The sequence below is a fragment of the Vanacampus margaritifer genome, chromosome 4 (assembly GCF_051991255.1).
Source record: "Vanacampus margaritifer isolate UIUO_Vmar chromosome 4, RoL_Vmar_1.0, whole genome shotgun sequence".
Taxonomy (NCBI): Eukaryota; Metazoa; Chordata; class Actinopteri; order Syngnathiformes; family Syngnathidae; genus Vanacampus; species Vanacampus margaritifer.
In genome coordinates, this window is record NC_135435.1 from 24,381,578 (window position 1) to 24,503,473 (window position 121,896).

The 121,896-nt window shown below is 39.0% G+C and overlaps 1 protein-coding gene and 1 long non-coding RNA gene across 3 annotated transcripts; both read left to right on the top strand.

The window, feature by feature from the left end:
• The first annotated feature begins 49,470 nt into the window (after positions 1-49,470).
• Positions 49,471-60,729, top strand: LOC144050990 (uncharacterized). Of its 2 annotated transcripts, XR_013293977.1 has the most exons (4): positions 49,471-49,515; positions 58,678-58,820; positions 60,501-60,556; positions 60,634-60,729. It is a non-coding gene; the product is annotated as an uncharacterized LOC144050990 (long non-coding RNA). The 2 variants fall into 2 exon arrangements; XR_013293976.1 differs by lacking the exon at positions 60,634-60,729 and having other exon boundaries at positions 60,501-60,604.
• A 2,146-nt stretch (positions 60,730-62,875) lies between these two features.
• tox3 (TOX high mobility group box family member 3) lies at positions 62,876-117,388 on the top strand. The gene is made up of 7 exons (XM_077564919.1): positions 62,876-63,522; positions 92,769-92,831; positions 100,961-101,212; positions 112,885-113,148; positions 113,249-113,479; positions 114,610-114,690; positions 114,766-117,388. The coding sequence occupies exons 1-7, from the start codon at positions 63,421-63,423 to the stop codon at positions 115,558-115,560; spliced, it is 1,788 nt and encodes a 595-aa protein (XP_077421045.1). The 5' UTR covers positions 62,876-63,420; the 3' UTR covers positions 115,561-117,388.
• The last annotated feature ends 4,508 nt before the right edge of the window (positions 117,389-121,896 follow it).

Consider the following 121,896-nt stretch of genomic DNA (forward strand, 5'->3'; position numbering starts at 1 on the left):
GGACTCCATCCATCTTGTCTGTCCAACACACGTGTCAAATGATTGTGTCGTTGCCTCACGAAAAACTGTTGTGGATTTTGCTGCATTCTACATCACGCTTTAATTCACCATTCATTTGCCTGATGTGTAGTTGGCAACAAACACAATTGTGCTTTTATTTATATAGGTTTAGTAAATCCGCCGTTTAATTGGTGGCGGGCGTTCTTTCAAACAATTGTAAGGACAACACACAGTACCTAGTTGGTTTTCTTGTTGTTGTTGTTTTGGAATTATTGCCTGATAAACTGACTGACTGACCAACCAAGTCACTGACCAACCAACCAACCCATTGGCTAAGTAACTAACCAAGTAACTAACTGACTGACCCACTGTCCAAATGACAGACTGACTGACCAACCAATTGACTGACTAAGCGACGATTGACTAACCAATACAGGGACTGACTATGTAATTGACTTAGTGAATAACTAATTGACCACCTGATTGACTGACTGACTGATTTACTAACTGGATAACAGACCGACCAACCAAGTTGATATACTAAATGACCAATCAAGCGACTTGACTAACTAACTACTAAGAACAATTTAGTGACTAATTGACCAATCGATTGACTGACTTGATTAATAGCGAACTATGGGACCAATTAATTGAGTTACAAATTGACCAACCACATAACTGATCAATCAACTGACTGACTGACTACCGGCAATTAAGCAACTAACTAAATTAAGGTTTGTCTGACTGACTAACAGACAGACTAAATGAACAACTGATTGACAGACCAAGTATTGAAGCGACTCAGCGACAGGGTAAATTAGCAATCAATCGACCAACTAATGTATTTACTTATTGACTTTCTAATTGACCAGCCAAATAATTGACAGATCAACTGAGTGACTAGCTAAAAACACATAATTAATGAACTAACTAACCAACCAAAATGAAGGACTGACTGACTTACTATGTGAACAGACTAACCAAACTGATCAACTAAGTGACTGACTAACCTAAGTAAGTATCTTAACTAAATAACTGACATAAAGAAACAGATTAGCCACTTTACTAACTTGCAGACAGACTAATACTTCAAACTAATTGCCCGGCGGACTGACGACTTAACTAGCTAACCAACTGACTTAACTACCTAACATCTCCATCGGACTTGGAACATACAATTCCACTCCAGTCCCGTAGGTGGCAGTAAATAACTGACATAAAGAAACAGATTAGCCAATTTACTAACTTGCAGACAAACTAATTCTTCAAACTAATTCCCTGGCTGACTGACGACTTAATTAGCTAACCAACTAACTAACTACCTAACATCTCCATCGGACTTGGAATATACAATTCCACTCCAGTCCCGTGGGTGGCAGTAGCGTACATTTCAACGTGAGCTCCAACTGCCACACTCAGCAAGCGCGTTTTCCCACTGCTTCATCGGACGGCACCAATAATGTACGCAGACTATAAACTAAAAACAAAAACTAACATGCATTCAGCAAGCAACAATGTCAGCTAGGAGCATCATACTTAACTTATCAACACAGCACTGTGCGAGTGTGTTCTCTGGCCTGCTGCTGATCTGCTTTATCACAAGAACTGATCACATCTTTGTCTCCTGGAGCAGGAACAGAGGGACCTCATCAAGGCGGCATGGTTAAAGATCTAATAACACTTAAAAGTCTGTTTTAACCTTTCAAGCTAAGACGATTCAATAATTTTGCCTCTCACTTCATGTTGATGTTTTAGGGTAATGAATACAAATATATTTGCAATTAATAAATGATCGTTTTCAGGCAAATTAAGTGGAATTGGATCATTTCCCACATCACCCCTGATGATCCGTCACAGCACTAATGTCAGAGAATTTAATTTAAAAAAAGTCAATGCGCATATCTGACGTCATAAATGGTGCCTGATGCTCCATTTCTAAAACGTTCTATCCAAGACTCAGCTTTCTGCTATTATTTCTTTATTTTATTTACTTACTTTTACTCAACTTAGTTTCTATTGTCCTTCTTTAGTGTGTACAATTCTTATAGTAATAGTTCTGCTGCATTTCTGAAACAAAAACTCTTTTGCGAGCAGGTCTAGCACATGCAGTCTATTCACAAGCTCGCTGAACAATGTTTTAGTAAATGACTCAATAAAAAAAATGCAGCAGCAAAATGTATTTAAATGTATTCATTTCAGCCGCGCAGAATGGAACATATGGATGTTTTCAAATTCTAATCTCCTGCTGGTGATTCATGTGCATGATAATTGACGCCGCGCTGGCTTATTTAGTGGACACGCTTCATCTTTTTGCTGCTAACAATTATGTGATATTCAACACCATCACAAGGAAACTTGCAAAAAAATGGAGAAACGCACACGCCAGCATGCAAATTGACCAACTATTTAAGCAAACATGAATAATAATTATAAATAAAGGTTACCGCATCAGAATGTTGGTGATGATCCACTGGCCTGTAAAAAGAGGAAAAGTGCATTTGTTGTTACTAAGCGGATTAAGGGTGAGGAATTAATGATTATGTTGTTGTTGTTGTTTCTTCTCCCAAATTTGGCATTTACTGTATGTTCATGATAAGGACTTAAGGTATTTGAGTTAGGCACTAGTTTGGTTAGTGATTGCAATTAGGGTTAAGGTTTAGCTTTGCGGATAAAGGCTTGTGGGCTAGGGTATTGCTTTTAGGTTAGGATTAGTGATTTATGGAATCGATTTGGGGTTTGGGTTAATGGTTTAGGCGAGTTAGGTTTGTTAAGTGGTTACAATTTAGATTAGGGTTCAGATGTAAAGAGTTTAGGGATAAGGGTAGGGTTAGGTTAAAAAATGAGGTCAGATAGAGTTAAAAGTTAGCATTATGGTTTAGAGTGATGGGGTTAGTTTATTTAACTCCCTTTCCTGGAGGTCGGAGGTCGTGTTTTGGGACATTTTCACCAGGATGCAAAAAATGGTGAGTTTTCCGGCATGTTGAGGCCCCCCCGAACTCAGCTATTGACTGGTATTCAAATGTGACATCTGCTTGCATTTTCTCGATCAACAGATGTGCTAATGTGTACTCGCTCATATTAACATCATCAGAACCCTGCATTTGCACAATATTTGTCTCTTTTGATATCACATGTGAAGTTGATCCACGTAATCAAGAAGCGCATACTCCAATAACCGCATCTCTCTTCATTAGCCAATTCCAGTAAACAAAACGAGCTGGCAAAAGAGACTTGAAAAGGAAACCGAGCGGTGTGGATTTCTCTTACCAGACGACGGCGGAGAAATCACAGTAATGAAGTAGCCTAAACAAGGAGGGCGCATGGCGGGTAGTCATGAAACAATCCGTGTCACTCTGGGGGTCCTGCAGGAGAAGACAGTTATGTGGGAGGAGGAGCTCCATTAAAAATTCATCAGCACACATGCATATATCCATGAAAGACATTATTCAGATTATGCTAAGTCACATCAGCTTGTCTACTCATCTCAGCCAAAGAGATTCATTCTATCATTCTCAAGTGTGCATGTCAGCTAGCAGCAGGCTGTGTAGGATAATTGCATGCGCTCAAATCAGTTAGCTTTGGCACCATAGCCTTCATGTTGAGGACTCACCTCAACTGTCCAAAGAAAATACGGTGCTACACATTTTGTAGTCAGCAGTCTGATTGTTTACTATGTAACTCGTTTACTGCCATTGACGGCTATAGACGTCAAAAATGTATTTGATATATTTCAGTTATTTCTATTATTTAAATTTTAATTGTCTGACGCCCCTCATTTTTAATAATCTTTCATTTTAATTAGGGGCATCAGGCGATTCTTTTTTTTAATTGTAATTAATCACATGACTGTTATATTTAGAACATATATAAAATTTATGATCAATTGTGAGTTAACTATTGAAGTCATGCGATTAATTACAATAAAAAAATGTAAACACCTGACGCGATAAAAAAAGAAGAAGAAAAGATTATTTAAATATTATGGGGCGTGAGGCAATTGAAATTTTAATCGTAATTAATTGCATGACTTCACGAGTTAACTCAGGATTAATCACACATTTTGTATCTGTTCCAAATAACAATTTTTAAAAATTCTAGGTTTTCATACTCTAGTTAACAAAAGTGGAAAAAAATGTGAAACTAATAGAAATAGTTCAAATTAATTTTTGGAGTGAATGAGTTAACTAGTTATGGACATTTATGATTTTTTTGGGGCCCTCAAAAAGGTGATTCATTCGTCACAAGAATATTCTTCTTACCATTACAAACAGCATATGATTTCCCAACATACCTGCTGCGAAACAAGGTGAGCTCCAGGGATGAAGGACGTGTCGGGGGACCTCCTGCGGTGCGCCAGAGTGGTCCCAAATGGAAGGATCCGGGGGGTACCCCCCCCCCCCCCCCCCCTCCAGGTCTCTCTGCGCTTCTGCTGAGAGCACAATGCCCGAACCTGAATAGCGGTGGGAAGCAGCCGGGTCCTCGAAGAAACACAACCAGCCGCAGACAAACCCCGCCAATTAGCCGAGCGCCCCTTACTCATTAGCCGAGTGTTCACATCTGATTAGCACAACGCATTTGTTGCAGAGGGTCCGGGCAAACAGGGAACCTTTCCCCCCTCGGCGCTTGCTTTTCGCCTCATATCTTAATTTAAGTCAGTTAAAAGGCTTTATTATGATGCTAACCGTGAGACCTCTCATGGGAGCGTAGCGGGAGAGGGAAAAAAAAGCTGTCACTGTATTGCACCTTTGTTTCCTTCCATAAGAGATGTGCGCTAAAAGAACTCTCAGTTCGTCCTTAAATATTCTGAAGAGGAAGCGCGAGGAGGAATCGACCACTTTTTAATGACCAAATACTTGTTCAAGTGGCTTGTGTGAAGCCGCGCAGTCGAAAAGGTGAAGCGTTGTGTTGCAGCTGCTCGCTCAGAGGTCAGCTGCACTCACCTGGACAGCTGCATCTTGAAACTGCTCGTTCACAAAAGAAAAATGGCGATAATGAATAGAACATACAGTGTGGATTTGGCGAAAGGAGAAAGGAACAAGAATTACATTAGGAGGAGAAAGAATAGGGTGAACACAAGGGCAAGGTGATGACACGGCTGGGTAGAAGTTGTGGGTATGTACACACACACGCGCACACAAAAATGTTGGTTAGAACTGATAACTTGTGAAATGACTCCCATTCAAGGATTCAAAGAATTTTAGGAATTAAAATTTATGGCTGGATTCAAAGAATTTTATGAACCAAAATTCATCAAAATTCAATTACAATTTCAATTATTACACGCCACAATGACAAAATCAGCATAATTGTAAAAAAAGAAAAAAATATTATTAAAACTACTTTTGAGCTGCTTACATTTTTATACAGTGTTCCCTCGCTGTAACTTTTCGCGGCCTCGCTCTGTCACGGAATTTTTTTCTAGTGCAATTTTGCATGCTTTTTTGTTTTTGTTTTACAGTAATGAAATAAAATGTATTAGTATTATTATTATGTACCTTTTTTTTTTCATTTATGAAGGTTTGAACATTGAGAATGTTTAAACAAAAGAGAAACGTGAGAAAATATAAATGCATCAATGAGAAAAGTGTCTAAACTGTGTGGTGAGAGGTTTTAGAGCCCTAAAACATTAATAATAAATTCAAAACATAAAGCTAACTACTTTGCTGATTTCATTTATTGCGAGTATTTTTTGTAACCTAACCCCAGTGGAAAACGAGGGAACACTGTATTTGCACCTTTTTATTTAATTTTTATTTTATTTTAATGTTTATTTATTTTTAAATTTTATTATTTTATTTATTTATTTGTAGTTTATATATATAGAGATTTATATATATGTATTTATAATTATATATATATATATATATATATATATATATATATATATTTTTTTTAATTACTAATTTAATAAATCTTGTTTGGTCCAAAAGGAACTTCCATAATTAGTGTTTCAAAGAAATGTATTTGTCTTAATATAGTTTTTACATGTTTAAAAATTTTCTTGTTTTGTACCAAAAAACAAATGCTTGTCCTAATCGTATTTTCAATTATTCAAATATCAAATATGATTTCAGCAAAGGCAAACAGATTTTGCGCTACGCTCTTAATCAATTCATTGAACTCATTATTATTCACATTTTTATTGTATTTTTCAAATCATACCTTGATAATGACTGACCAAGCAATGTCTAAGTTTTGGTCACGTGATCAACCAACGACAGGCACCATTTATAACGTCAGATCTGCACGCATGTAGCATGAATGAAATTGAAATGACTGACTGATGATTGGTAACTGGCGAAACGACTGACATGCAGAGCGATCAACGACTTCCAGGTACACACAAGCGACACAATTGCAAGCGGCGTCCTGTCACGTCTCTCCATTTTGACAACCCTAATCTAATCTATCCGCACACACAACGTGACCCCATTGTGTTGTCTTAAAGGTGCCTCCTCCTGCACGCCCTCTAATCCCATCAAAACACACTTAATAGTGTTTGTAGACTTCTCAAAGGCACGGGCTTTATTGTGGGCGAGGCCGACACGAGGCATACCAACGCCAACAGGAATATTAAGTGAGGCGGGCCCAGCAATATAGAATATAAATGGGCTTATTTTACACGGCGGAGCTGTGCAAAGCCATGCGCAGACTCCTCTCGTCGTAATAAATCATTCCCATTCAGACAGCCTCTACTCTTAGGGCATTGTTTAATACTATCTGCAGTAAAAGAGGAGGGGTGGATGAGTAAATAAATTGGTTTACACTGAAGAAAAAAAACAAAACAGAAAAGGGAGGGAAAAAAGGCTGCGGCATTTGGGGAACAACACGATATGCTGATGAAAGATAGAAAGTACTTGACTTATTGATGATAATGAACTCGCAGATAAAAGAATGCAGCGCGGACAGCGTCAGGGGGGACTCGTATTAAGACGGGAGAATGGAGAGAAATCTCAAGTAAGCAGTAAATGGAGCAGAGTAAGATTTTCTCTCTTCCGAATAGCGTTTTAGTGCCGAGCCAGCCGTGGATGGAGCTACATAAAAATGCAATCTATGTCTCGGTGACACAGTGAGATAAATATTTTGTCAGACGTGCTGAAGCTTAACGGCCCTCGAGAAACACATCTTGCCACTTTACTGGGTTATTTTTTTGGGGGGTACTCAGTCAATCAGATTTCAGATTATTTGTAGAAGTATGTCATTTATATTGAATTTATATACATATACAGTTTGTCGTAGTTGTAGCTCATATCATCACAAGATGGCCACGTTGCTGGGTTATGAACATACAATACTATACAATTCTACAATACAATACATACAATTACAATTCTGTTTTGCTTTGATTGACCTGTCAATCAGTTAAACCCCTCCCAGGTATACAGTAAATATGCTACAACCGCTAAACAGTTTTTAAAAAAAAATTTTTTAATAAAGGCAGTGGTCCACAACTGTTTTAGTGCCAGTAGACACATAATGTAGAAACATATAAAAACAAATGATTCCAAAAAAATAACTTACCATTATCTACGCTTCAATGAGGCAACACATTGCGACAAATATCACACTAGTAAAGATGCGGTGCTGTAAAGTGTCTCGGTGTTTTTATCCTCTTATGAATAAAGTTGACATAGTTGTATAATATGTCGATGAAACCACTTTGCGTAGCTGATATGAATCACGAATTCAAGCTAACGGCGATCATGGTTAGTTGTTAGCGTTAGCTTTTGGCTAATGACAGACTTGTCTGCTAGCTTGGACTGCGCATGTATGAGCACAACTTTACTGGAACTGACTAGCGAAGCTACGACCACAATTAGCATGTTCGCAAATATCTACTTTTTGTCTGTTTTTAACCTGTTTGATGTTAACGTGTGGCGGGCAAAATGAGCTAGCAGTGATATCCGTAACAAAACGGACAATATGTAAGTTGGCAGCTCCACGATAATATTTTGTGTTATAGTAACACTTCATTATGAATGTCATGCTATCAACATAGCAGCTGTGGCTAATGCTAACTTGTTATTCAGTTATAAACTACATAATAATTGAAATTTGTTATGAAGTGAAGTGATATCCGTAACAAAACGGACAATATGTAAGTTGGCAGCTCCACGATAATATTTTGTGTTATAGTAACACTTCATTATGAATGTCATGCTATCAACATAGCAGCTGTGGCTAATGCTAACTTGTTATTCAGTTATAAAATACATAATAATTGAAATTTGTTATGAAGTGGCGTTGAATTGGATTACAAAATCTTGAGCGGTGTTTATACACGCCCACAGATGAGATCAATTGTCCAATAATAAAAAAAAATGGTAAAACTGCATTAATAAGTTGAACGGAATTAGGACTTGGCTTGCGATAACCTGTGACTTGACGCCGTAAAAAGCCAAAATGACTTACAGTACTTAAGACTTGCACACGTGTGACTTGATCAAATCTCGGCTATTGGATGAGGAATTTTTCACGACCTTTGACTGGACACGTAATGCTTTGTGAATTGAAGACATTTGAGAGTTTTTTTTACAAGCCTAAAATATGTGAATAATTAGACAACTGTAATGATTTTTTTGTGAATATAAAAGACTTAAAATGCCCTCTTTGCTGTGTATTGATTGCAAAATGAAGGTGTTATTCTTTTCACAGGTGACTTTGTTTTACAGTGAGAAACAAACACTCTGAGTCAGTGTGAGTTGTTCTCTTTGGCGGCTCATTATTCTCGCGTTGTAGCCTCTTTTCCTGTATCTCCTCATGCAGCATTGCCCTGCAGCACCTTGGTGTTCACCGATAGCGAGGCTCGGCCTTCCTCTGCAATCGCACATGCAATCAAGATGCTTGCTTAAAGATGCCACCGCTCACTGTTTGGATGAAAAATGAGCACGTTGGGCTGATTTTAGGGCTTACGTTCCATCATTATCTCACCGGCCACAACATTAGGTATGCCTGCACTTTCTATCAGATCCGGTGCAGGAGCTGTATTGAGCTGGTGTAGTCGTCAGTGAGCCTAGTTGTTGTGTTTGCTAACATTTAACAAGACAATTTAACTCATTCACTGCCATTGACGGCTATAGACGTCAAAAATTCATTTGAACTATTTCTATTAGTTAAATTTTTTTCCCACTTTCCCAACTCGTGAAGTCATGCAATTAATTACGATTAAAAATTTCAATCGCCTCACACTCCTAATTTTTAAATAATTTTTTCTTTTTTTTAAATCGCGTCAGGTGATTACATAAAAAAAATTTTTATTAATCACATGACTTTAATAGTTAACTCACGATTAATCATAAATTTTATATCTGTTCTAAATGTACAATATTTTTTTTCTAGGTTTTCATACTCTTGTTAAAAAAAGTGGAAAAATTTTAAACTAATAGAAATAGTTCAAATGAATTTTTGACGTCATTAGCCGTCAATGGCAGTGAATGAGTTAAGCTCAAGAAAATACAAATGCAAAATTAATCACTGGTTAACTAAAGTCTTGTTGACCGAGGTTTTGGAGGGGGTGGGGGGATGAGTATATGAGGTGAAGTCAGTTTGAAATCTCTCATTCCTGTTGAAAACGGTCAATCGTTGAGCTCCCTGAAATTGAAGGAGTCCACTTAACAGCACTGCATCATGCTGGATGCTCTCTTCATATGACAGGCGTTCTAATGAATGTGATAAGCACTGTGTGTACACGTCATGCTTCTTGGAGATGAGGCGTTAAACAATTTATACGCTTTTAACCGCACGTCGTAAACTAGCGACACAGACGTGAAGAACAATGACTTACAGCACTGCATTGTCAAATCTAATTTTGAACTCTATTTTACGAAACCATCTTCTTTTTCTTTTTTTTAAGAAATAAATCTTTCGAGAACCCTCTTACAATCGATGGCAAATTGCTCCATCTCTCAACCCAATATTTTAAAAGCACATCTCTTAACCAGGGCACACATACAGTAAAAGCCCTCGTTTAGTCTGCAATAATAATAATTAAAGAAAAAAAAGAAGAAAAAGGCTTAGAGTCTTTCCAGGACATTAATCATCAACACATATCTAATAATTAATGGACTGCTTGGTATTGCCACAACTCTCTTGCCAGATCGATCGTGTGCAAGGGAAAATCCATAATTAAAATGATGCCAGCAAGAGAGAGCAAATCATTAAGATTTCTCTTGACTGTCGTGCTTAGGGAGAGTAAAATATGCACCCCGTGTTGACGACTATTAGCAGAGGTGGCAAAAGTACTCACAATGTGTATCTAAGTAGAAGTACGCATACATGTGCAAAAAAAAAAAAAACTGGTGAAAGTAGAAGTACAATTCATATCTAAAAGTAAAAATGAATTTTTCATCACCATAGATTTGATAATGTTGTCAACTAAGCGCTTTTTTTTGTGCTAAATTACCTAATGGTAGCAATTGAAAATACTGTACGTGTATTTGTTGTTTCAGATTAAATGGCGAATTTTCCCAAACCAGAAGCTTGTGGTTTTTAGGCTGGAACAAGACAAACCACATTTGCCACAAATCATTCTCAAAACATCAAAAAATTCTCTAAGATCTACTGAAGATCTCAACTGCGGTTGACTTACATTTCTGTCTTTCTGTATCTTCATGCACGGAGATTAGTAAGATAACTTTTTTTTTTTTTTTACAAAATAGTGAACCCCTGCTTATTTGGTGATCAACATCCACAATGACTAATATTTAAGTTTTTTTTTTCTTCTTCTTTTCCATGTCCAACCATTGCAAACCTGATAAAAGGACATCAAAGATTTAAAATAAATAACAATACTAGTTACTTACAACATGTAATGTATTTTTACTTACCAGTAGTTATTTCCCACCACAGAAAAAAATGATTATAGCCTTTTGCAAAGCATGTGATATTTCTTGTGTGCGGTGTTTGTAGCGCAGAAAATAAAGCACATTCAAAATGGCGTGATTGATTAAAATGACCATTGTATTTAGTGCCTCCCACTAACCCGAACCGTTGGTAAGCTCACATCTAGCATTGTGTTTAATACAGGAATATCTGTAAGTGAATACAAGCTGAATTGTGTTCATATAAATTATTCAGCCGCTTTGTATCAATATCTCATTTGCAGCATTTATAGTACTCTTAATGGATGTATAAATAATATACAAAAACACCAGAGGGAAATCGATGTTAAATAAAAAATAAACTGTGTTAAATGGCACAGTGATGGATTCCCTTGGGTGTGTGACTTGGGGGGGTTATGTGTTTTAATGAACGTTTTTTTTTTTTTAAACCAACAGCATGTTCACATTTTACATTACCTCATTAAGCTATTGGGGTTCAGCATGTGTCCACTGAGGTATGAGATGTTTCCATATTAAGACCATGGGTCCACGCAAATTGCTAGCATACTAGATGTTAGCATTCTACATGTCTCATTGGGCGTAACGGTTCAAAACCTGTTCAGTGAGGCCCCGAGACGTTACCATATTAACGCCATTGCTCCACACTACGTTAGCTTGTTAGCATTCCACAAAATTAATTCAGCTTTGCCACCTGTCCAAGAAGGCATGAGGTGTTCTCATATTTACAAAATGGATCTTCCCTAGATTTTAGTGGCTGTTAGCTTATTAGCTTAGCCACTTCTCATTCAGTTTTAAGCGGTTCAGTTCAAGACTTATTTGAAGCACAAGAGGCTACTATATAAACAAAATGGGGTCCACGCTAGATGTTAACATGTGAAAGATATTATAACATTTTTAATACCTAATTTCATATATCAACTATTGTTACACATTATGAACATTTTAATTCTTCATATTAACCTTGTCGAAATGTTTTGTGTCCTGAGCAGAGCAGATGATGTTGATCTCGTATGGTCTGACCTTAGGCTGGTACACATTGATTGGTCCAAAATTCCTTGTTTTATTTTGTACACGCACATTTCGGTCTTGAAAACAAAATTTGCTTTGAAATAACACACACACACACACACACTCTTTACTTTCTTCATCAGTCACGGCCACCGTAAATTTGGTTCAACTTGTTTGTGAGATTTTGTTATGGGGAAAAACAGAACCTTCAACTATATGACATATTCAGTCCCGAACACACACCCAAATCTGACCTTGTTTACGCCATCTGCTCTGGAAAAGTACTCAGAGATATGTTTTGTCTACAAATAAAAGAGAGGAGGTCCTTAAACAATAAAAGCCGTCCGCCACCCGGAAGAGACACATTTGACGCTTTGAATCCCACCTGTTTAAGTGATGATTAGAGGCAGTTATTTGTCCAGAGATTCTCTGTTTTTTATTAAATCATTTTTGCAAAAGGTGTATTTTTCTTACATTAAATCTATCTTCATTTTTGGAACACGCAAAGAGGACATAATAATTTATTCTTCTTCACATGCCAGCTGTTCCCTGCCGTGATATCAACATTCGCTAGCGTCGCAGACGTTCGCCTCTCAGTGGGATACAAACTTTAGCCAGATTTAAATTACAAACGCACTCTATGCAGAATGCTAACATTTACTAATGCTTAAAGCTAGCAAGCTAGCATTTTAGCATTGCATTGATTGAAATACATAAGTATTGTAGGCGTCCCCCCTCCCCCACCCCTCAAGAACAAGAGGAACAACATATACACCGTAAGAGCTGAACAACAATAACACAGCAGGGCTATTTACCGCACTCATTTTGATCGGGTCCAAGAAAGAAGATGTTTAAGACATTGATTCACCTTTTGCTTGTAAAGCGTGCAATCTAATTATAGCCCTGGGACTCTAGTCAAGGCCGCGATAGTTCTGCAACATCTTGTCCTGTTCTACGTGAATCATAACGACCCGTGTGGTTTTGGCAGCCATTAGAAAGAAAAAGAGCGCCCTTTCTCTTTCGTCTTTCTTACATCAACCGCGGCGAAAGGTTAACGTCTTTAAAACAACCGAATGATCAACGTGGCTTAAAAAAAGGAAAGAAAGAAAGGAAAAGAAACTAAGGTCGCAGCTAGCGAGCTCTTCTAACGAGTTCTACTGTATTTATAATTCGGGTGGAGGGGAAAAAATGTGTCTTGTAAAGTAATCAGCTTCTTGTCGCTGTGCTACTTGGCACCCGGCGAAAGTGTTGCTTATGCATGTATCAGCTGCATCAAAGAAGAAGAAGGGGGGGCAGCGGGGGTCTTTGTGAGGAGGAAGGAGGCAGGGAGTTGTTCTGTGAAGCTCATTATTCAGTCGATACCACATCACATCCACTTCATTGTTCTGCACATCAGCCTACGCAGTAACACAACACAGCTGCTTCATTTGTGCCCAACAGATTTCTAACAATGAGCCATCAATCCCCATTTCGGCTCAGTTCATTTATTTATTTATTTTTTGGTAGAAATGGCTAGCTAAAATGTTAGCATGCCAACACTTGTATGGACCTATTGTGTCAACATGTAAGCATCTTGTAAATCAGTGGACAGGTGCTGAACCACTCAAGTAGCTTAGGCTTAAATTGCTAGCAAGATAGCTGTACATCACTGTATGATACGAGCTAGCTGTACATTACGGAATTAGTAACGATACAAAGTAATGTACAGCTGGCTTGCTAGCAAATTGCGTGAACCAAATGTTAAAATCAGTGGACAGGCACTGAACTAATACCTAATGACTTATGTAGATCGCTAACACGAGTAAATGCGCAGACTTGACTGGGATGTTCATCCAGCTTGATAAAATGCTATATGCTTGGCTTGCTAGCCTAATAATGTGCTAACAATTTGGACGGACCCATTGTGTTAATATGGGAATAGTTGTTGGCATGTTAGCATTTAACGCATGTAATTAGGGTTTAGAACTTTATTTCTAATTCGATTCCTGCGAAAAGACACGCAAAAAACACAAACTAGTACACCGTATCATACATTTTTTAAGTAACTTACATCTGATGCTAGAAAAATGGAGTCAATCAAGGCCGCAAATGTGCTACACTATTAACTTCTCCTAAAAAGCAATCATCCTGTAAAATGTTTTTCTTCGCTAAAGCTTTTATTCAGCTAAATATGCATAGGAATGGAAATTAAAAACATGTCAGACTAGCATGTGCCACTAGCATGAGTTCCAGCAATATGTAGTGTTTATCCTTTTGTCAATATTTCCATCTGCTCATAGTGTGTAGTAAATCATTGCAGGGCCTGCATGACCCAGGTGACCTTGTGGGGATAATGGGAAGGCATTGTTGCTGGTATAAAGAGTATGAGAGTGGAGAAAATTCAATTTTGATTCAGCAGAGTGGGTCCAAGTGATTTTGACCTAATGGATTGGCAGAGATGTTGCATGGAGAGGTCACCCTGGATGATAGGTCTAAATGAGATTTGCTGAAAAACACACAAGAATGCTTTGTCTCAAGGTTACATTCTTTTTGGATGCATTGCTACTTTTAAGGAGTTATTTTTTTTTATTTCATGGCACCTCAAGGACTGTAATATTTTTTTCCAACGTTTTTTTTGTATTTTGTGCTGTCTTTGCCAAGGGAGGTGGGGGGGGGGGGTATATGTTTAAAAAACATTCTCATGTACAGTATCCTAAATTCATACAACATTAAAAGAGAAAGCTATTTCACCACAATGTTGCAATGGAGACAATGTATTCTATACACTTTCTCATGCTGTTAAATGATAAGTGTATTATTTATGAAGTTATTCTTTGGTGCAGCACAGACTAGAACCAGTAAAAGGAAAGGATTAAGAATTTGCATTTTATTCATCACCACTAAACTATAAAATTCATACATTAACACTTAAGCACCTGACCACTAAAATAAAATATAATGGGTCCACACAAGTTGGAAGAAGGCCAGAGATTTTTCCAAATCTATTGTTGTTATTTGATTTATTTCTCTTTTTTTGTCTTAAAAGGAGCACGCGAACACAAGAGCTCCTTCACAGAATGTTGCAATTTCCAATTTTTTTTCTGTCCCAAAGCTCTAGCACAAATGTGTCACTTAACAGTCTTTTGATAGGGGGTGGGGGTGGGGAAGGGGTTGTGGGGGGGGGGGGGAGTTAATATTGTTTCTTTTGACACATTTGTCATGGTGCTATGTGCCACGTTCCAGCAGAGGTGGAATGGGAAAGGGCAAGAGAAGCAGTGGAGCATCATAGAAGCACGGTGAAAAGCCAACTTGGACTGTTGTTGTTGTTTCACTTGTGAGGGGACACCGTGCGCTCTCTCGCTCTCTCTCGCTCTCTCTCACTCTCTCTCGCTCTCTCTCGCTCTCTCTCACTCTCTCTCGCTCTCTCTCGCTCTCCCTCCTTCAAAGCAGCCAGTGCAAATAAATCATTCAGTGAGCAGTATACACACGTTCAATTTATATATGCTCCCGCTACGTTTCTTTTCTCCTGACATGCCTCATGTAATATAGAGGGGGGGGGGGGGGGTCGGGGGTGATAGAGCCTGCCATCTCCCTCGTCTCCTGCAAGAATTGGTAAACAGATGTACACTTTGATAAGGTCGTGTTGAAGTAAATCCAGAGGTGAACGAGGTGCCCTGTGAGGACTTTTTTTTGCTTTCACTGTGCCAACAAGTTTGTTGTAGTAGAACTTTAGCCATTAAATGCTGAGCCATAAGATGTTGTATCCGATACCGAGGAATCACAGTATAGGCCAGTAGCACCAATACTGGTATTTTTGTCTACTAATTAATGCAGATGCCTAATCAAGTTGCTAAATCTGAATAAAATTTAACATTAAATTATTTGTGTAGCATTTTTTTTTTCAGGAGAGCTCAGTATTGTTCATCATTGCTCTCCTTTTTTTAAAAAACAAATAAATTTAAAAAAATTAATAAAAAAATGTTTTTTTCTCTTTTTTTTAAAAAAAAATATATATACATATACACACACATATATATATATATATATTTTTTTTTTGTTTTTTTTTATGTGGGTGAGCATGTGCGTGCGTGCGTGTGTGCGTGTGTGTATTCATCAGTTCACCTAAAGCCCATTAAAAAAAAATCCCATACTAATAATATAATATAATAATAAATTGCCAAATGCAGAAACATCAATGTAAGTTATCACGATGTAGTGGCTCTCGCTAACAGACAGAATTAAGTAACCAGAATTAGGTTAAAAAATTCTATATACGTAGACCATGTTTCTATACATTTTGATATTTGGTTTTTATTTGAGGCAGATATTTTTTCCATTAAAATGTGATTTATGAGGAGGTTAGACCATTGGTCGATATTCAGAGTTTGTTTAGCATTTTGTGTAGCATTTTTTAGTGTTTCATCGCAACGAAATGTAGTACATAGTCCTCTAATTATGAACATACGACTTGCGAACGTTCACATATACGAACAAAGGCTAACTGATGTCATTAAATGCAATATTGCCCTCACATATTAACTCATTCACTCCCAGCCATTTTCACTAAAGCAACCCCCTTCGCTCCCGGCTGCTTTACTGGATTTTGACTGATTTTGCAAGGCGCACAGAATATTCTGTTCTACTGCTATAAAAACATGGAACCTACCAAAAAGAAAGATTAGAGTCTCTTCTTTCATCATCATTTCCGTTTTGCAGCAATTAGCATTAGAATATAGCTAAGTTTAATCATTATTCACAAATCTATTTAGAATTGTGAGCAAGTCAGCTTTTTTTCCCCCAACACGGTCTCTTATACTCTGCTCCCACCTGCTGGGCGTTTTTTTGCATTAACTACCATTGCTTTAAGCGACCTCTTCATTTAAGAAGCTGTATCAAAGCCTTTTGTATGGTCTAGCATAAAATAACATTTAAAAACAAAACAAAACATATAAATACGTTTTTGGGAGTGCAGGACAAAGTATTAAAAAACATCGATACGTTTTTGGGTTTGAACGAGTTAAGTGTGCGTGACATCATACATTAGGGTACTGTAGGTCCCCTTTTTGCCACAAACCACAATAACAGAATGGAATGTATCCAAACAGTTGAAAATGAACATAAGACCAAGGTTTTATCTAAAGTAATATATATATATTTATTAGTATTTTTTTTTTTAAATGCGACACATTGAGGACGCTAGCGCCACAAAACGGGCTGTGGTGAATCTACAAGTTCCATTATTATGAAACCTTGAGTAAATGAGTTTGAATTTCTACCGCGTCCACCCTCCCATTGAGCCAATAGCATATGCAGTATGGAAAAATGATGGATATTACAGCTACATTCCAAGAAAAAGATATACAGTCTGCCCATTCCTCATTTGTTGTCATGCAAAACGAGACCGACAATGATCTTGGAAGATTAATTCCATGTTCATGTGAAATTTATTATAAGTATTACGGTAAGTTAGAAGCGTACCACATGAGATGACAGGCCATAACTTCAAGACACTTTTGTTCCTGTTTCAAGGCAGCATATCAAACGTAATTACCTTTCCGATCGCCTCATCAATTTGCTGCTTCCATGAAGACGCATTTTTCCCGCTGCTCGGAATCCTTTAAAGCCTCTTTACCCGAGCAGCCCGTTTGAGCTCACTTCTCATTTGAATATGAGAGATCGAAGTCTGGCGGTAATGTCGTGCCGCGAGGCTACAATCAAGTTTGAGGCGTGACCATGTGTTTACCGCGCAGCTCGTTCGGTTTTACACCGCCGCTCTTGGGTTTTATTGAGCTTTACTTTTGCTTTATGGAGTGATTTCCACGCATGCTGTCTGTGACGGTAGCGTTGGTCTCGCTACTCAAATGATTACGAAGCACTAAACTAATAAGGTAGTGATGTCCGAATTTTTCCCACAAAGCATTTCACTTTGTATTTATGAAACATGCTGACTCCAAATGAAAGGCAAAAGTGTGTTTGCTTCAAACCGTTTATCACTGACATTTGATATTTACTGTACAATTGACACATAAAACAAAACAGAATTGAAAAAGTGTATACGATATATAAACACAGGGGAAATAAATCATGATTTTTGGCTAACAAATGTCTGCTAGCTTAATGCTAACATATCATGTGAAACTTCAAAAACTAGCTAACATAAATAGGAATTGATGTAACTGTAAACCTTCAAACAAATGGTGCTTTAATTTAAAACATATGGAGCAACAAAAATAAAAATAGAAGAGACAACAAAATCAGACCTATTTTATTTTCTTCTACTATTGCTGGAGTTTAGTATAATGCTGCTATACTGAAAGCACACGACTATATTTGGGCATGCCAACGTATGAAAGTTCCTAAGTAGGGGAGTGGTTGTATTTTGTACTGCAAAAAGTGAAAATCTGTAATATTGTATACCAAGAAGTCGACAGATTGAAGATATTAGTATTAGTGTTACAGCTACATTTGAAAATTGTGTGATATCTTATAACATTCAAGTGTTTATATTTTTGTAACATTCAAATTTATAGATAATTTAGATCCTGTGTTTCAAAGAAATTATGTAGATGAAAAAATATATATAATGATGATATCTTGTAATACTTTTAAAAAAAATAAAAAATACATAACCCTTTTATGCAAGTGATAAATTTTGTTTTTGTCGCGCTAACAGATGCATAAAACATAACCGAGATCCATCACGATGATTTCTGCGTGGGAATTTATTGGACGCGTCGGGTGAAAGTGGCCCAGCCAAGGGACTATTAGTCGCCCGTGAGTAATCATTGCGCAATGCTTTTTTTTTTTTCTTTCTATGTTTGTGGACAACAAATAGGTCAGAGGTTTGCCGTTAAGGCAAGGTGACATATGTTGTCCAGCGGCTATTGCATCAAGAGGTCCTTAGCCTTCTTTTTGTAGCCTTCCATTATTGATGTATCTGTGAAGTTCGGCCTAGCGTAGCGGCGCAGCGACAATGTCGAGCGTGTCAATGATGACGCTCGGCGCATTTGCGGCACTGAATGCTACGTAAACATCGATGAATGATTTAGCGATGCGTTTCCTGAAGAACATGTGTTTTTGAGTCAGATGTGTTTTTATTCCTTAACTCTTTGACTGCCAAAAACGTTAAATAACGTTTAGTAAAATCCTATGGAGGAGTGCCAAAGACGTTAAAATACGTTTTTTTTCAAAACAAGAGATGAAACTAACCATTTTCTATTGTTGATTACTGAAAAACGGAATAAGGTAGAAACAAAGTTTTTTTTCTGATGAAAGATGAGAGTCCAATCTTTCATTTGGTAGTATGTGTGTTTCCATAGTCCAAACACATAATTTTCTGTGAACCTTGAAAGATCAGTCAAAAATGCTTAAATCGGCTGGCACCCACGGCATCCCTTTTCTGATAACGTCTGGCAGTCAAAGAGCTAAAAGTATCTTCATTTTTTTTTTTTTGTAGCAGTAATTTAACATAACTTTTAAATAAATAGTTATAGAAATTTGTCGAAAGTATCAAATGTCATAACATTTGAATTTACACCCTAATAATAAAAAAAACATTACAAGCCGTTTCAACGGCATAGACAATACTACTATTATAAACTAATTATATCTAAGTAAATAAACACAGCAGTCGAAATATAGGTGTCTGACATGAAATCAATATTTAATAAAATAGAATTATAACAAACATATTTTCTCCCAAGGCTTTGTCACAGAACTGATGTAAGGAGGTACAAATAATTGTGCTTTATGGAACATAATATTTTGATCGCTTCCAAGTATATTTCATTATAGAATCATCCAGAAATTCCACTATTGCTTATGAGATGGAATTGAGCACAGTTTGGCCTACAGCTCACTCTCATATTTCCTTTTTTTTTAAATTTTTTATTATTTTTTTATCACAAGCACAGCTTATGACCTCAGCTCTGATTTGCGCTTCAGGGGATCTTTAAAGCAACCTCGGTAAGCATCACACTGTGTCCGAGCGCCCGTGTCCGTCCGTCCACGTTAATATACTGCAGATGATATTTTCATGGAAGACGGGAGATTTTACAGCAGCTCTCCAGAGTGAGGGAGAAAATGTGAAAATGCAGGAAAAATGATTGCAAAGATCTCGCTGTGGGCGCAGAGCAATATTGATAACTACAATGACATGATTTGTTGGCTGCAGGTGTTTGACATCAGGTGGAAGGATCGCAACCATTTCCACACTCTTTTTTTTTTTATGATGGAAACAAACAAACAAGCTTCTATGGGTATTATCATATAACACAGAGAAGATTAACCAAATTTGTTTCATTTTGACACCGTTACCAAACTAACTTTCTGCATAACCAAGGCTATCTTTTACATTAATATGCAAAGCTAAACAAATCATTAGTCGCAGCCCTAAACGGAACATAACATCGAGATAGACCAATACAAATTATTAAAAGGACGCCGATAACTGATATTTGGAGCCAATATTGATTTCCTAAAAGGGAAAACATTGGCATCAAAATTTGAAAAAACACAAACTCCAGCTTTTCATTTTTTATTTTTTTTTAAAGTTTTTAAGAATATATTTTGGAGTTAAAAAAAATCTTAGTCCATAGACACCTTTATTTTAAAAATCTAACAAAAAGTTCAGGGATCTCCCAGGGTCAGTAACATGTTTTCAAAAGTTCAATAAAAACTTAAGTAAATAGCTCCCTATTGCTTTCTACAGTAAATAAAGTTTTCCAAAATGTCAAAATATCTGAAGTACAGTTTTACTTATCTTAGCTGTAATTTCAAACAAAAACAGGAAGGTGCAGGGCTAGCTAGCTGCATCTCTGAAAATGTAAATAATTAATACCGTGAAGTTACCACTTTTTTAAAATGGATCTATTATGGGGCGTATGATTCTTCAAAATGGCGGATGCCGATATTCGTCAAAATGCAGAAAACTGGCGTCGATAATCGGCCCAGTTGATAATCGGTCTATCCCTACAACATAACACAGTACAAATGTACCTTTTTTTCCCCCAAGGCTTAAAACTCTTTAATTGACACTTTATCCCTCTGAGTTGAAGAGTAAAGTCTCCAGAAAAAACAGCATGCATTAAATATCATCTGTCTTGAATCGGCCTTTATTTAAAGGAGATGAGTTGGTTTCCATTTGCAGACATTGTCATTTAAAATGATTATTTTAGTCTCTGATGTAATTACATGCTGTTTGTCAAACTGCACAAGCTGTGATTAACACATACATACATTACAAATTTCCACATGAATATGTGATGAGCGTGCTGAATGAATGTGTGATTAATGCAAGAATAATGAAAGTGTAATAGAAATTTCATTTTTTGAGGGTAACAGTCATAATCTGCTTCTTTCCCTTTGTTCAAACACAAACGCTTCCGGCTCCAATTTCCTCTCTCACACTGGGAATAATGAGACAGTAAATTGAAGTGAGCAGCCCACTCAAAGAAAGCAGGAAGGACAACTTTCAAGCTCAGCTCATATGTATTCTGACCTTGATTTTTTTATTTTTTTTTGGGGGGGGGGGGGGGGGGGGTACTATATATCAATAAAAAATACAAATGGAAATGAAAAAGGTCACATGGTCACAGTAGCATTGACTTTGCACTGCAGCACAAGACACTCCATCATTTGGTGGTGCTGTTTACGTCAACGCGTGTTAACATGAAAGGAAGAAAAATGACCACGCTACACCACATAGCGAAACACTAAGTAATGCAGCGCTACATAATGCAACACCGTGTAACTCTACGCAACATAACACCACGGAAAACACCCATACTGAACAAATTCCACATGACGATGGGTAGAACAAAGAAGAAAGTGCACACAACAATATAGCGCAAAGTAACACAGCATAACTTGTACACAATGTAACCGAATGCAACAACTTTTACTCAACACAAAAGAATGCATATTTAACACATGGCATACTAACAACGTAACATACCACAACGTAACATAACACGTAACGTAAGATGATGACCTAATGTAACACGATGTAGCGTAACACGGGGCAGCGTAAGACGGTGTAGCGTACCACAATGTAACGCAGCGTAACACAACGCAGCGTAACACGACGTAGCGTAACACGACGTAGCGTAACACGACGTAGCGTAACACGACGTAGCGTAACACGACGTAGCGTAACACGACGTAGCGTAAAACAACATAGCGTACAACAACGCAGCGTAACACGACGTAGCGTAACACGACGTAGCGTAACACGACGTAGCGTAACACGACGTAGCACAACACGACGTAGCACAACACGACGTAGCACAACACGACGTAGCGTAAAACAACGTAGCGTAACACAACGTAGCGTAACACAACGTAGCGTAACACAACGTAGCGTAACACAACGTAGCGTAACACAACGTAGCGTAACACAACGTAGCGTAAAACAACGTAGCGTAAAACGACGTAGCGTAAAACGACGTAGCGTAAAACGACGTAGCGTAAAACGACGTAGCGTAAAACGACGTAGCGTAAAACGACGCAGCGTAACACGACGTAGCGTAACACGACGTAGCGTAACACGACGTAGCGTAACACGACGTAGCGTAACACGACGTAGCGCAACACGACGTAGCGCAACACGACGTAGCGCAACACGACGTAGCGTAACACAACGTAGCGTAACACAACGTAGCGTAACACAATGTAACGTAACAACGTAATGTAACATGATGTAATGTAACACGGCATAGCGTAACACGATGTAGCATAACACGATGTAGCATAACACGATGTAGCGCAACACAATGTAGCGTAACACGGCGTAGCTTAACACAAAGCGTAACACAACGTAACGTAACACAATGTAATGTAACACAATGTAATGTAACACAACGTAGCATAAAACAACATAGCATAACACAACGTAGCGTAACACAAAAACGTAATGCAACAATATGTCCATCAATGTGATATGTGTTTGTGTTGTTTGATAAGATGGAGCACTATTCACTAAATTACATGAGATGACCTGAAACTTCTTCAAATTGCAAGACTTTCGCTAAATCACACGTGACGTTACACAATCGTGCTACGGTGCATTTGAGTCCATCTGTTTTACGATGTTTGACAAACGGGCGCTCTGTGAATATGTACACCGTTATATTAGATTGTCCAATTGGTCAAATGTTTGTGATCATGAGTAATGTACAGTTTTTACTATTTTATATTGCTTTAAAAGTTGATTTCCTGTTATGGTTGTGTAACAGGCAGCACTGTAGAAGAAAGAGTAGAAGTGGGTGACTGAACTGAGCTGCAGGTACAGTACATCTCGTCTTCGAAAGATCATGTCCGATCTGACCTCATTGTGCGAGTAGGTTTGGGCAGCCAGCGAGCCTTTTTCTTAAGATTAGGAAAACACGACAGACTTGGTTGCCATGGTAACACAGACAGCAACGTAAGATTGATATTATAGGTCACTGGAATGATCATTCTAACGACTTGCGTTGTGTTATTGTAACAACTCATGCCACGATGGATGGGTGCCAAAATACAAAATTGGGATGAGATAAGCAGAATGCTAACATCTCGCTTGTTAGCATGTTAGCTTGATCAATTGTTTTGGTATGGGAATATTTCATGTCACAATGGACGTGGGCTAAAATGCTTCAGCCCAATGATACAGAAAACGCATCATAATAATATATGACTCACAACAACAGCAGCTCTGTCACAAATGTTAACTCGAGGTGAGAAAAGGTCTCCTGGCTGTTCCAACAAACTGTTTTACAATCGGTGATTCAGAGTCGCCACGGCAACACAGCTACTATTATCTTCTATAAAAGCCAATGTACAACCCAGAACATTTTGAAGCAGTTTTTTTTTTAAGGTCAAATTATTACATGTTGTGACTTTTACAATGTAAAAATGAAACAATTAAACTACCGTAAAGCTTCATCAACAGTGTTCTTTTAGTGGCAAGATTGCACTAACAACATGACCTCATTGGCAGAGGTAATAAGGTCTCAACACACACATGCACACACACGTACACACACGTACACACAAGTCCCCCACCCTCCCGCCACCCTCCATCCATCCATTCCCTCATGGTTAATTGAACAGAATAGTTCAGTGTGCAATTAATTATGATGTGCTGAGATGATGTATGGACCTGACAGGGCATTGTGGGTAATAATAATAGGGGGACAATTTATTTACTGGGCCTACTCACATACACCCTGCGCCCCACCCTGCAGGAAAAAATTAATACATTTTTCACAAATTCAAATTATGGAAGAAAATAGGAAGGAAATGGTGTCAGACGCATACGTGAGCAAGCCACTCGGGAACGTGGCTTGCACGCATTAAAACTCACACACACGCACACACAAAGGGAATCGACGTTCTTGTGGGAAAATTGTAAATGTAAAACGGCAGAAATGAATCACGCTAATGACACAGCTGACACTTGTGTTCAATATTGTGATTTCAAATCCCCTGGAAAGATTGATTGCGCGTAAGCTCTCCTTTATTTACTTGCTGCAAGACAATAAGAACTGACAGCGCTGTTGGATGAACAAATTATTCAAAAGGACCCTGAATGTGCAATCTGCTCTATCATGTTAGTCGCACAACAACTGTCTGATGCAATGCATATATTTCTTTGGGCTGTTGTATTTTAGCACTTGCTAGCATGCTATATGTTAGCATACCTACTACTAGCAATTTAGATGGATACCTTGCCGCATTTGCAACTTTGCACAGAGGCTGTAGTTACACTTTAGGCCAGAGGTGGCAGTCGCGAGTAAAAAAAAAAAAAAAAAAAGCGACCAAGCACAATGCTCCGTTAGCAGTAAGTTGAATAAAGTGATCAAACACAACACTCCATTTTGGTTTCATTGGGATTTAGAACTTCAACAAAACTGTTGTGAATTCAGCTCCTTTTTAGAGAGCAGCAAATTGTGCAAAAAGTAGTAAAACGTTGATCGGTTGGGCACTTGCTTTCAATAGTTTAAAGGTAAAAAAAGAAGAAGAAAAAAAAGTTCACCTCAAAATGTTATAGTGCATCGTCTAGAGTCTATCCTGAAATTTCACGCAAAAGCATTTTGCAAGTTACTGGCAAAGGGGTATTCAGTTGGACTGCCTGGTGCGCTGCTAGTTTGTATGCAGTCAAAGTTGCTCTCCTCAGGCATCTGTACCGTTTCTCCACTTAAGTGGCGCTTTGAAGGGTCCAATGAATTGAACGTAGCGGCAGATACGCCGAGCGAGCGGCTGTCTGTCAATCAAGGTGGATGTTTACTGGCTTTCTGGTGCACTTGAAGTAACTCTTTTTAAAAGGATGACATTGATAGCACACAAGCGGCTGCGTTACTTTACTTTCCGATGCGGGTTTGTTACCACATGAACTTCATTTAAACTCTTTTCTTGTTTTTGTCAGCTAGGCCTTGAATTCCATCTTATACTCATCAAGGTTTTTATGAGTTTAGTTTAGTTTATGAAGAAACAGTAAACTGACAGCAGGGGTGGGGTGACAAATCCAGGTCCAGAAAGTTAAAAACCCGGCCACAGTTTGGCTTTAGGCCCTGATGCTAGCTAGCTAGCTATCTAGCTAGTTAGGGAGCTCGCTAGCTAGCTAGCCTTAGGGGCTAAAGCCAAACTGTGGCAGGGTTTTTACTTTCAGGTGCTAGCTAGCTATAGAGCTAGCTCCCATGGTGCTCGTTTACTTGCTATGGAGCTGAAGGAATTACCATTAATTGTAATCGTTTACGTGTTCAAATAATTCCAAGATGAGATTCTTGTGAAGAGGGTCCTTGCAAGGTTGATTTATTACAGAGATCTCTGGTCACACAATTGCATATCACCCAAGCAGTGTCATCCAATGTGTGTGTCTTCTTTTGCCCACACAGCCTCTTTATTCAAAACATGAGGAAACGCCTCTGTCATCCCGTGAGGCACAGAATGAGTTTGCATTTTCCCAGTAAACTAGATCGTCCTTGAACTTTTGACAACCGGATTTCTGATGAACAGCAACTAGACTTCTTAGATAAACATAGAAACATTTTAACTTTCTCATATCTGGGAAAACAGTAGAAAAGATAGCAAGAATGTCAAAAGCATTACTCACACAGGTTATATCAGGTCAACATAATTACACCTTTATCAACACATCTATAATGAAATGTAAAACAGGTCAAATGTAAAATAAAACAATAAAAATGTTAATAATGTCAACAGAGCTAACTAGATAGCTAGCTAGCTTCAGGGCCTAAAGCCAAACTGTGGCAGGGTTTTTACTTTCTGGACATGGATTTGCCACGGTTTGGCTTTAGGCCCTGATGCTAGCTAGCTACAGTTTGGCTTGAGGCCCTGATGCTAGCTAGCTATCTCCCTAACTAGCTAGCTAGCTAGTTCCATAGCTAGCTAGCTAGTTAGGGAGCTAGTATCAGGGGCTAAAGCCAAACTGGCAGGGTTTTTACTTTCAGGTGCTATCTAGGGAGCTAACTCACATGGTGCTCGTTTACCTGCTGGGGAGCTAACTAGATAGCTAGCTAGCTTCAGGGTCTAAAGCCAAACTGTGGAAGGTTTTTTACTTTCTGGACCCGGATTTGCCACCTCTGACTGACAGCACACAAAAATGGTCGCACACGTCATTGTGGCATGTTCACATTTAAGTCTATTGGAACACAAATCACAAAAAATGTTTTGCTTCTTCTCAGTGACTGTTTTGATGCTGTTTTGTTACCAATGGGGTTGAAATAGCCTCCACAGTTTACCCTTTAATGTGTGAATGATGGCCTGAGATCATTACAGTTCTTTCCAAGGGGGCGGGGGGTCCTGAGCAAAGAAAAAGGCGCTTGTTTTCTTAAGTGAAGTGACTCATTGAGTCATGGCCCATTAGAGTTAGAAGTCCACCATCTGAGGAAATACCATATTACATTATTAATGAACCATTATCAGACAATATAAGTAAGCGGATGTTGGTTGATGAGTGATGTGATAGAGTGCCGTAACATGCATCGTCTTGTCTCGGTAAAAAAAACAAAAAAAAACATCAGCTGGCGTTAGCAGTATCAGCTGCTTATCAGGGGGCTAAGTGATGTAATAAAGTGCCTTTCAACACCTCACTGTCGCTTTGTTCGGGGGGGGCGTTACAACAAACGCCCTTTTCCAGCTCTGAACTCAAATCCCCAGCACTTTTGTCGGAGATTAATGGGCCTTGGCTTCCTTGATATTGTCCCCCTCCGATCACAGGAATCCAAAAAAAAAAAAAGGTTCCTGAGAGCCAGTCGGTCATCAGGTTAAATTGATACACTCACTGCCCAGAGATGAGACAACATGGGTATCAAAGCATTTGATGGATTTATGCAAGACTCCAATTAACTGCTGCCTGAAAGGACGGCGTGTAATGACATCCAATTGGACTGTTTTTCTGTGTACGGAGCTTCATAAATGTATTAAAACGGCACCTGATGTCGAGGTTATGCCACACACAGCTGATGGGAGTTAACAGCATTGGTAATTACCAAAATTATCAGAGCCTGAATGGAATTTAAATTACTGTGGTAATTATTAATGTATTTTGGCAAAGGGAATTGGCCAAAACAAACCCCAATCGGAATCAGGCTTACTAGACAGATGGGCAACGCTAAATTGCTAAGCTTTTTGCCTATGGCATCTCATGAGGGCATGACAATTGTTTGATTATAATTACAGTCCAATGATTCTCAGAAGGACCCACTGAAATGTTGGAAAATAGGATACATGAAAAAGTGTCACAAACGTATGCGTGAAATTAAACAGAAGGTCTGTCGTTTTGGTTTGAAGCAGCCATTTTGGGAGAATTCCAGGGAACTCAAGGAAGTTGTCCAAATTAGCGGCAATGGAAAGCAGGTATGGTAGACAGATGGGAGGCGCACAATAACAAAGTATTGTTAATAACATTATCTAACAAAACCTTAACATCTAATGTGGGTGGATCATCATTTCAAAGTTTCTCAGAAAGGTTCTTTGAAACCGTCAATCAAAATTGGGCGGACATGTTTATGAACAAAAAAGTTTCAAGGACCCATGTCAAGCATGAAAATGAACTGACAGTCAGCCATTTTGGTTTGAAGCAGCCATTTCGGGGGAATTCCACAGTTCATATTTCACAAATTTGTATTTGGAATTTTTCCCAAATGAGCCCCAGTTAAAAAGTATGACAATAGACAACCGTTAGGGGTGTGGCAAAAATTGATTCTCATAAGAATTGCGATTCTCATTTAGTATAATTAAGAATCAATTTTAAATATCCCAAAATCAATTTTGTTTAAATTATTTTATATTGTCTTTCCCTTGTTATAGCGTGTGCCTTTATTAGGAGCGCTGTTCATGTTGTACACGATTTGGCCACTTAGGGGCAGTGTGGTTCCTCGCGTTCTGATACACTGTTAAGTTGTAGCCACATTAGGGTAGAATGAAAAAGTCACGATCAAGTTACGGCAAGTTTTTTTTTTTTTTTTAAGCGTAGGAAGAGCATATGCTGGTGAGTAATGTTAAGAGGCTTCCCTGTAAACATTCCTGAAGCGTTTTGTATGAATAGTCGTTATTGTGAGTGATAAAAGTGCCGCGAGTAGCGCGCTAATTAGCATTAGCGAGTCAGACTGGAGTAGATTATGACGATTCTTTGCACATTTATAAACTGAAACAGAAATCATTGTCAATCAAAGCATTTTGAATCGAAAATCGTTTCCGAATCGAATCGCAGACCCAAAAATTGGATTTGAATCGAATTGTGAGCCTGTTTGCCTACACCATCACTCACAACACAAACATCAGTTTCACCAATTGACTCAAAATTGGGTAGACATCTTAACAGGATGACAAATTAATTCCTGTTCAAAATTGTACAACTCACTGTATAATCACTTTTGTGTGTTAGACATGGTCAGTAAGTATTCATCAATTCCAGATTCAATAGAACACTGCATTGTGCAGTTAATAAATCGTATCCACCTGCATATTATTCACTCATCTTTTTTCTTCCTGATTACAAGGTTTGATTGCTTATGGCTTCAAGGCACATGCAGGTCAGAATGCCCTCACAAAGAGACACGTTGTATTTTCATGTTGTACAATGAAAAGCAAAGACGTAGAGTACTTTCATCATTGTGTTCCATTTTGACGTCAAGCTTTTTTCATGCGCCAAGGACGGAACAAGGCCACTCACACAGTTCGCGATGCAAAAATGCTGAAATAACACACATCCTCACTGTAGAAAGGCCGATACTGTTATTTGCTTTTCAGTGTCTGTCAAGAAAGGCTGAAAGGAATATTTTTTAATTTGACATATGTTTACATTATTGTAGTTCAAATTTACAGTATGTGTAATATTCACTGTAGTATTATGTAGCTGTATTAGCTAGCTATCGGTAATGTTAGCGTGAGACGATAACATTACTGTACATTTTCATTCAGCTCTCCTTTTTTGTCAAACTTGGAAGTGATGGACTCAAATGATTCAAATCAAAGTCCCTTTTGCCGACAATATATTCATAGTTTAAACCAGTGGTTCTTAACTGGTGTCACCGTGAGAAATAAGGCACACTGAAGGGGACTTCCTGTCTTGGGGTTTGAACAAAAACAAGCTAATCTTCACTTCTAGATAACCAAAACCCAACTTTGATATAAAATTGCTATATTCTCGTAGTAGATGCGCAAGGATGGTGTGTGCTTTGCATTAGGGGCGGCGGTCATAAATCATTCATTCCGTTCCAAGCTCAGAGTGCTTGTTTGTTGACCCTAAGTTAAGACACTTAAAAAACAAACAAACAGATCGTCTTCAATCGCTGCGTAGCGCAGAGCGTCACGCGCCGAATCGTAAATAATTCTCTGGCCATTTCTTGTTGTTGTTGGTGTGATGCAAAGTTAAAGTTTCTTTCGTTGCGTCCAAGACCCTGAACTAAAATGATGTAAAGGGGAATGGGCCTAGTAATCTTTATTCCCGGAGTGAAGTGCTCATTCATTATGTAACACACAGCATTCATTTGAATTCAGGCCACGTAGCCGCAGTACATAAGCACATATACATTCATATACAATACTATACGTTCATATACAGTGCTTCTTCATGCAGTCTACATTTAACTTATAACGACCTTCAGTGTCACAGTCAAGGGAGCACAAAAGTCTTTTTAATTCAGGGGCCACTTTCACCAAAATTTGATCTCAAGTGGGTCGGGCCAGTATGTCCATAGATAACCATAAATAACAAAAAAATACTTACTCACATAGCTTTGGTCAAATTTGGAAATGAACATTAAAGTAAAAAAAAAAAAAGTTAAAATGACGTAGCTACACATGAACTCATTCACTGCCACTGACGGCTATAGACGTCAAAAAATCATTTAAACTATTTATTAATTTGATTAATTACAATAAAAAAAAATTAACCGCCTGATGCCCCTTATAAAAAAAGAAGAAACGATTATTAAAAAAATAGGGGTGTCAGACGATTAAAATTTTAATTGTAATTAATCACATGACTTCACTAGTTAACTCACGATTAATCACAAATTTTATATCTGTTCTAAATGTACAATAAAAAAATTCTAGGTTTTCATACCAAAAGTGGAAAAAAAACTAATAGAAATAGTTCAAATTAATTTTTGACGTCTATAGCCGTCAATGGCAGTGAATGAGTTTTAACTTATCACTAATATATTAATATACTATAACTAATTCTAAGGGATTTCAGTTTGTCATGTTTACATGTTATCTCCCCTCCCTTCCAATTTTGAAGCTGCCATTTCTTCAAAACATCACACGTGTAAACATTTTTTTTTTCCAACCAAAACACTCCCATAACCCCTCGCGCATCACAAAGCCGAAGATGTGAACGATGCTGCGTGCAAACACATCCAAACAGCGGCTCTCCAGAGGCAAATTACGCCTTGCTTCTTTAATTGACAAGACTGGAGGGAGAAGACACCCCCAGTCAAATGAACTGTGTGAATCTATCCAGAGCCACACTGCATGCTTAAGATAAAAGCCGCGCTTGCATGATGACGAAGACGAAGGAGCTCCTCCTTTCTTCTCTTTTCCACGCCGCTTTGATGAAGGTGCCTGACATCATCTACGCACAGTGAAGCCCATTTGTAACCGGGTTAGCGACTATCTCTCATCTGTAATTGAGAGCGTGCAGCTCGAGTCAGAAGTGTATCAACAATATAAAATGTTGTTAGCCTTCCATCAAGCAGACTCCGAGGAGAATTAATAGCTATTGGTCTGAGAGAGAGTGAGGGGAAAAGGTGGTCTTGACAGACTTGGAATGGAGGCTGCGGTGACAGTGAAGGATGTTGCGCGGCTGTATGCAGTTTTTGTTATCGCAGGAGTGGAAGAAAATGCGTAAAAATAGACAAAGATAGCGTAGTTCCATCATGTTCTTAATTGATAAAAAAAAAAAAAAAAACTTAACTCATTCACTGCCATTGACGGCTATAAACGTCAAAAATTCATTTAAACTTTTTCTATTAGTTTAACATTTTTTTCCACTTTTGTTAAAAAATCTAGATTTTAACTCATTCACTGCCATTGACGGCTATAGACGTCAAAAATTCATTAAACTTTTTCTATTAGTTTAACATTTTTTTTCCACTTTTTTAAAAAAATCTAGATTTTAACTCATTCACTGCCATTGACGGCTATAGACGTCAAAAATTCATTTGAACTATTTATTAGTTTCACATTTTTTTCCACTTTTGGTAAGAGTATGAACATTTTTTTTACTGTCCATTTAGAACAGATATAAAATTTGTGATTAATCGTGAGTTAACTAGTGAAGTCAAGTGATTAAGTCATTCACTGCCATAAATTCATTTTTTTTTTAATTATTAAAAATTAGGGGCAAGAGGCGATAAATGTTTTTGAAATTGTAATTAATCACATGACTTCACTAGTTAACTCACGATTAATCACAAATTCTATATGTTCTAAATGTACAATAAAAAAAAATCTAGGTTTTCATACTCTTGTTAACAAAAGTGGAAGAAATGTTAAACTTTTTTTTTTTACTGATTGACTAATTGACGTTTATAGCCTTCAACAGCAGTGAATAAATTAAAAAAAGAAAGAAAGAAAATATAAAATTTGGGGACGTCAGGCCATTAAAGTTTTTAATCGTAACTTCACTAGTTAACTCGCGATTAATCACAAATTTCATGTACAAAACTAAATGTACAATACAAAAAATCTAGATTTTTAACAAAAGTTAAACTAATAGAAAAAGTTTAAATGAATTTTTTACGTTTATAGCTGTCAATGGCAGTGGATGAGTTAATTACAATTCAAAAATTTAATTGCCTCCTCCCCCTAATAAAAAAAAGAAGAAAAGATTATTAAAAATTAGGGGTGTCAGACGATTACAATTTTTAATTGTAATTAATCGCGTGACTTCACTAGTTAACTCACAATTAATCACACATTTTATACCTGTTCTAAATGTACAATAAAAACAATTCTAGGTTTTCCTAGTTTTCAGTTGCTGGCTTTCCCAAAATTCGACCTCTTCCACTCACACTTGCATTTCCATCACTCCAAACTTCATTTTGCACTTGCAGTGCTCTCCCGACTTTTCCTTGGTGTAAAGCTACCCAACGTGCAAAACCCGCTTTTAAATAGGGCATACGATTCGTCCAGATGTTTCGTGTGCAAAAGCATCACCGTGGAGACAAGAAGCTGGGCTGCAGTCCTCATGGCGTAAACAGTTCCCTAATAAAATGGCCTTACAGATACAAATGACGAGCATTGTCTTCCATATCCACTGTTAAGTTTTACAGCTATCAAACATTAGACATACGGACAATCAGTGTCAGTGTATGTCAATCATTACTCACGGGCAGGCTTGGGGAGTAACGGAATACATGTACCGTCGTTACGTAATCAGTAATTTTTTTTATTTTTTTTTAACTGTATTCCATTACAGTTACAGGAAAAAACATGTAAACAGGTTACAGGTAGATTTATTAAAAATGGGGATTACTTCGAGGGATTACAATTATGATGAGAGAGTGCGAAAGAGGGCGAGAGAGAGAGAGAAAGAGAGATCGTTGCTACATGTCGGGGAGGTGGAAACGAACTAACTGACTAGTGGTGTCCTCCACACGCGGGCAGTTTGAAAAAGCTTCACGGACGGGAGGAGGAAATGACGACCGGTATTCACTGGAACTTACTCGGGGCGAAAGTTTAAGCTGAGAGTCCAGCGACATGCTTACGCGCTGTAGCTTCCTGTTAGCTAGCCCGCTAGCCTACAACCATAATGTGAGTTACACCTTCCAAACAAATCTTCCTCCTACAAATTCACTTTTTAAACATCATACACAACATATAAAAGTTCATTTTGCGGTTGATGTCGCACATCCTCATTGGATGACTATCTATCTATCTATCTATCTATCTATCTATCTATCTATCTATCTATCTATCTATCTATCTATCTATCTATCTATCTATCTATCTATCTATCTAACTAGATCGCTAGATGGCTAGCTAGCTAGCTGTCTGTCTGTCTCGCTGTCTGTCTATCTATCTATCTATCTATCTATCTATCTATCTATCTATCTATCTATCTATCTATCTATCTATCTATCTATCTATCTATCTATCTATCTATCTATCTATCTATCTATCTATCTATCTATCTATCTATCTAACTAGATCGCTAGCTAGCTAGGTGGCTAGCTAGCTAGATGTCTGTCTGTCTCTCTATCTATCTATCTATCTATCTATCTATCTATCTATCTATCTATCTATCTATCTATCTATCTATCTATCTATCTATCTATCTATCTATCTATCTATCTATCTATCTATCTAACTTTGAGGTGTGGTTGCTTTCAGTGACAGTTTGAAAACAGCATATGGCCTTCAATCAATCAATCAATCAATAGTCTACATGCTTTTTAATTAAACAAGGATTTTGGGATTTTAGGTCACCCGCAAATAGCAGGGGCACATTGTATAGAATATATATTGTGGTGATATTTATTTTTATTTTGTCTTCATGAGCATACTCAATATTGGAGTAATCCAAAAGTAATCCAGTTACATGACTTTAATATTATGGTACTTGGATTACGCTACTAACTACATTTTTTAGCAGGTAATTTGTAACTGTAATGGATTACATTTTAGAAGTAACCCTCCCAACCCTGCACACAGGTCAGTCACACGACGAGTATGTTTTAAGTCATGAATGTATCAATGGGTGGATTTTGTGCTATTAACCGTTTCTCTACGCAGTCTATTTCATTACTCATCGTATTGGAACACTACCAAAAATCATAAGGCGCCCAGTGAGAAATATTTTTACATACGGCATTTGCCGTGCGTGATCTTTGGTCGATATAAAAACATGTTGCTGCCATGTTGTGAAACATGTTTTCCATTTGTGCACAGTATGTTTTTTTGCAGGGAGGTTGAAATGAGATCCCGCAATGCTGTAAAGCTAAACAAATGGATTAGAATGTGCTGTATGAAATGTTGCGCACCGAAGGCCATGGAGTGTTTGTGTGTGTGTGTGTGTGTGTGTGTGTGTGTGTGTGCGCGCGTTTGCTGCAGGCACTCAGCACTTTGTCCTAATGGGAATTTCACTCCGGTCTTGTTTGCCTGCGAGTGGTCTCGCTGCTTGTGTGTGCTCTAATTACAGACAAGATTAGGAGGGAAGCAAATGAAAGCGCTCGCAGCCACTCCTTTGTAATTGCCACAAGCAAACGTTTGTAATTATGAACAGATTGCTTCACTATTGACAATTAAAACAACAGCGCAACTTATTTGACGACCGTCGGGGGACTCTCTAAAGGTGTGGCAAAAAAATAAATAAAAAATCATTTTCGATCGCACGCAAGCGCTTTTTTGTTCTCCGGTGCTTTTTATTCTTTATTCTCTGTTGACGTAGAGGCAAAAAAGCAATAATATTAATATAATGTATATAATATATATAATAATACAAAAGCAATTTCTGCAGAAATCTTGTTTGAATGCGAAAATATTTTGGAAAAATTTGAAATATATGACAGAAGTACAAAATGTGTTTTTTTTTTAATTGATTGTTCAATGTTTTGAAAGTGAAATGCTTGAAAGTGGTGAAAAATGCTGAATTAAGGAAACTCAAATTTGGGATTTTTGGCATGGAAATTCTTTGAAATTATTTTAACATTTTAATGTTAGAAGTGGACATGGTTTGAATTGGTTGAAACTTGTAACGTGATTGGGAAAAAAAAGTCAATTGATTTGAATGTTTTTTTTCCTGGGAAAATGGAAATTTGTGCAATATGAAAAATGCTTTAAATGAGCTAAACATTTTTGTATTACGAGTGACTTGAATAGAGTGATAAATTGTACAAGTTGATAGTTTTCTTATGGAAAATGTAAAATTCTTTCAAAAACAGAATTTTTACCATTTTTATCATGTTGCAATTGAAACAATTTGAATCAGCTCAGTAATGTTGCATCTGAGATTTTTTTTTTTCTTTTCTTGGTGAAAATCGGGAAATCATAAAAAAAAAAAAAAAATGTTTTGAATCAGTTGAGCAATTGTGAATCTGAGGCAAGTTAAATTAAATTTTCCATTAAATGGAGAATCTTCATGGAAAGTGCGGAATTCTTCACAAAGTATGATTTTTGAGAATGTTGAATGTTTTTCAATCAGAAACTCGAGATTGCGAATTTTTTTGTTTCAATATCTCCTTTAATTTAAATGTTTTTTGTTCTCTTCTGATGAAAATATGGGATTTTTTTTTTTTTTGGGGGGGGGTGGGGGTATAAAATAATATCCTAGATCTTCTGAATAATCTGAACATTTCAACATTGCCTTTAGCATTCGCGCAACAATAGCAAAGTTGCCACATTACAGTACTGCGATTGTCCATTGTGTTTTGTGGTAAGCCATACGCACGGCGTTAGTATTATTAGTAGCGCGGCCATGACGGTAATCCCCCCCACCTGTTCCCCTTTTGCCATTTGATACTGACATACGATATCAGAGAGAGCTGAGTGACCACGTCGCTATGCTGCCTACTAATGAGCTGCATTATGAGGCAACTGGCAGCAAGCTACGAAACATTTGGATGGAATGATGATGATGATGATAATGATGATGATGATGATGATGACAGTGTAGTTGGGTTGGCCATTAAAAGAAGCATTCAAGTTGAATTCTAATATCCACTTCTGTGGCTTGTGTTTCTCTTTATGTCTTGCCTTCTGGAACCGTCTCCGACGGTCTGACTTTCAAACGTCCTTCAATGGAATTTTACAACTGCATTTTACGTCCCGTGATTAGGACTTTGTCTTTGTCGTGATTTATAAATTTTTTTTTTTATTGCAGCTATATTCTTGCGACGTTATACCTTAGCGATTGAACGGCGATTTCGTTTACTGAAGAAATTTCGGTAGCTTTTCATTTTTGTAAGATTGCAACTTTCGTTACAAAAACATACAATATTACAGAAATTGTAAAATAACGTTTTTGATGTATTTTCTTTATTTTGGGGGGAATATTTATACTAAATGAGACATTTGCGAGTGCTACTCTTACAGTTGTACTTCATGCATAGAAGATATAGACCGATATGTTTTTCAGGGCCGATGCCGATTATTAGTAGTCAAGGAGGCCGATAACTGATATTTGAAGTCGATATTCATTGTCGGTAAAAAGGGAGAGAAAAAATTTGACGTCAAAATTTTTTAAAATACAAATGCCAATCTTTACTTTATTGTAATGTCTTGAAGCATGTTTATTGAGCAATTTTTCAGAATCAAAATAAAGGCTTTAAAAAAAATTTTTTTTTTAAATACCTGAAATATTCAACTTTCAGATTTCTTTGTTTTAATAATGTAGATTGTCGAACAAAAAACAAAAGTTTCCCAGGGTCAGCAGTGTCTCTTATTAAGTCAACTGAAATTTTTAATAAATAGTTCCCTGAGTTTAAAATTTGTTTTAGATTGACCTTTTATCGTATTTATTATTTTTTTTTTTTTTAAGCCGATACCGACATTCGTCAAAATGTCCAATATCGGTCTATCCCTGTCGACATACAGTATATTGGTTTGAGTTGTCATACTGTTATTCTTTCAAACTTTATAGAAAAAATGGAAATGTAAGAAAATTAAAAGCAAGAATATAACTGAAAGTAAAAAAAAAATATATATATATATTTTGTTTGAATGTTCACATTGCAGGAGTTAGTATGAGAAAATATAATCATATTGTTCTTTTATCCGCATTGCACTTGCGTGAATAGAATGTTGACAAAACAATCATATACCTTTTACACCACACTCACCATCATCTCCCATTACCAAGCGTGTTTATTATTACTACACTCATTCCCCTTTTTTATTCAACAATCTTTATGCCTTCATAAGGCACTCTCGATGCCATAACAGATGGTGTTTCATTTTGTGGTCAAAGAGTGCCAGGAGTTGTGTTTGATTTTATTAGCGCCGAGATTTAGCACATACATGCTACATTACGGCACAACACAAGTCCCATTTCTCATCTGCGGGAGAAAATGAAAGTGTGATGAAATGTAATATAGTCACCCTCGGGCGCAACTGCAGGGACTGGGAATTGCGGCACAATAAATCTAATGGATATTACTACACTCCAACACCACTCCCCACTCGGTCTATCCTTTATAATCACTCTCTCTATTTCTAGGTTACCTTCTTTTATTCTCCGTACAATGTACATGTTTGCATCCCCCCCCCCCCCCCTTTCTATCACTTACTGTAGCTTTCCCATCAGACTCGTTTTGCATGCGTTCTAATGGATTTCAAGAAGAGTTGGCTAAATGTGAGTCTGGCTGCGTTTTAAAGAGCGCACCATTGGAGGCATACGTAGATAAGTCATTATGGATGCATTTGACCGTGACATAAAAAGAAACGATGGGTCGTTCGTTCGTTATTGCAACAAAGAAAGCATTCTCCAAGTTCTATTAATGCAAGATGATGGCAATGTTATTTTTTTTCAAAGTTGTTTATTGGTAAGAAAAATATTTATTTTTTTATATTTTTTAGAACTAATCGTATTATCGTATATATATATATATATATATATATATATATATATATATATCTATCTATCTATCTATCTATCTAGATGGCTAGCTAGCTAGATGGCTAGCTAGCTAGCTGTCTATCTATCTATCTATCTATCTATCTATCTATCTATCTATCTATCTAGATGCTAGCTAGCTAGATGGCTAGCTAGCTAGCTGTCTATCTATCTATCTATCTATCTATCTATCTATCTATCTATCTATCTATCTATCTATCTATCCATCCATCTATCTATTTATCTATCGTGCTAAATTTAGGAATGTTTTGTCATATTTCAACTTAATTGTGATAAAATATAAAGTTTTGCATACATTTCTTCATCCTGTAAATGTAATTTATTTCTCACACAATATAAATATATATATATATTTTTTTTTTTATCTCAACAGCATTACTTTTATTTAGTAAAATGCTGTATTTTTGTGTCAATGATGTATTCATTCTCATAATATTACAATTTGAGCTGCTCTCTCTTTTTTTTTCGGTTTCAAAATATTATGACTATGATTTTGTAAAAAATTAAGATTTTTTTTTCACATTTGTCACACTTGTAACTCCATCCACAATTATTTATTTATTAATTAGAGAAACCATTTTTGTGAGGACGTGCTTGTGACTGACGTGTTCTTCGCCCGTTTGAAAAATAAAAACAAAACAAATCTGAAGGCTCCTTACCTACGATTCCCCCCCCATTAAAATAGTGCCGATCTCCTGTCAGGCTCGCTTTTTGAAGTGAGTGCTGAGCGTACAGTTGCGAGTGACGCCACCTCCTCCGTCTTTTGTGCTTGTCTTCATTGTGCATTGCTCGCCCCTCCGCCTTCTGCAAGGGAGCAACAACCCACACCTCCCATTAATGCCTGATTAGGCCCAACACCGGCTGTGAGCATTCAGGGCGTCACTCCCACACCCGAGAACTGGAGAATTAATACCAACCCACCCCCCACCCTTCAAAAAGGCCTGCACTCCTCCTCGGTATCTCCAATCTGCTCCGTGCTGCCTTCACTCACTCCCCAAAACTCATTGGACTGTTGAAGTGTCAAACTTTTACCGCACACGAAGGCCAAACATGCGCTTCTTTTTGCTCATTTCCTGCAAACACGTTCATTCAAACAAACTTCAAGATCAAATTCTCCTTGAGGGTTTTGGGATTTGTATAAGCTAAATAAACCTGCACGGGAAGACGGCTTCAATATGTGCTTTTCATCTCATGGCAACAGGGAGGAGTGGGGCAAATTGAAGTTCAGTTAATTAGAAATTCCTTCCGCTCTTTTATACAAATGTTCTGTCAAGAATTGGTGAAATCACTGGAATAGCTTTTTATCAGGGGGACTTCAGTGTGCCATAAAACTCCAGCATTGTTTGCAAATGCATGTAGACTGGTGACCAGGCTTGGGGAGTAACGTAATCAGATTGCAATTTTTTTTTAACTGTATTCCATTACAGTTACAGGAAAAAAATATGTAATCAGATTACAGGTACATTTAGTAAAAATGGGGATTGCTTCGAGGGATTACAATTTTTACGATGACAGAGAGTGCGAAAGAGGGCGAGAGGGCGAGAGAGAGAGAGAGAGAGAGAGAGTTGCTACATGTCGGGGAAGTGGGAACGAATGAACTGACTAGTCGTGTCCTCCACACGCGGGCAGTTTGAAAAAGCTTCACGGACGGGAGGCGGAAATGACGACCGGTATTCACTGGAACTTACTCGGAGCGAAAGTTTGAGCTGAGAGTCCAGCGGCATGCTTACGCGCTGTAGCTTCTTGCTAGCTAGCCCGCTAGCCTACAACCATAATGTGAGTTACACCTTCCAAACAAATCTTCCTTCCACCAATTCACTATTTAAAAATCATACACAACATATAAACTTGTGACTGGGATAAAAGTTCATTTTGCAGTTGATGTCACACATCTAGCTATCTAGCTAGCTAGCTAGCTATCTAGCTAGCTAGCTAGCTAGCTAGCTACCTGCGAGGTGTGGTTGCTTTCAGTGACAGTTTGAAAACAGCATTTGGCCTTCAATCAATCAATCAATCAATCAATCAATAGCCTACATGTTTTTTAATTACACAAGGATTCTTGCTATTTGTAGCAGGAACACATTGTATAGAATATGTATTGTGGTGATATTATTATTATTTTTTGTCTTCATGAGCATACTCAATATTGGAGTAATCCAAAAGTAATCCAGTTACATGACTTTAATATTATGGTACTTGGATTACGTTACTAACTACATTTCTTAGCAGGTAACTTGTAACTGTAATGGATTACATTTTAAAAGTAACCCTCTCAACCCTGCTGGTGACCATGTGTGAAAATCTATGGGTTTATGAAACACAATAGCCCAAAACCTGATCAGTAAATTAGAAATAGAAAAAAGAATAGCCCCCAACACCAGTCAACACCAAATTGGGCGGACATGTTAATTGTCTACCATCACAAGACACATGCCTTTAACTGAACAGGAAGTCGGCCATTTTTTTTTTTGATGCAGTTATTTTTCAGGCTGATGCAAGGTCTCTTACTTTGCCCAAATAAAAAACAATTTGGAAGCAGATCTTAGATGGATGTATACAAAATTACCAACATTTTCTTGCCCACGCCATCTAATACGGACAAAAGGCATCGAAGTCTGATGATCATTTTGATGACCTGAAAAAAAGGGGACCAGGAAATATGGAGGGGGGGGGGGGGGGGGAGTCACCAGTTTCAAAACCAATCAGCACTAATTTGGGTGGACAAGTATACAAGATGCATAAACATCTGTAAAAGAGGGAAAGAAAAATGTGGCCATTTTGTTTTGAAGCAACTAATTTCGGGTCGAATTACAGTCCTCATACTTGAAGCTGCTGATTGTGGGATGGATCCCGATTCCTGACTGTTGTTTTGTGCCTGTGCACCAAACGGCAGTTCAGAGCTAGCTTTATTTTCATAAGATTAAAGGGAATTTTTTTTAGACCATTACAACTTGAGTCTCACACCACATTCGGAAAAAAACGATAACCTTAATTCTCATCATTTTATAACAGGGCGACAATTTCAATATGCAGCTCCAACTCACAAGCTTGTTTAAGTTGAAGAACTAATTACAAATTCTTTCCACTCTTTTAGACACAAGTTTAATTAATAATTATTTTTTTTTAAATTAAAATCACTGGCGCTTCAGTTTATCTAATCTCGCTTTAAAACAACTCATCTTTAACTTGTGAATTGTAAAATGAAAAAAACATCACATTTAATTAAAACGCTCCTAAATTGTATTATATCACGTCTGCTTCATTTTCAAGGACATTCTGTGTCTGGTTGATTTGATTTGATGGGGGGGGACAAATTAATTATTAATTAATATAACTTAAAGTGAAGTTTAAAGCTTAATTAAAAGGACTATTATGGAGCACACAGTATTGTGTGAGCGTCTGAGTCTATGGAAGATCATCATAATACTGCACAAGGAACTCGTTTACATGCGGTAGGACTCCATGATGATTGTTTTAAGTGCTGCTGTTTTGGTAACGCTACATTTGTATTGTGTCCCCGGCGACCACAGCAATCACATTTTTAGACATCAAAATTTAGACACCACCGTTGTGTGCGAACGCAGGAGTTTGGGGGGATTGTATATGACAGGCCATGATTGCTGTGGATGCCTTAGATTAACTTAACTTGTCAAAAAAATTTGCAACAGCAGTCAAGGTGTAGATGAGAAACCTCGTCAGTCATAGTAAAAAGGGTACGAATACAACAAACCTGACTTGAAAGTGTTTTGTAGTGGGCTGGTGTGGGGCCGAAAAAAATGACTTTAAGACTTTACATGCTTTCACTGCTGCTGTTTTGGTTAGCAACTCAGTGTGTTTTTTTATATTGTATTAGAACAGATATAAAAGTTGTGATTAATCGTGAGTTAACTAGTGAAGTCAAGCGATTAATAACGATTAAAAATAGTACTCGCCTGACGCCCCTAATTTGTAATAATCTTTTCTTTAAAATAAAAAAAAAGAAGAAAAGATTATTAAAAAATTAGGGGCATCAGGCGATTTAAAATTTGTAATGGTAAATAGTCGAATGACTTCACTAGTTAACTCACGATTAATCACAAATTTTAGATCTGTTCTAAATGTACAAAAATATTCTAGGTTTTCATACTCTTGTTAACAAAAATGGAAAAATTAAACTAATAGAAATAGTTCAAATGAATTTTTTACGTCTATAGCTGTCAATGGCAGTGAATGAGTTAATTATATTATATAAGTGAGTCAGTTGATGCTGCTGTTTTGGTTAACAACACAGTTCAAATAGGCCTTTGATGTCAATTTGTTCATGTCCATGTTTGTATGATAGCTTGTATGAACTGAACAGCCCCTAGCCCCCCCCCCCCCCCCCTAGTTAAACAGAAAGCCATTATTCAGTTGTATGAATGGCAACAGGTGGATACACAGGTTAATTAGACCTTTAATTGTTCTTCCTGTCACTATTCATCACTGGCATAAAAAGACGAACAAGGATACATCATTTGTTGTAAATAATTAACATACTGTAAGACACGCCACGCCACGCTAAGCTAATACTCTCCGAAGCGTTACTGTTGAGCCAGTCCACGCAGACCGGGTTGAGGTAAGAGGGGGGCTTCCTGTGTGGAGTCAGCACACCATTAGTCAGCTAAGGGGAGGGGGAATCAAAAACAGAATATGCATGCATTAAATTCAACACATTTGTTTCCATGGCAACCATTCAGCATGTCATTCACTTGTCAAGCCGCATCAGGGCCTACGGACTCCATTGTCTGGGTCCTGGGATGAGGGGGGGGGGCAGCCCCAATCTTTCCCCTTCTTCCTCCCCCCTGGCCAACATCCAGGTCATTCAACATGCTGTTATTCCTCTTTAATTCATTTTTTTTTTTCCCTCCAGCGCTAATCACATGACAAATGACCAGTGCGTCTAAAAAGAAAGCAGCAGCGTGGTATTGAGGCGTGGCCCTTATTAGAATGGGAGGACATAGGGGTTGGGGGGGAAAGGGGGGGGGGTGTTCATCGGGATTAGGGGGACCAAACACCTCAAAGATTTCCCGGCTTCACTTCATAGATGCGGGGCACCCTCGATGACTGGCTGTCAAGATCAGTTAAACAACCACAATGGCAGAAATGGACATTTGACTTTTCTTTTCTTACTGTTCCCAAACTCCCCACTTTAAAACCCCACATTGGGTTTTCCTCGCTTTTTGGCGCCGTTATTGCTCGGGACGTCAAGTAATGCAGAACAAGCAGTTTGTTTGTTAGGTTGGAACAGTCCCATCCCCTTTGGCAGAACAAATGCACACTTCCTCCTCGCAGTTAATGATCAACCTCAACTTGTTAACAAGCTTAACATTTAAGTCAATGTTGTGCTCCGTGACGCAAACATTGATAAAGACTAACTTCCAGCTATCCATTTTCTATAGCGCTTTTTCTCATTAGGGTGGCGGGCGAGCTGAAGCTTATTCCAGCGTTGGGACGCGAGGAAGTGTAAAACCTTATACTCATAATCATTCGCACCTACAGACAATTTTGGTTTGTAAATGAACTTCAAATACTTGATTTGGGAACAACGAAGGTTAGCCAGAAAGAAAGCCCATTGAAGAACGGGGAGAACAGGCCTGAGACTGAACTGGTCGCCAGTCACTTAAGGGAAGTCGGGTAAAAAAAATTCTTTACAATGTGTTCTATGCGCCTCTGCTAGGCACGGCATTTTGATTAATATTGTGTTTGTGGAATTTTTATTAAAAGGGCAGTGTGTATTACTTAGTGCCATCTAGTGGTGAATGAATAGAATGCAACAATTTTGACGCACGTAAACTACGGTGCCTCAGTTTGGCCACACTTTGCAGGGCTACTACCAATTATTATTTGGAGTGAGCGAGCAGCCTGGCGAGCAGGAGCGGCTAATATGAGTGGCTAGCAAGAACTCGCTAGAGCGGCTAGCGGGAGAAGCTAGCAGACGCTTGCGAGAGCTAAGCAGCGAGAGACAAACGGCGGGAGCCCGAATCATGGAACTCATATCAGCCAAGAGGTGGTGCGACCTATGTTAATACAAAATTTGCGATTACTAGACATTGATGTGATAGAACTTTTTTTTTTTTAATCATTGAAATTAATAGTAGGTTTTTAAAATGATTTCATTATTAGTTCACCAATCACCACTAGCTCTTTGACTGCCAAAAACGTTAAATAACGTTTAGTAAAATCCTATGGAGGAGTGCCAAAGACGTTAAAAGACGTTTTTTTTTCAAAACAGAGGTGAAACTAACCATTTTCTATTGTTGATTACTGAAAAACGGAATAAGGTATAAACAAAAAAACTAGAAACTTTTTTTTTTCTGATGAAAGATGAGAGTCCAATCTTTCATTTGGTAGTATGTGTGTTTCCATAGTCCAAACACATAATTTTCTGTGGACCTTGAAAGATCAGTCAAAAATGCTTAAATCGGCTGGCACCCACGGCATCCCTTTTCTGAAAACGTCTGGCAGTCAAAGAGCTAGGGATGAAACGATATCCAAATGATATTATCACAATATGAAGGTCACGATATGATAATTATCACAATATTGTGGGGAGTTTGGCAATGCAATATTCACAATATTGTAAAAAAAAAAAAGAGCTCATACTAAAAAAAAACACACAATATTGTGCTTTTACAGAAATGAAAAATATTATAAATCTCTCTCCCTCTCTCTCTCTCTCTCTCTCTCTCTCTCTCTCTCTCTATATATATATATATATATATATATATATATATATATATACATATATATTGAGACACTTGCTAATGCACGCACACATTGAGTTCATCCACATATTGTTCACAAGCATATTACGTTCCCCTTCATCTGACCATTAGCGTGGATTTTAAACATAGAAGGGCCGAAACATGCCTTGTGAAAATTAAACTGCACTAAAAAACTAGCAACCAGAGGGCGCTAGAACTGCACAAATAAAAATCAACCCGACTTTCAATATCGTGACATGATGACGACGATATATTGTGGCAGTTTTAATATCGCGATATCACGATATTGCCATTATCGTTACATCCCTAATCACCACTAGATGGGGTGTTAATTAATACACACTGTCTCTTTAAGCTGAAAAATCCACCCGTATATCTATCTCAGTGAGCGGCCATTTTGCCACTTGCTGTCGCCTGAAAATGACATCACATTGCCTAAGGACTCAGGTTCAGACCGTAATGGCTCACCTCTTTTCTGGGTTTGGTCATGTGACGTTCGCAATTGGGCCTTTAGGCATTGTTTCAGTCACATGGCACAATGTGGTTAGTATACCTGGCTCACAGTCAAGACATTCTGGGTTTAAATCTTAACCATGTGGAGCTTATATTTTGCCTCTGTGCGAACGTGGATTTTTTTTCCCCCCTTGTACCCCGACATATTGGGAGTAGTATTATGCAAATTAGCACCACTGTTACATCACAATCCAGCAAAATTCAGAATGGCGTGCTTACAGTGAATTTAAGATTCAAGAACAAGGCCAGCAAAAAAATAAAAAATAAAAATATCATACTTGATGCATCGGACAGAAATGACCACGAACCAACTGTTCTTATAATAGCAATATAAAGTAACTTTTTCACAATACGTCCCTTTTAAAGTAAAATGATTACCAGTAATGCTGTGAGAATGTATGCGTTGCTGACAAGAACATAGTTGATAATGTTCCTTGAAAACGACAGGCGTGCTTGTCGGGTTAATAAGTAACGCAGTTTGTCACCTGTTATCAGCAGCTGCGTAAAAACCTCAGTGTTTGCGATATTTCATTCTAAGGAGTGATTTCCTGTCTGCACAATAAGGGGGGGGGGTGGTCTAAATTGCGCAAAGGAGGGAGGAGGGGGGGGGTGCTGCGGTGCCGTAAGAATGTTTGTATCATATCCGCCTTACAACAGATTACGTGCCATGTCGGCTTTTGTAAAACAGCCGCTGATGAAAAGGTGAGAATCTTCAGCACGACACAATGGGAGTGCGCGCGTGCATGTGAGCGTCATCTGAAATATTACCAGCACCAATTTATCATTTTCACACTCGGATAATAGAAAGCAATCTTCCTAGTCGTCCGGGCTCACACTTCTCCAAGAAATCATATTTCATGTAAGGGAAGACATGCTCTGCGGAATATCTAAAGTGCCAATCGCAGTGTAAACACTCTAAAGCAAACAATGCAAAAAGGATACATGGCTGGCGGTGTATCGTGCGGCCTCGTGGGAGGGAGGGGCCAATAAATATGCAGCGTCTGACCCTTAGAAAATACATTTCTGTTGATGCAGAGCACTTCGCAGATAATATGACAACATGACAAAGGTAGAATGCTTCAAACAGGGCGACGTGATACAAAATGTTGGGATTTTAATGTTTTATGTTGCCTATGTGGTTGGGCGGCCACACGTCAGCTTCTGAATCCATTCAATTTGATCACCATAAGATTGAGAAAAACTATGTTTACATGCAGGCAATGACCCTTTCAAATTTGGGCACTATTCAAATTTTGAAAGGCTATTTAAACACGTGCAAAAACCCAAATATGCCTCACTTGAAGACATTGTTTCCTCCGCTGTATTTTCTGTCTCTACAGCGAAAATGCCATAGGGTGTATTTATACAAACCGTGCATCTGGCATGCAATCCACCAGAAATACTTGAGCAGAGGTAAACAAACAAGACGATGCAGCAAAGATCTACACTTTATTTAGCGAGATGAATGACATAAGTATGATGTCTTATTGAATGTAGAAAGTTAACTCATTTGTTCCCAAAAACGTATAAATATGTTCTATTTTTAATATTACCAGTGTCCCAAAAACGTTTTTTTTTTATGTTTGTTTGTTTTTTAAATGCTAGAGCATACAGAAGGCTTTGATGCGGCCTCTGAACTGAAGAGAACGGTTGAAGCAATGGTAGTTATTACAAAAACGGCCAGCAGGTGGCAGCAGAGTATACGAGTTCAACCAGGGCCATGTTGCAAAAAAAAGCTGTTTTCCTTACAGTTAAATTTTTTTTGGTGAATAATGATTAAACTTAGCTATATTCTAATGCCAATTGCTGCAAAACAGAAACAGATAGAAATATACTTTTTTTTCCACCTGATGAAAAAAGAGATTCCAATCTTTCTTTTGGTAGGTTCCATGTTTTTATAGCAATAGAACACAACATTCTGTGGGCCTTGCAAAATCAGTCAAAATTGCAGTAAAACAGCCGGGAGCAAAGGGGGTTACTTCAGTGAAAATGGCTCAGAGTGAAGAAGTTAAACGTGGAAATGACGACTTATTGCATAATAGTCGCACTTTCAAACAGGTTTTTCAATTGAGCACAACGACCACGTAGTACACGAGAGAAAAGGGTATATCCTTTAAAGCAATAAAAAAACAAATGCTGACATAGGATATTGTTAAAATAATAATATTCTACTTGTACGAATTAGGTGTTGAAATGTTGCAGTAGGTGCTCCTGTTTTTGTTAGTAACAGAGTTCAAATCAGCAACTAACTCTTTGTCTGTGCGAAAACAATTGTGTACTGTATACTTAGAATAATACCTATCGATTATAGAGAGTGTTGATTTATCTGAAGTGGATGGTGCCACTATTTGTGGAAATACGCTCGGTCCACTTTGTATCAGCACTTCGTCACGGCTAATGCGCTATCAAGGTTCACATCTGAGCATGTTTTCCTTTCGACAGATACGTGCTCTGGTCCCTTGGCGTCTCTCTATGCGTTTCTGCAGCCTGTTTATGTTCTTATCCAATGCAGACGACAGTGTGTTGTGATTGTGCTGCTGAAAGCGGAGAGAGATATAGAAAGAGTGGGGGGATGGGCAAAAGGAGGAGGAGGAGGAGGAGGAGGAGGAGGAGGAGAGTACATGCCAGTGAGTGTCCCAAGCCATTAGAACAAGGGATATTTCTGCTTGACTGAGCAATTCATTCTCTACATGTCACATTGAATTTCTTCCATTATAAAACACCGCTGCCTTTTCCACTCCAAAGGCAGATTGCCTGCACCTCTTTGGCCCGCTGAAATATTGCCTCGCTCGCCCTCAAACCATCTTTTCTTGTCGCAAAAAAAAAAAAAACTTACGAGAGGTGTTTGTAAACAGTAATTAGTGTACGCTCACTCTCAAGGTTGTGCTTTATGAGGTGAGCCACGCATGCAAACATGCACGGATGGAAAAAAAGTAGATGTACGTTTGTTTATGTAAATGCAGCAACTGCCGAGTGTAAAAATACAAAAGCAAAAGCAAAAGTAGCAGCAAAGTAGACTGGAAAATCGGAAAGATAAACTTAGATAGATAGATGCCAGGGTATATCATCTGCTTAAGACTGATACATGCCAATTTTTTCTTGTCAGTTACTTAATTACCTCAGTTCATAGACTTTAAATACTGAGCCCATTTAAACTATGTTGCTAACCAAACCAGCAGCACCAAAGTGCATAACATCCTCTGAGAGAATGAAAGTTTAATACGCAGGACTGACTGTAGGCACGGTGTGTGGGAGATATGCTCTTTTGCATTTTTATTTCACACGTTAAAACAATTCCCAGGTATTTTATAAACATACTTTCGTCCCTTAACATCTCCTATTTCTTGTCTTGCTGAAATCAACCTTTCAAGTTGATTATCCATTAGTGCTGCAACAGATCGCAAAAGTCACGGTTCGGATCGGATCACGGATTTGAGTCAGCGCTTTTCCCATTAAACAAAAAAAATATATTAAAATGTCTAATATAGCCGTTAAGGATTTAGGAAAGCAACTTTAAAGCGCAATATGAGCCAGAAACATTCTTATTTCGAGGGGAGCGATAAAATGTTTTAGTCCCTCGCAGTCTGCTTCTGTTGTTGCTATTATCCATATTAGATGCATCTTCTTTCGATCAGGTAGTCATCGTAAACATGTCAGCTAATAGATGTTAATGTACATACATGAACATTAGTTCACTCCTGAGACAATTTGCTAACCAAAACAGCAGCACTAAACACTGAAAAGTGTGCCGTATATTGGAAACCAGTGCTAATATTTTCGCCGATGCACCCCATCAGTGCACCGTGTGCTTGTAACGTTCATAAATTGATATATTTATCATGCACTTTGTTATTGTCAGCATGTGGTGACATGCGATGTGAAGAGGACGAGCGAGTGTTTAAGCTGAGCCGCTTGCACGGTGCCTCATCCTGGCTCTGACACTTTCCCCAAAGCCCAACACGGGAGATCTGACTTCACTCCGCAAGCTTCCCGACAGCTCTGACAAGAGCTGCAACAGAGATTGATGTTGCCCGGATAGAAAATATAACAAGAGCAGGGCAATTATGTGCTGTGTAGCAGCGCACCAAACGGCACCGGCTGCATTGTTATCGTTCTCAATATCTCCAAGGTGTGTTGTGGGGAGTAAATGGATTGTCTGCAAGAACATTTCATCCCCTGCTCTTCAGCTCCTTTCAATCTCACTCCCATTTTTTCTCTCTCCTTTCTTTTATACAACTGCATGTTGCCTGTTAGTTTAGACTGAGAAAACAGCATTGCCTGTTCAAAGCACTGAACATGAAAGGCTAAGATAACTGAGGTGACGCAAGATCGACGCTATCATTAACAGGCAGGAGCAATCTTCTTTTAGTTGAATTTAAGTTTGGTTTATGAATAATTGACATATTAATGCGGTACTATGTAAGGGCTCACATGGCAGTAGATTGAGAAAACTTCTTAGGAAAGTGCAAACTATCTATCTATCTATCTATCTATCTATCTATCTATCTATCTATCTATCTATCTATCTATCTATCTATCTATCTATCTATCTATCTATCTATCTATCTGGTTAGCTAGCTAACTGCTGAGCTATCTATCTAGTTAGCTAGCAAGCTGTTGATCTATCTATCTAGTTAGCTAGCTAGCTGTTGATCTATCTATCTATCTATCTATCTATCTATCTATCTATCTATCTATCTATCTATCTATCTATCTATCTGGTTAGCTAGCTAACTGCTGAGCTATCTATCTAGTTAGCTAGCAAGCTGTTGAGCTATCTATCTAGTTAGCTAGCTAGCTGTTGATCTATCTATCTATCTATCTATCTATCTATCTATCTATCTATCTATCTATCTATCTATCTATCTATCTATCTATCTATCTATCTATCTATCTATCTATCTATCTATCTGTTAGCTAGCTAACTGCTGAGCTATCTATCTAGTTAGCTAGCTAGCTGTTGATCTATCTATCTATCTATTTAGTTAGCTAGCTAACTGCTGAGCTGTCTATCTAGTTAGCTAGCTAGCTGTTGATCTATCTATCTAGTTAGCTAGCTAGCTGTTGGTCTATCTATCTATCTATCTATCTATCTATCTATCTATCTATCTATCTATCTATCTATCTATCTATCTATCTATCTATCTATCTATCTATCTATCTATCTATCTATCTATATATATATCCATCCATCCATCCATCCATCCAACCTACCACTCTATCATTTGCATACCAAGACACAATTATTAGCACCATGTAATAATGCCCTTGTCAACCAGTTCAGGTTTTGACTCCATCACCATACTCCTTAAGCAGTATTCCAAAGGGCAATGTAAGAGAAACTCCACCACTATGCGGTATACAGTGTGTACCGATTTCTTTTACCAGCACAGCAAATCCATTCATGGCTCAGAAAGCACTGTCATTTATGAAGACTTTAAGGACACAGTCCAATGCATGTCCAATTGAAGTGAGTTGAGAGAGTTTGTCAGGGCACTGGCAGCTCGACACTAATGGAAATGACAGCAGTCGGAGAGAGATGGTAAAGGGGTCGAGGCTTCTATTCGTCGACACTGAGCCGTATCAAGCGATTAAATTCACAATATGAAGTAACCTGACCTTAAAATAACTTGGAATCAATAGAATTCAGATGGTATACTTACTATCCTCTCATAAGAAGAGCACGCCTGTGATCGAAATGCTGCCACACATTTACAGTTTTTCTCCATCGGTTTGGCACATTTCTTGAAACTGAAATTACATTTTCAAAAATGCAAGCTCATTTGGCCAAACAGACTTACATTTGTGCTCAGTTCATTAGCAAAAGCACACAACTATCCCAAAACTGGTCACGCATGCTTCACTCCAAGTTCCTTTCCCAAACAAAGAGTCGGTACTGTCACAACTGCAAAGATCCTTCTCAATTACTTTGGCTTATCTGCATTCACTTAGTGCTTTTGCCCAAAAATAACTTAGATGTTTTTGCACGACACCATGGATCATCTGCAAAAGCTCATATCTTTCCCAATACATCTTACCTATGTGTCAAAATCAAATTTCTATGGTATACAAGTAGTCAGTGCACCCACAATGCATCATCCATTTGGCATTGTGTGAGCACTGCAAGTCAAAATGATTAGATGTTTTGTCACAAAAGTAGAGGTGTCGCTAACAAAATACAATTATACGTAAAACAAGGGGGGGAGTGTGTATGTGTGTGTGTGTGTGTGTGTGTGGGGGGGGGGGGGGGGTACAAGAGCAGTTTTCAAAGTTTGTGGTTTGACATACTCCACTCACAGTCAATGAAATAAAAACAGTTTTTATTCACATAAAGTGACTTACACATTAGCCCATTGATGCCAAAGTCTATAACTGTAATTTTCTACTCACAATAAAAAAATATTAATGCAACTTTTTTCCACTTATATCTTAGTAGACAATTTAGACAAAGGTTTTGGTCTGTAAAATATTGTTTCCAAGCACCTCCTGTCACATGACATCATCTTGCTCCTTCTGGCTGAAGACAGGAAAAAAGTAACTTTCATTAATTTCTTTTTTTCTAGTGATTTTGACTAATTGTGACATTAGTGACGGATAAAGTTGTGTCTCTTATCTTTGAGTTGCATGTTGTCATTTTCTTTTCCTGATTGTGTCACAAACATAATCGTTGAATTTCCAATTCAAATCTGATCATTTTCAGATCTCCCATGATATCTTCTTCTGGCCTTTGCCCTCACAACAACCTTTCTATCCAAAGCTATGGTCACACTCTCTTGAATATTGCTTATCTACTGTCATTTGTAGTCAAGAATATAACAACTAGTTAATCACAACGCTGGATTTTAAAAGTTGTTTTTCTTTTTCTTAGCATTTGCTTATTGTTGCCTCGATTTTTCCTTTTCACCCTGGACACGTAGTAGTTCATATTGTTGTCATAGTAACCAAATATGTACTTGCCTGCTATTGTCTGCTATTGGTTAGCAGTAGAGTGTGATGGGGTAAGCGGTGGCTCCTTTGCCTGAAACCGGTCTATCAAAACAGGCTAATTTCAGCAACGCGAGAAAAAGAGAGTGTAAATTATGCTTTAATTCTCTATCCTCGGGGTATAAGCAAATCTCATACATGTTATTTAAATAGCTATGACATGCTTTAAATGATGAAAAATAATGGAAAAAAGTGTCTTGTGAAAAGATTTGCATGCATTGCGGCATAATGAAGGAGCCGAAATCAATTACATTAGAGAAATATTATCATCAGCGCCATCAGCAATTTGTTTTGACTCGTTAAATTAGGTTGATTTAAATTACGCTACGTCGCCTTGATTCTGCTTCGGCTTACATTAGCAAATAAGTTTCACTTATTAGATGTCGGCATATTACTTTTCTCCCCGAATGACTGTGAGGGGAGCGAGACGCCGTGAGGAATTATAGCACAGATTGAAATGAACTGTTTTGCTGCAAATCAAAGATGTGTCACTCAAGTGCAGACACCCTCTCTTATTAATTTATGAGCGTGCAGATGAGCCCCACTCTGTCTGCGCTGGACATCTCATCTACATCAGAAGAGTGGCACATTTATATTCCGCCAGAGATGAGGTTACATTTAGTTTTACACCTTTGTTGACATTTAATTCAAAAGACAACGTTCAAGAGGGCAAGGCTATTCTCCGAGCCGTTTTAATGTGTTTCAACATTCAGTCACTGTAAAAAAAAGGGAGGGAAAAAAAAGACAAGAAAAAAGAGCTCCAATTTTATTGTGATAATGGAAAAGTAGACTGGAAAAGTGGATTTGGAATTGGTTTGCACATAATATCGGGCTGCTATAAAAATGAGATTTGCAGCCATGGGGGAAAACAAATCAAGCTCCTTTCTTCAGTTATTGGAGCATGGAAGAGAAAATGCAGTTATTTTAATGTAGCTGGGAAAAGTGCACTGTGTTCATAGTGTCTGTCTGGATGCTCTGAGCTTGATGTGATTGCCAGCCAAGAAACACGATTGTCTGTAAATGTGCATTGGCAAAATGTCATCTTTTCCCCCATGCCTATCTAAAATGTGTCTTTTATTGCCACACAAACACAGAAACACCACTGATATAAAGTGAGCGCATTCAAAATAACACAACAAGCTATTTCTTAATATCTGATATCGGACTGCTTGAAGGAGCCTGCAGGTTCTGCCTGCGTCCATTTGTATGCAACGGGCCATATGTAGATTTAGATTTGTCTAAGCAGTGCACTATTTCATTTCATGCCGAGTGTTCAGTTGCGCTGGAGGGCATACATATGCATGAGAAGTCCTCCTCCCATGATATAAACACAGGAATATGACCGGTGACAGGCATTAGTGAGCCGGGCCACAGTGGATCAAATAGAATAACCTGTCTTTGATACTACAGAGGCGTCGGCGTCATAATTGTGATTACAGAAAACGTACGAGGCATAAATAGGACTCGTTAAAGCTGCTTTGCCGCCTTTTCTTCTGCTGTAATGCAATGTGATGATTACACCACATCTACACTTCCCTCCAAAAGCGTTGGAACAGTGAGACGGATTCCTTTATTTTTGCTGGGGACTCAAAACGTTTGGGTTTGACATCAAAAGAAATCAACAGTTTACAGATTTCATTTCAGCAGTTCGAGAGTAAAAGTATTGGAACTTGTGACTGTGTCCAATACATTATGTCAGGGATGGACACATTTTAGAGCAGGGGTGGGGTAAGGGGGGGTCGCACATAGAGGATCACACACTGGCCTGTTTAAATATGTCAAAATATTGTATGCACATACGGACAAAATATGTGCTGTTAATATTTTGTTTTTCAAAATATTTTTTTCGATACATGTATCCACTATCCTAACTCAACAGCAAAGGGTTGAAAACAAACAACAAAATAACCACATAGTATCTATTTTTTTTTTCCAATGCAAAGGGACGGCACACATCTGCTTAACAAGAAATCAACATTAAGTGCAAAAACTCATTTTGTAGAGTTTTTCACAAAACGTTTACTTGGCATATAATTTCCAAATCTGCAAAAAATTATTAGACCTACCGGTACTCACATTGTACTATAAAGCAGTGTAATGCTGCATTCAAGGAAGCTGGGAAGATAAAGCGTTCTCGGCGAATGTACACAACAAAGATGGCTGATTCAGATAAATTGCTGTTCTGGTTCATGCAGTCAGTACAAATCATGTGTTACTTGAGGTTGTTTGTTTTTGGATAACTAATGTAAATAAAGAGGTAAATGTGTTTATAATCGTTCAGCGTCTCAGATTGCAGCCGGTCGGTAAACAACTCGGACCTCCCAGTTCATTGTACTTTTCCTGCTCGGAGGTTGGAAAAGTCAGACTTCCCACTTTCTTCGAATGCAGTATAAGACCCAGTTGAATTGCAAATAAGATATATAGCCATCTAGTGGTTCATGGTGATATTACAACTTAAAACCACTGTCGACCCCTGCATAGCATAGTTCGGCACCTACAAATTCCCATATTAGCAGATTTTGTTTCTTGTTCTTTTTCTTTTTAACTCATTCACTGCCATTGACGGCTACAGACATAATTTTTTTTTAATTTGAACTATTTCTATTAGTTTAACATTTTTTTCCCACTTTTGTTAACAAGAGTATTGAACCTAGAAAAAAATATTGTACATTTAGAACAGATACAAAATTTGTGATTAATCGTGAGTTAACTAGTGAAGTCATGTGATGAATTTATGAAGAAATTTAATCGCCTGACTCCCATAATTTTTTAATAGTCTTTTCTTTTTTTAAGTAATTGTAATTATTTTTATTTTATTTTTAATAATCTTTTTTTTAAAATAAATTATTATTAACACTTACATTTTTTAATCATAATTATTCGCATGACTTCACTAGTTAACAAATTTTATATCTGTTCTAAATGTACAATAAAAAAAAAGGTTTTCATACTCTTGTTAACAAGAGTGGGGAAATATTGTTCAACTAATAGAAATAGTTCAAATTAATTTTTGACGTCTATAGCCGTCAATGGCAGTGAATGAGTTAAAATTGCTTTTTTCAGTCCCCCCCAAATTTTATTTAAAAAGAATACGAACGACTGCGTGAAGACTACATTAACACTGAAGGATCAATTCGATCTCCAGACTAATTGAGCTTGCATTTTACCTGCTAAAGGGGAAACTGAAGGGAGAACTCATCACAATACTTTATTGCTTTCACACAAGCACATTTTAGTCAATTTCTGGGCAACACATTACAGGACTTTGGTAGGGTGACATTTGCATGAACATGTCACACTTCCTTAAAATAGCCTCTTGCTCAGATTTGATTATTATCACTTCACAATTTCAATGTTTTCTAGGCTCCTCATATTTAAGTCTTTTCGATGTTTTTTGTTTGTTTTTCTAGAGAGAGCTCAGTATTGTTCATTCGGTAATCTTACCAATTCAACATGTCATCATCATAAAAAAAAAAAAAAAAAAAAGATGTAAGAAAAAACAAATCCTTCTTGTTTCCTTCCTATTATGTATACAAAGAAATGTTTGGCTTGCAGAATAATTGACTGCGTTCTAGCTGAGAGCTATTAATCATCCCACATTGAAATTTCATTACTAAAAACTCATTACACCGCACCATTTAGGGCACGTACACAACCACAGGAGACGCATATAATGTTTTCTCGCGAGCCAACGTTTCTGCAATAACAGATGTCCTGTCAGAATGTACGGTAATTAATGCATGGTGGCAATGGAATAAATATTTAAGACATTCAGAGGCTGTGTGTGTATGTGTGTGTGTGTGTGTGTGTGTGTGTGTGTGTGTGTGTGTGTGTGTGTGTGCGCGCGTACGTGCGCGCATGTGCTTTTAATTTAAGTTCGGAGAGTGAACTGCAGCTCAGAGGAGCCACTTTACACCGCTTTAAATCAGCAAATCATTAAAATTTCACACAATCCTTTTCCTACGCGGCGGAATAAAGACGTGCATCCAAGTAACTGTTCAACACGGTGGCTTTAATTCGATACGGTTATGAAAGGCGAACGTAGGCTCTTTGATTTAGATGGCTGACTCAAAACAGCTGCACTTTGACAACGAAGAAGCCGGTAAAAATCGGATGTAAGCATAAGTGATGGCTGCAATCACAACTTGAACTCAAAACAACAACAACAAAAAACTCGAATCTTTAAAAGAAAAGTGAAGCGCGAAACCATAATTCAATCCTTTCCCACGTTTAATCAATTAATCAAGAGCTCTATCATGGAATAAGTTAATGGGATATTGAAATGTCCTCTTTCCAGCACACTGCATGCAAGAGGAGCGCTAATTAGTATGAATGGCGAGCGCTAAGATGACTAACGTGGCCGAGGACAGATATTTAATTGGGAGTAATGTAATGAAATGTCCTGCGCATTTGTCATTGTGCAGTCCTTGCTCCTTATTGGCCACCGAAGGGCAATATGGAAATAATATGAGGGCAACACAACACAATCCAACACACGACACAACAAAAAGTTGCTAGATTGTTAGCTCGTCACTTTTTTCCAAAAAACACAAGTTCTTCAGGGAACCGAAATATTACTTATTAATTCTCACAACAATTATGTTGCTCTTCCAGGCTTCAAGCTTAGGCAATAAATACAAAACTTATTAATTATAGGATATTTATTTTTGTCTTAGCTTAGCTCTATCATTCAGCATGTATAAGTAGTTTGGCTTTTTCACTTCCTTTCCACCTAGTTTTAAATAATAATAATAACGAACAAAAACACACAAAATATCTCGTTTAAATTAATTGACCCTTGAACATTGTTGCTGTTCTTGATAAAGAAAAAAAAAAAAAAAAAGGAGGGTTAACTTAAAATTTCTGCTTTGGTTTTAGGTGACATCCCTTTTAAAACGCCATTAAGCTTTTCATATTAATACCGAAAAAGAAGCGCTAACATTATTGCCTTGAAAAAGTTATTAAACTTCTTTATTGCTGCAATAACTTCTGACATTAGAAATTGCCCCCTTGTGGATCAATGTGCTGGTGGGGGTGCGGTACAAAGACGAGAACCCACTGCAGGATTTTATATTAATAAAAGATACATTGCAAACCTGGAATGCCATAAATGTCGTAAACTTTGAAATTGAAACAAAATATGTCACAACAGTCACGCAAGATGTCACATTTCTTCTTCAGATATTTCAGTAAATCTTAAGACAAATGAAAGACCGTAAAAAAGAAATGTAGTACTATGGAACCAGAAATGGCGAATCCTCATCTTTGTTTTGCCCCACAACGTTTTTGTGGATGAATGCGACGCGCACAATAACTTTGAACGGTCGACGTGAATGATGATGCCAAGACAGACTTCAGCAACGCGCATGATTTTCAAAGGGAAGAGCCGCGTTGATTGTTTGCATAAATTTGCAAAACGTTATTTGATTAAATTCACAAATTTATTGGATTTATTTAGATTGACCTATAACCCGGAAGTTGTTTCGCTGGGCGGACGTAGCATGTGCTGCTCAGTACGGAGACGATAGCGGGAGGAGAGACGAGTTAGAGCAACGCGATCGACAACAAGCAATAAAGTTTCAGTAAAAACATTCTACGACTGGTCAAGGGCGCACGCGGTAAATAATTACTAATTACTTAATTTGAAGAGCGTTATACTAAACGGTTGTAGTTTGAAAGGCTAATTTGTTTAGCATTAGTTAATTTATTTACACACTGTATTTAAACTAGCCAGCTCAAACTTAGCTACTGACACATTAGCTTAACCTGTAAACGCTAGGTTTGCACTATAAAAGATTGTGTCTTTAATTTCATGTTTGGTTGATACTCACAGTATTTGCTATCATTGTGTTTACAATAAGAATGTATATGTTGCTTAATATTTTTTGTATATTTGACTATAGTAACGGTTAGACCGGACACTATCGTATCTGGTAAGTGTATTTACTTGTTAACAGCTGTTGAACTGTAAACCAAGATAGCAACAGCATTTAGCGTTAGCTTAGTCCTAGCACAGCCACCAGCTACCTGATTGACTAGCGACGTTCATACTTTTTTTTTCTGTCAGAGCAGAAGAGCCTCTCCTCTCCTCTGCTGTGGCATGGCACGGATGAACAGCTACGAAGTATCTCGTGATCAATCTCGTGCGAGAAAGACGAGGGAAAGCGTTCGGGTGTAGATGTAGCATTAGACTTGCGCTAGGCGAGAATACAGAGTCCATTATTTTGACTTTTGTGTGACTATTGTTTAGCTTTCAGCGTCTTATAAAGTCACAATAGTCCTGATTATTGTGTGGCGTTATAAATAAAATGAGCATCAAATTGTCTTTATTGTCTTCATTTGAAGAGCATTTTATGAAATGTCGCACTGAATCAACAGGCGGCAAAACAAAAGATGATTAAACTAATGAATCATTTTTGCATTTATTATTATTTTTTTGTAAGTGAGCCTAATCACGCTGATCTGCTTTAATTGCAGATGAGCAGGATCCAGCGAATGATGATCATTTGTTTTCATGTCGCTACAGTGTCGCCAGACCGGGGAGGAAATGACATATGGTGGAGAAGCGTAACTCATCTTGGCTTTTTCCAAAAAAGCAGAGGAGGGAAAAGGAAATGAATTCCATCGGCTGGGTGCACTGCTAAACAACAATAAAAAACATGCAATAAGGTGTGTGTGAAAAAAAAAAAAAAAAAAAAAGACACAATGATTGTGTCATGTGGCCAACACAACATCCAATAAGCAGAGTGGAAGCTTGCTTATCTGATGTGTGCTGTGTGGGAGCCGGTGTGAGGATATTTTATGTGTCACTTGAATGGGATTTGATTGGGTGGGCGTATCTGCAAGTGTAGCACTGCTTGCTTATGCATGCGGGTGGGGGGGAAACGATATCAAACGGGAACACGTTTTGCATGTAGGCCAACATCAATGTGTCCGTAATTACAAAGCGCATTTCTTGGCGACACTTTCAGATTGTTGACCATCTCCCGAGCAAGGAGGCTGGAGAGCGTTCAAATGGGGATTATCTGCCTGGAGCACAGCAGCACACTGTACGACATTGATTACGCTCGTACACAAACATGCCAACACGCACCGCGCTCACTTTCATTGGCTTGCCTGTCTTGTAATGCTTGCACAATATACTCAGAAAGGCAACAAAACTTTGACATTGAGTTCATTTGAAGTATGTGTTACACAATTAGATACCACATAAAAATAAAGTAAAAACTAAAATCTATCATTACAGGGATACTTGACTAATTGAGACATTTTCAGCAGTAAAATGGTAATTTTTTTTTTTTATGATTAATGTTGTAACTTCATTATTTTCCATTCACAATTAATACCTTTCAAAACTCATTTCCTACTTGCTGTCAGCTGAAGATGACATCACCTGTGCTGAGGAAGTAGGTAACGACCAATCATGGCTCAGTTTATTGACCAAACCCAGAAAACAGGTAAGCCATGATTGGTCGGACTCGTTGCCTAATTTTTTCAGCACAGGTGATGTCATCATCAGTCGACAGCAAGTGGAAAAAGTTTTAACTCAATGGCTCCCAAAAACGTATAAATACGTTATATTTTTAATATTACCATGCTCCTTATATTTTTATGCTAGAGCATACAGAAGGCTTTGATGCAACCTCTGAAATGAAGAGAACGCTTGAAGCAATAGTAGTTGCTACAAAAACGGCCAGCAGGTGGCAGCAGAGTATGAGATCAACCAGGGCCATGTTGAAAACAAGCTCTTTTCACCAGGGTTTTAAACAGATTTGTGAACAGATAGAAATATACTTTTTTTCCTGATGAAAGAAGAGACTTTAATCTTTCTTTTGGTAGGTTCCATGTTTTTATAGCAATAGAACACAATATTCTGTGGGCCTTGCAAAATCAGTCAAAATCCAGTAAGACAGCCGAGAGTGAAGGGGGTTGCTTCAGTGAAAATGGCTGTAACTGAATGAGTTAAAGGTATTAATTGTACATGAAAAATAATGAAGATATCAAATTAATTCTGGACAAAATATTAACGTTTCACTGCTGAAAATGGCTCTATGTATCTGGTATCAATTTAATTGATTGATTTAATTTGCTCAGATTTCATTACATTCATATTTGTAAAATAGACAAATTAGGCTGTCACTACCGAATATATATATATTTATAATTACTATTCTATTGATTAGGACATCAGATGAAATTTCATTTTGTATTTAAGTGCATTGCAAAAAAAGTAAAAAGATTCAAAGAGTCTTACATTTATTAATGACGGCATAATGCAAAAGTGTTTCGAGGGATGTGCCTAAAAATGTTCTAAAAGGCTGAAATAAAATTTTTTTGACTTGTTTTTAGGTTTGTGATGGTGCAGGGACGGGAGTTGTGCCAACTCCGACACGTTGTTAAAGGAGGTGCGTAAAGGTGAGGGAAAGACTGCAATAAATGCAAATGTAATAAAAAGTTTTTTTTTTTTTTACTTTGTTAAAAGTGTGTGACAGATAGAGAGGAAGCGTCAACTCTGTCAGGAATGTTGAAGGGGGTGCATGGCTTGACAAATTTGTAAATAGCTGCAATAAAGGCTTTCAGCGGTCACACGGATTCACAGGTCTCATATATACTGTACAAGTTGGCTGGATTTCCAAGAAGAAATGTATTTTGTATGTACAGACAACTGCGCCATTTTGCAGACAAACACAACGCTTTGCTCATGTGTTATACTCAAGGCCGACGCCATCGATTTCCATGTTTATTCACACCTCTTTTGCCCCTCGCCAGAGCCAAACGTGACAACCGCAGAGGAAGAGTCCTGTTTGGAAAAACAGCACATGCTAGGAAGCGGCAGGGTGTAAATCGACTATCTGAATCCATTTATTTTGACAAGAAGGAGCACTAAGGGAAGACTGATATGCCAACTGGTTGTGTTAAAAATGAATATACGCATATACATATGCACATTGTTTTATCACCTTCATCTCACATCAAATGTTAGAGTACACTGCTGTTGAAAAGCGGCGACCTATTTATTAAAACACCCAGGAAAGAAAAATCTGTTACTCCTCAGAGGAGTAACCTATTTCTTAACACCATTTATTTTTAATGTTTGCAGAACTTTGTAATTCAACGACTTGCGTTGTTAGCATTTGCCCGGTTGTGGTACGGTAAATAAAATGTAAACTAATTCTTTCTCACAATTAGAAAAGGACAAAGCGATAGCAGTAATTATATGACAAGGTTAAGTGCAATTAACAACAACAAAAACTTGCAGCTAGATATAAACGAAGCGATAACTGTAGCTAGAAATGTACGCTAAAAATACAAGATGGTTAGCATCAGTCACTGTTCTGCTTGAGAACTTTTTTTTTAGGTGAAACCAACCCATGTTATTTTGCTGTCAATTACGACGGCTTATCAGAGCCACGTATAAATATGCTTTTTTTTTGGGGGGGGGTGGATAATATTTTGAGAAAAAAACTCACAAATTTCAGAGAAAAACCTGAATATTTGCGACATTATAAATTGGCAAAAGTTGTGAGAAAAAAGTGACAAATTTATAAGAAACATAAAGGCATACTTACTCATTGAGCCCATTTTCAGCAGTAAAAAGTTAATATTGTGTCCAGAATGAATTTGATAACTAAATTATTTTTTGTATACAATTAATACCTTTAAAAAGTAATTTTCCCATTTGTTGTCAACTGAAGATGGAAATTTGTGAGTTTTTTTCCTTGCAAATTTGCCACTTATAACGTCACAAATCTGCATTTTTTTTCCCGTAAACTTGTGAGTTTTCGCTCTCAGAATATATAACCCCACTCCCCCCTTAAAAATGAATTCATGTTTATTAGGGGTGGGAATCTTTGAATGTCTCACGATTCGATTCGATTCCGATTTTTGGGCCTGTGATTCGATTCAGAATCGATTTTCAATTAAGAACGATTTTTGGTTCGAAATGATTTGATTAACAATGATTTTTGCTTTAATCTATAGATGTGCAAGGAATTGTAATGATCTACTCCAGTCTGACTCGCTAATGCTAATTAGCGCGCTACTCGCTGCACTTTTATTACTTAAAAGAACGGCTGTACACTGCAAAAAACAACTTTTATTGTAATAACTTGATCGTGACTTTTTCCTTCTACTCTCTAATGTGGCTACAACTTAACAGTATATTAGACCGCGTGGAACCACACTGCCCCTAAGTGGCCGAATCGGGTACAACATAAATAGCGCTCCAAATAAAGGCACACACAGACAAAGGCAAGACAGTATAAAATTATTTAAATAAAATCAATTTTAGGACATTTAGAATCGATTCTGAATCATACTAAATGAGAATCGCGATTCTTATGACAATCGATTTTTTGGCACACCCCTAATGTTTATACGTGGCCCTAATACGCCATCATGGTTAATACAGTAACTGAAAAATGCTGGCAATATAGGGAGCTCTGCTTTGAATACGGCTAACTGTGAATAATTAGCTGTACAACTCCACACTTTTCTTATTGTAGAACTTTTACATATAGATAGCTGTTCAATTTGCAAGGAGGGAAACAGGGGAACTTCTAATCAGGACAAATAGCGACAAAATGTGAATTTAAAATCATTTTGTGTGTGTTAGCTTCCTGTTAGCAATTAGCATGGGCGTGTCTTGTCGTGTGTCTCTCCTCCGCACCCTTTACCTTGTTTTCCTCTGGCGTGTGTGTGTGCGCGTGTGTGTGCACCGTGCAGTCACAGCTCACGTCTTTCCCCAACAACACATCAGCACCTCCACTCACCGCAACCGCGTGCCCGTGGAGCCCCAGCGCAATTTATCTTGGCTACTTCCTCCGCTAAGTTGTTTCAACACACGTGGAAATGTGTCGGGAGGACTAACTTTTAACCGGTGCGTGTGAGAAGGAGCCGGAGGAAAAGTAAGAAGAGGAGGAGGTGGACCCGCGTTCACTCGCTCGCTCACCCTCTCGCTCGCTCGCTCGCTCCCTGCCGCTCTTTTGTATCCAGCAGCTGCGTGTACATGCTCGGCCACTGGCGCTCCATGAGGGGCACCTTCTTACAGCTTTCCTGCGGGGATTCCTTGCGCGTAGAAGAGGGATAACTCAAACTTCTACTACTACTACTACTACTACTACTACTTCCGCCTTTCTACGACTACGACCACCACCACCAACAACACCACCACCAGGCTCCGCGGTGCTCTTTGGATTGTAACGCCGAGAAAAAGCACCCTGTACCCCGGCGCGCCACAGCCGCGCGACCCCCCTCCTTGTCTTTTGCCATGGATGTACGTTTTTACCCCAATGCCGGTGGAAATGCTATTCCCGGAGAACCACCGAATCTGGATTTCTCCCACTGTTTGGGATACTACAACTTCAACAAGGTGAGTGAGGGGTGATTGTTTGTAACCCTAACACCAGCGTGCACCTCTTGAGTTATTCCTTTTCTGATCTTTATCTAACCCCATTGGACTGCAAGCTACTCAGTTGATCTCATCTGTCACTTATGAGCAAACTTTTAACAGACTTTAATGCAGCGTGTGAAAAATCTGTCAGAAGCACCAAAACCTTTGCCACCTCAAAGTTAATGCATTGCCATGATATCATGTTAAAGAGGGTATGGATTTATTGCTACAAAAGTGGATCATGAAGACATGAACAATCAAGCAAACAAAAACATTTTATAAAAAATCATCACTTTGCAATTGCAATCAATTCTTAGGCAAAATGCAGTTGGGTCAACCTTGGACTTGAACTAATGCTGTCAAACAATGCAAGCATATGGCAGGCAACTCACTACAGCCGTAGTTGTTGTAGTAGAACTGCTGGTTTTCCTTAAACAAACACTGATGTGAAAGTGTGTTCAGTTGACTTCTATTTTTACTTTGAGTATATTCGTCAGAATATCATAGTTCATTGAAACATAAATGCAAATTTATATACCTATATTTAAAAGCAGGTATTTCAGTTAATGGTGCTACCTTTGCCTATTGCCTCAAATGCTTTGCCCAGGTTTAAGCAGCCTTTTGAAAATAAACATAAATCATAAAAACAAAAAATGTAATATGTCAAGTTAAGAACATACATACTCTTTGTCGTTTGATTGTTTTCTATTTATGACCTAAGTGTTTTTCATACAAATACCGTAATATAATGTATGTTATTATGGCTTTGTGATAGATTGCGGCACATTCCGATCACTGTAAAATTTGCACGGTATTAAAAATGCACTCTTTTTACTCGCATTGCTTGCTTCAAATAATTTGCGAAAGTTTGAGCAGACATAGAGAGTAAAAGTGAAAACCTTGTTGTAAAACTACTGTTATAATTCCAGTGTAAAAACTGAAAAAATGCACCCCTGTAATACACGGTGGACTGCACACTGAAAACAACAATAAAAAAAGCTCTAATGTTGTTCACCAAATATAGGGAGTCTTTGGGTTATGATGGTTCTGCAGTGTTGCCAACTTGGCGACTTTCTCGCTAAATCTGACCACTTTCCAAAGACTCTTGGCAACTTTTTTAAAATTATTTTTTTTTATCAAAAACGACTAGCGACTTTTACTGGTGTTCATTAGGGTGTTTTTTGCCTTCACTTTTTGTCTTCTCCCACAATGTTTATTCCTCTCTCCTAAAGCGTCTATTACTATTACATGCGAATTGGCAATTATGCAAATTAGGGTTTGGCAACAAACTAAGAACTGATATCCAGCATTTTCATTTGTTTTATGTTTTGTTTTATGTTTTATGACAGTGGAATGTAGGCCTTTACTGATGTCATGTTGCTTCTTCTTTAGTCTGTAAAAGTTGAGATTGACTCAACAGCGCCACTGCTGGTTGAAGCCAAGTAGTGCACTTCGATTTCCAAACAATAGACCAAATTCTTAACAATCACTTTATTGATTACTATGTTCACCCCTCATCCAAAAGGCAGATTTAAACCAACATTAGCTACTTTCAGGTGCAGCCTATAATTATAAGAGACCACGTGATGTTCTCCATTAACTGTATTTCCAAGAGTCACCTCACTGCATGCTTGTTAAGCATCACCAGAGAGTTGCGGTATGTTTATCAGCCCTACAATGTTATGGAAGCCCTGCATTTTGTTTTTTGCAATATGATGTCAGCGTAACTTGTAGCAGTGGCAATACATCAACCTGACAGAAAAATAATGCCACAACTGTTTTTTGGGGGTTGTAAAGTCCAAACAATGTTTCCTCCCCTTCAAGGTTATCGGGCCCATTTGGCCTTAAAAAAAAAAAAAACGAGTTGCCGGCTTTGTCGTACTGTTTCATCAGCTCCATTGTGGCCAACTTGTCATATGTGCCGGATTTCATCATGTCTTCATCAGGCCCCAGAGAACGCTGCTTTTGATTCAGTTTGATTTCTTGTTCTTCGTTTGCTCCTAAATTTCCCGGGTCAAGTGTAATCATCGGTAACAGTTAATGGGCCACAATGCAAAAGGAGGCTTATCCTATACTTTTATCGCTAGCAGTTCTGATAGAAAGGGAGACGGGGGAGGGTTCGGGGGGGGTGGGGGCTGTAGTTCGAATAAGCGCAAATCAAGTGTTTAAGCTTTTTTATTCCTCACTTTGCCAGACGCTTGCATTAAGTTGGTGTTAAATCTATTAACACATCCTGGCAGGATTTTTAGGAACAGAACAAAAAAATAAGAACAACAAGAGAGGCAGATTTTGAGACGAAAGTTTTTTCTTTTTAATTGAGAGAGAAATCCAAAAGAGAGAGAGTTAATTAGTTACTGCAGTCATAACTAATAGAGATGAAACGGAGGAGGAACGAGCCGCGGCTTCACACAGAAGAGAAATGCTTCTGTAAAGTGCTTTTGATTGAGAATTTCATCATTCAGTGGAATCTATAAAGTTGAATGTACGATTAAGTCGTACGCTTTGGAATTTGACGAAACTATGGCCGTGCAAAAGTTTGGAGTTCTTTGTCATAACTCATTTAGTCAACACTATTTAAAAAAAAAACTATAGTTCAGGACACCCAAGATTTTATCGTCCCATTTAAATACTGTTCGAACAATACTACCTACTACTTAAGTTACTTTTAGGAAAAGGTCCAAATGTCATACAAATGTTTATAATTTTTTTTAATCAGGTTGCTCTTTGCCATTTTTGTATCAGCCTGTTCCTACCACCTTAATTCAAGAAAACCATACAATTAGTAAATATTTACAGTATTTGATTTCATCACATGTACAAAAAACACATAATAAACCTTGATCATAAACATTACATGTAAATAGTTGTAAGGTGATCTGGATTTCTTTATGTGGATCTCTTTTAGTTCATGTACAACACTTTTACTCTGCTCAAATCCATCACTCTCAAAATCTGCCATCTGACGCAATTCAGTAGATGTCGGCAAAGCGCAACTGAGATGTCACTTCCGGTCTGCAGATTTTTGCCAAACATGGCGGCCGCCTTACACTGATGAATTATCCTGCAAATGTTATATTGCTGGAACAAACGATGTATTCTTTTTAAATGCTTTTAAAGACACGCTTATGACAGTAAAAATGTACTCCCTAAGATTTTCATAAAAGCAGTGATGGCAACGTAGAATACACGAATTGTATAAAACCAGCAGAAGCGCTGACGATTGAGTCTGAATTAGTGTGTGACCTGTAGAAAACACCAGCCAATTGCAGGGTACATTATAGACCAACAACTATTCACGCTCACATTCACATCTATGGACAATTTAAAATCTTCAGTCTTTGGAAAGTGGTAGGAAACAAGAATTCCCAGAGAAAAGCATACAGAAGCACAAGGTGATGTTGAAACTCCAAACAGCTGAGCAGAAATGCAAACTCGAATGTCCTTCTTTTAGAAACACGTTAGCCAAACTCGTATGTCAATCCCCGATTTTGAATATTTAGAAGAAAGAAAAACAGATTGCGTCTGACTTCAGATGTTCCACTGTACACAGATTTATTCTATTACATTTACTTTAAGTGTTGACATTATTGCTATGCACTAATTGGTTGTTGCGTTGGTGACTCAGCATTGTGACTCACATTTTTTTTTTTTTTCCGTTATTGCCTCTTTCGATCACAAGGTTGCTGTCACTAACAGAGCCGCTTCCATTGTTTGGAAAACCTTTAAACGAAGCACGCTGGAGTTTATTTCCATGCATGCATGCAGTGTTTATTTGCCCGATTCCGTATAATATACACGATATGAGACAGCGAAGGTTATGCGGTTACGCATGTAAGTCTCAGCACTGAGCACAAGACGAGGAGCTATTTGGGTTTGTCTGGCTTTTTGGTATTTGTAAAAGCAGAATGTGATCAACCGAAATGCTTTCATGAAAGAGACCCAGTGTAGCCCTCATATTTATGACCATCTGGTCTGCCTTCCTCCTTTTTTTCCCTTAATAATGTTTCAGATACAGTATCCATTTAGTGTGGGATTTCTTTGCCTTCAGGCGCAGAGATTGAAATTACCAACAGATGTTCTTGCAAACTCTTCACCTGCTCTGGCGCTAATACTCAAACGAACAAGAATTCCACCAGTGCTAAAACATATGCGGACGTGTAGCAACTTTTGTGTGAAAGGAGGGTTACATTAGCAAACACAGAATTGTGTTTGAGTATACACATTTGAGTATAGAATACGCTAACATACGCTAACACTAGCTTAGCCTGTTGCTGTACATTAGCTCTCAACGCTGCAATATTGTATCAAAGGAAAAACATTAGCAAACACAGAATTGTGTTTGAGTATACACATTTGAGTATAGAATATGCTAACATACGCTAACACTAGCTTAGCCTGTTGCTGTACATTAGCTCTCAACGCTGCAATATTGTATCAAAGGAAAAACATTAGCAAACACAAAATTGTGTTTGAGTATACACATTTGAGTATAGAATACGCTAACATACGCTAACACTAGCTTAGCCTGTTGCTGTACATTAGCTCTGAACGCTGCAATATTGTACTCCATTGTTTCCATTTTGTCATTCGTCTTGCTGTATGAAATTGCCATGTTGGTAACATTTGAGTGTACGTGGCTAGAAATAACAAATAAGCAGTAAACTCAAGAAACGAATGTTAGCTTAGCTTGTTGCTGTACATTAGCTCTGAACGCTGCAATATTGCACTCCATTGTTTCCATTTTGTCATTCGTCTTGCTGTATGAAATTGCCATGTTGGTAACATTTGAGTGTACGTGGCTAGAAATAACAAATAAGCAGTAAGCACAAAACGCTAATGTTAGCTAACCCTGTTGTTGTGCCTTAGTATTGCGTTACAGTCCACAGTCTCCACTTTTCCCACATCAGGCTGTTTTCTTGCTGCCCTCTGTCTCCTTATGGTCATATTGTAACATTTGAGTTACCTTTTGCTAGAAATAACAAAGCTAAACAAATTCTGCATGCTAACTTAGCGTATCCTGTTGCTGGACATTGAAAACATTGCAGTAGGCTACTCCACCTTCTCCACTTGTTTTTTTTGCTTCCTTCAGTCTCCTCTCAAATAAAATTGCAGCGCCAGGGTGATATTTGAGTATAGACAGTAATACATGAGAAAAACAATAAATTGAGCTTCTCATAGCTTACTCTGTTCCTGGGCAGTATTATACTCCACAGTCTCCGCTTCACCGCAACAGTCCGTTTTTTGTGTGCTTTTTTTTCTTCTTAATTCATCTTCCTATGCCAAGAGGTAGATCATGCCTCATGTTGTTCAATATTTTCAATGTGGTATGTTGTTGCAAGTTCTGTAGGGACTATTTTGGAAAAGCAACACTCGGTGGTGCTCTCCCTCAGGGGTATTCTAGCTGTTAATTAAATTAGTTTATATGTTCTTGGTGGCCTACAACATTACATGAGCAAAGCATTTTTATTTGCATTTCTTTTTTTTTTTTTAAGACACCTATGAGCTTCTCGAGTCACTCATGTTTGCGCTGTGAGAAAAAAAAAAGTCAGTTGAAGGGTTGCAGCTGTAATTACCTGCGGCATTTACTAGGTCTGTAAAAAGAAACTGATCCTGACACTGAATAGCTGCAAAAAAACTCTCTGCCCCCTCCCCATCCCATTGTGCCCTTTGTCCCGCCTTCTGCACGGCAAGCAGAGAAAGGGTTAAAGCTTCGCCTCCACTAGTGGGCCTTGTGCATCCCTCCAGTGTACACAGCTGGTGCCATTTCATCACACACATTCTAAACATATCCAAACACAACTTAAACTGTGTGCCCGGGAAGAGTGTGTGTGTGTGTATGTGTGTGTGACCTCACAGGCTGTTTTTTCAAGCCCCACAGTTGACAGATAGGACTCCAGGGTGCGTGTAAAATGTGTAATTGTACAAGACCTGAATAGCTGATGCTGTTTTTTTTTTTTTTTACAACCTTTTAATTGTAGCCTGTCAGGAACTGTAGTTTGCCAGATTTATTAAACGCCCAATTTTCCCACTGAGATGAGAGAGGGTTTATTTTTAGTGCACCGTCATCACCGCAGTATTCTCGCACCGAGCTCCTATATCTGAAAACGATTTTAAAAACGGACAATTTCACTGCACGGTCATATGCATAACCATATTAGTGCAGTTACAGGAAGTGGGGATGCCACAGCACTCGTAACTGTTCCTGCATGTTAACAACTGTAACAAAAATATTTTTGGATCCTGAAAATGCAGTTCAAAGAGTTTAGTTAAATTAATTTGTCAGTTTGCAATATTAGGCCAACATTTCTAGGAAAGTGGAATATTTGCACAGTGGTGGTACATGGGCCGGTGAAATGCACTTTAAATTTTGGTGCTAATCCAGATGAAGATATGGAATGCTTTTAGCTTACAGTCCGCTTGTAATGGGGGGAAATTGGGCAGTAACCTACCCAGTTCACTCTAGTTTCCTCCCACATTTCAGTTGAACCAGTTCATATTTTTGGAAACATTATACTCTTTGTACGTTTTTATAAAAGCAACATTTGAGGCAGATTTGACAACGGCTCTGAAAAAAAAAAAAAGACGAATAGGCACTGGAACAGTCCAACACCAAAACTGACAATTCTGACAATGTATCTTGAAAAAAGAACCTCATTAGTTAGACTAAATAAAGTAACTAAAATGTAGTTATCAACACCATTAAAGTCAGCTGCCCGTAAAATGAGGTAAAGGCAGGTTAGAGTTAGTTAAAAATGATATAACATGGTTCTTGTTTTTATTCCTCTCGTTACAAACACTTCCTTAAATACATTTTTTAAAGCCCCTTAATGATGTTTGCACATGTTGACTCAGTGCTATTAGCGCCAGAGCGTCCGTGTGAACCCGCAGCTGTGCATTCAGTCCGCAAGCTCATATTTTGTCGCTTATCTCTCCGTTGTGTGCTTGTACAATGTAGATACGCGGTTGTTAAATTGGCAGCCATGGACACGGTTTTCCATCTCCGCGTTGCTTTCGGTAACAACCAGCCCAAATCTAAAGATTGGTTTTAGGATTAAAGACAGGGAAGTAGAGTTCAGTTTTCATCACAGTTTGCGGTGGGTTTTCTACACAAGAACTAACAATAAACTGTAACTTTTTCAAATCGGTGCCGTATTTAGAAGCGTAAATCCTTTTCCGTTTCAGTCAGTTTATCAAGATGAACAAACCACAGAAAAAGAAAAAAAAGACTCAGTTCCAAGCAATGAAAGAAGTGCTATGCTGCTCAGTTTTATTAAACAGTTTTAACTTTTGCTTTAAGGGTTGATTTACAATAATTTAATAATCAGATTTATTTATCAGACAAGGTTAAAATGGGTGCAGGTACCTTGGATATTTGAGTCATCATAGAGTTCTTGATCGGTCTTGGTCACCTCTTAAAATGAAACTCAGATTTCAATTTAATATCTAATCTCCCATAGTCTAGAGACCAAGTTTTATCAGTGAATCAGACTCTTAATTGCTTTAATCAGTTTAGCAGATTTTCAACTCTTGCTTCATAAGGCCTTCGTCTTGTCTTAGTTTCATCACGACATCATTTTTCAGTGTTGTTCATGACTTGGTATCAACTTCTCTAAGTCTCGGTCTTGACTTGGTGTCAATTTACCTTATCTTCATCTTGATACAAGTTCTCAAAGTCTTGGTCTCAACATTTCAAGTTTATGGACTTGAACACGTCCGTCCATCCATCCATCACACCGCTTATCCTACTAAGGGCGAAATGGGGACTGCATCCTGAACACCGGTCAGTCTCAGGGCACATATAGACAGCCAACCATTCACACTCAAATTCATACTGTCTCTGATTGGGAACTAAAATCCTTAGGAACGTTGGTAACCCAAAAAAAAAAAAAAGGAACATTGTTAACCTTACCTTGTAGGTCTTCCTAGAATGCCGGAAGTGACAATACTAGCACGAGGGGGAAGGGAGCATGACATTTAGGATTCTTTAGACAAGAGTCTTGACTCAAGTGCTGCATAGCAACATGAAAAGTCACGGATTTGGGTCACTTTATTTCATAGCTTCAAGGGGAAACAAACCTTTTGTCAAAGAAGCACATATATATATTTACCGCAATTATACACTGATTTCGTCTGGCTTGCTACATCTTGGACAGCAATGATCTTATTAAAAGGGGAAAATAGCCACCGTCCAACTGCTTTTATCCAGAGTGAAGAAGCACTTCTCAATAGAGCCAGTCAATCACCGATTCAATAAATGTTGTGTCCCTGCAGTGGTTAGGACACATCCATTTTTAAAGCTTTCCAGATGGGGCAGCACTCCTATGTTTCATAGCGCTAATATCCAATCCTACTAATGGGCTCACGGGCCGTATTAAAAGAGTTGTCTTTTAACTTGACATGCTTGATTTAAGACCCCCCCCCCCCCCCATGATAAATGCACTCCCCTCTCAGTTCTCTCGGTTAAATTTCTTGCATTCCTTAAACGTCTCTGCTGGTTATCTTCAATTCAGCTTCTAATCAAGATAGATGCATAATATCATAAACATGGAAGATAAACGTCCCCTGTCAAAACCAGTTTGAAAAAAATATAAGCCTCCTTTCCAACAACAAGGTTAGAATTTCTTCCTTCTGGGCTGCAGGTGTGTGTTGTGTATGATTTATCTGCACACCACACTCAAACCCCTCTCCCCCTCACCTCACATGACACATTCCCATAATGCAGTGTGTTACCAGGCTGCACTCAATAGGACTGACAAAAGCAGCAGGTGTGCAAATATCTTTCAGAGCCATTGAACAAAGAGCTTCAATATTAGCATGAAATAAAAAATGCCCTCGTTTTAATGGACAAATGGGTGCACATCAAAACATGGAGCTTTTTTTTTTTTTTTTTTTTACCACTGAAATGAAAAGATTATGTTTAAGGAAGTCATTGCAAATGTAACCTAACCAACTACAATGAAACATTGACTAGGACGGTAGATCACAGACAGTTTTAGGCCATGAGAACGATCAGGAGTAACAGTTTTTCTTTGCGTTATTGAAAAGTAATTATTATTCATAGTATTATATGAAAGCATCCATCGTACCATATAGGCCTTACCTATAGTTTGTATACCGTAACTGTGGTGACCCCTGCACCATCTGAGCCACACCTACGCAGTGCAGCACACACTTCGAAGGCTCGGAGGAGAGAGGTTTTGCTAACGTATACTCGCGCATCTCAAGATGGCATCCACCCACTGACTTGTATATGATAGGACGGTCAATGGAAGAAGTGTACCCATCGGCGGCCATTTTACGTTGCCATTCACTAAGGCCACCTAACTTGAATATATTGATATCTCCCGATGCTAGTGAAAGTAAAGCCCATCAGAAAAAAAAATGTGCCGCGAAATGTAAACCTAACCTCTGTGAGTCACGATTCACGATATTGAGTAATTATAATCTGAATGATCGATGCAAACAGATAAATTCACTGGAAAAAATTCGAGAAGTTGTCAGTAAAAGTGGCAACGTAAGATGGATGCCTTCTGGCTTCTGCCACAAAGGCCTATTGATAGTCCAGTTATTTGTAATCTCTGTGCATCCATCACATTGTGTTACTTAGGATGACATCATCTTTTGTTTTGCCAATTTCACTACTTTTGGTCATAACAGGACGGCAAGAGTTTTCCACAGGTGATATAAATTAGAGCGGCACGGCACGGTGGATGACTGGTTAGCACGCCCGCCTCCCAGTGCAGAGGTGGTGAGATCGAGTCCGGGCTTCGGCCTTCCTGGAGTTTTCATGTTCTCCCCGTGCCTGTGTGGGTGTTCTCCGGGTACTCCGGTTTCCTCCCACATTCCAAAGACATGCATGGCAGGTTAATTGAACGCTCTAAATTGTCCCTAGGTGTGATTGTGAGTGTGGATGGTCGTTTGTCTCTGTGTTCCCTGCGATTGGCTGGCAACCAGTTCAGGATGTACCCCGCCTACTGCCCGAAGCCAACTAGGGTAGGCTCCAGAACCCCCCAGACCCTTGTGAGGAGTAAGCGGTTAAGAAAATGGATGGATGGATATAGCAGCTCTCATATAATTCTCTCTCATTTAGCACGCCACCGCTGATCGCAACATCTGTGCTCTTAGTGATTGACAATCACAGTGGATAGATTGAAAAGGTCAAAAGTGCGGTTCTGTTTTTCAAAGGTTGAGGTGACAATGCACAATTTGCCACAAGTGTAGTCAACCATTACTTAACAGCTAACAATCTCTCAATGGAATGCCACATCTTTGAGAGGTGGTTCATGTACTAACATTACTTGCCAAAGAAGAATGCAGCCTCGAGGTCCAGTCCCTGAAACACCAACTAACAATATTCTCCAAATGGGCTCTACTGTGAAATTTTTGTCAACTTCTGATATTTTTGAGAGTTCACAGCATGTCTTGGTTGTTTCTTTTGGCGGGCGAACTCTTCCATGAGGTTTCGGCATTGGCAGTGTATGCCCTCAATGTCCTGCCTTTTTTTTTTTTTTTTTTAAAGATAACTTTCCTAATACCTGCACAGGCAGTAAAATTTTACATTTGATGTCTTTTCCCGGCTGATAAACAAGGAGCGAGGCGGCATGTTTGCCCTGTTTGGAAGGCATTACTGGCAGCTGATTACAGCGTTAGGTCAAAGTTAGCCAAGGTTAACCGTCCATAATGAAACACTTTGAAAATAATGATACGCCGCATGGTTTTATGAAGGCCTGCTGCTGGCTGCTCCGCTCCACAGTGGTGACCTTCAGCAGCTCCACCGGCTAATCGAAGCTAAGCGCTCCCTGTAGTTGGGAGTCTCCGTTTGCTTCTGGGAACGCGATCGTCTGATGTGGTCTGTTCTGGTGTTGACCATCTTGTGCGAGCTTCACCTTGAGGCTGCTCTTGTTTCTTCCCAAACAGAAAGTTTCAACTCCCATCAGCTGATTGTCCTGAGAAAATAACTTTAAAAAAAAACGACACGGCACATCTGTTTGAGGATTAGCAAAAGAACCAAATTGGACCACAGTAATCAGAAGCACATTGAGTTGCTAGAGGTATTCCAGGGAATGTGGGCTGTTAAAACAGCTAACTATTGAACACCTGGATTATATTAAATATGTTCCATATCCAGGACTGGCCTCCATCCGTGATATGTTCTAACAAAAGACAGATTTGACACTGTTTGATTTGGCTGCGGTGGTAAAACAAAACAGGGCTATTGCTAACTCTCATGGTACAGTAACTATACCAAGGGCGGGAAAATGCCATGTACATTGATATTATAGTGATGATACATTTATGCGTGATAACAGATATGTTGGAAAGATCATGTCTAATATAAATTTAGTGATAACAATGTGATACATCACACCCCTAATTGACATACAGACGTCAGGTATTGATACTGTTACCAAGTATGAAGGCTAAACGACAAATGGAGACGTTTTATTGTGTTGTGATTGTGATTTCAACTTCTTGGTGTATCGTGGCTTTACACTTGCTATTAATTATAATTATTTAGTGTCCTGCTGCAATTACTGAAACAGATGTTCCTCACACTTACTACAGTGAATTAGATTTTTGTTGGAAATATAGGTTGTTACATTCATCTAGACACTTGCATGTTCAATAGATATTCACACATTTTGATTCATTTATTTTTTTTCAGGAGAACTGACGGGAACTAATTAACAAATTAGAAGGAAAATGTCTCTTTCATTTATCAGCACAGTACTCTCATAAGAGGCGAGCTTCAAGTAGAAACAACAAAGTAGTAAATCAAAGTGGTTTCCTTTGCCAAGTCGGAGCCCCTTGGGAGCTACCTTGGCGCTTAATTAAAATCCAGAAGGATCATGTTTTAAGTGTAGGTGAGAAAGCACGGAATTACAATGACAAATCACACCCCAGAGCACAAGTGCCTTATTTTATTCATTTCTTTCTTTAAAAATAGCAGACTGTTATTTCTTTTGTGTTGCATGAATTCAATTTGGTATGACAGGCAACCATTTTCGCACCATTGCGTTGCCGTTTCTGTCTGGAGAACATGCCAAAAAACAGGATTGACATTGACTGTATTAATCTCTTCATTACCCAAACAGGATTAAAAGGAATTATTATACATTATTATGACGGCTTACTGTTTTCATTGCTTTGTACATGGTGTCACAGAATATAGTCATAATGGTGCAGTATAGGATTCCATATCAATATATTTTTTTATTTATAGTAAAAGAATGCTTGGCGTTAAAGCTTGTGGGGTATTACGGAATTTGAACGTCTCAAACGGGATCGTTTAAAAATTTCACTAAATATTTTCATTTCCATTTTCTCCTATGAGGAATAAATTATTTCAGCCTACCAGCATCCCAAGAATGGATTGTGTTTGACCGTAGGGTTTCAACTTTATTTCAGTTTTTCAGAGACAATTTTCCCGATCATGCTTACATACTGCATTAGATGTCAGAGGCCGTGGTGGCCATCGTCTGTGCCGTTCTTGTCCCCGATCTTTCAGTTTGTATGTATGACATTTCCGAAGTGACACTGGCTTGTCTGGGGTCACAACATAGACACAGAAGAAAAAAAAGTACAGTATGGAGTCATCTTTTCAGTGGACGATGACGTGAGTGGCCTATATAATGCTGTCTCTTAAAACCAAACGAAATGTTCTTTGAACGGGCTCATATTTTTTTTCAGCAAAAAGTCAAATGTTCTTCTACTCACTAATTCAGAGCAAAAACATTATTTGGAGCCAGGATAAACCAAATAAATATTTATAGACTATAGCATGTGCAAAATTAGCGTAAATTGATTGCGCATGCAAATAGATGTGGAATCCGATCTACTATCTCTGCACAATCGGGACTGCATTTGTCAAATGTGATAAATTGCCACTTTGTGGGAGGAGTTTATGCAAATTAATGAATTTAACACGTGCATTCTGTACAATAGTGCGTCTAAAAGACAGGTGCAAACCAGCCGGCAAAGCTGTGCTAGCATAGTGTGGCAGCTGGGAGAACTTTTCCACTTGTGTAAACATTTTTAAAATGCCAACAAGAATGAATATGACACATCATCTTTTCAGCAATGCTATTTTGGAGCTTGTGAATGATCTAAGGGCTGACTTGGAGCCAGTTGCAAGAAGAAATCATGTCATGGCATATGAAAAAACTCCTTTCAACTGACAGCTGACATATCTTCTCAATTGGAAACTAATCTCTAAGGGGAGCCTGGGTGGTTGATGACGGACATTCCTAACAATCATATCAACCGCGATTCTCATTCAGTACGATTCAGAATCGATTTTGAATGTCCCATAATCTTCTTTTTTTTTTTATTTAAATGATTTTGTACTGTCTTGCCCTTGTTTGTGTGTGCCTTTACTGGGAACGCTGTTCATCTTGTACCCGATTTGGCCACTTAGGGGCAGTGTGGTTCCACGCGTTCTGATACACAGTTAAGTCGTAGTCACATTAGAGAGTAGAAGGAAAAAGTCACGATCAAGTTAGGCCAGTAAAAGTTTTTTTTTTTTTGCAGCGTAGGAAGAGCTTATGCCTGAAGCGTTTTGTATGATTAGCTGTTCTTTTGAGTGATAAAAGTGCCGCGAGTAGCACGCTAATTAGCATTAGTGAGTCAGACTGGAGTAGATCATGACGATTTTTTGCTCACCTATATATTGAAGCAGAATTCATTGTCAATCAAATCATTTTGAATCAAAAATTGATTCAGAATCAAATCGCAGACCCAAAAATTGGAATTGAATCGAATCGAATCGTGAGTCAAAGATTCCCGCCCCCTGTCTTATGATGCTGCAAGTGGTTTGTCCAGTTTTAAAAGCCATGTTATGCATGAAGTGCATATACCTGAACATCCAGTTCACACACACACTAGTGTTGAAGCAAATCAAACAAAACATGGATTTTCATGCAGTTGTTGGCTTCTGCTAAATCATTGGAATGATTGATTTATTTTCTGCTAATCAATAATAGGTTTTTGTGCTTGCAGTGCTCTTCCAAATGTTCCAAGATGAAAACCTGAAGAGCTACCTAAAGTGCGAATTCCTCTTTTAAATACACCAATCTCCGCCACTTTTACACCTACAGCATATACCAACAGTGTGCAGTGCCGTGCACAATCTGCTGCAATCTGTGGCCACGCAATTTAGCGCCCATTATTTGAGATCAAATTGATGTTGCAAGCATCAGTTCTGTCAGTCAGCATGGTTATTTGGACGATTAGTTTTCACAAAGAAAAAGATGAACTTTCCCTATGTTTCCGGTTAAACTGCCCTTCTGGCTGCTGGTAATCGAGTTGATGACAAGCTGACAGTGGGAAAGCTGTCTGTAAGCCTCTCTGGCTGGGCGCCCCCCCTGTTGAATTACCAGATTTCCCCATTGTTTTTACATCGATTAATTGGCTTAGTGCTTTTTAGCTCCTGTGGCTTCTTGACCGTGCACCTGGGTGAAGGTGTGTGCGCCGTTTTAGAAAGGATTGACAAAAATCTGATGTAGGTGTTAATAAAAAGTGAAGTCCATAAAGCACGAGCTGGCTGACCTCATCTATTTGAGCAGAGAAACTCTCCTTCTGGTCCAACAATGCAGGTCAAGGCTCAAGTACAGAACATGTCAATGAACCCGTTTCTTTTAAAGCTGCTTGCAGTGGAGGGGGATGGGCAGGGGAGGGGGCACTAACGGGGTGGATGGAGGAGGAAATCAATACTGCTGGGAGGAGGGGGATGGACGTACAACAGAACATGCAAGGTTGTTTCAATGTGCTGTAATAGCAGAAGAACCAGAGCAATTTATGTAATGATGGTCCTGTTTGTGGGCGTGAAAGCAAATGGTCTTCATTCATAATCACTAATTTAATTGTGCTCATTGTGTCAGTTGTGCGTGACAAGCTCAAATTCCCGGGATTAATTACATGCTTGATCCAATCAATGGCGAAATCAATGGAGGAATAGTGGTTTACCACAAGCTTGTTAGTGTTGCCGGGTCTTCTACTGTTCCATTATGCGCATTATGTTTCGTTTGCAGTTCAGTTTTAGCTCGAAGGGTGCCGTCTTCATATTCGGTCCGAATGATTACCTATTCCAGGGCTAAAAAGTTGTAATTTGTAAAAGTCATGCTGTTAGATACAGTAACCGTTCAAAATGCAGGGTGGGCAAAGCAAGTCCAGAATGTAAGCAAATCTGGAGTTTGTGCTGGCTTTGCCTTTGACAGCAATTTCATGTAATATGGAGACCCGATTTGACATCGTTAGTCGCTTGTATCTAGGTCAGTGCTCATCAGATTAATAGATATTTTCGCCCCCCGATCACAAAGACACAGTATGCCTTTACGGAATGAGCTGCCACTTAAGGAGCTCCTGTTTACTAGACTAGGTACTTTAACCAACTTGATCACAACACCATATTATCAGTTGCTGCAACGGCATTACCAGATCAGATCAAATTTTGTCTCATTTGCTCCCAAAAACGTAGGAATACGTTCTATTTTAAAAGTCGTAAGTGTCCCAAAAACATATTTATACGTTTTTTAAACTTTTTTATTTATTTATGCTAAAGCATACAGAAGCCTTTAATGCAGCCTCTGAACTGCAGAGAATGGGTGAAACAATGGTAGTGATTACAAAAATGGCCAGCAGGTGGCAGCAGAGTATAAGAGATCAACCAGGGCAAGCTGGGGAAAAAAAAAATGATTTCCCCACAGTTCTAAACAGATTTGCGAATAATGATGAAACTTAGCTATATTCTAATGCTAATTGCTGCAAAATGGAAACCGATAGAAATATACCGTTTTTTCCTGATATTTTATTTTGGTACGTTCCATGTTTTTATAGCAATAGAACACTATATTCTGTGGGCCTTGTAAAATCTGTCAAAATCCAGTAAAACAGCCAAGAGCAAGGGGGGGGGGGGGGGTTGCTTCAGTTTCTTACAAATTCTTTACAAATTCTCATTCAAACCTTCTCCTGTATGTTTACTAGGCAGGCTCTTTAATCAAACAATCCACAGCATCGTTCAACACTATAACCAGGGCTGCTCATAATTTGAATTTATAAATTGCAATGGACAAGCCAGATGTCGCCCGGAGGCCTTATTTTTCCCAGATGTGTTTATTGCTTAGTCTTTAAGTTCATCCATGAGGTCGGGAAAAAATGAGCACCAAACAACCTCTGGTGCTCATTTGAGGACCACACCAATGTTTTCTATGTGTAGCCCTAACATTAGTTCAAATTATAGAAAGTGGTTCTAATCCCAAACATTCTATTTAGAATCGAAGCAAAGCTACTACAGCCTCATTAGATACCGTAGAGAGACAACAGAAGGTCAAACTATAGTCCACCTTTGACCTGCTCATAAAAACAGACTATTTCTGTACTCTTCTTTCTGTATTTCCGTATACTGTATAATACGTGTATTAAAATAATTCTGAAAACGCTAATAACAAGAGAGTACACATGTTGTTAATCCATATGAAGGTCTCAAATAATCGTTACCGTAGCATCCATAACACATTATATTCATTTATCTGAACCTTCCATCTAAATCATGCTTCAGGATATATTCTGCTGCTCTTTCCGTCTTTACAATGTCTCACTCCTTCCCAAATCACATTACCTCGCAAGATGCATGTGCAAGATCGCATAGCCATGTGAGAAACCTGAGATTGTGTGCAATAATGTGAGAATAGAGCTCACACTAGGGAATTCCCGTGCCCAAATTTCCGTTATTTCCATTGCACTGCATATGTCATATAGCAGAGATGCAGGATTGTCTTCTTTAATATAAAAATGTTCCTTCACAGTCAGGTACTTTGATTTGTTTGTATGTATTCAAACCAAAGAGAAACCTTGAAGTGACATTCGGGAATTTAAATAGCTGCACCAAACAATAAGAGTGAGACGCTTAGCCTAACGACTCCTGTCACATGGAGAACAGTATCTGCATCTTTAGTGCGTCAGGTTTGCTAATAATGTCTTGAGTGTGCTGTCAGTCTCGCAGATGAACGCAAACTAGTCCGCCAAGGAGGAAAAGCTCGAAAAAGCTAATTGCCTCTAAAAAGCCCACTCAGCCGTTCTGCGACTGCTGCGTGTTCACAGATGTCTTTCCCAGATTTGTTTTAATGCAACTCGGCAACAAAAGACAAGATGAAAAAGTATGAAAATCTAAGCTTTACTACACCATGCGGTGTCCAAAGCAGCGACCTTTAAAAAGTCTAACTTGCCAATCCCGGTTGTTTTCATAGCAAGCAAGGATACACTTTCAATCGTGTTTTATTGTAACATTAAACAATACATGTGAAACAATGCAAACTGCACGTGAAGTATTTCTCGCAAATAAAAATGAAAAGCCTTTTATCATCTCACAGCTGAAGAAGACGGTGGTTAACCATTTCTTTTTCTTTTTCTTTTTTTTTTCCTGGAGAGAAAAAAAACTTTTCAAACCAGGAGAGAGGTGAGATCTGTGTTCAAGATCGTTTTTTTTTTTTATTTGAAACCGATCCCCCAAAATTAAGGACATCAGGGCCCATCGTGCTCCCCTGATGCAAACATGTGAATATTTCAGCGAATAGGACACGTACCACAGAAAAACACAAAATTGTGACAAGTTATGTACAATGATTAAAAAAATTGTTTTTTAACTGAAATAACAAAACATTTGGATCTTTATCAAGCTGCAACTGACTGGAACAAAGTGGCAATTACGTTTTCCATCCAGTTGCAGGAAAAGTTGGGTCACACAATCTGCATTATGTACATTGTCGTGATTTCACTTTAATTTTGCCCGTCTGTTGCCGTTCATTCCCTGCCAACTTGTTGATTGTCAGTTTTTAGAAGACACATTTCTGGAGAGCGGCCCGAGAGTATTTGCAGTGCCGGACCTCTGTCGGGGGGGGTGCCAAGCAACACAGCCACAAATTGGAATGTGGCGCAGCTCTGGGAGCGCTGCCAGGATTTAAATTAGACAATAACCTCTGCTCTCTCCATATTGCTTCTCTTTTCCAGCTGCAGGCCCGGGCAATTTGTTTAATACAGTCGAGCCCCGCGCTATATAATAGACTGATATACGAGTCGTCGCTCAGCAGTTTGTGTGTTTCAGATTTATAGAGATTGAACAACTGGTTGTGCGTATATGTTTGCTGCAGGTTTATGCTATGAATACCAGCGAGGAGGCAGCCGTCACCGAGGCTTTGTCTCACTAAAGAAAGGAGAAACAGATGAGCTTGTATTGATATTCTGTGTTTTTTTTTTTCTTCCACCCTGCATGTACACTTAATGATGCTCCAAAGCAAACGCAGCAGCCCACTTCATACGAAACTAGTTGAACTGGATTGAACATGACTTTGCATCCCAAATGAGCACGTACTAAAAATAGGTTGACAAAAATCTACTTCTTTACTACTTCCTGCATTGCAGGCTTTGGGGAAAGTGGATTGTGTTTATTTCCCATTCCCTAAGCCTGTTATAAAAGGTGTATTAGCCAATAATAACACAGTGGGGAGAGACAAATGTGTGAGTGTGAGTGTGTGAGAGAGAGAGAGAGAGAGAGAGAGAGAGATATTATATTTATATAGAGAGAGAAAAAGAAACCATTAATTATTGTGCAATCGGTTTGAAGTTGTGAAAATGTATTAAAAAACAACAACAACAAAAAAGTTTAGATTATGCCTATCTTCATCCGGTCAGATATTTTGAAAATTAGATGCCTGTCAGAAGCAGAGAGCTGTGAATACTTTTCTTGCTTTCTTTCACTAACTGTGAAAATCTCGAAGGGCGGTGAAAATCTACAATTGACTGATTTAAGTCAATTTGTTAAAATAAATGTTTACTTGTACATTTATTTAGAATTATTCTTATATATATTATCATACATTTTGTTTTTTGTTTTTTGTACAAGTAGCTAAATTGATGTCTCGAATCTGCTGCTCCGCGTCGTTCACTTGCATTTACCTAAAGTATGCTAGCTTCTGATTGGTTAGAGTTTAGTCAGCTGATAGGGGATCAGGAAGTGTTGTCGCTCTAGCTGCCGTGTATGACAAGTAAAGTTTAAATTCAGAATGAATCCGCCTCCATCCTGCCTTTTCATTTTATAGACAGTGTCCCATTAACCGCCAACGAATCCTCAAATTGGACTAAAGCAACGCTACGTGTATTTCTCGTAAGTTTCGGAGTTTTTTTTCTCTCGCAGATTTGCCATTTTATAAATCGTGAGTTTTCTTCTGGCGATACAGTGTATTGCCCCCACCCTCTAAAAAATATATATTTATACGAGGCTCTACTATGCCGATGTGTCGAATCTGCTGCTACGCGTCATTCACTTGCATTTACCTAAAGTATGCTAGCTTCTGATTGGTTAGAGTTTAGTCAGCTGATAGGGGATCAGGAAGTGTTGTCGCTCTAGCTGCCGTGTATGACAAGTAAAGTTTAAATTCAGAATGAATCCGCCTCCATCCTGCCTTTTCATTTTATAAACAGTGTCCCATTAACCGCCAACGAATCCTCAAATTGGACTATAGCAACGCTACGTATATTTCTCGTAAGTTTTTCTCTCGCAGATTTGCCATTTTATAAATCGTGAGTTTTCTTCTGGCGATACAGTGTATTGCCCCCACCCTCTAAAAAATATATATTTATACGAGGCTCTACTATGCCGTTGTAAAAATGCCTATTGGAGGTTTATCCACGTTTTTTTTTTTTTTTTTTGAAATTTTGGGATTACTTTTTTTCCAATACATTTTTAATAGGTGTCAATTATACACAAGTGGTTGCTATTTTCAGGCTGGCCCAGTCACTGTTCATTTTTTACTGAAAATAGTGGCGGCCCCCTGAATACTGTGAGCGGTATAGCAGCACTCAAACGTGGCAGTCAACGGCTCATTATTTCATACCAACATCATATCAATTCACTTTTAATACCGCAATATCGTGAATATTGTGACATCACTACTAAATAATTGTCACATTCTTTTTGAGCTCTTCTGAAACTCACAGGAAAAAGTCAGCTTAGTCCAAATACACTGAGAGCATCTTGGACATTCTTCAAAGCTTCTAGCAACAAACAGCCTGAGGATGATGTGTGTGTGTGTGCGTGTGTGTGTTCAAGCTGCGACAACAAGAGCCCCACCATTAGGCCTCTCATGACACTGCCACTTGAGCTTCAGTGTTCATGCACTCGCACCAGCCGTTGTGGCAAGGCTTCACCATATTTCGGAGGCCCTCTTCATCTCCTACGCTTCTTTTGTGGCCAGCGGCCAATGGCTGCTTACCCCCGCAAGATCAAAGATGGCTGCCCCTTTCAGCTGGGTAGCTTTCTTGTAAGGATGGTTTCATCTCAAGGCAGCTCGAAACAAAAAAGGATGTTGGATGTTGACCTAAACTACGACAATGTTGACATATTGAGCTCAGGCAACGGGGTCGGCACAAATAACGCTGAGATTGCTATTGTGGTGTGGTTTTTTTTTAATTCAATGCATGGTGCTAGTTAATGAGTCAATCATGCCAACAGTCAGTGGAACCTTGTAAGTCAAACAATTGAGAATTTGTCTATACTTTTACCCACTCCCTAAAAATCGAAGTTTGAATTTTGTTATGCACGACTCGTGCAAACTATGGAAAACATACATTTGAGAATAAAAGGTTTAGCATTTTTGTTGACTTTATATAGTAGCACGCCCACGCTCATAACTCAAAACATTCGTATCTCAAATCATCTTTACCCACTGAAATGAATGCAAGTGTCATTAATTCATTCCAGCCCCCCCAAAAAATAATTTTAATTAGTTTTTTAACACCCTTCATCTGAGAGTGATGATAAACAGCTTGAAACCTCTTTTTTTTAAGAGTATTTATTAATTAAATCTTCTATTTGAATATGTGACATGACCAGGTCACAGACTATACACTTCCTGTGCAGTTTATTGCATTGACGTTGGAAAAAGAATGGAAGTAAAAGAAATACATCAAGTGACAATAATGGTCTACAAAAACAACTAAAGAAGTCGTTGTAGTAGTACAAAAAATATCTTGAAATCTAATCCAAAATGACGAAATTCTTTGGTGGTTTGTGCCCTAAAAATCACAGTTGTCATAGTGATACCCCCAGGAAGTAAAGACAAGCAGCAATTTGTCAAAACTTATTGTACTCTGCATTAAATGAAATGGAAAACATCTTGCAAATATGCTCTCCCCCCGGTCCGTTTGTCTCATCAATCAAGTAAGCTGTGTGTACTGAATATAAATTCAGCCCTGAGGACTAAACTGAAGCTAACAATAGCATGCCTTCAACAATGTCGTAAAGAATGAGTCCCTCTTGTTAGTTGAGCTCGAAGAAGAATAACGGCACAGCAATCTCCATCTTAGTTTTGAAGTGTCAACGGAGTGGATTTCATTGACACCTGGACTCCGTGTCGATTTACAGCAGGAGTTTAAACTGCGTGCTGAGATAATCAACAAGGACTGAACTAAATCATCGCCATCCTAAGTCCTAGTCCTACCACTCAGATGACATTCAGCGATGCTTGGAACAAACTTCCCTTCGGCGCCGCCCTTCTTGAGGACTGGTCGTCCTAATAGTGGAAGACAGTGCTGGGCCGGGGGAGTAATGATTTTAGCTTTAAACTGAATTAACTATTGATTCAACGGCAGCCCACTGTGTGGACGTGCTGTTCTGTAGACTTGCTTTTCCAAACGTAGCCCTCTACACATATGAGGAGATACATCTATATATGTCAGCTCAGCACTGTATCCGCGGTAGCCTGCTGGGTTCGAATGGGCCCTGTGAGGGCTACAGAAGCAGCTGCACACTGTTTATGCTGAATGAGCTTGTAGAGGAGCACAGATTTTGGAGATGGAATCTGGTAGTGTATCCCACCAGGATTTCTTTTTTCTATGTACAAGGGTCGTTGTTTTATTTAGAACATGTTGTTAAATCCACGGTTCCACCAAACGTTTTTGTATCATATAAATCCTGCAGTGTGTTGGCGGGATGGCAAAAGCTACATTGGCTATTTACTAAATACCGTGACATCATTGAGAGGAACCAGTTGAGGTGGCTCGGGCATCTGGTTCGGATGCCTCCTGGACGCCTCCCTGGGGAGGTGTTCCGGGCATGTCCTACCGGCGGGAGGCCCCGGGGACGACCCAGGACACGCTGGAGAGACTACGTCTCTCGGCTGGCCTGGGAACGCCTTGGGATCCCGTCGGAGGAGCTGGGTGAAGTGGCTGGGGAGAGGGAAGTCTGAGCTTCCCTGCTAAAGCTGCTGCCCCCGTGGCCCGACCCCGGATAAGCGGAATTGAAGACGGACGGACGGACCGTGACATAATAGCATGCCTACCCAAAAGTACTGTGCTAAAAAAAAAAATGATATGAGAATATATATATATATATATATATATATATATATATATATATATATATATATATATATATATATACATATTTTTTAGCCTCCTTATTTATCTATTTAACTTGATTTCAATACAACATTATTTTGGAATGAAGATCAGCGCCTCCAAATCCGAGACCATGGTCTTCAGTCGGAAAAGGGTGGCGTGCCCTCTCCGGGTCGGAAATGAGATCCTGCCCAAAGTGGAGGAGTTCAAGTATCTTGAGGTCTTGTTCACGGGTGAGGGAAGGAGGATGGAGCGGGAGATCGACAGGCGGATCGGTGCAGCGTCTGCAGTGATGCGGACTCTGTATCGGTCGTTGTGGTGAAGAAGGAGCTGAGCCAAAAGGCGAAGTTCTCGATTTACTGGTCAATCTACGTTCCTACCCTCCTAAGTATGGTCACGAGCTGTGGGTTGTGACCAAAAGAACAAGATCCTGGAAACAAGTGGCCGAAATGGGTTTCCTCCGCAGGGTGTCCAGGCTTTCACTTAGAGATAGGGTGAGAAGCTCGGTCATACGGGAGGGACTCAGAGTCAAGCCGCTACTCCTCCACGTTGAGAGGAGCCAGTTGAGGTGGCTCGGGCATCTGGTTTGGATGCCTTTTGGACGCCTCCCTAGAGAGGTGTTCCGGGCATGTCCCACCGGCGGGAGGCCCCAGGGACGATACAGGACACGCTGGAGAGACTTTGTCTCTCAGCTGGCCTTGGAACGCCCTGGGAAGGAGCTGATTGAAGCGGCTGGGGAGAGGGAAGTCTGGATTTCCCTCCTAAAGCTGCTGCCCCCGCGACCCGCCCCCGGATAAGCAGTAGCAAATGGACGGATGGATTATGTTGCGAACGTCAGCGACGAATCAAGTCAGCTGTTTCACCGTGACGCTGTCGGGAGTAACTTCAAAATAAGAGCGCATCATTGCATTAATCTCCAGATATTATTTGGTATGGTAAAGTTTATATTGAGGTTGGCCTTCTCACCCCGTGTTAGCATTATCAGCAATATTTCTACAGCTGGCTCGACTGTCCCCCTGACGTTGTACGCTAAATAAGCGGATACCCGAGGCATAAAAAAAATGCCTCAAAAAGAAAAAAGAGCTCATACTGTATAGCGCGTTCAAATCCTGCGAGATCTCGCAGTCAGCGATCTCGTCCCATCCCCTTCATATGACTGTTTTCATAAAAATGTATATAAAGTAATGTAACATTATCAGGATACATTTGAAGGCTATGTGTCATGACACACATGTATTGCGATACGTATCGTATCGACACAACAATAATATAAGTGGACTGATAAAAAAGATAAATGTAGCAGAAATGCATGCCTAAATGTTTCAGGACTTTACCAAATGTGAGGCGCTGACATGGTTGGCTGAGCTCTAAAGGAAATTGAGAGAAATAATGCCGTGTGTGTGTATTTTAAACTGTCATCTCTGTACTGCAGAACATATTAGCATAAGTGTCATGTTCCAGAGGCCTTGGCTCGACGGTAAAATCGCTTGTCAGCAGTTTATGTGATGGTGGAAATAAGGGGGTTGAATTAGTTTAGTGGTTTCTAATTAGCTAAACTGTTATGACATGTGTGACTGTACCTTTTTGAAAAACTGCTAAAGCTAATATAAAATTTCTAAGAATGGCCGCGCCATGTGTTTTCCCGTGATTTCCTATCGTCTCGTACACTGTTGAAGAGGCAATATTTGATGTTCAGCTAATGTTAACGCATGCAGACATTGATGGTCCTCAACTGCGGATCTTAGCGTTCCCCGCTCATGTTTGCTGATTTGTGGTTACGCCGTCAGATTCAGGGTCACATGGGGTCATATCGGTGCAATATTGTGTTCACCCCCAAAGGTTGAAATAATTTTGTGCAGGATAATAGCTGCAAAATGCCTTATTTCCCAGCGGACATTCTTTCTTTCGCACAAATATTCCTGCGCTGGGATATAAAGAAAAGGTGTGAAAGGGGTAGAAAACATCTCAAAATTGACACAGACAAAAGAAAATATACTTGTATTTATGTGGCGTGCTGGGTTTAGATAGACGGCGGTGTCTGTTCACATTGAGCTCAGCAACTGTGTCGAGCTCTTAATACTCGCTTATTGAAGAAATGTGCTCAGAGGAATACAAACACTGTGTGGCTTTCTCTTCATGCTGCTAAATTTCATCAAGCGAATCTGCCATAAGCCACCATTTTCTATTAAAACGGCAATGCATTTTTATTGAATGCACGTAATGCCGTTGCCTCTTGACATTTCGGATGAATGAATTTAAGAAGTGGCGTTATAAAATAAATCGACTTTCTTCTGTTGCACTATATTTTTACTATATATGGTGCACTGTATACTATATATACTATGTTGTTAGGGGGTGACATTTTGTTGGTGTACCATGGATTTTTTATTATTATTTATTTAAAAAAAAAAAAAATTTTTATATGTGAAATGTGCTCCTTGGCTCAGAAAAGGTTGGGAAACATTGATGTTGACGTCCAGTATATGCACTTTATTGACACTGGAAAAGGAAAGGAAAGTAATAAAAAGCACTTCAGTTAGAACATAATGCTTTCCATTCTACATACATAGACATTCATTTGTCCCATCATTTTTAATTACAGAGCCTTCATTGTCTGCGCTGACCCGTTTTACCGTCAGCTGCACGGCCCCTCCAATCACACTTAATTTCATCTGGCATCGGACTCCCAAGAACAGCAAGCAGCTCCTCCTTCTCTTTGGAAAAAAAAAAAAGAATTGGGAATAACAATCTCCACAGAGGCCTTTCAGCCCCCTCTGCTCGGAGACATGAAACAGCTTTTAGCGGCGAAGATTGATACAGGTGGCAGGGGATGTTTTCTCAAGATGTTCACAGAGCAGATTAGTAAGCACACTTAAAGGGCCCCCCTTGAAAGCCAATAAAAACATAGAGCTCCGCAGGGACGTCACATCGCTAATTATCACTTTGACGATCCTGATCGATGTCCGTGCGTTCGCTGTGCAACTCGACCTTACCCGTCTGTTGATGTTTGTGTATCTGACACATGGCGTACTGATGTATAAACTCTTGCGTGCTCATGAAGTTGTCATCTTCATTAACCGGTCATGTATGACATATCAAGTAATTGTGTTGACTATGGATGCCACCTCAAAATGCGCAAAGAAATGGCAGCTACTGTTCTTGGAGTCATTTTGCTTCTCTGTAAGGTTTGCTGTTGTTTTTTTACAGTACATAATTATTGCAACTATACCCGTCATTCCGGCATTGTAGAATTCCTAGGGTCATCAGATGTCCTGTTTTGGCCAGGACAGTCCGAATTTTAAGTCTTAGGTCCCGTGACCCGGCGGATTTCGCCAACCTCATTGTTTTGTCCCGATACTACGCAGGTCCTGTCCCGTTTTTTTGCCATGTGTATGCCATTCAATCCCAGCCATTTTCACTGGAGCAACTCCCTTCGCTCCCGGATGGTTTACTGGATTTTGACTGATTTTGCAAGGCTCACAGAATATTGTGTTCTATTGCTATAAAAACATGCAACCTCCCTAAAGAGAGATTAGAGTCTCTTCTTTCATCAGGAAAAAAATGATATTTCTATCTGTTTCCGTTTTGCAGCAATTAATTAGCATTAGAATATAGCTTAGTTTCATCATTATTCACAAATCTGTTGAAAACACTGGGAAAAATAGCTTGTTGCAACATGGCCCTGGTTGATCTCTTATACTCTGCTGCCATCTGCTGGCCGTTTTTTGTAATAACTACCGTTGCTTTAAGTGACCTCTTTATGTCAGAGGCTGCATCATAGCCTTTTGTATGCTCTAGCATAAAAAAACAACAACATATAAATATGTTTTTAGGACCATGGCGATATTTAAAATAGAACATTTTGGGGAGCAAATGAGTTAAAGCAACACTAAGGAACTTTCTGTTTATGTTGGTTATGGCGATGCCATATGGACAAAAGCGGTATTGTTATACTTGAAAGAAGATCACATTTCTATGAGGACAAGCGCGTTGCGTCGTTTTTTTTTTTTTTTTTAGCTCTCTCCGAGCGAGTGAAATACGGCCAATGTTGATCCTTGGCTGTCCTTTTATCCGGGGTAGCTTTTGACGTATGCCATAAAGCAGTCAGCACATCTGTAGTTTTTTGGCTGCAGTGTTCCTACCATTCAACTAGTTTTAAGTCGATTTTTCATCAGAAGAGTTATGAAAATATTTTACTATGGTTGAAAAGTTCCTCAGTACTACTTTAAAAGGACATTCAACTGTAAATTATTTCCTATTTACTTCCAAATTCAAGTTTATGTTCTCATTGGCATGCGCATCTAATTAGTAGCAGGGCGGATATACGTTGCAGGCGGTGACCAAACTAGAACTACTTTTTGCTTTTGCAGCTAAGAATCATGGGAAATGTAGTCCTACTGTCCACTGCGGTCGCTAGTCAAAAAAGGGTGGATAATAACAATCAACCAAGATAGCATTTAGCATTTCGCGTCTCTGTGACTGTTGTCAAAATGTACTCAAGCAGTGTATGAAGTCAGTGAATGGGTTGAGGCAACCTCACAAAATATCCACACTATCTCATTTATTGTCATCCACTTCCACTCTTTGGGCTTTTTAAGTCTTCGAAAGTGGAGAATTGCCAGGTTGACTTTGTTGGAGCTTTTGATACTACTTCTCTCCCACCATCCACTTACAATTTCCAGTCAGACCAATGTTCCTCCTGTCCAAACAGACGAGAAAATCTCTGAGACTCCAATTTGCCATCTCAGTGACGGAGAAACACTTTCCAAGATAAGTTCAGCTTTTGGGTTAATTATCAGTTTGGTACATTCGGTTCAACCAGGGTTGAGCGGGACATCTTTAGGTGTGATGGCACCAGAGGCTGCGAACCACCTGCTCCGACAACCACTTCTCGTTGATGCGGAACACTGTTAACATAGCTCCCCCACCCCATCCTCTGCTCACTCTCGCTTTCCCTCCAGGGCACAGACTAATTAATGGATACCATTCCTAGTTGATTAGCCCAAGTCCTTTCGGTAATTACATTCGCATACTAACCGCTCGGAATAAAAGGAGATGGGGAAAAAACGGGCACAAAAGACTGGGAAATATATGTATGCACTTCATGCATTGGCTCTGATCTTAATTTGTTTCTGCTATTGTTTTGCCGCCGCAAAGATAAGACGTCGTTTTATTTCTTCTTCTTCTCATCAACTGGAGTTCCAAGACACGCACACAATAAATAGACTGATGAAACATAAGAAGTTTAACGAAGAACCCGCGATTCTTACACCACCCCCCCAACCCAAACCGGGTCTTGCGTGGGTCGGGTCCACTCCACACAGAGATGCATTGTGCTGCCTGACCCAGCTGCTAGCCCGTAATTCTTCATTCTATGTCCTATTGTTCCGACCTTTCACCACGCTTGTGTCCCCAAAGAAAGGAAGTGGCTGCCACTTTTCCAGCAGGCCACGCATGGGTCAGGAAGGGGGTTTCAGAGGTTGTGAAAACACGATATTTCTTTGCAAAGTGCTTGATTTTAGTAGCTTAAACACGCAGGTGACATTTATAGCTGCCGTTACTTTAATACAGGAATTCGCAAACTATAGTGCACGTCCTTTAGGGGGTGCACAAGATTAGAAGTGTAATGGTGGTCCGTTAAAAATAATGACACAATATCAGCTCTGTTGTGATGGTGAAAGGGGTGCACACCTTAATTGATTTGTGATAAAAGCTTTCTGACTTTTTTTTTTTCCTTTTTTTTGTGGACGGTGCAGGAGGGAGGAGGGTGCGTGAACTGTTGAAGGGTTTAAGGGCTTGTGTGAGCTTGGGAAAGGCTTGTAGCGCCCAATAATGTAATAATTTCCTGACAATGTAATAACTCTTACAAATGTGATCAAATATGCACTTAACTCGATCAGAAATGTAATAAAATAATGTCATAAATCCAGCAATAACGTAATAAAAAAAATTATTTTCATGCTATGTTACTAAACAACACCAAAACTCTGATGTAACATTGAACGTCTTTGACTGGGCGGAGCTTACTCTGATTAAGGCGGAGCTTACTTTCATTCAATATCTGCAGATTTGGTTTAACACTAAATAGATCAACTCTGTCAATTAACACTGACCTGCTTTTTAATCAGACCGTGTTAAAAAATACACTTTGAGGGTTAAAATCAACTCAAACATTTAACACTCCAATTTTTGCTGCGAATGTGTAACAGTCTTCGATGGAATGAACATGAATATATATGTTACATTATCTGTCAAATTTGACATGATCAGTTTGAACAATAAAATGTAATAAATCAACATTATTGGTGAAATGATTACACTGATGGGTTTCATTACATTTTTGATGAAGTGCAAAATGTTTTGCATTTACTTGTGTTATTACATTTACAAGGCTGCTCTAATACCAACAGCCATGACTACCAACACTCACATTAACTCGCTTTGATTACCCTGCGTCACACTCCCACACATACGTATAACACACTCGACCTTACGTGCTATCACTACTCGCCCACAGGTTGTGTGAAGTTAATAAGCCGCTAGTGCATCTCGAGGCTTGTCTTTGTCATGCAAACGCACTTAATTGTCATCCCCGAAAGCGCTCAATAGTCAGAGCGCCGTCTCATTACTTTCCACTTTGAATCAGCCCGGCCCTCTCCGAGTGACACAATCAAAGTGGTGGCGTGGCACCAAAAAAAAAAAAAAAAAAAAAAGCGGGTTAAGGCTAGTGTGTAAACATTGAGATGTGAGTGGCGCGCTTGAGTGACAGCAGTCCACTATGAGCAGAGCAGCAAGTTGATGTTTTTTTTTTTTGTCGTTTCTTTTCCCCCTTTCAGTTCCAGAACAACAACTACATGAACATGTCAGAAGCCAACGGCGCCCTGCTGACTGCTAGTGATGTGAGTATACATGACTTTGAGCAGTACATTTGATTTTAAGGATAGAATGTTCCTGCCGATAAATCGTGTTTTTTTTTTGTTTTTTTAAAGAACGTTCTGCTAGCTGTCTTTTTGTGTGCGTAAGTGCTTTGTTTATGCTAAAGTAACAGTTGTTTAAAAGCCAGTTTAATTTGTTTGTGTTCTGAACAAAGTCTTTCCAAAGAAACATGCACAAAAAAAAGATAAATATTTTATTATTATTACGAATTTTTTTGGGTCCTTTTTGCCAACGCTGGGATCCTATTCTTGTGATCTTAAAAAAAAAAAAAAGTGCTTTAACCAAAAGAAAATGCAAAACCGACCTCTTGAGTTAATCCTTCAGACGCCCAATGAGCTGAACTCTCAGGAGATTTGATGATGGAACTTCAACCTCTATATTTTTGCCTGACTTGAGGCATATTTCTCCTCATCATATTTCGATTTTATTTGGAAAATCATTTCTTTTGGTCGTGTGATGAAGTGGCTATAAAATTGAAAAAATGTGTTTAAAGAAGAAGAAGAAGGAACATAGCTTTCCTTCCTTGGTAATCCTTCAGTATCATTTCCATTCAGTTCATTCTTTTCATTGGCCCCATTCCATGAATAATAGAGCCCTTTTTCATTTCTTTGTGCCTCATAATTCACCACTTCTAAGCATCAATTCCAATATAATAAGCCCAATACGCCATGAAGCCCTCTTCTACTTTTCATATGGATGAATTCCTGTTACTGCATTCCGCTCTGTTATTTTTATTGCCTGAAACATTTGTGCCTCGTCGTTTGTCCCGAGACCCTGAGACAACACAGGTAGCTGCTGACGTCCAAGGAGCTGACGTTGATGTGATGCGATTGCACTCGGTTAGAGATGCTCTGATATACTGGAAATATGACAATATACATGCCTGCTTTACTTCTCAAATATGTATTGGAGAAGCTGAAAAGAGTTTTTGCAGATCTTTCCGCTGGCATAGAAACAGAAATGGTGTTGTGTTTGAGGCGTCTTTCAAACAGTTCTGGCTTTCTTCCTATTTCCACTCTACAGATTCCCTGTAATTTTGTGTTTACGTCCTTAACTCTTTGACTGCCAAAAACGTTTAATAACGTTTAGTAAAATCCAAATGAGGGCTGCCAAAAACGTTAAAAGACGTTAACTATGTTTTTTTTTTGGGAAACGGGTGGAGGAAAGCCTTGGCCAGCTGTGCTGAAAGTATCAAGCAGATCGAGTTAGTATAATGACTATTTTTGGGCACTAGATGGCAGCGATGGCTCTCTTTGGACAAGATCGGGTAGACGTCAGTAGAAGACGTTCTGAAAACGGCTGGCAGTCAAAGAGTTAAATGGGCATTTTGCAATGGTGGCTTGTTTGCTCACGTACTTGTGTGTTTTAACATATGTAGCCAAGAAAGATGTTTAATATTTGGCTTTGCTACTACCTCCGAAGCCCCAAAAAAATGCTGGGTTGACTTCTGATTCAATTTCACCGTGTGAAAAAATTGGGGCAATATCTTGCTTTGCTGGGTTCCTTTGACTGATCTTCATTTAGGCCAATTTTGCAGAATATCTGTGTAAAACCTTACAGTACCTATCAAAGCCGTTTTTGTGGTAAAGGTACAGAATGGGATGACAAAGTCAACCCAGCAATTTTCCGACCTGGCATAGAGACCTGTGTGAAAGCTAATAATTGAAAGCCCGTACCAGGGTGTGAGGTTTAATACATGAAAATCACTTTTTCCACTGTGTATTGCTGAAAAAAGTTGGCCCTGTCCCATAATTAAAAAAAAAAATAAAATGGTGGTATATAATCGCCACGGCACAGACAAATGTACTTCAGGAAAAGGAGATGGGATGGGCTCGGAAGGGGGGAATTTGGTAAATGGGGGTCGCTCCTTGAGTTATAGAAAGAAAAAAAAACAGCCAAACTCATTTGCACTTTATCAAAAGGAACAACTGTTTCCAGTGTTTGGGCACAGATGGTTCTGCTCCTCGCTAAGGAGGACACCGAGAGAGGAAGAGAGAGAGAGATGAAGAGATAGAGGACAAGAAGCATGAAGGCTTCATTGTCAAGTCTTCTTCAAGCCACTCAAGATTCAATGTACATGTAAAAATAGGCGTTTTCCCATTTGAGACACCGTATTTCAGCAAATATTGGACAAGGGTGTTTATTTGCACAACTGCAGGGCGAGGCCTTTTTTTTTTGGTTTCTTAGATAAATTACAATTTAAGTCAACTGAAAGTGGAGTTTGAAGAAAAAGAAGACTATTGATCATATAGCTGAGAAATTCACAATCACTACTTCCTGCTTCCTGCGCAGTGCAAATGTGGCTTTTTAATGCTGCACAAGAGACTAGATTACATCCTAAGCAATAACCTCTTCGGGAGTTTAGTTGCTGCTGTTTTGCTTTGCAACAGGACACTTAATGTCCCCGTGTGAACGATAGCGTCAGAGATAGAAAGAGAGTGTGAAGTGCCCACGGTTCTTTGTGTCAAAAGCAATTGTGGCAGATGTTCAGTTCACGGGGAATAAAAAAAAAAAAGTGTCATCAACCCTGAGAGACTGTTTAACAGGGATGTGATTTTTCCGCTAATTCGCAGAATTACGCTTTTTTTATCCCCCCCCCCCCAAAAAAAAAAATCTGATTTTTTTTTTTGTTTGTTTGTTTTTTGTAGTTCATTGTGTATGCACATGACTCCGACAGATAACATCTTCTGCTATAACAAAGACATTTGTGGTATGCTCTAATATGAGTTACTTTTCATTTGGTCATGATACAATTATTTGTTCATGAAATTTGAACTCTTCAACATTATTTATGTGTTAACTTAGTAATCACATTAGTTAGATATGATGATATTCTCAGTGATAGTTTTTAAAAGCAAAGGCAGTCCAATGTTTTTGAATGTGACTGATTTTGAGTTGACTAAAACTGCCATTTTATATGGGATAGTTCAATATACATTGAAAATTTATGCTGTTGTTTTGTCTATTTCTTTGTCATGTGAGTGCATTGAAAGTACTTAAAAACACGGAAAACCCATGAGCTCCGGGGGGCTGCGCCCCCCTTGTCCCCCCACCAGGGCACTGCCCTGGACCTAGCTGGGTGCCGGCGGCCCCCAGACCCCCGGCTAAATTTTCAGATAATTTAACTTTGGTCAAATCACATCCCTGTGTTTAAGTGCTGCTGTTTTGGCTAGCAACAGCATTCAAATGGGTTTATTCTTGAAATGTGAATGATAAGGCCTATGATTGGAGACGTTTGTTTTTTTTTTCCTAATGAGAAATAAGAGGCGTTTATTTGAGGGGCAGACTATTTCACCGTGATTGGTCATATATTTTTCGAGTGATTTTTGCATTCTCTGTGCTGTGGCGTTTTTGATGGCCAGTGTATCATTTACCTGATGCACTTAGAGGATGAGATAAGATGACCTGCTTGTGCTTACTAAAGCATACATCCTCGCTGGCAAAGAGCTTTGGCTGCCTCCCTCGCAGTAAAAGATACAGTCCGGTAAGATTGTCTTCCACTCAGATGTATCACTTTACTTAGCCAATCACATTAGAGACATCTAATGAACTATAAATATGTAGAAATGGACTACAAATTTGAAATAATGTTGATTAGGGCTTTCGGTGGCTGATGTTGTCATTTGAGCGGTTGCACTCTGGCCGTCTGCTGATTTGAAACCGGATCCTTAATCCTGCCTGCCATTGATTCGCAGGCCGGCTACATTCAGTAATTACATGCTGCTGCCTTCAACATGTCTTGGTTATTGCATCTGTGAATCACATTAGTACATTTATTGAAGGGCTGGGAGTACTGCCTGAAAAGCTTTTTGTTCTCTCTCCCTGAAAGAGCAGCCTGATGGCACTCAGATAAAAAAAGAAAAAAAATCCACTGATAACAATTCAACCTTTGTTTGTTTCTGTAACCATTGTTATAAAATTCTTATTGCTTTTCAAACAATGTGTATTATATGTGGATCAATCACATTTTGTTCAGAGTAGGGTCAGTGAGGTATAAGGAAAATGCTAAACAATTTCTAAAGCTGATTTTGCATTGCAAATCTTGCAACATACAAAACTGTGTGTTAACTTGTCATGTAAAAGTACATTTTTGCATTCTTAATACACTAAAAGTGAAGTAACAATAAGGCAGGGCAATTAATTTATTTTTTCTTAACAGGTTTTCTTACAAATAATGACATCTTCCAATATCTAACCGAGAGGTAAATACCTGCAAGTGGAAATGTTGGTCTGGTCTCATATTTATGAACTGTTGGAAGCACCTTGGATCATTTTAATACACAACCCAACAAAGATGACTGGAGGGCACGTTGTATGTGGGTCCTTTAAATATGATAGTGAATTTGAATTTGGGCAACAAGTTCAGGGTGTACCCCGCCTACTGCCCGAAGCCAGCTGGGATAGGCTCCAGCAAACCCCCCCCCCCGCGACCCTTGTGAGGACAAGCGGTTAAGAAAATGGATGGATGGAATTTGAATTTGGGCTGTATATGAAAATGATCCATAAACACACTATTCTAAGTGGAGTCTGACTTATCAAGGGAAGGATTTGTTTATTCATTTTTTGTCAAACTTGCACTTTTAGTACGAATCCTGCCCACTGTTTGAGTGTCCTTTTCTGTGCACATCTCATACCTTGTAACGTCTTCCAATGTTGCCCACTCGTCAAAATGCACATGCACTTCCATCCCGTGCCAGCAGTTTGTTTTGGCACTTGGGCTCAGCTGAGCTTTCCAGAACCATTTGAATGCATAAACAAACCGGCCATGAAAAGAAATTACACTGTACGTTTCTTAATCTTTGATCACAGCCCCCCTCTAAGATGCTCCTGGTGTGGAATTAGCTTGGCCTTATTGGAAATGACTCACGGCGGTGTTAGCAACACCGTGACACCCTGCTACGTCCAGCAGGATCTGACACCTCCTCCCCCCCAAACAATCCGGAGAGGGTCTTTCCTCATGGACAGGAGACATATTTCAACCCCCCCTTGTTCCAAATGAGATCTGACACACTGAAGGCCTCTGGTGCATATGTTAATTTGTATCATCATTAACATACAGAGGAGCTGGCCCAGCAGTGATACTGGTGCCCGTTTCCATCACTGCATGTCATCAACTTCCTTGTTGTTCATTATAAATTCAACCATTGATGATAGATGAGTATGATTCTGGTCCCATTTAACCCTATAAAGAATGAACCATGAGAGAAAATTTTAATTATTTGTAAATAGAGTGTTTATTGGTCTTTTTGAACAAACAAACACAATTTTATTTGAAAAGGAATTTCCACATATGACTTTTGATTTGTGTCATATTTGATACATCCGGTCACAATGCTTTAAATTTGTACATCAACTTCCTTGTTGTTCATTAAAAATTCAACCATTGATGATAGATGAGTATGATTCTGGTCCCATTTAACCCTATAAAGCAGTGGTCCCCAACCTTTTCTGTACCACGGACCGGTTTAATGTCTGACAATATTTTCACGGCCCAATCTAAAGGTTTAGCTGATAAAGACAAAATAAAATGTCATGAAAAAAACTGGTATTTTCTCTATAATAATAATGAACGGAAATCTACTGTGTAATCATGTGCAACTTTATTAACGGCGTCCATAACGTCGCACCAACAACAGAGTGGTCAAGTGAGACGGATGTAACATATAGAATCCGGCCACTTTTCAAAATAAAACATCATTTTCGAAAAAAATAAAAATAATGCAATTTTTTTTCTTTCGGTACCAAATGACCCACGGCCCGGTGGTTGGGGACCACTGCTATAAAGAATGAACCATGAGAAAAAAAATTTAATTATTGGTAAATAGAGTGTTTATTGGTCCTTTTGAACAAACAAACACAATTTTATATGAAAAGGAATTTCCACATATGACTTTTGATTTGTGTCATATTTGATACATCAGGTCACAATGCTTTAAATTTGTACATTTATAACTAAAAAAATATAATAACAGACATATCAAACATATTAGTATTTCCGAAACTCAGAACATTTCCCCCGATTATAATAAGTATATGCGTCTCTCTTTTCTCAATTGGGGCAATCTTCCAAGGTCGCTGGAAAAGCCATCATCTGGGTGATACTGCCCTCTAATGGATTATCCGTGCAGTGCATGTGACAGATCATTCACGTCAGGGTTTTAATGGGGAAAAAAATATTATACTCATGAAATAGATGGCTCAAAATTTATTGTATTTAATGATACATTTGGCTTCATAGGGTTAAGACCTTCTTCCTGGTTTTTTTTTGGGCTCTAATCTCTAATTATTTATTCTGCCGAAAACTTTCATAAATCATTTTAATACTACTCCAGTACGAGTGATTTGTGAACGTGACCAGAGCTTTGTCTTCTGCTCAGTGTGCCTCACTTTGCTCTAGATTGCTACATTATATAATAGAGATGAGACTAGGACCGCAAGGCCTCCACGCCAGCATACAACTTGACCCAGCTCGGCAGGGGAAGTCGGAAAAGATGAATGAACGCGGCAAGGATGGCAGATCTCTTGAGCTTTCCCCCCCCCCCGCTTGACATGTGGCAGTTTAGTTTATTAACTTTCGGACACATCTTTATTATTTCATTCACGTGTTGGGATTTTTGGAGTGGACTGAAGCTCATGAAAGTGGAGAGCTCGTAGCGAACAGTTCTTACTGGAAGTGTGCGTAATCTATTCAGCACTCAGGCAGCCGCAGGCTGGCATTTTGACAAATTGGACTTTAGCTCCCTGTGAACTGAAGGTGAACTGGTTCTGTTTTCTGAATGAAAATGGTATTAACTGTTTCTACTCCTGGTTACTGGTTATTAGTGCTGATTTAGATACTCTTGGTGACTAATGGTTGTCTAGTAGTGGTGCTAATACAATATTTTGTCAACAATAATGAAAACACATAATAATCATATTGGACGGACACACGTGTGAAAGGAAATTTACGAGATTAAATTTTTCTTAATTTAAATATATTTTTGTTATTTGGATGGATTTGAACTCCTGTTTCCATGCCAGAATGCCTATTATAGATATAGCTCAACTTCCCATAGTGGATTTGCGTGTGAATCTGCAGCACCTCTGCTGGTTGCAGCCAAGTACTGCAGTCCATTTTTTGCCTATTCTGTTTTAAGCACATGATTAATCAGCTACTAGTTATACACAATTAATCGATTTTTTTGTTGAGCATTTAAGCAATTAGTAAGTAGGTTGTTGAATAACTCTCCAAGATCCTTTATTATGGTGCAATTGTCTGTGTTTCTTCAGAATTTTACACCTGGCGAAATGATAAAGTTGTCATGTTGTAGGTCACCTCGGGTTTTTTAAAAAAAATTAAACAGTTTGAAAAGAGACCTTCATAATGATCATAAATGCCTTATTTTGGTTTTCATGCCAATTATTGTAACGTCAAGGATGTCCTCAAACGGAACAGCCCGGTAAAAGTGATCCCAATTGCTTTTGGATGGTCACTTCATATGCAAATAGGATACAAGTTGTAAGATCTTTTTTTTCCCCGCTTTTCACTCAATCATTATTTAGCAAAATCACCTAAAAGCACTTTTGACACCATGCCCTTTGGTGTTCATGTGCTCATTGTGAGCTTATGAATATACTCCCAATTCCGCAGAGTGGCTTAACGCAACATTGCACATAAAAACAAGAACTAAGTGTGTGAACATCCCCATCTCCGAGAAGGCGCGTAAGCAAATTAAGCGTGTCGGAAAGCTTTAATTCCAAAGGCAGAAGGATTAGGCTGTTTGATGAGCAGATTTAGGAGTGCAGGCGAGGGGAACAAAAAAAAGAAATACTCCTGGCCGAGTGTAATCATCTTTGAAAATGTTTTTTAAAGCCATCTAGTGTGTGACGTGTATTTTCAGTGCACTCCAACCCAACATCTCGCATCCCTGAGATTAAGTGCCTTTATCGCACATCCTTTCGCTTTCCCGCGATCGCCACTTTTGTTGCCTTCTGGACGTAAATAGCTCCAGTAAATACTACACTTTAGTGCACTTACAAGACAAGTGTATTGCCACAGTCCTAAAACTTCAATCTGATCAACGAATATGTTCTCACCTCCCCTTCTTTACAGACCTTTCACACCCCCAGTCTGGGGGACGAGGAGTTTGAGATTCCTCCCATCACACCTCCGCCGGAAATGGAGTCCGGCATCGGCCTGTCTGACGGGGATTCGCCTTTTCACACCATGCCGGAGACTCCGACCCAGCACAGGGGCTCCCTGATCCCTCAGTTCCCACCTCAAAGCTTGGATCTGCCCTCCATCACAATCTCGCGCAACATGATGGACCAGGAAGGGATGCCGATCAGCAACGGCCAACCGGTGGTGAGTGTAACTGCCCGTCTCATCATCAGGAACGATACGGTGAAAAAATATTGTTTTAAGTAAAGCTCTTTTTTTCCCATCAAGATGCTATGGCAGCATGATAATCTCTAAAAATAAAAAAATAAAAAATAAAAATAAAATTAAATTAAAATTAAATTTAAAAAAAGGAGAGCAATGATGATGACATATCAAATGGGTAAAATTACCGAATGAACAATACTGATCTCTCCAGAAAAAGAAAAAAAAAAGATAATCTCTTAAGGGAAGCCGCTTCTCACTTTTTAGACCATTGTTCTGTAAGATGTCGATTTGAAGGCGAAAACTGAGATTTCCTCCGACATGAGACGGTCAATCGCAGAGTAGCGGGCAGGCATGTGAGATTGTTGTCTCGGGTTGGAGAAAGGTGTTCTTAAATGCCACGGTGGCGAGAAGCACTGAGGAGGAGAAATGGAAATGTCAACCTGGATGACTGCTTGTCTATTAGGAAAAAAACGACAGATTCATTTAGTGGAATGAAGAGAGAGAAAGGACAAAGCCTGATTGGTCCAGATAATGATGATGTTGACGTGCCGTGAACCATTTTAATGTATTTCCTTGCCTATGCACACCGAGGTTGTTATGGTTAAACAACACTGACAAAATATAGCTAATAATAACAATTCAGTTACGTAATAAAAAAGAAAATATTTTTAAGAAATGAAAACTAACTGGAACTAAATCTTACGTTTATGAAACTCACTAAAACTAGCTATATTTATTGTGAAAATGTCCTTTGTTTTTGCCTGACACGAGCTTTCAGGAGTCGTTTTGTATTTATTTCAGTTAATTAAGGTCAAATTTTTTACTTTACTTTATTTTACTACAGCTGTGTCCAAACAATGGCCCGGGGGCCATTTGTGACCCGCCATTCATTTTTAAGCGGCCCGCGGCATATACTATAAATATCATCTGATACTAATCAATTAGTTTTATATACCGTAGAGCTTTTCTAAATAAGCAAAAGTGCAAGGGGTTAAAGGGTCTCGACCAACCTCAAATCTTGTAAAATTCTTAACTATTTGCCTTATATGTGTGGGAGTGTGATGTTATTGGGTTGTGTGTCTAGAGTTTGGGTGGGTGGTAAAGAGGAGGGAGTGGGTGTTTTTTTTTTTTTTTTTTGTGTAAAGCACTGAGTTGTTTCTTTACATGATAAGATGCGATATAAATCAAGCTAACTTGACTAGACTTATTGAAAGCTGTTCAGGTAGGCAATTTTGCAAACTAAACAACCCACTTTACTGTATAACCAATATACAGTTGTTTAATTAACTAATATTGGTGTGCTTAAAATAAATAGTAAAAAAATAATAATAATTTTTTTTTTGTATTTGGGCCACGGTGGAGAAAATTTGGACAACCCTGCTTTACTCAATTATAAAAATACTGACCTTTTTTTAAAATTTTGCACTCGACAAATACTCCATATATAAATTAAAAAAAACTAAAACTAATAGTAAAACTAAAAAGACTAAATTAAAATGAAACATTTTTGAAAAAAAAGTAATAAAAACGAACACACTTGCTAAATAAACAAATTAAAACTAACTGAATATAAATCCCTAATAAAGATCCGTATCTGGTTCTTTAGTTATTGTCACACTTTTCTGTGTCGTCGTCGCTAATAAACTCGTGGTGAGATCACAAAAAAGCTCGACTACTTAAAAAAAAAAAACCTTAGATGCCAAAGCCCTCAACATTTGACAAAGTATTGTTTCATTTTTGAGTCATATTTTTCCAGGTTTCACTGCATTTATTTACATTCCAAAAGGGTAGAAGGGCTATAAACTCTTAACAGCTCCTTTTCCCTGCCTCGGTGCTCTGGGGCCCACAAGATAATTGCCGTTTTTTTTAAAACATCCCGTACAGTAAGTGAGGGCCCCACAAGGCTTGTGCCTAAAGAATTTTCATTTCACGGTCAGTTAAGCTCGGTACATCTGGAGGAACCTTGACACAATTACATTCCGGACCGTTCTCACGACTTGCTGGAGGATTAGATTTTGATTCCCCGGCATTTATTCCTCCTTAAAGACCATTTGCATGGCTCATGTGTCTGATTGGACTCCTATTTCAAAGCTGAGAAAGTAGGTTGGCGCTCGTTATCGGCCATCGCACATTCTGCTGCGGGTGGAGAAAAAAAAAATGGCGATGGTCCTTCATTTTCTCCTGAAATGGGATTGATTCCCCAAAAGCCTTGCCACAATGGGTATCGTCACTCCTTTCACCTGCTTTTTTTTTTTTTTTGTCTGTTATCTCCAAGAGGGAACTTTGGAAACCAGATAAGTACTCCTCTCAGTTTGCAGGCAGTGATTTACGAGGGCCTGAGAGGGGGTGTTTTGTCATTGTTGTCAGCACGCTGATAAAGGAATGACAAGCTTATGTACATGATTACAAGCTCACTTCTTTGTCGTGGCTGCAGGGACACACAAATAAACAGCACAATATTGCAATTACATTTGTTTCCTGCTTTGATTTTGTCCAGAAAATTGTTCCACCTGTGCCTTTCACACAAAACCCAGAAAAAGTGTAGTGTCAGTGCTGTATACAGAACAGTTACATGGTAAACAGGAGGGACAATGCCTGGGCAGGGCTTCTGATTCTTATTCTGAAGGTGGATGGTTGTCGGGTAGACTATACCCCAATTCTGAACAAAATAACACAAGCACATAAAAAATTATAACTTTACAGGCAGTGTAAAAGAGACTAAATATGTCCAATAAGAATCGCAATTCTCATTTAGTACGATTCAGAATCGATTTTAAATGTCCCGAAATCGATTTTATTTAAATAATTTTATACTGTCTTACCTTTGTTTGTGTGTGCCTTTATTGGGAGCGCTGTTCATGTTGTACCCGATTTGGCCACTTAGGGGCAGTGTGGTTCCACGCGGTCTGATACAATGTTAAGTTGTAGCCACATTAAAGAGTGGAAGGAAAAAGGCACGATTAAGTTATTCCAATAAAAGTAGCGTTTTTTTGCAGCGTGGAGCCGTTCTTTTGACTGATAAAAGTGCCACGAGTAGAGCACTAATTAGCATTAGCGAGTCAGACTGGAGTAGATCATTACGGATTTTTGAACATCTATAAATTGAAGTTCAAGTTGTGCTGCTGTAAAGGGCAGTATTAAAAAAAAAAGAGAGAGAGATTTAAACACATGCATGCCTGCAACCCTAACTGTACCTTAATATTATATAAAATAAATCACCTGTTTTGTGAGCCACTTTTTGTTGTAGACAAACTGAATATTCGCAGTTAAATATTTTGCAGACAAATCCAGTCACTGTCAATCTTTATTTCAAATGAAGCTAGCTATGCCCGTACCTACAAAAAAAGGTATGAAGGCAAATACTTAAAGATAGTCTCCTATTCCATATTGGTGCAATTTATACACAACAGTCGAATAGGGGGAAAACTTGTTGAAATACTTGCTGTTACAAACAGTGTCATAAAGAACTAATATGAAAGCCAGCCTTTGAATATACCTGGTCTGATTTGCAAAATTTTCTATCACACCGCCAAGTGTTTTCTAATTTATTATTCCTCATGCACACGTAGCTCTTGCAAATTGTTCACCTTGTTAGGGGCACTGCAACTCCTGAATGCAAAGTCATTATTTATTGAATCTGCTCTCCTAAGAAGCTCCAAACTCTCATTTTTGGTTTCCCACTTTTTTTTGCGCTCAAACCCAATCGTACCGCAGGGTACGGCTTGCCAGCGTAGCTGTATTCACAATTTCTGCTCCCGCCCATCTCCCCTGAGTCCCAGGATTCTGTTTCCAAAGAACACCTGGTGCCTTCGCCGTGTCTTGACATGTGCAAGGACACGGAGACAATTGCCTCAGTCTGTCCTTTTGTGATTGGATTACAAACATACAGTAGTTGCCTTATAATGCGATCTCTGTTTACCACTGTCATGTCCATCCACCTGTCCGTGTTCTATGCCGATTATCCTGTTCAGTGTCACAGGAAAGCTGGAATTTGCTGTCAGAAACGGGGCTACGTCCTGCTCTGATCACCTGTCAAGATTTTAGAATTTTCATCCAAGGCATTAAATAGTTCCTGTAATGTTAGCATCGATGCTAACTTAGGTGTGTAAGAAAGGAAAAAAAAGAAGATTTGAACTGGAAAATATTTTTTTTATTTTAAAAGATGATGTCAGTTCCAACCGAATAAATCATTACACTTTGAAATATATCAAGATACATATTGAATTGTATTTTACTGTCGAGATATATCTTAGAAGGAAATGGCACATTTACAGTACAACGAAAAAAGAAATACATCATACATTCTCAAACGGAGCTATCCCATTTCGAATCGAATCTACTGAGTTGAACCAAATCGAAGCGTTCCACTTTCAAATCGAACTGTCCTTGAATTGATACACACTCTTTGTTGCTATCATAGCACAACAGGTGTTCTGGCTGGTTCGCCAGTACAGCCTTTGAAAGCGGGTTTACTGGGGTTGCCATGGCAATTACTTTTTATCCTTCTCACTAAAAGCCTGTTTAGCATCGTTGGGTACATTACTAAATATTGTTGCTTTAATCTGTTGTAGTGACCTGATTGAAATATATTGACATGCAACTAGATTTTTTTTCCCATGTTTTTTTTATTTTGGCTATTTTTGTAAATTTTTCATATACATATTTATTGTGTAATTATATACATTTTAAACATTTTTTATTGTGTAATTATATATTTAAAATTTTGATTCCTACATCCAATTTTAATTTGTATTCAGTTAAAAATTGCAATAATTTGATACTACTCCTTGGTTCCTTGCTTTAAAATGAGTTTGAGGTTTTTTGGGGGGCAAAATAATGTTTTTCAGTGTGTTGTTTTTGTGATTTGATTCCTTGCAAACAACTTAATAGCATTGCTATTGTATTCACCAGTCAAATGTGAGCATTGTAGCAGAAAGCATCACATCAGCCTACCGCAAAGCTCTGACATGAGCTGTACATCAATTTAAAAGAGTGGCATTTTTTGTCTCTTCTTCTTCTTTGGTTGCCTTGACGGAGAGCCTGCGTGACACGCGGGCTCGGTCAGAAATGATAGATAATCACACGGCCGTGCAATACTTGTAATGAAGTCTCAGTCTGACCTTCTGTGTGATTGATTCTGTGATTTACCACAGAATCACAATAAAATGTTTAAATGCCCATAATGCATCTGGAAGATTAGGGGGAGTGGATAGTTGGCGGGCGTAATTCAGCGGAATGGCGTTCATACAGAAAATAGGCTGAAAATAATTGCTTTTACGGGCAGCCTGGAGTGGCTTCTAATGCTACACCAAAGGCAGGAAGATGCCAGGTCTTCCTTTCTTTTCCATGTTGTGGCTGGTGACAAAAAAGGTACACACAAAAAAAGTATACTTTTACAGACAGTGTGAAAGGGTAAAGGTATTAGCTCAGATTGTGTATTTGCTGGGTTGATTTTATCTCCCCATTTTGTTTTGCTGCTGCTTTTAGAAAGTATTCACTGACGTCATGGGATCGCAAGTCTGCCCTTCATGGTGGGTCAACTTTCCGGCAGACTCGGCTGTGCTTGTATTGTTTCTTAGATTTATCTCAACACTCCATGCAAGTGACACACGTTAAAACGTTTGATCAGTGGAATCGATTGGATTACAAACATTTTCCGATGTAACTGCCTGGACCGGACTACATGGCAACGTATGCTCTGAGGTAGGATGGCTCCAAAAACACGGACATTCTTGCGTCTTCTGTACTTTTGGCTTTTATTGCTTGCTATGTGCATTTATCATTTGTGAAATCGAGGTGAAGAATCTCCGGTTATTTTTAAACCAAGTTAGCTAGTACCCAGACCGCGCTAGCATGTTTCAACAAAAACAACAACAACATTGTTGATTCATCACTTATTATCGTACACTTAAACAACAATTTAAACTTTTGGACTGCTGGGAAAGGAAAATAAGAGACCTTAAGGAGGGTATTTGGAGATATCTCAAAATCGGAACATCTTGACCACCAGATCTATTTTTAGCCAGAGCTAGCCACGGCTAGCGGCTCACATATATCACGGCCGCATTATGGTAAAAGCATTTTTTACCATCTTACAATGACACCTTAATCAAAATGGTCAGAACACACTTTGGTAGACTTTGTCGGTTGGAATCCTTTAGATTTATCTTTGCACGGCGCACAATGTGGGGCAAATGACGTCATGTGAATACTATCTATACATAAAAATAAAAATAAAATCCACCTGGCTTCTGATGCTAACCCAAAGGCGTAAAACTACAGAAATTTGTTCCGCACTTCCGAAAGAAGGCTGAAAATGACAGCTTTTACTGGCTGTGTAAAAGAGGCTTTTGACTCGAACTCAGAAGGTGTAAAACTGCTGTCTCAATTAATTACTCCACTTCCATTTTGGTTCTGTTTGCACAGACACAGATAAAGGGTTTTTAAAAAAAAATCCAGGAAGTGTCAAAAGGGTTTCTGTTAGATTAAATGTACATGAGTTATCCCATATTTACTCTTATTGTATTGCAAAGCATGACTCATGCTCTTGGAGCTGCAGAACAGGAACTGTTTCCTTATCACAAGATAAGGACTGAAACATTTTGTTGTTGGAACGCCCTGTAAAAAAAATAAAAAAGAGAGGGCTCGGGATTGTGCCTCAGAGTGGGCAGGAGATTGTAACTGGGCACATCTCTGTCCGTTCTCCTCGCGAGTGAAAAATTATTTAAGTCTCTTGTCTTCCTTCCTTGTCTATTGTTTATTAAATGTTCTTGGTTGACTGAACCTGACAATTTCTGATACTACCTCAGGAGGCAAAAAAATGCCGGGTCGACTTGTTCCCCCAATTTATGTTGGGTCAGTACAGAACAGTGACACAGTAAAAAAAAAAAAAAAAAAAAGTTCCTCCTGAGCTAATATCAGATGACCCTATTGTACTGGTAATTCCAGCTATTAAAGGCAGTGTGAAAAGGACTCCTGATAGATTCTCCAAAGATGGAAAAATAGTCAGACTGACACTGGTTCAGTGCCGGAAAAAGGGCTGTAAATGCCGGCACTTAGAGGAAGTGCATAAGCGACTTCTGAAACTTGTTTTTACTTCATCCCCCTAGGCAGTACCGCTACTATTTTTACAGTTATTCACGCAATAATAAGTCATTATATTTGATGGTTACGTCATATTTTTTTAAATAAATGTAGTCTGCGCCCGGAGGGCTGAAATGCTCCCATCCGTGCCTATACCAGTACTGTACTCACAATTGTATTTTTCTCATTTGGCTTAAGCACAGTTGCTGAAAATGAAAGGGGAGGGTGTTGTGGGTGTACACGTGTGTGCGTGCACATGTGTGTGCGTGTTTTAAAAATAAAAATGATGTCGCCATTTAGAAGCCCAGTAAAGGAATATGTGCAGGGCGCTGATAAACTATCTTTAATAGGACTGACCTTTCATGCTGGCGAAAGTTACTGGGGGATTCATCCACCCATAATTACCATATAGATGATTTTTAGCCCTCTGCTGCCACAGAACATTTCCAAGAGCTCTGCCCATTGATTGAATAGAAATTGAACTTGTTAACATTCTTTTCAGTGCTCTTACAGCTTAGCGCACGCGGACACTGTTCATAAACTCTCCATCAATTCTGATTTTCCATTTTATTTTTGTGATATCTTTGTCGAAAGCATATCGCGCGAGTGTCATCCGAGCCCAAAAAAGATGGCTTTCATTTGATTTGCTTTCATCAACAAGAAATGCACCCAATAAGCAATTTGTCCTCCCCCTTTCTCCAACATCGTGTGAGGAATATTACAAAGTGAATGAACATTTATTGATTACAGACATCGCAGCTTGTTTGGCTGCTGAGAGCCGGAGATAAGGACTTATTTGCAGATTGACGACGACTATCAAAACATCTCGTCGAGAGTGCTGACAATACCGCAATCAAAATGCAAACGAGAGATGGCGAGCGCCGTGCACCGGCAGCGATCCATTCATGTGCACGCGAGGCGACCGCGAGCCAAGATGATTCGTTGGCCGTTATCGTTACGTGACAATTCCAGCACTCGGGCACAAAGTTAGTACATCTGTTTCAATTTGTTGTCATTTCAAGATTATTTTTCCCAATAGTCATCCATTGTAATAGAATTTATTTGTTCCAGATGGATGGATGGATTGGATGTTCCAGAGCTGTGTTTGTTTGTTTGTTTTTATATAAACCAGCAACAGAAATACTGCAATTAAAATAAAAAGATTTAAAAGATTATTTATTTTTTCTACATAAATAATCATTAAGCACAGTTTACATGTTCAAAGAGCCAAGCCGATTAACTTCAAAAATAAAAAATGAATTGGGAGTTTTGCAAAAAAATTTCAGGAAAATTCTTGTCTCAAAGTAAGTTGATACAAATAAAGTGACCTGCCATTCATCTTGGTAGTTATGTTCCAGACCCACCCATCATAGTTGAAAATAAACGATACACTCTGAAAACAGTTGGGTCAAATGTAACCCAATTTGGGTCAAAAAGGGGCTGATATACTACTTGGGACATTTTGCCCCATAAAATGTTCCTCCTAGTTTCTTTTTTAACTAATACGGACAAGTTCATGTCCAAAATATATAAGTTAATATAAATAAGTTGAAGTTCGTAAGTTGTGGGGGGGTTCTGTACTCGGTTCTTACAGTCCTTAAGTCACGTTGAAACCTTTGAAAATCTCTCAAAGTTGGGATCCTGATTCTCCAAAAAGAACGGAGACCCCTTTCTGTAAGACACAATGTCATTTTCGTCTCAACCTCCTTGGAGGGAACAAGTCCCTCTTCTTGCTCTTATTTTTAATGCGAATGTGAAGGCACACTAATTGAAATTCAGAGTTGTGGAACTATAGTTTTGTTTTTTGTTTTTTACAAATACGGACAAATTCATGTCCAAAATATATCCTTTTTTTTTTTCCCCCAGGAGAGCTCAGTATTGTTCATTCGATTTGACATCATCATTTCTCTCCTTTTTTTAAAAAAACAAATAAATTAAAAAAATTTAATAAATGTTTTTTTTTTTTAAATATATATACATATATATACATATACACACACATATATATATATATATATATATATATATATATATATATATATATATATATATATATATATTTTGTATGTGGGTGAGTATGTGTATGTGCGTGTGTGTGTGCGTGCATGCGTGCGAGTGTGTGTGTATTCATCAGTTCACCTAAAGCCCATTAAAAAAAATCCCATACTAATAATATAATATAATAATAAATTGCCAAATGCAGAAACATCAATGTAAGTTATCACGATGTAGTGGCTCTCGCTAACAGACAGAATTAAGTAACCAGAATTAGGTTAAAAAATTCTATATACGTAGACCATGTTTCTATAAATTTTGATATTTGGTTTTTATTTGAGGCAGATATTTTTTCCATTAAAATGTGATTTATGAGGAGGTTAGACCATTGGTCGATATTCAGAGTTTGTTTATTTTTCCAGTTAACAAGAATTGTTTTTTTAGCGATAGTAAGGGCTACAAGTGTAGATTGAAATTGTTTATGTGGTAAGTCAGTTGTTGTTAGGTCACCTAGCAAACACAAGTTTGGAGATAAAGGTATCCTACAGTCCAAAATAGCGGAAAGTTTTTCTAAGACTTTAGTCCAGAAATACATAACCAGAGTACATAACCATAAAGCATGAACATAAGTGTCTGTAGTGTTTTGTAAGCATTGGAGACAAATGTCCAAAATATATCCTAAAGTTGACGTTTGTAAGTTGGAGGGAGGGGGGGATTGGTACTCGTTTGTTTGTGGCGTCTTTCAATTTTTTTTTTTTTATAAAGGCCAGAGGCAACAACAAATGGACAAACAGGAGAGGCAGAGTCTGGACTCTGACTGGACTGGTACCAGAATGGGGACATTTAAAGATCTGAAAGATCGTTTTTATGTTACCATGTCGTCCAAATGTAGCTGTTATCTGCTGTGTGTGTTCCCAAAAGTTTACCAATTCTAGTTTAAGGTTGTTTTACTTTCGAGGTTCCACTGTACTAGTTAGCGTTTAAAAGAAAAAACTCAATGTTTAAGGAGCATTTTGAGGTAATCAGCATATTCCAAACAAACGTCGCAACGGCCCATTGCCCGACCTGCATCATTGCCATACAGATGGCCGCGACTAATGAGCTCAGCATGCGTCTTTTTATGGCGCAAACGGCAACCCGTCATGTTTTCAGTAATGACAAAAGCACTTGGAAGCGAGGTGGCTATGCAAATATGCTCACAAGCTTGTGTGTGTATTTTTTTTTTATTTGGGAGAAAACAAAACCTGTTTTTCACAGCATCTTCCTGTCACATAAATAGACACCTTCCAACAACCCAGAGATTGTATTCATGATAAGGGAGAAGTGACAACAATATGTTGTATCCTTAAAAGGTGTTACAATATTTCTTCAAGATGGGCGAGTTCAATAAAGCCTCACGTGTTGCTTTATGATGTGTTGATTTCGGTGGAGATTGAGTTTGTGCCGCTGAATACCAGATGGACTCAGCCAGAGGGAACAAATCACCTTCTTGTGTTGCGCTCACATCTCCTCCTCTGTTCCATGTCAGCTCTCTGATCTGGCAGCCCTTCGAGACGGCTGTTGGTTTCAATCTAGCTGCAATCGATGCTAACCTGTGCAAACATGCACCTTGCATAAGGCGCTTTAAACAACATGTTGTTCCTTCTCAAAGACTCTTTCAAGACCCAATTGTTAGTTTCAAAGACTTCGGAAAAATCTGTAGTTACTTCTCAAAGAAAATTCAATGATCCTGTTCTTTCTCAAAGACTTTCAAGATCCACATGGTTCTTCTCAAAGACTTATTCAAGAAACATGTGGTTCTTCTCAGACTCTTCCAAGAACAGGTTGGTCCTTCTTAAGGACAGTTAGGTTGTTGGTTATCAAAGACTTTTTCAAGTACACCGTATTCCCTAAAACTCTCTTAATAACCAGTTGTGCCTCCTCAAACTTCTTAAAGACTATATCAAGAACATTGGTTGTCTTTTGTCTTTTTTCAGGGACCAAACATTCTTCCTCAAAGATTGTTGTCAGGAACTAAAAATTTCCTCAAGTGGGTTTCTTCCAGATCCAAGTTTTTGTTCTTGAAGAGACTTTCAAGACCCAATTGTTTGCTTCCAGGGACTTTTAGCAACAAAAAGTTCCTTCCATAAGACTTATTCAGAAATGCTCAGTCTTGTTAGTTTTTCCAAGAACATTAACACCTAAAGACTATTTCCGGAACCAAATATTTCTCCTCAAAACTCTTCCAAAAATGAATTATTCCTTTAGGGTGACTCTTAAAAGAAACACTTCTACTTCTAGAAGATCGTGTAAGAAATTTGTGACGCTTGTTTTTGTTTGTTCATTTTGAAAGAATTCTTTACAAACCAAACCAAACAATTTGCGATTCGGTTTTAAACAGTGGTCTACTTCCTCATTTAAAAGCTGCACATTATGGCACTACCACATAACAATCCACCATCCATGACTCCATTTCCTCTCTTGAACAAAGATGCAGACACTTGAGCTGCATGCAAGGCGACATGAAAACAGAGGATCAATACGGCATTATCATGTTAACAATGCCCCCTTTTCCTTTGTTATCGCTCTCACAGAATGTTGGACCGGCCCACATCCGCCAGTACGCAGCTAACCCAGCCATGCTGATGAAATCCATCGCTAACATAAGCTGCCCCAACGGCATGATCTCGCGGAATCAACTGACCACCATCAACCAGTCTCATCTCAACACGCAACTCAACCTGAACATGGGCGGACCCAACATTGCCCACACTTCGCCATCGCCACCGGCCAGCAAGTCCGCCACACCGTCGCCCTCCAGCTCCATCAACGAAGACGACCAGGACGACGGCAACAGGGTGAGGAAGCGGTCGGATGTCTGCCAAAAACCCTGAATCTTCAGGCATTACTGTAAATATGTAAATGTATCTGAGCAAGCTATATCGTCCATCATCCCAGGTTGTCGGTGAAAAGCGACCAGCACCTGTCGATCCCACGAAAAAGCCCAAGACACCAAAAAAGAAGAAGAAGAAGGATCCTAACGAGCCACAGAAGCCGGTGTCGGCATATGCCCTGTTCTTCCGAGACACGCAGGCCGCTATCAAGGGTCAGAACCCCAACGCCACCTTTGGCGAAGTGTCCAAGATCGTGGCATCCATGTGGGACGGTCTTGGGGAGGAGCAGAAACAGGTACACCCAACATATGAAGTGTTGTTACTGATGGAGAAAGTGATGATCTTGCTCATTATTTAAGACACTATAGAGTGTTTGTGGTTTTCTCCGAGTACTCCGGTTTCCTCCCACATTCTAAAGACATGCATGGCAGGTTCATTGCGAGTGTGGACGGTTGTTCGTCTCTATGTGCCCTGTGATTGGCTGGCAACCAGTTCAGGGTGTTACCCGCCTACTGCCCCGAAGCCAGCTGGGATAGGCTCCAGCGCCCCCCCTGCAACCTTTGTAAGGACAAGCGGTTACGAAAATGGATGGAGGGATAGTATGTTTGTCAGTTTTCCTTCCATGCTTGGCTGTTTTTAGATTAGCACTGTTTTTCCGACAGGATTTCAAAAACTTGCTCTGCAAAGATATTTCCCTCAAAGACTCTTTCAAGTAGTAGTCGTTCCTTCTCAAAGACGTTTAAAGAACCAGTTGTTTCTTAGGAGATCTTGGAATGTTCCCTAGCAAATACTCTTTCAAGAACCAGTTAAGAATCTTTCAAGAAGTAGTTGATCCTTCGAGAAGTATTTGAAGAACGAATTGTTCCTATGAGATATTTGAAGAAACAAATGTTCCCAGCAAATACTTGTTTCAGAGCCAGTTAAGACTCTTTCAAGAAGTAGCTAATCCTACTCAAAGATCTTTGAAGAAACAGTTGCTCCTTATGGGATTTTTGACAAAACAAATGTTCCCAGCAGATACTCGTTTCAGAACCAGTTAAGACTCTTTCAAGAAGTAGCTGAACCTCCTCAAAGATCTTTGAAGAAACAGTTGATCCTTATGGGATCTTTGACAAAACAAATACTCTTTCAAGAATTAGTCAATCCTTCTCAAATACTCGTTCAAGAACCAGTTGTTCCTTCTCATACATTGTCCTTTCTTTGAACAAAACCAATTTTTTCTTCTCTTGCATGCCCAGTGGTATGCGACTTCAACCTACATAAATCTGTAGCAGAGAAGTGTCTTTAGCTCCAGAAAAAAAGCTTTTTTCAAATTGATGGCACAGGTTGTACATTCTGGGACCTTCAATAATCTTGCTTGGTGGAGTTTGTGTCTGTCTTACGTAACATGTTCGCTCATTGATTTCTGTTGCTATGTTATTACAGGTGTATAAAAGCAAAACAGAGGCTGCCAAGAAAGAGTACTTGAAGGCCCTGGCTGCATACCGTGCTAGTCTGGTCTCCAAGGTGAGCTATTTCTCCCTTTTTTCCTAAATACCATCGCATTGTGAAACCTTAGTTGAGTGTTTTTCTTTGGTCCAGGCTGCGGCGGAATCCGCAGAGGCGCAGACGATCCGGTCTGTGCAGCAGACCTTGGCCTCCACCAGCCTCTCTCCGGGCCTGGTACTGCCCTCGCCCCTCAATCAGCACCCCTCCATGCCCTCAGCCTCCCAGGCCCTACAGCAAGCCCTACCCCGAGCCATCGCCCCCAAGCCGCTGCAGATGAGACACGGGGGCAGTCAAATTGTCACCTCGGTCACAGTTTCCCACCAGAACATGTCCCCGGCGATGCCGCAAATGCTGGGCCAGATGGGCTCCGGCGGGACCATGGCGCATTCCACAGCCGTGTCGCAGATGAGCCCGCCCATGCAGCATCAGCAGCAGCATAGCATGCAGCAGCAAATGCAGCAGCACCTCCAGCACCACCAGATGCAGCAGCAGCAGATGCACCACCAGCAGATCCAACAGCAGATGCAGCATCAGCACTTCCAGCACCACCTCCAGCAGCAGCTCCAACAACACCACATCCACCAACAGCAGCAACAGCAACAGCAGCAACAGCAACAGCAGCAGCAGCAGCAGCAGCAGCAGCAGCACTTGCAAATGCAGCACATGCAAATGCAGCAGCAAATGCATCAGCAGCAAATCCAACATCTCCAACAACACCAGTCCCAGTGTTCCCCGCCGCACCACTCACCCGGCACTCCCCATTCTGTGGGCTCCGCCTCGCTCGGCAGCCCCCAGCCGGCCCCCCAGCAGCAGAACCCTCCGCCGCCGCAACACCCCTCCCAGATCCAGGCCCACGCCCAGGTCCTTTCCCAAGTCAGCATTTTCTGAGCCAAAATCCTCCAAGGACATTAGAATAAAAGCATCAGTCCCGGTTGCTTTTCAAGCGTTGCACTTAACAAGTGTGTCACAATTTAGAATGTTATACCAAGAAGAACTGGTGTCCATTGTTATAGACGGATATAACTCACGTGGAAATGTGAGGCCAAAGGGGGTTGATGGGGTTTCGTCCAAGCTTGGACGGCGTTTACAGACACTCCCTAACTTACGAACAAGTTACGTTCCAGAAGACTCTTCATGTCTCGAATGGGTCAAATTTTTCAATTGTTACTACGTATTTCTTAGGTTACGTCGTTTGTCAAAGAGTCAATGCCAGTACGGATTTGAGTAACAAATACCTTGACTTTGATATTTGTTGTCAATTTTATACTCTTTGTCATCAAGTATTAAATCAGTCAGGGTTTCTTCAACGTGGATTTTTTAACATCTGAAAAGGCTTTTGGGGGTAGAAAGCACCGATCTGAAGAAATGATCAGTTCTTACAGTCCTTAAGTCACGTTGAAACCTTTGGAAAATCACTCAAAGTTGGGATGCTGATTCTCCAAAAAGAACGGAGACCCCTTTCTGTAAGACAAAATGTCATTTTTGTCTCAACCTCCTTGGAGGGAACAAGTCCCTCTTCTTGCTCTTAGTTTTAAGGCAGACCGAAGGCACACAAATTGAAATTTAGATTTGTGGAACTTTATTATTATTATTTTTTTAACTAATACGGACAAATTCATGTCCAAAATATATCCTAAAGTTGATGTTCGTAAGTTGGGGGGAGGGGAGGGAAGGGGGGGGGGTCGTTACTTGTTTGTTTGTGGCGTCTTTCAATTGTCAATGGGTACGCCATGCGTCTGTCACTGTTTTTTATTTAACGCTAAAGCTTTATTTATAAAGGCCAGAGGCGACAACAAATGGACAAACGGGAGAGGCAGAGAGACTCACGTAAAGTCTGGACTCTGACTGGACCGGTCCCAGAACGGGGAAGGACATTTAAAGACCTGAATGATCGTTTTTTTTTATGTCACCATGTCGTCCAAGTGTAGCTGTTATCTGCTGTATGTTTTTTGTAGGGGCGGGGCTAAATTGCCCTCACCCACACTCTCTTAAAATCCAATCCTCCTTTATTACTTTTCACGTCAGTTGTTCAAACAATTAAATTGTGTCTTTTATTTTTGTCTAACAAAAAAGGGGATATTTTATAATCCATTTCTCAAGGAGGACACTTTGGAGGAGAGTGATGTATTTTTTACCGGGAAAAAAAGATTTAAAAAATAAAAAAATAAATAAATACAAATAAAGCAGAGCCCATCTGCTGATGCACTGCCAAAGCCAACTGAAAATTAATTGTAAAAAAAAATAAATAAAAAGGCATTGGAGGTATTTTTGCCAGTTGTACAGTAAACCCTAAAGTAAGTTACAAACACAAGAAAATGTTGTACATTTTTCATATCACTTGTAAAGTTTTAATATGTGAGGCTTTAATGAAAACATTGTTCAAATGACCTGTGGATTGCTATATCACATGATGCATTTTCTGCTCTTTTTCTACTTTTTTTTATGAGTTACAATAGCAGCAATCAGTTTTTCTTTCTCCCTTCGCTTTGCCATACAAGTAGACAAGTCATCAACGCATCCAGAGACATTCCATCACATCTAATATGACAGTAGCCATATTATTTTTTTTTTGTATGAAGTATTATATATTTGTGTGTGTTCAGAATTAAACTATCAATCGTAAATATTTATTTGACGGGATCCCTTTTGTTTCAGGAGTTATTATGCCTTTTATCTTATTGTTAGCTACTGAAATAAACACACTGATGAAAGCGAACGCATACAAATGGTGTTTGTTTGACCCATTTTCGAATGTTTTGTGATAAATGGTCAAACTTTTAATCAACAAATATCTACTCCCCCAACACGCATCATAACAACAGTACAACAAAAATCTCAATATTGATACATACCTTGGTTTTAAGTCATGGGTTGGTCCAAATTGGGTGTAATAATAGAACAAAATGACAAAACAAGGTTGCATACATCATTAGGAATTTAATATAACCTTACACAGTGTTTTCATTTTCGGAAAGTTCAAAATCAATATGTACTGTATCATAATCAGATTATTATTATTATTATTATTATTATTATTCAAGTGTGTCTGTATAAGTTTAAATGTGTACCCAGAACAACCTGGAGTCTTTGAGGCAGTTAGCGCTCGCCGCTAACCACTAGCGCACCGTGCTGTCCTACTCTGCTTCTGTCAAAAACTCTGACGATGTTAATGTTTCCGTCACATTTGTGGGCATCATTTGTGTTTGATCCTGGACAAGGTCAGCATGTAACTGCTACTTGTCTTCATCATCATCATCATCATAATAACAACAACACCCCCACCTACCTCCTCCTTCATACTGCCTTCAGAATTGCTTCATTCCCAACATGTCCCCAAGGCCTGGAGGGAAAGGGGGGGGCATCGGGGTTCTCTTGGCAAACAATAATTATCATATCTTCACAATAGGCTGCCCAGAAAGAGCCCCCCCCCCTTTTTTTTCTTTTTATTTCTTACAAAGGCAACCGAGAGGATTTCAACTTACAAATCAGCGGTGTGAATTGACTCTGACTTCAATACGTTTCTAATTTGTTTTCTTGTTAGTGTGTGTGTGTGTGTGTGTGTGCGGGTGTAGGAGAGTGGGGATCAAATAAAAAGGCCAATTTCTTTCACCATGATTAGTGAAGAGGCAAGCACAAAAAAAAAAAAGAATGAAAAAAAAAAGCCTTATGATGTGATGAAAATTAAAGAGCCAGGGTGCGTGAGTTGAATGTCAATGCAGGAAGGAGAGAGAGAGAGAGAGAGAGGATGGAGGAGCTGCGGTGTCCATGGCGACCGAACGCACGCTTTTAAAAAACACACAATAATGAGCCTCTGGGAAATGGCTGTTATTATTATTCCGAGCGGATTCACAGCCGAGCCCCCATAAATAATGCATGGAAGAGTTCCTCGTTGCTCCTGGAAGCCCTCAGAGCCGAGCCGGTCAATGTGTGGACAAATATCTCAGCCGCCCCAATCAAAAGGTTACGGCTCCGTTTCAAAACACATCATTTAGCGGAGGAATAAACGTACTTCCTACTCAATGCCCGACTCCACACAATTTGAAAAAAAATGAAATAAAATGTAAAGTGTGTTGCAATAGGAATGTTTCTTCAAACAAGTGGCCTTCGCTACACTTGACATCAGGCCTCAGTTAATTGCCAGGCGCCTCTGAAAAAAAAAAATGGATTCCAACGATCATATCATTCAGAATCTTTTCATTTTTTTATTTTTTTTATTCGAGTATAATAATGACCGACAGAGGACGACAAAACAGGAAGCCTGGCAGTTTGCTAGTTAGCGCCCTCAGTTTCTTAGATGGATAAAAATGAGACATGAGGAAGGAAGGACAGGGTAAAAAAATAAAGCCCAGTCTGTGCTATTGTATTTTATTTGCCCTTTCAAATGTATTTCCTCCAATAATTGCGTTTTACCAACGTTTACAAATTGTTACAACAATGTATATTGATAGTGTCTATATTAAATACAAGTTGTGTGTGGGAAAATATGCAATGTGTCAAGATCTTGCTAGCTTAGCAGCTAAACATTCATAAACAAACTCCATTATTAAATATAGTCTATTTAGACTATATTTGTTATGTTTCGGTTTTGTAGTTGTTTGGATTTTGTTTATTATGGGTGTGTTTTGTCGTTTTTGTCTGTGGTTGGTGTTTGTCACGTGTTCCTGATTTCTCTCCTTGTCTCGTTACATCTGATCACATCCACCTGTGTTTCCTCCCTTCCCAGTGTGTCTGACCAATCGGTGCTCTCAGCCTATTGTGTTCCGCAGGTGTGTCTGATTAATGTTGGTGTATTTAGTCTGTTGTGTTTGTCCGGTCTGTTCGGTCCATTGTCGTTTTCACGTTTTCGCTTGACATTTGAGTTTGCTCGCATTTAGGACTTTGTTGTTTTCCTGTCGGCACATTGTGCACAACCTTGTTTGTGTTTAATTAATAAAACCCTTTTGTTTTCTCGTTCCGCCTCCCCACACTTGGGTCCGAAACCACAGGCAACCGAGACAATATTGTGAAACTGCAACAAGCAACATACAACACAATTAACATTTGTGCTACATACACATGAATGATCATAAGACAACAAACGTAGTTATCAAATGCTAACAATTAGCGATTGCTTAGTGATTGGCATTAGCGTTTTAAGTTGACAAACGTTTGCATATTTGTTCCATAGAAAGAAGCGCAAGGAAACAAGTAACAGTTGTCTGCTAGTTCCATAAGATCAATTACTTCCGGTTTCTGACTTCTTCTTCTTCTACTACTATTTCTACACAAGCAAGTAACAATAATTAACCACTAGGTGGTGCACCGACAGAATATAACGGCTAGGTGGTGCACTGACACAACTCGCCATGTGTATTTTTTGGTACAACAACAAAAGCAAGTCGTAATTAGGAGTTCCTTAGTAGTAAGGTCCATCTTTCCCAGAGCACGTGAAGGCAGGGTTCGACTGAAGGGAAAAACAGCCAGAAATAAAAATGAGGAGAGGCCGTAGTAAAGGCCTGGAAAAGTATTTCAAATGAAAAAAACGTCAACAGTCTGATGAAGTCAAGTCAGTGTGTCGTATGATCAAATATTAGAAGGCGCTGTTGAAAAAATAAGACCAGACTAAATCATTTCAAAACGTTGCTCACTTTTATTGTGACCAACCTGCGCAATTAAGTCAACCGAAAGAGAAAATCTTTTCAAGGGAACGTAAAATAACCAATTGAGATCTTCTCTTCTCACTGATTATGTCAGAGTTCAGTTGGCTCGTTTGTGGAGCTCATCACTCGAGGCGTAATCAGTCCGTGCACACCCTCCTCAAACTCAAAATGCTGAGTTAGCAATGTTGTGCTGAAATTTCTCAGTGAGCAAGCCGGGCGACGAGTGGGCGTGGCCCGGCGGTCAGATGGTCAGTGTCAGCAGTGCTTTTGTGGCCGTCGCATTGTTTATGTGCGCCGGACGGGAAAGCGACAAAAGAGTCAAATAAATCATTAAAATAGAAAATCCCTTTGCCTGCACATCTGACTCTGCGCACACTCTCCAGTGTGACGAGGGGGGGGGGGGGGTTATAATTAGGTCATCCTGTGATTGTATTACTTACAATGACAGACCCTATTCTGTCAGAAAGCAGCCAGGGGGGTATTTACGACAGTAATTACCAGGCATTTATTGGAGGGATGAGTGGAGGACTGTAGTTGCACAACTCATCTTTATGGGAAATTATTTATTATTATATGTTGTAAATCAGAGGCTCTACCTCACCTGCCTGTGAAGAAATCAAATGAATAAATAAATTATGGTTAATCAAACCATTTGTACTCTAGTGCTCGGGTGTGTGCTTTACACTGATTTGCTTTATTTTATTTCAAAACTATTTATGAATTCATTGCTGAAATTTCTGGATTTGCACATTTCCTGTTCGAGATTGGCCTCACCTCAGATTGCGCAATTCCTCACAAAAAGCACAAATAGCAAAGGGCCTTCATTTATTGGTGAAATTATTGTACTACTTTAGAAAAGGTCATTGGGAAGTAGCTGTTCTGTCTCTTCACATCTCCAATTTATTTTCAAGCATTTCTAATGTGTTTTCTAATTTCCCATAATCGAGCTAATTGATTTAATATTTTATTTTTTAATTTAATATTTCATTTTGCTGATCGCATAAAACAGCAGCCATAGAACAAGGGGAGGGCAGCCAGTGTGGCTGTCTGACTGCCTCCACCATAGGGGGCGCACAAGAGCACACTACCTCTTCTTCTTCTACGCAAACAGCTAGCTAGCTCACCTCATAAACATGCAGCACCGCCATTAATGTCTATGGCGGGGCTGGTATTTTTTCAGCTTTTTGGCTAAAAGGGATTTAATCCAGATTGTAATGTTATAGTATGTTATTTGCTTTTGCTTTATTTGTTCATATGGATTTGTGTACAAAATGTATATTATATAATATAATATATATATATAATGCCATGGCCCACATGTTCGTCATCCTCCACAAACCAGGAAGTAGCCTCCAACCTAACAAACACCACAGTACACGTTTTGTTGATGTTGTCGAACTTGTGGATGATGATGATGATGATGGTGATGATGATGATGCCAGCCATTTGAACCGCTCCGATGTTGTGTTAAGCTATCTACGTAATGTAGAGCAAAGCCGCCACGTGGGAAGAGAGCAGTGTGGTGATTGATAGTGCTCTAATATGCTTCATCCTGCTGTTAATGAGAGCAAATAGCCCGTCTCTC

Excerpts from the sequence above, each read along its gene's own strand:
- tox3 (XM_077564919.1), top strand. The coding sequence starts at position 63,421 with ATGGATGTACGTTTTTACCCCAATGCCGGTGGAAATGCTATTCCCGGA. Across the intron at positions 101,213-112,884 it reads TCAGCAACGGCCAACCGGTG|AATGTTGGACCGGCCCACAT; the intron begins GTGAGTGTAACT and ends TCGCTCTCACAG. Across the intron at positions 113,149-113,248 it reads ACCAGGACGACGGCAACAGG|GTTGTCGGTGAAAAGCGACC; the intron begins GTGAGGAAGCGG and ends CCATCATCCCAG.